The sequence below is a fragment of the Zeus faber genome (assembly GCF_960531495.2).
Source record: "Zeus faber genome assembly, chromosome: 12".
NCBI classification, from domain to species: domain Eukaryota; kingdom Metazoa; phylum Chordata; class Actinopteri; order Zeiformes; family Zeidae; genus Zeus; species Zeus faber.
The window spans coordinates 21916655-22059761 of record NC_137196.1 but is presented as its reverse complement, the minus strand read 5'-3'; the positions used below and the strand labels follow the sequence as shown (position 1 = coordinate 22059761).

Sequence of the window (143107 nt, the reverse complement as noted above, 5' to 3'; positions counted from 1 at the left end):
TAACGGCAGCCTGCGGGGTGGGGCTGAGGGTGGGGCAGGGGGGGGGGACACATAAAAAATGTCAAAGAGGCGCGATTTAAAGCGCGGCGGGCGTCTCACCCCCCGGCAACGCGGGTTTTTGCCGTGACATGGCCTGGCACGCGTGTCCTCACAGCGAAAGCCATGGAGACACTTCTCGTTCTGTTTCCTCAGTTCAGCTTTTTCGGCCGTAAAGGAGGAAGCGCATCTGAAGAGTCTCGTTCCAGAAGACCAGCGGACGGCAACGATGAAAGACGACTCCACTAGGTCAGTGTGTGGCTTTTGCGATGCCTCTCTTTGCCTTTGGGAAAGCAGGGACGAGTGAGATTGAGGTAACTTTATCCCGGTGTTACCGTCTGTTTTTCTCGGGGGTTTTTGTTTTTATCTGCGCATCGCATTTCATCCACCCGAAGCGGACGCCTCAGCGGGGGGTTATCAAGTCGCTCTTCGACAACAATCCCCGCTCGAAATCCTCTCTAGAGCGGCTCTTAAACGCCGAAAAAGAGAGGCCCTCGAACCCTGAAACTGAAACCCTCGAACGGCGCAAAGAACGGCCGCTTGGAAAAAATATATATATATATGTATATGCGCGTGAGGGAGAGGAAGCGGGAAAAACAAAGTTAAAATATGTGTGAGACCTGACGCATTTCCCCCTGCTTTTTGATTTCAGGCTGAAAGACAAGGAGAGAAGGAGCCGACTCAGCCTTTTCCTCACCAAGTCGGGCTCTCACGAAAGCGTCGCTCCCGACAAGAAGACGAGCGCGGCGCCCAGCGAGTGAGGCCGCGTCCACTTCTTTCAAGTGAACGGGGAGAGAAACGGAAACAGGAAAAAGAGCTTTGAGCGCAATATTGCGCGCGGTTCCGTGTGTGATGGTTCTGCTGTATTTGCTCCATTATCTTTTTTCCGCTTCTCCCAATTGTTTGCTTTTGTTCTCTGAATCGTCGCATGGCACAGGAAGCGCGAAATCCAAGACGAGTGCCGAGATCTTGTTTTTTTTTTTGTTTTTGCCTCATCATTAAGGAAGTGCTCACAAAATCTCTGACTTTTGCAGTATCTCACCGGAAACAGCAATGAAATGGGGAGAATCGTTTGAAGAGCTACTGAAATATTCAGGTTAGATTGAAGCTCAAAATTTTTCGACTGATTGTGGCAAATTGCTGTCCGAGAGAGTTTGTTCCGCCGCCGCGCACTCCTATCCCGGTTTGACTGAAAGCTTTCTCTCGGCGATAAATGGTTAATGAAAGGGAGCGAGAAGAGCAAACGATGTGTTTTGCATGTTTGTTGCCGGGCAGAGAGAAATATACAGAAGCTGTTTCACTTCCTCATAACTGTGTTTGGTAGAATATCACAGTGAGAATTCTAGAAAAAAGAGAACTATAGGAAACTATAAGCAACGATAACTACAGCTTAACTACAATAATCCCAAGAAATCTTTTGATATTTTTTAGACACTAATATACCTTTAACCTTATTTGCCTTTATTTAAAATCACATTTTGATGATAACCCACCTAAAGCAGATTATCCGTCGAGATGTTAAGAAATGGGTGTCATTGCTCTCCTTATACAATCCCGGAGTAAGTGAAGAGCAGGATCCCGTCTCACGCTCCTATCTTGGGAACTGCAATCGCCGTTCCGCTCGAGACGGCGCCCCCGAAAAGGTGTCAAGGAGAGCCCTGAGTGGCACGTTTAGCCCTCCCACCCACGCCGGAGGCCTCTGACTCTGTCTTCTCCCCTCCCGAAACGCAGACGGGGTGGAAACCTTCTCGCGCTTCCTGCGGACCGAATTCAGCGAGGAGAACATGGAGTTCTGGCTCGCCTGCGAGGAGTACAAGAGCATCGACTCCGAGACCAAGCTGCTGTCCAAGGCCATGTCCATTTACACCGTCTACATCGAGGCGGAGGCCCCCAAGGAGGTACGGAGAGACGGACGCCTTTGCTGAGCGTGGGCCGCGCTTTTCTAACTTTGCAAACGGTCTTGAGTGTGGTCGCCAGTGCCTTATGGCAGTTGGAACGACGGTTGCTATTTACGGTTAATTAAAACCGTTCCGCTGATAATTCCAAAATACTCTGATTGACAAAATAAGGAAGTACAATTTTGTTAAAAGAAAAACATTTGAAGGATAATTAAAGGTCCCGTTAAAGGTCTCTCCACGGCGTGTTTTGCCGCGGTGGCCCCAGTTTGGGGTTTGAATCTACGGAAGTCGGCGGCGGGTTTTTTCGAAAAAGGTTTCCTCGTCCCGCGTGAGGATGACACGACCCCCGTCTCGGCGCCTGAAAACATACACGGCTGTCAGAGACGGGTCTGGGGGAGGGGGGGTTCCATCAAAGCAGAAATGCAGATCTGGAGATTGAGTGCTCATCTCCCACGCACTTCCAGTCTGAACACTGCATATTTAATATGTGCAAAAAAAAACAAAAAAAACAAACAAACAAAAAACAAAACGAGTGGCCTCAGAATAAACTGCAGAATCATGAGGATCTATGCAGGTGCAAGTGAGACTGACAGACAAGAATAAGAATAAGATAAAGTATTAGTTACAGATATAACGGTTAGTTATTTATTTAGTGACCGTTGTTTTCCACTAAGTTGATTGAGGGAAAGCTTTAAAAGGCAGGAATTCACATCACATTGCACATTGCTTAGCCTGATTGATCTAATCAGCTTTTGTACGTAACATGTTGAACTTTTTCCACAAAACCCGAAGCCGTGAAATCAACACACAGTTGCAAGATCTATAAAATATCGAATTTTGTGATGGGTGGGTAGAAGGATATACATACACTATAATCATATCATATACTATATATGTAAGTGAAGATATCCTGATCCTCATTCCCGACGACCTATCAACTCGCACAAGGTCCTGAAGGGACCGTACGGTGGCTGGTCGGGGTCATACCTGTAGTGTTGCCAGTCTCCTGACCAAGACACGGCAAGAATATACGCCACTATGATCTGACATGGTGACCATCGTGAAAGACAAAAACACCTATGGCCAATAGATAGATAGATAGATAGATAGATAGATAGATAGATAGATAGATAGATAGATAGATACACACATAGATAGATGGATGGATATATTTTGAAGACTCTTAGGTTCTGCCGTCATAAATCTCCATAAACCCAGCTCCAAATGGCTGAGATTGCATCGTGTGGTCGCCCTCTTCTACCAATGTTTTGTTGGTTTATGCCTCTGCCTATAGATACAGATACAGGACCCGCAAACACCTCTGTGGACATGTGCAGCGAAAGCCGCTATGGGTCGGAGAGGCTCGTAGAGGAGCCGGCGCGCAAGTATGAAAGCAAACAGCCACGGGAACTGGCTGTTTGCTTTTTTACTTGGATAGTTTGTGTATAGTGTTAGGTGTCCACTGGAGGGGGGCAGTGTCATATTTAGTGAACCACAATGTACACAAAACATAGAAGGCATCCGGGCTTTTTCTTGTTTGTCTCTTTCAAACTTTTTTGACATCGTTAGAACTCATAAATACAGATCTGCAAATACAAACCCGCTTTCGGACCTCATCCGCAAGGAGCGCTTCTATCTGCTACATGTTGCTTTCCTTTTGGAACCCGCCCGACAGGAAGTTGGACGATTCAGCCGATCGTCTTTCTCTTGGCGCGCGGGGACCACGCAGCACCGCGTCGGGACGTCTGCGAGTCTCCGTGGCCTTACGCTTAACAACACCGCCCCTTGTCGATTAGGTCGGCGGAGACCTTTTAGCGTGTCTTCGCCGAGGCATAAGCCAGTCTTTAATCCAGCCTTTAGGCCCATTTCACCTCAGAAGGATCCACAGTGAGTTGGCTGCTGGCGCCTCCCTCCATCCCCACATCCAACACCCTCGGCCTCCCACTACTCCGCCACAGGCCCAGGGGCTACTGTCCACCCCTAATTACCACCGGCAGTACTGCATCTGCACTACAGAGTGGCGGTTTGATAGGTGAACACACACATGATAAGCTGGGCGATGCATTCCTTTTCCCAATCTCCCCCCTCCACCCAATTTTTCAAGTTTGTGCAGAGCATTTTTTCCTCTTTCATTCACCTCAAAGTTTCTCCTGCCGACACCACCGATGTGGGTCTTTGGCCTTGGTGTACAGATCGAGGAACAACAAGTATCCCGGGCCTTTTGAGGAGCTCCGTACAGGTGTTATGTGCCGTCTCAAACGTGACCGTACCAAACTTGTTCCCGTCTCCCAGGTGAACATCGACTACTCCACCAAGACGGACATCCAGCGGAGCATCTCGCGGCCCACGAAGAGCTGCTTCGAGGCGGCGCAGAGCAAAGTCTACGGCCTGATGAAGAAGGACTGCTACCCCAGGTTCCTCAGCTCTGACATTTACCTGCGCGTCACCCACCGCAAGGCCCCGGGAGCCGCCATGTTTCGCAGGAGGTCACGTTCCTGCGTGTTCAACGAGCGAGGGGAGCCCGCGGCCCGGTAACGGGCGGGGGCTGCACGTGAAGGTCACGCCGTGGCGGAGCCCGGTGCTTTTCACCCTGTCTCCCATCTAGACGTGGCGTGAACGATTCCCCCTCACCAAAGGCAATGCATATTTTTACATGCACTATTTTGCTTGCTGAGCGGTATTTTTTCCCCAACGTCCCTCTGCGACGTACGTTTCTGCCTGCTAACCCGACAGTAAGAAACATATTAAAAAAAAACAACATATTTCAACTTGAAAAAAACCAATTGCATTATTCATTACAGGGTTTTTTTTGTAAAAGTGTGCTACCACTGTGGCATTATAACTTATGTATTTTGATGATCATATACAGTGTGTGGGTTTGCTTTTTGTTCACTGTAAATAATTCAATCTGTGGAATAAGAAAGACATAAACAATATTTTAAGAAATTCTCTTACCAATCCCTTTTGTATCATTTATTATCTTACGTGAGGACAACCCCAAAATATAATGCATGGAGCCATAATGTGTGCATCACACCAGCCAAACAAATATGAGATATTTAGGAGCTTCTATGCCAAATCACTGAAAAATGAATGATCTTTATAAGCAGGCTACCACCACTCCATGATGGAGTAACTCTTGGTCTTCATATGCGCTGCACGTTTTTTTCCTCAGAGACAAATATGTATTAATTTCAATCCGTCAGTGATCCCTCTGTCAGTGGCCTCCCCCCAAATCTCCTGAATGTGTATGTTCCCTACAGCTGACATGCATGTGTAGAAACATAAATAAGTGCTTGCAAATGGCAGACACGCGCTCACACACGCACGCAGGCACACACGCACGCACGCAGGCACGCACGCAGGCGCGCGCGCACACACACACACACCTGATTTCGCACATTAACACACACAATCTCTCTGTCAGTCTTCAGAATAGGCCTATTGAGGCTGTTCTTAGCTGAAGGTGCTTGTACTGTATAAATTATATTTTGGTTTATTATATAGAAACCTGTCTGGCCAGTATTTTCAGTTAGTATTTGCAATATGTTTAGAATACACGCTATAGACACACTTATATTACTTACTTTGAACGATTTGATCGTTGGTGTTTGAGCAGAGTGGAAAGAATATCTATTATCTATTATTCTTGCATCAACATACAGTACTTGAGGCCATATTCAAAATACTCATTGTTTAAATGGAATAACATCTGGCTTTGAGTGCTCAAATGGTTTGGGGAAAAGCCAAATGCGCAAACAGACGCAGGCCTGCCAAAATTCATCACATCCAAAAAAAGATCCTCCGTCTGACAATTTACAAACTTTACAAATTTCAAAGATGCTGCTTGTTTCTTCCCATTACCGCTCAAATCATTATCGTCACGGCTTGTCCTCTGATCCCGGCCAAATGCAAAACGTGCAGCTCGTAATGAAGATTCCCTTTGAGTTCAAGACTTTAACCTCGGAGGAGAAACAAAAGAATCCTTAAACCAAGATTGCCTCGGGATATGAGGCTTGTATTAAAAGAGGGAAATTAGTGATGCACATCTACATTGGCAATCATGATTTATAATAATGTGATTCAAATTGGACTTGCGCACAAACCTCTTTATACAAACAGGTTTTTTGATAAATATCTCAGCGCTCCCCAGCGTTTGCAGATTCATGACGATGCGTACGGGTATCTGTGTATAATTTATTAAAATTTACTATTCAATTTAATAAAGGTTAAAGGAAGCAAATCTAATTAAAAATCACTTCACTTCCTATTATGCCTATTATGCAAAATCCCTTTGTTCGGTGCTTGTGCACATACATTTGGGCCCCCCTAGGGTCAACTAACACACACACTGTGGAAAAAGACAGCCCAGTCAGTTTGTTGTGAGCCGCCCGTTTCAGAAAACATGTCCTGAAACGAGCCGTTTAGCTTTGCTGCACCCAAACCCCAAGCCATCCGCTGCATCATGTGGCGCTCCAAGCTCCGCGCCGCTTCGGCCACCGTGGTGAAAGTCGGAACAAACTTTTAAATGAGGCCGTGTAGAGCTAATATGAGCGAGGATTCAGCGACTGGGCTGCTCGTTTCTCGCCTCAAATGTGTTCAGAAACAGGTTTCGGTGGACTGATGAGGTGAAACCAGTGAACGTTACAGAGAAATACAACGGAACCCAGAGTAAAGCTCGAAACCCTGTTGATTAACAGAACTAGGGGCCTTGGGAGGATGGCTCCACCCACTTACACAGCAGGGGCCCTAAAGAGGTAGTCACTCCAGGTACTTACCACTTTTAAAACCAACTTGCCCTTTACGTCCTGACCCATTGTGTCATTCACCACGAGCAAAAAGCACTTCACAAAGTGCTGAAAGTGCCCCCGGTAAAGGGAGCGCTGTTCTAGAGTTCCCTGAATGAAAAGTGATTATATGACCAGGCTCCCTCAAGACAGCTGTCAGAGATAGCTAATTTCAAAAAGCCAAATGCAGCCCGGAAAAAAAAGACTTGAACTGTTGTGGCCGGTACACACACCTCCACAGAAACACATGTATTGTTTAATTCGGACTGAGAAACAGAGTTTTTAACTGGGTCGTGACAGCCACAGCCGCTACTAAACGATCCTATATAGAGAAGAAGTAGAATGATGTTGGTATAATGACATACAATTAAGATTTTTAATGCCTGTACTGACATATTCTTTCATTCATTCATTCATCAGTGCTATTTTTAGTCGACCAAATCTCTTGGACATTATAGTCTAGTAACTAGTTCCTCCAGACACATTGGCTTTAACCCAATTAGATAAATTTCAGTCTGGTTCAAGGATCATTTTCCCTCCTAGATCTGTCCCAGTGAGACTGCCAAATTAAAAAAATATAAAATAAATATATATATTTTGTAAGAATATTTTGTTTATTCATATTCAGAATTAAACTGCGATTCAACTGTACAAATCGGGTTCGAAACGGATTCCTGCGGCCTTATCTAAAGTGTTTTGATAGTGTGCCAAAGAAAGGCCTTAAATAATGCATCTTGCTCTCCCTGTGAAACGGTCGATGTTTAGCTGCACATGTCGTATATGAATGTTATACTGTACTATACTATTATTTTAAAGGACAAACAAATCAACCCCAAATCACCTTTCGTCCCCGGAGGGGCGTACAGATCAGGGCGACCGAACCGACCAGATCGCATCCCTCGAGCCGGCCGTCGAGATATCACAAAGCCACCTCCGAAGGGCTCGCGTCCAGTTCAAACACGGTGGAGAATCGAACCCTTTCACATGGAACTTCATTTCCCCTCTTGAGTAGCAGTTTTCGATAAAAATTTAATTCAAAATGTGTGCAAGCGAAAGGGTATGACGTCCTTCCAAACTTCGGTTCCAGAGTTGAAAGTGGCGATGCATGAGACTGTCCGTATTGGGTGGATTGCAACGCACTAAGTCCCGGTATTACGTTCGGAAACAACAATGTTTTTGGCAACATCCGGGTTCACCCTCGTCAGACCGAAACCAGCGACACTACTTCATCCAATCCCTCGCGGCCGCTTTTCACCTCTTGGCTTCTCCCGCCCGATCCGCACGCTCTTAGCGGGGAAGGCGGAGCCCGCCACCAACGATGGAGACAGCAAATAGAGGAGCACACACGTAACATAATCTCACGGACTACCGCTTGAAACGCAGATTGGCTTTTGTAAACACGACTTACAGGGAAGATAATAACAACAACCGCTTCTGGTTTTAGGTTGACGGACAAAGTCCCCAAAATCCAGAAGGGTTTGTTGGCAATGGCGCATGACGTAGTCAGAAGAAATAAGTACAGCGGTCGCAAACAGAGAACGGTTGTGTCCGCCAACACGCCCGAGTTCCTCCTCAGCTCGAGGTTGACTGTATTTGTCCACAGGTTAGCCATCATGTCAGCTGTAGTGATGCTGAAGAATAAAATTTAACATCGCATACCCCTTAACATAGAAGGGGGGTCTTTCATTTGTTAAAAGATAAAACTTAAATGGAAGTCCTGCCGGGGGTTTTGATTCATCACGCTGTTCTTGACTCAGCCTGACACTCACTGGATTGCTGTTGGGATGATTCCCGCAACATTCTTTGAATCCGTGGATTGATAGAGACGTGTTCCTGTTAAACAAGTTATAAGTATTAAAAACGTTAAGTATAAGAACAACAACGTTAGTTCCCTTCTGTTCGCCTGCCCGCACGCCCGCCCCCCGCCGATATTGAATTAAAGTACATTCGACGTATTAAATATTGATTCTCCGAGATCTGCAGTTGCGATCGTCCACAGGATCTGTAGGGTCATGCTCAGAGCGGGAATCCCCTCAACGTGACATCCAACCCTGAATCGGACGAGCGCCAGAAGCATGGCGGCAGGCGACGACCCTCCTCCGGCTTCAACGGGGAGCCGGCAGGAAAAGGAAAACCGCGGCTTCAAATCGGCGACCACGCTCCTCTGCCGAAAGCGTCGGCGGCCCCCGCGGCTGTTGCCGCTGTCGCCATCGGAGAACTGGAACAGGGACGTGAGTGAGGACGGGGGAACGAGGACCTTGAGTGCCTCACTGTGTACGGCCGAGGAAAATACAGCCTGCCTCCAGGAGAAGGGTGTTGAACGGCCTCGGCCAAGCTGCTCGTACTGTGTATGTATCTCCAACCTGTGAGCGTGAAAGTCAACATGGATTTAAACAGAGCTTAAAAAAAAAAAAAAAAAAAAAAAAAAAAGACCTTCGCAAACGATTTTGATTATTATTTTATTGTATCTTGAAGAGAGAAATACCTTTAGGTCAGGTTTCCCCAATGCGATCTTAATTCTGTGGGTGAATAAATGAAGAGACAGTACAAAGAGCAAAAACGAGAGAAAACCGTCGGCCGTTGTCTCATCCACGCAACGGGCCACGCCCATTTTTGAAAAGCAAATTCCTCGACTTGGTACAGCTGCTGCGCTCATGCAAAACGGGGCCGGCCCTTGGTGTTTTTTTCCGTCACCTGTTTCGAAGATTTACATCCTGGGTTTGTTTGGGCGGCGTCGTGGGGGTCAGAGCAGGTGAGGCGCACGTGCCGGCCGCTGTGCTGGCGATAACACGCGCACGCACGTGATATTCCACGTGGCGCGAGGCGTGTGCGGCGGCCGAGCACGGCGTTGTGTGTTGCGGTGCAACACGAGGGAGGTGAAGTGTAAAGTATCAATAGTATAAATATGTTTATCATAAGCAAAAATGATATTGGTTCATATGTCCTCTGAAAACACAGCACATCATACAGCATGGAAAATTAGGCAAACTATTATTGTATTTACCACTACTACTACTACTACTACTACGACCACAACTACAATTAGACTACTAAAACAGTATTACATTTTGGTCGTGTGTTAATTTTTTTTGCCCCTCTGATGAATAATGAACATACACCTGATATGTAAATGCCGGGACACCAGTCCTTTTTCCAAGTAATGCATTTGTTTATGGCCAGGATCAGCGCCAGTCGATTAATGGCCCTTACCGGAGCCGCGACCAGGCGCTGTTTCCGACATGACCCTTCTATGAAGTCCATAACAAACCTGTGTTTCCCTACTTTCTACAAGGAAGCAGGCAAGCGGTGAAAGCATAACTCAATCAAAGTATCCGAGAGAAAGACGCTTCCTCTATGACGTCCTGGAAAAAATCTCTGATGACATCAATATATGTATATCAACAGGTATATACTCAATTTGTACAGCTACGTTGTGCATGCACAGTCTATGTTGTCAGATATTGGACCAACAGCGGGCATTCACATAAATTAACATAATGCAATGTAATATCTAAAAAAATATTGCCAACACACAAATCCAATAATAAGGCCTGTAAAAACATGTCAGATACTGGAAGGAAAGTGACCCTGCTGTTTGTTTATGTTTATACACAGAAGCGTGTTTGATTGATGGAATGAATATGGGGCTTTTTTTTTTTTTTTAGGTAACAAGCATATCAGATGGTTTTTAGTGAAGGGATATTCTATTAACCCCAAACTAACTACACCATCAAAGTTCAAAGTAATGGTTTGGTATGGGTTGTTAACCCCGGTGTGAGATCTGAAATGAAAGGACAACCACACACACACACACACACACACACACACACACACACACACACACACACACACACACACACACACACACACACTCTCACTCACTCACTCACTCTCTCACACACACACACACACACACACACACACACAAAATCACAGCAGATCCCGGAGGTGCCACCCACAAAGTGAGGATGCCCTGTCTCTCCCAACAATACTTTGCATGATAATTTCCATGATTTCCCTTGGGTGGGTGGGTGCACTTGACTCCCTCATCCCCAAGCAATCACAATCTCATCTTTGCTCTGGAAGGACTTTAATTCTCTTTCCTCACAGAGGACGTGGAGATGGGGATAAAGTGAGTTACTTCATATTTGATTACAGGGGCACTTGACCGTTTCCAACAGGGTTGAGCTCACAGCAGCAATGTGGAAAATACCAGGGAGTTTTACACTGACTGTAAGTCTCACCTCTGTGCTGGACGCCGGATTGACAATGTCAGGGTTTGAGGGTACAGAATGCCTTGAGGGGCTTGAGGGTGTTTTTTTATCAAGGCAAGGATATCTGGTTATCTAGTTAACTGGTTGTCTGCTTATCTGCTCATCTGGTTATTTGGTTAACTGCTCGGCTGCTTATCTGCTTATCTGCTTATCTGGTTGTCTGGTCGTCTCGTGATCTGGTTATCTGCTACACGGATAATCTAATAACCAGGCTAGTGATGAACTCTCGATCTCCATGCTCTTTTCAAGGGCAGATTTTGTTGCTTTCCCAAGGATCCCCTGGAAGATGTTGAGACATGGGGAGAGTCCGTGGACAAACTCCTCGGCTGTAAAGGTGAGGAAGTTCCCTGGGTTTTTTTTACGATTATTCACGGCACAAAGAGGCTGTTTGTCGATGATCATCAATGCGTGCGATTCTGTGCTTCCCGCAGCCGGACAGATCGCTTTCCGTGAGTTCCTCAGGTCGGAGTACAGTGAGGAGAACATCTTGTTCTGGCTGGCATGCGAGGAGTACAAAAAGATCAAGACTGTTCCCGAGATGATCTCCACCGCAAACCAAATCTACTCCGAGTATGTGCAGACGGAGGCGCCCAGACAGGTGAAAAATAAACAATGAAATACATATACATACATATGCACATATGTACATAAATACATTGATAAGTAATGGAAATAGATAGACAGACAGACAGATAGACAGATTAATAGATAGAGCGACAAGGGATACAGAGAGAGAGAGAGATAGATGGATACATACATACATACGTAATGGTAATAAAGAAATAGAATAAAAAGAGAAAGATGTCCTTATGCAATAAACCAAAAAAATCAACAATAAACTATAAAGTAAACCTAAAAATAGACTATAAAGAAGACAAATATGGCAATATACAATAAAGCTCTCTATCAACAATTTACATTCCGGTGAAAATATTATTAAATGTATCTACAATTAGGAATTCTATATATAATGTATTTACCAGGCTGGAAAACAAAATAGTTATTTTTTTACATTTTTATTTTCATTTAGAAAAGTCATTTTTGGGGGGGGATTTCTTTCATGTTTAGGTTTATTTTATTTTTAGGGTTTTTTGGTAACTAGCTCTAGTTAGTTAAGTTTGTTTTTTTGTAATTTTCTATTTATCTATCTATCTATTGTTTCATTTAGGAGGATTTAAATGTATATTTAATACAACACAGACAATTAATCCTATTATATAATTATAGAACCCAGAATCGCGATTGTGGCGCCGCCCCTTGCGGCTGCCTGCGCGAGCACCGCGTGTCGGTTACGCACATTTGAGTATTTTTTGAGCTTATAGAGCTTGTGCGTAATCACCGGGTGTCATGACATTTCACTGCATATATGTACGACCGTATGTGTATGTGTGTTACAAATAATCTCTTGAACTTGAACTTGAACAGTTTCAATTTTAAACCTCCATCTATGAGTGCATGCAATGAAGTGGAAATTGCAAATTTTTTTTTCTTTTTGTTTTTAGATCAACATAGACTGTGGCACCAGAGAAAACATCACCAAAAACATCTCTCAGCCGACAATGACATTGTTTGACTCGGCGCAGAAGCTGATCTACTGTCTGATGGCCAGGGATTGTTACCCCCGCTTCCTAAAATCTGACATGTTCCAGGGACTGCGAAGGAGCGCAGACTCCAGGTGACTCGTTCAAACACGTGGGAAAATGTTTGAATGAGAGCCCGGTCGCAGTGTGCAGAACTGGATTCTGCCAAACACTGCGACCTTTAACCCCCCCGTGTAGCTTTCATCTACCTGATTCCATAGACAGTAGTCAGAGATCTGTAAGATACGTTATCTCTATATGTAAGTTAAAAAAATATATATACATATATATATATCTATGCATTTCCAAATAGATTAAGCACATAATTACACGCATGAATTGGATACTACTAATAGTATAATATAATTCCTGTAAATAGTGTTGAGAGTTGGTCAGATTTGGACATGAATATATGATTTGGAAGTGAATATTTGACAAAAAAAAAATGTATTGTAACTTGTAATTCAACTTTTGCTTTAAAATAAATATGATTCTGTTGGTAATGTTTTGTCTTGGGCTTGGGTTCTGTTTCAAGCATTTTACGAGGATTCTCCTTAAATGATTACATACTAAAATAGACTCGGTTGGAGGTTTGCTGTTAAATGATGGGCTTGGTCATTTTGAATCCAATGCAAATCAGTCAGTGTTGTTGACATCAACAGAGGTTATGGGAGGTTTGGTCAAACAATCACTAGATGGCTGCAGAGTTCAAGCGACGTTTGAAATGAAAAAGAATGGACAGCATGGGAAAACGGTGAACACGGATCAGAAGAGTCTCTGATGAGGCGCCACCCAGTTTTTGCAAAGTTTGTGATGAGGCTTTTATGTCATTGAGCAGCAGAGGAACTTCATGAATCCACTTTAAATTGGGCTTTGTTCGTGTGTAACAATTAATGCAACACATGTGGTTACCCTCAGTTACCCTTGTTGTCCGTCAAGTTCAGATATTCACAAAAATATAAACACACATATATACAGTACATGCACACACACGTATGTGTGTGTGTGTGTGTGTGTGTGTGTGTGTGTGTGTGTGTGTGTGTGTGTGTGTGTGTGTGTGTGTGTGTGTGTGTGTGTGTGTGTGTGTGTGTGTGTGTGTGTGTGTGTGGGTGTGTGGGTATGTGTGTGGGTGTGTGCGCGTGCATTGGAGCCATTAACTTAAATTTAAAATAAAAGTATAATTATTAAACACCTAGGGTAAACTGTATGGGGTTTTTTTCCAACCTGAAATCTACACCCTAACCCTTAACCTTTAATTCCAGAAAGACTTAAAAAATATATAGGTTTTACAAATGGAAGCAACATTTTTCATCTAAATTTCATCCAATTTCATCCAATTCACGTGCAGACTGACCCTTTTTTTAGTCGTCAGGCATCCGGCCGATGATGCGTTCTGTGACAGTGTTCTATTTACACATCCAGCCCTGATGTGCTTGCATGTGTAGATCGAATCTTAGATGATGAGATTAGATGTCAAGTTTGTCCGCAGAACGCGAAAGAAGGAAGTGCATAAACAGTCACACGTCTGGTGGTTTTGGGGCCGTTCAGCACATTCATTTTGAGGGTGTGATGCTGCACTGGTGTGAACTCAACCACAACATCCTCTGGTTGTGTTCATCCCTGTGAGGGTGGAAGGTACAGTAATGCAAATGCCTTCAAGTCATTAAAGATAAATAGTGCGTTTAAAGGAAACGCAGGCTTACGGCTGATAAGGAAAGTATATACGTAAATAATAAAAGGTTATTTCCAGAATCTCCGCTAACAACAGAGGCGGACACGCTGCCGCATCTGAGTGTTTTGAACTGACACTGACGTTTGCAGTTAGGTAATTGTCATAAATACACCAATGCATAAATGTAATAAAGGGCATGGTCTCTGGTTAGAGCTTTAAAATGAGAGACAAGACACTGCATTAAAAATACATAATATTGAATACAAAGAAGGAAAAAAAAAAATCGCACACAATGATTTTACTTCCTCTAACATACAACTACCTTAATTCATCATGACTGACACTTTGACGATGGCGTGGAAAAAAGATGCAGGTCCGCCTCCCACTTTTGTTCTTTATTTTTCAGGTACGTGTTATTAGAATTTAAATATTCAATTCCAGCCCAAATGTTACACGAAATGAATGTTCAAGATAACACTTTGTGCCCATTCTGAGGCTCTTTAAAGACGTTTGCGATTGTGTATGGTTAAAATTCCCGGTTTCTTCAAACGCAGCTTTCCGAGCTACACAAAAAGCAGCTGAAATTTTTATCCCCACCAGACTATTTGCATCCAAAACAACCCTGAAACAAACAGGCGACGGTGACCTGCTCAGGCCGGGAAACAATTTCGACACGGCCATAACGCGCTCGAGCGTCATCCACCACTTCCTCTTGTGCTGCGGTTAGATCAGAGCGGGGCGACTGACGCTACAGCCAAACCTCACAGTCATATGTGCTGCTGTATAGACACAAAGTCACAACAAAGCCGTTCATCGAGGGAATAACCAAGCGCACAGTCAAATACTTATTCGGAGACCGACAGCTCCTCGTCCCTACGATGCTCAGTGTACTGCCATCACTGGCGAGGATGCAGCACAACTCCAAGATGGACACGGAAGACGTGAGAAGGAAACAGTAAGAGGCATATTTATTTTTTTCCACTTTGATTGAATCGACCGACTCAGATAAGGACGCTGAAAGGTGTAACAATTCGGCGTTCTTGACCCCGCCATTTAAATAAGTTGCATTTTGGTTTGTTTCTGTCCCTTACCTTGCAGAGAACGGAAACTGGAGCATCAGCTGCAGAGCAAGTCGTCAGGGTGCGTAACCAAAGCTACGGGGGGGGGGGGTTGCCAAAAATGTGTCATACTTTAAACACCTAAACTAACATGAGCCGTCTTTTATAGGCTTTGCTTTGAAGATATACCCCAGTGGTCTCACTCGTTGGACAAGATTCTAACATCGAAATGTGAGCTTTCAGTACACACTGACATAATTCTCTTATATAACTTCACATTGCTTTATATCAGACCTGACCAACAACCGAAACCTCGATCACTTTGCTCTGGTTTAGATGGCATAATGACATTCCGGGCCTTTTTAACGTCCGAGTTCAGCGATGAAAATTTGGAATTCTGGCTGGTGTGTGAGGACTATAAGAAGACGAGGTCTTCCTTCCGGATGTCCTCCAGGGCCAAGAAGATTTTCAAGCGCTACATCCGGGCCGAAGCCACGAGAGAGGTACGTCTGGTTTCGGGGGGACGTTTAAAAACAGATTTAAACTGGTGGATACAAACGTACTCCGTTGTGGCCCCTCACCGAGCCGTATCTTCCTGCAGATCAACATCGATCACAAGACCAGGGACCAGATTAGGCAGAACTTGAAGGCGCCGACCGCGGCGTGTTTCTACGAGGCACAAAGGATCGCTTACGGCCTGATGGAGAGAGACTCTTACCCCCGCTTCCTCAGGTCCGACGTCTACAGGACTCTGCTGGCCTCTGCGCTGGAACGGATCAAGATGTGAGGGGCGGGGGACGCCGAGCGACCGTTGGTTTCGCCGATGCTCCCTCGCCGGGTCGCTTGGGCGAGGGATGAAAGCGGCTCGGATTTCCGGTCGTTCTGCGACGCCTAGTTATCGGTGATTTCATCGTGGACTGATTCATCTGGGACTCTGTGTGCTTTTCATCAACAGTACCTGGTGGACAAAAAGATATCTCCTTCTACAGGCGGGTCTTACAGATTAAATCCTCCGACAAGGTTCTTCTGCTTTCCCAAGGTTGGAGCTGGCAACTAAGGGCAGTTTGTGTGTGTGTGTGTGTGTGTGTGTGTGTGTGTGTGTGTGTGTGTGTGTGTGTGTGTGTGTGTGTGTGTGTGTGTGTGTGTGTGTGTGTGTGTGTGTGTGTGTGTGTGTGTGTGTGTGTGTGTGTGTGTGTGTGTGTGTGGAGTTAGGATAGGACAAATGGCATTTATTGAACGCTGCTGTCTTCTGTTTTTATCGTGGGTTGGCCTCTGGCCACAAAAATATTTATGAAGGTTTGACTCGATAGGGATGAAAACCATGTCGAAGTTTGGGCCTCAGTTGGGAGATGATACTCTTTGTGTTTTTCTATTTTTGTTTTGGTTATGTGCCTGTTGACTTCTATCTGGTGTTATGTTGTTGTGAAGCACTTTGTAAAGATTGTTTTGAAAAATATTGTATAATAAAGTGAGAATACTTTTAGAACAACGACTGGGGCGCTTAAACTGGTTGTTCCCTAACTTAACTTCTGGTGCCGTGGTTGGTGAAGGCTGCCGCCAGCGCTCTAGTTCGGTTGGTCCATGGGAACTCGGAAAAATCGCAACTCGGCGGTCCGCGTGTGAACATAACATAAAAACTCCATACAAATCCGTACAAAGAGAGCGCCGTTCACCGTCGGCGGTGCGCGCCGCCATGTTGCCGCGACGTCAGGTCTGTTATCTTGATCAACTTGGGCGGGAGCGATTGGCTCTAAAATTCCAACATAAATGGTGGTCCCTTTACACTTTTCCAAGTATGAAATTCCGACTTCAATTCGCTGTTCTACACACACCCGAAAGGACCCTCACCCACACCTTCACACCCTTACTTAAGCAGATTTATAACCCCCCCAAACTCCCGGCACTGGAGGCCTGGCACATTTTCTTCCTCTTCAAGAGCCGCTTGTGAGAAAATGTGTTGCCACACTTTACATAAGGGTGTGTTGTGTTGCCAATGTGCTTTTGCGCGCGCGCACGCACACGCACACGCACACAATTATGTTTCCACACATTTGTGGTTTGTGTTACCACTGAATCACAGTTGACATATTTTCAAACTTTTCACCTTTGTTGTCATATTTTTTTATACAACATCATACGATGTTATATAACATATTGTGTTATAATAAGACTGTGTTTTTGAATGTTGGAATTTCTTTTTGTTTTCGATAAACCAGGAGGTTGGTTTTTTTTTGTTTTTTTTTAACTTCTTGTCAGATGACGGGCTGTGATTGGGTCACAAACAGACAAGTCACCATTTCCTCGTTTGCAATAACTGACTCTGAAGAACCGGAGAAAACATGAGAGATAAAATCTGAAACCGACGATGGTTGTCAGAGGGCCCAGAGTGAGAGGATATGTTCGTCATGCAGCGCATAAATCAATGTCGTGGATTGCTGTGGATTATAGCTAAATATGACTGACATGGACGTCAGCTTCGATGGTTCTGGCACGCACGCACGCACGCACGCACGCACGCACACACACACACAGTCGCCAGCGTTTTGCATATGCAATTGCATATCGATGATATTACTTGATTCAAAGGAGACATTTTTACAACCTTTCAAAGAAAGCCGGTCATAAGACAACAGTCATCCATAGCAAGATGGACAAAGTCATGACTTACTGTTTGGTAAGAGAACAATAGAGGAAGTGTTGTTCTCCACATCCGTTCAGAAGCAGGTGAATGTCTCCCACAGCTCGACAAACACCGAGTGGAAATCTGCCGGGGATTAAAATCTGTTTCAGCAAGCCATGCTTCAAGATAAGCACTCGAATAATGATTCAGAAAGACAATAAATCAGATAACTGTCGCTTCTTCAGGTTACCGGGTAACTTCACAGTTGGTGTAAATCAGTTGCCATCAGGAACACTAGGAAACAAGGAAAGCTCGAAGGAAAACAAATCTATTTCAACCTAAACTTTATTATCGTATTATTTGGAGTCAACCCGAACACTGCAGCTGCCTGCAAAGAGATTCCAACGTCTCCCAATGACAGAAAAAGAATCACTAGGGGGAAAAGGTTTCCCTTTAAGCTGCAGTGTTTCGTGTTTGACAAAATAAATTGTTGAATATATGAAATGCATACTCAATTACATATAATGTACAATAAAAGTATCTGAATATACAAAAACATACATTAACAATGTGAAACTTAATATGCCAAACCGCCTTTTCAAATACATTGGGGGAATGTGGATGTAACTGTATAAAAAGGGAATACAAATCTCAAAAATATATAAATAATAAACAAGTAAATAAATGTATATATAAAATCACAGTTGAGAATTCCAATGACAAAAATCTTTAACTGGGATGAGGGGTAACATGAAAAGGGAGACGGTTTAGGACGGATGAAGATCGCCCCTTTTTATGGCGATGGATTTGTCCCAGAATGATTTGTGTGACCAGGTGGACGATCCGTGCGTCCGCGTGTAATCCGTAATTATAAAACACATTCCACAAAACACAACCAACAAACAAAAAAATAAATATTTTGCAAGCGACGAACGCACGTGGATTTGCATTTTGCACGCACGGACTTTTGAGAGAAGCTTTCGGCTTTTTTTTTTTAGTTTTATTTTTCATTTTTTGGTCGGAGAGCGTGTGACCGCCTGCTGATGACGTCTTTCCGCATTTCAAAGTAAGAGCACGCCGTCTTCCTGGGGGCTGTCTTTTTTATTTTATTTTATTTTGTTTTTAATAATCAGCTGTAAGTGACGTGCGTTCAACTGAGAGGAGTGGATCCTCAATTTTTGCATCCCTTAAAATTAAATATTATAATCATCGTTTTATTTGTAATGTCATTTTATCCTAAGAATACAATGTTTCTAAACACTTGCATATTATTTATGCTACCAAAAAAAAAAAGGCTTGAACGTTCTAATCACTTTGGACCGCTGTATGTATATCACAGCACTATACCTACATGTTTACTTACTTACTTATCTAACATAACACCTATGTTTAGATATTATATGTTGTGCATTACAACATGCTCCTTAGCAGAACTGCCTTGGGACCTGACACTGGCTGTGCACCAATTGATCAGAAAACACTTCTCATTCCATACACAACTTTAATTGTAAGTGTCCAGTCAAAATAAACATAGTTAGATGGTAACATTGTCAATGTTACACCCGTGAATTCACACACACACACACACACACACACACACACACACACACACACACACACACACACACACACACACACACACACACACACACACGCACACACATTTTCAAATGGTGGCTGGTGAAACCTGTTCTCTGCTTTCCACCCATCCCGGCTGGTCCTTCTTCCGGGGGTCAGCCAGGAGCAGTGGGCAGCATACAGCGATGCCTGGGCGACAATGTTCTGCATGTGTTTGGTGGGGGTCATGCTGATGTTACAAGTAGGAAACCCCATGTGAGCACGGGGGGGGGGGGGGGACATGCAAACTGCACACAGAAAGGCCCCTAATCGGGAGATAACCCGCGGGAGCACGGTGCCAACAGCGCCCCAGGCGGAAATCCAAACCCAGGACCTTGTGGCTGTGAGGCAGCAGTGCGAGCACTCCGCCACCCTACTCACATACTGGATGTTTATCCCGAAAGAACAAATGAAACATAAAAGGGATGAGTCGGCCCTCAGTGGCTGCACAGCACCCCTGAAGATAACTGAACTGATTATACATATAGAAAATACCAATTATGCCGAAAACAACAAATGGACTGAATGATAACAATAAACGCAATGGTCAGTAAAATAAATAGTACAAGTTCTCTTTACAGGTTGCATGGTAGGAATTCTGGTCTATTTACAATGTATCTTCATCATTTTTACAATGTATAAAATCCTGCATCCTGCTTTCTTTCTCCCAGCCCGAAACATGAATGTTTACTGTCGCCATGGCAACAGATGCCGGTTTTGTATAGCTCACGTGTGGTAAAGTTCTGCTCAGAAATTACAACTACATTAGTAAGGGTACACAGAACAAGAAAAACCAACACTAATTCTCACTGTGTCACATTAACATAATTTAATACAAACGTCACCTACCACGGATTATTAAAAAAAACAAAAAAAAAACAGCTTATAGACGGAGTGCATTGTCTTACCTTAAAATGCGGAAATTACGTCAACAGCAGGTGATCGCGTGCTATCCAAAAATAGCAGTGTGTAGATCCTCGTTCGGACTGGTGGAAAGTTTCTCAAAAATCTGTGTGCAAAATGCAAATTCACATCCGCAAAATGCAAATCCACAGGTGTAAAAACTAATCCACGTCTGTAAAATGCAAATCCGGGTGTGTATAAACTCATTCACGTGTGTAAGCCTAATCCGAGTGGGTAAAAACTCCACGTGTGTAAAATGCTGATTGTAAAATGCAGATCCACGTGTGTAAAATGAAAATTCACGTATTCTTTATATTTACTAAATATTTTTGTGAGTTTGCAATATATTTTTTTGCATTTGTGTAATGTGTTTTAGATTTACAAATTACACATTTACACACGGATTGTTGATCTGTTCACACAAATCATTTTGAGACAAAGCTCCTTTTCACAAGTGCAGCCGTAGCTCGGGGGGAAAACGCTCTCACGTTCACCGTCTGGGCCTCGGCCCCGAACAGGAGGAAGAGGCCAATCAGCAACCAAGTGAGAAGAAGGCATTGTGACTCGTAAACTACAGCTTCACAATTAGAAAGGATTCTATGGAAACGGTGACGGCAGAAGACCCACCAGGGGGTGAGGTGAACTCCAGAGAGGTCATGAGTTTTTTTGCATATCAGGGCGATAAATACTGTAATTTTATTCTTTGCTGTCCCTGTCTGCACCTCTCACTCTGATCACCGGAACGTGAGATGAGTTCTGACATCAGGGAGATAAGAGGGATGTGAGTACTTTGAATTTAATGTTTATTGCTGAAAGTGTTGCTTCTATTCTATGCTATTCTATGCTTGCTTCTATGCGTGTTGATTGAAGTGAGCTGTAACACTGCAGTGGACAAAAACAGCGGAAATCCAGAAAACACAACTTCATCCACAGTCCATCGGCAAGAAAGAGGGCCACCCGGCATTTGTCATATTTGGTTAGGCACACTGGTTAGGTTTTTTTTCTTCTGAGCAATATTAAAGACCTTAATGTTTAAGACCTGCTTCTACTCCTCCATTTACAGACAGTCCACAGAAGAAACAAGCCTTTCGGGACGATCGGTCAAGATGTTCCTTTCACACGAACGTACGCTGCTTTCCAAGCTGTGCAAAACCTACGTTGGATCTTGTCCCGACACATGAAATTCCATTTCCTGCCCATCTCTACAAGGGGGACAAGCAACGGTCCGGGACTTTCCGAAGTCAAAACTCTGTGAGGGAAAACTTTGCTTTCTGGCTTGCCTGTAAGGAGTTCAAAACCATGAACATTCCAGAAATGCTTTCCTGGAAAGCCACAAGTATTTAAGAAGAGTTCATCAGGTCTGAAGCTGCCAAAGAGGCAAAAAACATTAAGAAAACCGAGTGGACTAATACCATCCTTATTCTGTTCTGTTCTGCGACGTCAGAGACGGTGTCTAGGTATGCAATTTTCACAAGGACCCTGCGAAAACCATCTTGTTATCGTTTCCAGATAAACTTGGATTTCTACACAACAGATACTGTCGCTTAGACTCTACAGCAACCAAGTCCATTTTGTTCTGTTGTCGCACGGAAGAAAGTCGACGGTGGGAGACGGGACGTGCTCCGTCTTCATCACTTCTGCAGCTGCAGAGTCACATGCGTCATACTCAAAGCTCGCAGGGTTCAACCTCTAAAAAGAGGAAGTGTCTACGCCGTCGGTCAGCAGCGGTTTCGGTCCCTCTGGCTAAACAATCCGACCTGCAAAGTCTGTGATATCATCATTTGTTATCACTTCTGATCAAAGTTAATGCTGGAGACTGACTGATGTGTTTGTCTGACTTTGACTGAGGTGGCTTTTGGGTGCTTCCCAGTCCCAAGGGCTTTTGGTCTTTAAGCTGCATCAACCATGTTCTTGTAATAGTCAGACTGGCTGTAGCGCGGGAAGGCACCCTTTTCCATCAGGCTGTCCTAACGCTGTGGAAAACAATGGCCATGACGCACCTTTTCAAAAGGTGTAATTAGTTAGTTATCATTCATGGTTGGGCTCGGTAGTCCCCCTAACCTCATGTTGTCAGGGCTCGGTAGCAGACGGGCAGGTGTTGTATTAATCCACGAATGGTGCCATCGCGCAATTTAAGATTTCCTTATCAAACACAAGTTCGTGTTTAGAAGGTTGTAAACGAGGGACGGTTTTTTGTCTCCTCCGCGTTAAGCTCCGTGCGCCGTGATTGGTCCGCGCAGCGCCGCCATGCTTCGCTCCCACATGCAGATAACGTAAAGCACGGTGTCTCCAAATGACGTCACATATGGCCGTAAAGCAGTTCTGCGGCTGATTTGCGACATGGTGATAGAAATGGTATCACAGCCCGACCGAACTCGGTCGTTATTTGACTTCTTTGACCACATCGGGATTGGCAGTTATGCAGGCGATGTGTCCGATTTTAAAATAAGTATATTAAACAAAATAAACACTGATCATTTGTCCTGTATTATCTGTTTTACACTTATTTTGAGTTACTCACCAACGAGGCATTTAAAATCCGGGATGCTGCGTTCACTAGAACTTGGGAAAAAAAATCAAATACATTTTAATCTAATATCATATTTTACTTTTTGTGCTTATTTTTATGTATTTGTTTTGATAAATATATACATTTTTCAAATTGGTTAAAAACTTCTGCACTTTATGACAAAATATTGGTCAAAACATCGGTAATCTGTGGGCTAGGACTGTCAAAAATCGGGATCGGCATCAGGCCTAATAATGTGGCATCGGTCGAGCTCCAAAAATATACAATTTACAGATACAATTTCTCTATCGTCTTACGATATATGCCGTCAGACCGCACAGCCCTAATATTAAATATTAAATATTAAAATGTTCAACGTTGTCAATGTTCACATCACAAGTGTCAGTGTAACAATACCCGGTATGCGAGGCACTGTCCTGATTGAACTCCCTGTCAGTCAAGCTCCTCACTACCTGACCTTTTCTTCAACGAGAAGCAACGTTACCCTCCCATTGGTTACACACACACACACACACACACACACACACACACACACACACACACACACACACACACACACACACACACACACACACACAGTATGATCAGATCACATCATCATGGCAACCGCGACTGTGCCAAGAGTCATTTTTTAATCACTTTCGGATTAAAAAATGTCATTCAATCATTTTCATTCAATCAAATAAATTTGTGCAAATCTTTTCATAACTTTTTGAGATATTGTGCAAACAGGCAGACAGACGGACCGGGGCGGAATGTAACACAGTTTGATGTTTAGTCTGGCTGTCAGCTTTTCACTGTTTAAAAGTGATGGGGAGGGAATATTTTTTTGGATTAAGAAGAAATTAAAAAATATATAAACTGTTATAAAGTAATTTGTTTTCTGTTTGATTACATTCATTCCACTGAAAATCAGCATTTATAATACAAATCCAATTTATTGTCATACTTTTTGAACAGGTTAGATAGATAGAATAACAATATCATTATTAGACAGGTACTAATACCTTGTCTTTCTCTTTATAAAGAGTGGATACTGCGGGTAAGACTGCAGTATCTTGGGGGGAATGACTTGACTTGGGACTGGACTTGACTTCATCTGACATAACCTGTCACTTGACCTGACATAACCTGTCACTTGACTTGACATAACCTGTCACTTGACCTGACATAACCTGTCACTTGACTTGACATAACCTGTCACTTGACTTGACATAACCTGTCACTTGACTTGACATAACCTGTCACTTGACATGACATAACCTGTCACTTGACTTGACTTGCCCAAGGAAAAATGACTTAGGACTTGCTTGAGACTTGGACCAAGTGACTTAAGAGTTACTTGTAACTTGGATAAGAAGGACTCTGTCACATGTCTGGGTAGAACCAACCTCAGGACCAGAAGGGCATGATTGCAGCAGGACTGAGATTATACTGTGAATATGGGTGTGGATGTGGGTCCCCAGGGGTCACATGCTGGAAAAAAAAAAGATAAAAGAATTGACACATGCATTATAAAGCAGTTATTTTTATTTATTTATGTGTATAAATATTGTAACACAATAACAACAAACAAAAACAAAAGGGCAGACTATGGAGAATCCTGTGTCAGGGCTTGATGCGCTACTGCCACCTTATGCTGGAAAATAATATGCAAGATAAATTTTGCTGAAATAACCCCAAGTCTTGAGATATTTGTTGTCATTTTAACTATATGTATTATTTTCCCCGTTGTCACTCTTCTTTGATCGATATACTGTATGGAAAAACAAGTAAAATTATAGTCCCATACTTACCTGACCTCTTGTGATCCTTGCTGTGTTTGAACGTAATTTTGAAAAGGGCCCAAAAACATTGTCAGGATTATTTTGAGAATAATTTGAGAGCTGCTCGGAGTATAGTTCAAGACTCCAGATCAGTAATTAATTTGCTGAGCAATGACCACAAACCAGAACTGAAATTCTTCTTCTTCTTCTTCTTCTTCTTCTTCTTCTTCTTCTTCTTCTTCTTCTTCTTCTTCTTCTTATTATTATTATTATTATTATTATTATTATTATTACAGAAACAATTTAATTTAATTTAATTTAATTTAATTTAATTTAATTTAATTTAATTTAATTTAATTTAATTTAATTTAATTTGACCCAATTTGGTATTTACTGTATAAATTTCTGTTCAAATGTAAATGCAAGATTCAAGATTCAAGATTCAAGATTCAAGAGGTTTATTCGTCATAAAGATACACTGTACATAGGTTCATACATATATGCAGTGAAATGTCTTTGCAACGTACCCGGAGATTATGCACAATCAGTACTAAACCGAAATATGGTTTAGTATTGCAGTTAGTGAACAGAATAATGTAAATAAAATAAAATAAAAATAAAAAAAAGACTCAAAAAGATAATACAATGTGGGGGTACAAAATAGAAGGGAATGGAGTTATGGGATAGGCTATTTGTATATACAGATATGTGCAGTCAAGTGCATGTGAATAAAGTGAGTATGGAGTATAGTGAGTCATACAGTATACAACAGTATGACACAGCAATACAGTAACACCGAACAGAACAGCAATACAACGCAGTATGCAGACTGACTGATTAAACGACGCTGACTTTGGATCATGGACATCGGGACTAGTTACAGGAGTGGGCACTGTGGGGAACAGTTTGTCGGCATATGGACCGACGGCCCGTACCGGCCTTGAACGATATTCGCACACTGTTCCAAACAAACCCTGAGGGGACGGCAGGGAGCGAGTCAGACGTCCACGACAGCAGCAGCAGCAGCAGCAGCATGGAGTTTAGTGAGGAAGAGGGAAGTTGTCGCGATGAGAGTGAGGTGTCTTGGAATGTGTAAGAGATGTTGCCAGGGGTCTCAAGAGGGAGAGAGCCCATTGCCCGCGGTCCCGGTGATAAGGGAGGTGGAATGTGAACTGTGACCCATAGATTGAAATCAGATGGGCGACGCTGTCTCTGGAAAGGTATAAAAAGACACTCCCTAGTTCCATTCGGGAGAGAACACATTGGTCGTCAGTTCTCTCCCAGACAATCCATGGCAAGTCTGGTTTGAAGCTGTTCTTACTTGTAATAAACGTAATATTATAATCGAGTCAACGTCAGCGGAGAGTCCTTCTTCATCAACACATCATCAACAACAACGAAACTACAAGAGCAGGGAGAGCGAGTGGGAGGAGGTGTGGCGGAGAGAGGGAGCAGATCCATGTAGGCGGCTCGTCGGAAGGGTAAGGAAAAAGGACGGAGCTGGTTGGGGTGGAACGGAGTGCGAGGGGAGGAAGGGGGTGAGGAGGAGGACGCGGGGGCGGGATTGCCTGACGTCAGAGGTGCAATCCGGGGGGATGAGAGGGGTCAAGAAAGTTGATCCGATAAAGCTATGGTAACTTGCTTGTAGGCTCTGATACTGAAGCTCAGGCGGAGAAGGCCAAGAAAACGAGTAATGTTGGAAAAGTCAAAGCAGTCAAAGTGGTAAGAGTGGGGGAGAAGAGGGAGGGTGGTGGCGAGGTTGCCACGTCCGCGGTGCCTCTCAGTGTCGGCGCGAGGGGAACGAGTGGAGAACTTGATTAGTTCAGCGAAAAAGGGCAAAGAGAATGACGAGGGGAGCCGAGAAAATGGAGACGGAAACCCACTTTGGTGGAGCTTGAGACAATTGGATTTCATGAAAAACAGCGCGAGAGAGAGTTTATACCAAAACCTGCGAGGGGCTTTGACCGCCGGGAGGTTTGGGCACGTGGCTCGGGCGTGCAAAGGAAAGATCGGGATCACGGTCATGGGAGGTGTGGCAAGGGAGCGAGGCCGAAGCGCTGCGACCGCGGAGGACACCGCAGTGTCGCCCTTCGGGGGGGCGTGAAGCGTTGAGACGAGGGGTGGATTAAGGATTCAAGGGCAGAGGATACGACGAAGCGTGACGTGCGGACAACAACGAGAGCCGAGAAGTGCGCGGGGGGAGAAGGGGAGAAACCGGCGACATTTACAGCAGGGAGCGGCGGACGCGATTTCAATCTAAAAGTGAAGGGAACCAGGTTACCGTGAAAGCAGCGGTGCGCCACTCGGGTGTGGCGGGGTTGAATTGGGAGGCGGCGAGGGGTGAGCGCGGCGGACGGTCAAGTCGAGAACCAGCGCGGGCGGGCGGAACCCGCCAATAATGCCACTCGAGCGAGGCGAGATAGGAATGACGGTGTAGGGTGGGAGGGTGTGGCACTTTTGTTTTTAAAGCAAGGGATTACCTACACACTACTGGGTTTAGGGAGCGAACCAGGAATAAGTGGTGCGAGAAGAGCGGGGCCAGGGGGGGAAAAAAGCGGGCGGTCGTAAATTACTACAACCCGCGTAACAGGCTGGAGTGAAACAAGCTCGAGGAAATAGAGGGGGCAGGATGGAAATAACGTCGTGTGGCGTGGGGACTTTAAGGCGCGTAGCACACTGCGGGGGAGCTCAGAGAAGGGATAATAATGGTCAAGTAATAGAAGAGTCGCCCTCAAACGACGGAAATAAAACGAGGACGGACGTCAGCGCCGGGGAGGGATCCGTGCCCGGTCCGACGCCGGCTTCCCCGATAAGATTCAAGAGGTTTGTTTGTCAACATGGCGCCGGCGTGTGATTGGAATGCGTATCGGGGGAAATGGAGGTTTGAGTGGGTGATTGAAAAGACGGGGCGGGGAGAGGAGGGAGCCCTGCACGGCTCCAATAATTAATCGGAGGAGGGAAGAAGAGGCGCGGAGAGAGAGAGAGAGAGAGAGAGAGAGAGAGAGAGAAAAAACCCCGAATCTGAAAACAAGGGCGGCACCGGGGGAGGAAGGAAAGCGGCGAGGACGAACCGAATGTTCCCCGTTTGGCGCGGGGGGGAATGGAGTGAGGCGCTGGTTCAAACCGGGACGACGGCACCGGGGGAAAGATGAAATATGTTACTATGCTATTTAATAAAGTGTGGGAAGAAGGAAGACTCCCAGAGAGCTGGAAGGAAGCGGTGGCTGTTCCGATAAGGAAGCCTGGGAAGGATGCCAGTAAGCCAATACGCTGCAGGCCTAAGATAAGACAAGATAACATAAACATTTATTAGTCCCACAACGGGGACATTTTCACAGTTACAGCAGCAAAAAGTGACAGCGGAAAATAGAGAGCATATAAAGAGTTGTAGTAGCTAAAAGTAAGTAAGAATCATATATATAAACAATATAAATGTTTAGAAAATATATACCTAAGTAGAGACAATATCAATTGGAATCAGAGTGATGGAGCGTATTGCACATGTTTCGACAGATTGCACATCAGGGATTGTACTTTTTTTTTTTTTTGTTTAATGAAAAATTGCATTTGGGATTGTTCACAGTTGTGTGTGTGTGTGTGTGTGTGTGTGTGGTCTACTGGCCGCGCTGTTGGTTATACAGTCCGACAGCTGCAGGAAGGAAGGACCTGCGGTAGCGCTCCTTCACCACACTTGCGTGTCGAAGAAGGTCCTCAGGAGAGCCCCCTGCACTCCAAACGACCTGAGTCTTCTTCGCAGATAGAGTCTGCTCTGACCCTTCTCGTAGAGTGCATGTGTGTGATTAGTCCAGTCCAGTTTATTGTTCAGCTGAACACCCAGGCACTTGTAAGATCCCACTATGCCAATATCCATTCACTGGATGTTCACCGGTGTCTGCGCCTGCGGAAATCCACCACCAGCTCTTTGGTTTTCCCCCGCGTTGATCTGGGGGCGGTTCCGCTGGCCCCAAGTCCACAAAGTCCACGGTGAGTCCCCTTACTCCCCGTCGCCATCCTCTGTGATGAGGCCGACGATTGCAGCGTCGTCAGAGAACTTCTGCAGGCGACAGCTGGTTGAGCTGTACACAAAGTCTGCAGTGTAGCGGGGGAAGAGGAAACGGTGCCAAGGCCGTTCCTTGCGGGGGCCCCCCGTGCTGCGGGTGACCATGTCGGACTCGCAGTTCTGAGAGCTTCACGCGCTGTGGCCGGTCCGTGAGGTAGTCCAGGATCCAGGAACCTACCGCCTTGACCTCAAATATCTGTAAATTGATGGAAGGGATGGTCAATGAGAGACCAATGTATTTCGTGGACAAAAGAGGTACGGTGGCCACGCACCAAAGTGGATTTAGGAGAGGGAGTGGGGTGTTCCGTCTGGAGGATGAGGCGACAAAAGCTCAAGTCCATAAGGAGACGGTGGCGGCAGTGTTTTTTTGATGCGAAAAGTGTGTGACACGTTACGGAGAGAGGGGCCGGGGATCCCATGACGTGAGAAAGGAGTCGGAGGGAGAATCTTCAAACAGGTCCTTTAAACAGGATCGGAAGTGTCAAACCCGTTGTCGAGAACGGAACACCTCGGGGCGGTGCCGTGGGTCCCGCCCTTATTTTCTGCAACGATAAATGACATGTTTGTAAATACACCGACCGGCGCGGGAAGGTCACTTTTCGCAGATGACGGGGCCACGTGGGGAAGAGGGAGGAGCGCCGAAATAGCTACCAAAAATACGAGATGGGAGCCGTCAAGTTGAAACGTGGGGGCGCGAAGCGGGGATTTAAGTTTTCCCGGCGGGGAAGACAAAAGTCACGATCCTTTCGAGAGAAAAGAAACTCAGGTAGGAGGTAATAATCAGAGATTATAGGAAAGTCATTTGGAGAGAGTCGGAACTCGGTCTGGTCTACTTTGACTCCAGCTCAAGTGTAAAAGAGTGATAAATATTTTGAGGTGTCTTACAGGAATGGAACGGGGAGCAGATACTGCATCACTGAAATATATATATAGTATATATTTGATGAGAGTTTTCCAGGCCCGCCGGGAGAGAGCACAGAAATTAAGCTTTGGCCGGACGGGAGATGCAGCAGCAGGAGACCTGGGAGCGCACGGAAAGGAGTTTTAAATCCCTGTGTGGACGCTGGAAACATCTGGTGCCGGATTTCAAAACTTTTTCAAATCAAGACGAGAAATTAAAGTGCAGATGTGGTGAGTGAGGTTTTTTTTTGGGGGGGGGGTACACGCAGACGGGCCTCGGGTCGCCTCAGCGTGTACGCCGTCGAGCTGTGCGCCATCTCGACGTCTTGAGGATGGGTTGAGCAAAACAGATTGTACAAAGTCTTCATCCGCAGTGACTGAGTCTCTGCGCCGTACGGCCTCATGTCCAGCGCGTCCAATCATCACCGGGATTCACTTTGCGAAATAATATCCATACGCGCAAGAATAAGGAAACAAGGTGCGGCGGTCATATTCATTTGGGTTCCTGCTCGTACAGGTAATCTGGGTAATGGAATAATGGACAAACTAAAACAAACAAGCAGTAAAAAACGTAAACACAGACCCACATATTAGCATTTCACGGAAGGAAATCAATAAGGAGCGGCTGGACTGGGATGGGGAGATAAGAGGAAGACATTTATATTCCGTTCAAAAAGAGTTGTGGTTGTTGTTGTGAGAAGTAGGAGAGAGGAGACAACCATGACCATTTCAAAATAGGACACATTATTTTGCACTTCACATTACAGGGAAGCAACCAGCCGCGTTTACGTGATCGTTGCCAGGAAGCAGGAACCGTAGAGCGTGTGCTTGTTAGTCGCAGGTAATATGTTGCAGAGAGAAAGGACAAAAACAGTCAGGACAAACAGGAGGAGGAGTGAGGAGGGTACTGCAGTGTGGTGGATGTGGACAGGGCAGACCACGCCTGGTCAGCTTCCCTAACGAGGACAGGACCGATGGGGAAAACCTGACACGCGGAGACATTGTAGGAGTTCACCGCCTCCGGAGGATGGCGCTAGTGCAACGTTTCGGATGCAAGCGGCCGTGGAACCACAAAGAAGATAGAAGAAGACGAAGAGGAAGAAGAAGAAGGAGGAGAACTTCCCGGCGTGCACCGCGGTGCTCCCCGGCTCCTGGTTGATGCCAGTCTGCTGAGCAGCGGGCGCGGGACGCAGGCGCACATCGACACAGGTAAGTTTAATAAGATGGTCGTGCGTGGTTTGTTTGGGGTTTTTTTTCTTCAGTTTGCTTCTCTCAACGTGCATCGTCAGCCAAAACAAACGATGTGAACGGCGGTGAGGGGAAGGAACAACTAGCCAGCCTCCCATCAAGTTGGCAAGTCAAGCTAACCCAACCCGGCGCAGTTTGTTAGTGGGGACGCAAGCTGGTACGTTATGTCTGGGTCTGGGTCTGTTTCTGGTTCTGGTTCTGGCTCGAGTTAAATCTCACCATCTACTATCAGTAATACATTTTTTAATTTAAGAAAATACATTCCTATAACCTTACATGTATTAAATGAATGAAGTATCTAACTATTTATCTATAGTATGTAGAAGACTTGATATGTAAGCATTACTGAACAAAGATTAAAGCTAATGTTCTTCCTCTTCCTCTTCTTCTTCTTATAATATTATTATTAGGAGTCCAGCCCACTATTGGTGTTGTTAGAGGAAAATTCTCTTGAATTTTGAAAGCTAAAACTGTTTGACACAGGACGGCATAAGCTACGAACACCGTTTACTTGTTGTTTCAACCGGTATGTCACCGACGTCGCGTGGTTGATGTTTCATCCGATTCGATCCACGTACGGAGCAGATATTGGTGAAAAACCGACCAAATTTGACCCCAAGTATTCAGCTGGTGGCGCTTCACCGACATCCCACTTATGCGTCAACAAAATGAACGAGATGGGATTTACAGTAAGAGGCTTCATGATGTTGTACTATTTACTATAAATTTGGAGGTTCTCGTTCAGAATGTCTATTGCACCGTGTGCAAGCTCTGTAGTGGTTAGAGGTTACAAACTATATATTATTTCCCTGTGTATTTATGTACATTCTTACCTGGTAGATGTCTGTGGATCTGTTGGATTGATATTTTATCTCTTTTGTCCCCATTACTTTGCCGGGTTAATGAAAAATATGTAAAAAAAAAAAAAAATTTAAAAATTGTCCACAAAAGCAGGTGACCACGTCAAGTTGAGTACGCTTGACTGTGAAGTGATGCGTTAAAGATCCAGCGAGCTGTCGGAAAAATAGAAGTCATGCAATGCTAATTACTCACAGAAATACCACAACGTTTTTCGTATTTCATGGAAACGTAACTTGTTAAAAATGTAATTCAACTCAAATGTCACCACTAAAATTACAGGGTGACCCAGTAATGATCATAATTCTTAAAACACAGATCTCCCGGAATATTTAAACTGAACACCAGAAGAGAAACATGCAGACGTAAGTCCATGTTGATTGCTCCAGACGCAAGTCCACAATGTTTATCTTTGTAACTGTATTGCTGCCTGGAGATATATTTATTATTATTACTATTAGTCTTATAAGTGTAATGGACTGTAATCAGCTTGAAGCTAACTTTGTGTTGGCCTACATCAGGTTTATACAGCTGGAAGCCCTGGTCCAAATATCAATGTCGTTGGTACCTTGAATAAGATAATTTAGCGATAAACCTAAAAACATGTACAACCTTAAATCCCCTCCAATAAAACAAGGCAGTTTTCCCTGTGGTCCCACCCATTGCGATCTCAACCAATCACAATTTGCTCACTAACTTTCTGTTAAACTACTGTACATTTAGATAGTCTGCCATATTAGTGTATGCAGCATGTACCATTTGGCTTTCACACAGGAGCAAGTGGGAAAACATGATATGTTGGTAACAAAATTTTCTTGTTTATAGTTGGGTTAATTAATGTCAGAAATACCTGATGGCTGGAAGTCAAAAAACAAAACATACCTATGCAGAAACTGGACAAAACAATATGAGTGAATATCCACAAATAAAGTTGTGATAAGATTGGCACTGTGAACTTCCCTTTTCTGTTTAATGTTTTTTCATAATATATTACCGTACAGCATGGGATACCAAGCCCAAATCCTTCATCCTAAAAGTATGACTCAGCTAAATCTCTCCACCTTCAATTTAATCTCTACAGGTACCGGTGCACTACAGGTAACTTTACTGATACCATGCTTTCCTATAGCACCATGGTTGGAAAATTATGGAGGGACAAATGTCGGTTTTGGTTTGTGGATTTTTATTATTCATGCCACACCTGGACTGATAAACACATTTCGGAAATGCATTAAATGTGTGTCTGCAAGTGGAGAAGGTGTAGATATAGCAATCACTGTGGTGAGTGGATGGCAAAGATGGTTACTTTGTTTGTTTCAGTTCTTGAGTGTTACAATGGAGCCATCGGGAAGCACAACGACAGTGACACCGCCGACGGACAACCACGCCTTAAGCCCCACGGGTAACTGTTTCCCGTGCGAGCTCAACGACAAGGCCAGACTACGCCGGTTCCTATGCTATGGCTCAGAGGGCGACTCATACACCGCCAGAGACGAGTGCCGGCCCAGCATAGAGGGTACTGGGGCTCTGCTCGCCATGCTCCAGGAGGGCCGGGGTGGAGAGGTGGTGGAGGAGATCAGAAAGTTTGTTAAAGATGGTCATGCGGCCGGGCCTCACCCGTTGCTTTTCGCCCTGGCTCTGTGCTCCCAGCACTCCGAGCTGAAAACCAGGCAAGCGGCTTTCAAAGCACTGAGGGAAGTCTGCCGCGACCCTGCTCACCTCTTCGACTTCATCCAGTACAAGAAGGAACTGAGGGAGGGGATGAAGTGTGGGATATGGGGGCGGGCGCTGAGGAAAGCCGTGTCGGATTGGTACAATGAGCAGGACGCCATGAGTCTGGCTCGGACTGTTACTAAATGTAAACAGAGAGCAGGCTGGTCCCACCAGGATCTGCTGAGGCTCTCTCACACCAAGCCAGCTGATGACAGTGAGTTTATCCAGCATTCCTTTCTTAGATGTTAAGTTCTATTTTGGGCTGGGTGCCATGTCTTTTACAATTATATATATTTTTTATACTGTTGTCATGTTTTTATTTTATTTATTTTTTTTATCAAGTAAAACTCAGAATTGTAGGTACTAGATAGTAGTGCCATTAAGTACCATGAAGAGTGGAAATCAAATGGGAATTAAATCAAATGGAGAATTTAATAGGCCTCATACATACATGGTATTATTCGATTTTGGAGGGGGGGGGAAATCCAAATAATGCAGTTATAATACTCGTAAATGGATTTACGAGTTTACAAAACGATTTACAAAACGATTTACAAAACATCAATATTTTGCTGTGAAATACAAAGTTTTGCCCATTTTGTTTAAGCATTTTGATATTGAATTAATATAAATCAACCTTTGATGTGACCAGTGTGTACATTTCTTTGTGCTTTCAGCAACCGCATTGATCAGTAAATACGTAACAAAAGGGTGGAAGGAAGTACAGACGACATATGCTAACAAGGAAAACACAGAGGAGGTGGTCAAAGTGCTCGCCTATCTGGAGGCGGTAGAGACGGTCAAACATAGCTGTGACGAAGCCGAGGTCATCCACCTAATAGAGGAACACCGATTGGAGATGGAGCAACTTCTGACGGAGCACTTGAAGTCAAAGCAAGTGAGTCATGCCTTAAATGCGCATTCAGCGATCAGCCTTTGTTTGGGTGGGGGAAAAAGTTTTTATTACATATTATACTACGTCAATTATAAATAGTCAACCAGCCACTACTGATATAAACCCCTAGAATACAGTTGATAAATTCCTGTTTTTTTGGGGGGGTTTTTTTTTTTGTTTTTTTTTTGTCCTGCAGGTATGGAGAGTTTTGCTGAAGGACATGCCTCTTGGATCCATGATGAAGTTCTTGGGTAAGATGACCGCTGACAACATTTTGGAGAGAGGAAGTTCAGACGTTACAGAAGTCTGTGACCGACTCAGAAACGAGGCGGAGCTGAAGAAGGTAAGCCTCGGCTCATCCGTTTGGAGGTGGATGTGTGTCGCCCGCTTTTGTGATCCCCTTGGACACAGCTTGAAGGTTTTGTGCTTGTCTTTGAATCCCAGAGTAAGGTCCATCCTTTTGACATCTTCTTGGCCACCGAAAACTACAAAATGGGTTTCAGCCCCCGGTGCAAAACAACATGGGTGCCGCACGGCACCATCCTCCATGCCTTGGACTCAGCGTTTTATGGGTCGATTAAGGTACAAAATGTGATTCTCGCAACTTTTGACAAATAACAACAAAAAGCATTTTACCAACAAGCAACTTCTTTCTCTCCTTTTGGTCCTTGTGTATAGAATCTGGAGCCTGTGGGGAAGCGGTTTGTCGTGGCGGTGGACATCAGCACATCGCTGACCAGTGTAGTCGCAGGGACATTGGTCAGCACTCCCACTGCTGTGGCGGCCATCGCTCTGGTGAGGCAACACTCGTACTAGATCATCCATCATGCTTTTATTTAACTGGGTCGGGATTTCGAGGGGGCTGGAAATGGGCGCATGGCGCGGGAAAGGAGACACTCTGCGTGGGACGCCAGTCCGTGGCACACATTCACACTATTGGACAGTTTAGACTCCAATGCAAACATACTCCACACAGACAGATTTCCATGATGGGGTCACCCGCGAACCATCAGATTCTTTGAACGGCTCTTTTTTTTTTTTTGTTTTTGTTTTTTACAGGCAGATATGTATGTATGTATATGCATGCTATTTGTTTAGGTTGCCGTCTCCTACTGCCGGCAAATGTTTTCCTCCTCCATTTAAGAGAACAACGATGCTCCTCCCTCGCTGGGAGGAGCCTCACCTGAAAAAGAGTGCACCCACCATGATGTCAGGTTCACAAAGCGAAGGCACACACGCACTGCTCTTTAGCGTAATGGTGTTACTTTTTGATTTTATTTTATTTTTTAATATACATTTATTTAAAGAGTTTTGCATTTATATGAACATGGAACACATATGGACTAAACTCAAACAGGTATTAGCCCCGCATTGTGCCCGCCCCTGGCGCCTACCTCCCTTGGGACCAAGAGCACACTCAAAAGAAAAGAACAATGAAATCAGGCAAATTACAAAACAATAAATTAGGGAAGATTAGTCAAATGTAAAGAAATGTAGGTATATTTAGGGGAAAAAAAAGGGTCCAATGCAGCGTTTCCGTTATGTGGTAAAATCTCTCCGATCATAATGTCCAGTGTAAAAAAAAAAAATTCCCTCCAAGCACAATTTGAATTAGTACTGGGTGGATCATTCCGATATAAAAAAAATAATAATAATAAAATAACAATTCCACAGATCTGTTCATTTCTGCGCTCGGCAAGTTGCAACGGGAAGCCAATCGGTTTGGACGAACGCTGATCTGAAAGCTTCACCTCTGACCAATCACGTTTGTCAATATAGAAATAAGCCCCGCCCCCTCCCTCTTGGACAGGTTGCACTTGTAAACACCGTAGACACACACGCAGAGACGGGGCCGCAGCGTCTAGAACTCTGAGGAGAAACAGTAAGATGATGTCGTTGGGACACATACAATAGTTTGGCGGAATTTTAGTTCCAACCCAAAGCAGACGGTAAAAAACTACTGCGTAAAATATGTCGACAGGATTCCACCACAAACGTGGTGGGGTTGTTGTTGTATTTATTTATTTATTTATTTAGACCTACTTGCCATATTTATTCTGATTTGATCAAAACGTTATTTAATGAACTGTTAAATTAAGTGGCTCTCAAGTGGCACTTGTTACTTTATTTTTCACGAACGGAAATTATTTGATTTCAATTAGTTCGTAAATTGTACTTATTTATTTTTAAAATGGCTTAACTGACGGCACTTATTTTATTTTGAATATTGAATAAAACATATTTAACATCTACATGCCTTGATGGTGTCATTCTCTATATAGCCTGCTTATCAATTGTTTTTAAACTCAATAAACACCGCTCAATATTTTACCAGAATCTCTCCCATTTGCCCAGGAAATTGAAATCTTCCAGGACACGTTGACCGCCACCATGTTTTTCTAACGCAAACTCTGGTCTAATGTATAAACATTAACTATAGTAGCAATAAGCTAAATAGGAAAACCATCAGTCAGGTAGTATGGTGTATCAGAGTCCCTTTACATAATTGATAAACAGCGAACATACCAGAGTAAACTTGTTATAGGACCCATTCAATGTATGTCTTATTTTCTCAAGGTGGAGCAAGGACAACACTTCCTGTATCCATCTTTTGAAGGGGTGCTTGTTTGATTTCCAATTCAGAATTGGAAATCAAACAAACACTATCCAATTCAGATAATTGGTCTGCGTGTTATGAGGCTACTAAATGCTAATGCTTTCTTTTGCGCATCTGTGGCGTGAATTTCCATTGGTATTACTCCAAAGGTGGAGGAGAGCAGGTGGGGTTCAAGAGGTGTATTACGTAGAACACTACGTACGACCGGAAATGTAATGGGGAGGGACGGGACCAAAGCATGTGGCCTAACCAAACTGGCTTACTGCATTTAGGGCAGGTGGGGTTAACAGATCGGTATATTTTAGCTATTCTGTCATTAGAGTGATGTGTTCTGTGGAACCTTGAGTTGAATTAACCCGTGTCTTATACAAATAGAGGAATTATAGCAGAGATTAAATTTACCTAGACATCCTCAGAGATTACCATTTTGAGGTTGCGTTCCCAGGCTTCCTATATTTTAGTCCTTGTTGACGGATTAATATTTTGGATAATATTATATGTTAAGCCCCTGTTAAATGGATTAAAGTGTAATAGTTCATATGTGGAATCTTTATTTGGAGGTTTGGGGTCGGTAGGGAAATGTTTGGAAGCAAAGCTGCGAGCTTGAAGATATCTGAAAAAGTGTCATTTTGGGATATCATTTACCTTATCTGCATTCTAACATCTCCCCAATGCACATACTGTAAATCAGACAGGTGCTGCATTCTCCTTAAAATGTTTATTTTAAATGTTAGAAAAAAAATGTGCTAATGAATCAAAATAAAGGCAAACTGATAAATACTAACATATAAAGATATCACCCCCCCCCCCCAAAAAAAATACAACAAATAAAATAAGGCCATTGCACATAATTTATAAAAAAAAAAAAAAATGACAGCTTGGGGGCCCCATACAATCGCATAGTCTGCATACAGCAAGAAATGGTCCTAATGGAAATTTAATTGTTTGTGAAATTGGGTCCACATTTTAATGGAATTAAACATTACAGGGTTGGAAATAATCGTAGTATTAGTGCATGCTGACAATGAAGCAGATACTAGGGAGATTGGGGAGATTGATGTCTGTGAGGTGAGTTCCACTGTTTCCCAGACAGGCCCATCTTTATCAGGAAATGCAGTGACCCAAGATGTCAGTTTGGAGATATTTGCTGCCCAGTAATAATGAAGAGAAGGAGGGAGACCCAGCCCTCCTTCAGATTTACGTCTTTCCAGCTAGATCTTCTTCATTCGAGGGGTCGACTGCTTCCATACAAAAGTAGAAATACTTTTCTCTAATTTAACAGATTGTTTTGGGAGCCGGACAGGGAGTGCGCCGAGGATATTACTTTGATAAAACTTTGAGGGTTTTATTTCAAAAAGTTATTTTAGTGGAAAAACACCTATACCTATTCTGCACAAAAATAACTCACTGTAGTACTTTTCTTTTTTTTTTATTATTATTATAAAATAGATGAATATTAACTAAATCCAAAACACATACTTATCATATTTTCACTTGTTATTTATGTCATTTGCTAATATGCAGATGTTACAATCCCCCTCAAGGAGCGAATCTGTTGATGCATTCTGTGGATTCCTGACATTCCCTCTGCAATGCAGTCATCTCCTGAGGCCACAAGCCCGCTAGGAAATGTTGTCAGTCAGCCCATTGGAATTCTGATGCTGGCCTCCGCCACGCGAACCGTTGCATGTGAAAATTCTGCATGTGTTGATTGTGGTTTGTTTATATCCTCCTCCTCCTCTTCAGAAGAAGAGGCTCCCCACTGTAAGTGAAACATAACAACGACAAGGGATTGACAAAATGACACAATTAAATCAACAAAATGGGAATAACCGTTTGGGTACGACGCAAACACAGAAGAACTCTGAACCCGCAGAAAAGTGGAGCTTGAAAGATAGCGCCCACATGCATCCCTGAGATGCACAAACCAAACCCCAGACATGCAAGATGGCCCCGTGCATCCCAAAACACACAACTCATCTCCACACGCAAGTGCGAAATGCACCCTCAGATGCAAAACACAGGTCGCCAACCTGTTGTGTTGTTTTTGTTTACGTTATCAACTGAGTTACGTGTTTATCGGTAACCTTTTTTTTTTTTTGTGGCGTTATGACACATTCTTCATTGTGACTTTGTTTAACTTGAAGGTTATTTCAAGGACGGAGGTTGACACGCAGGTCCTGGTGTACTCTGGAGGAGCTGTTGTTCCGTGCACCTTTCCCCGTGAGATGTCCCTCTATGATGCAGTATCTGAATTGATTAAGGTGGGGCATGGTGCAGTGTCATTTACTGACGAATGGATGACATTTCCGCGTCTACTTAGAGCAATGAGCTTTATGACAGAAAAAAAAAAAATAAATTCAATTAATTACTGCTGACCAATGGCCTGATTGACAATTATGAGTGAGCGTATTGGTACAAGGTGTCAATGACCCCTGTTTTCATGACATCCCTCATTGTGTTCTAGACCCCTGGTGGTGGGACTGACTGTTCTCTCCCCATCACATGGGCCACAGAGAATGGGAAGGCGGTGGATGTGTTCATTGTATTGACCAACAAACCGATCTGGGCCTGCAACGCAGTTCCAGAGGAAACTCTAAGGCAGCACAGAGAAGTGTGTGTGTGTGTGTGTGTGTGTGTGTGTGTGTGTGTGTGTGTAAAATTGTGTAGTCTTCGGCATAAGCGCTCACTGTTATTTTTGCATTTTCAAATGTACAATAGCCAAAAATGTTAATAAATTGAATACATAAACACAAAGCAGCCCAAAAATTGCATCCGTTTATGTAGCATATAGCATAAGGCTCTGTTCCACAGAGCATTTTTTGTGAAAATAATTTGCCCATAAATGTATGAGGATTGATTCCATGTGTTTATATATTGAATTATGCACAGGGAGTCCAGTTAATCGACAGCGTTTTAAAACCGCTTTAACTGAGATGCATTCACATGTGCTTGTAATAGACAAAATATTGAATCCATTAAATACCTTTTGTGTTTTCCTCTCTTTTCACGATAGAAATCCGGAACCTTTTCTAAGCTGGTGATGTGGAGTTTGACTTCCATCGGACACACCGTTGCCGATAGAGAAGATGTTGGTTTGCTGAATATTTGTGGCTTTGACACCGCAGCCCTGAACATCATTCGTAACTTGGCCCAGGATCTCATCTAATCTGATAGGGTATATGATTAAAAGGACGGTCTGCCATGTTGGTAGAGTTTTGAAAGAATGTTAAAAAAAATCCACAAACCAACTCACTAGGCATGTAGAGACCACTAAAACGGCACTAATCCAAAATATGTTGAGTCAACTGACAAGTTTGTCCAGCAGGCTGGACCACACTCTGGAAATTTAAATGTGATCCATATATTCACCGATCCGCCACAACATTAAAATGTGCCCAATATTGTGTAGGTCGCCCTTGTGCCACCAAAACAGCTCTGCCCTGTCGAGGCATGGACTCCACAAGACCTCTGAACAGGTCTGGTTGGTGCCACATGCTGTGGAACAGGATCTGGCACCAAGACGTTAGCAGCAGATCCTTTAAGTCCTGTAAGTTGCGCGGTGGGGCCCCCATGGATCGGGCTTGCTGTTCCAGCACAACCGACATATGCTGGATCTTATTGAGATCTAGGTAATTTGGAGGCCAAGTCAACACCTTGAACTCTTTACCATGTTCCTCGAACCATTCCCGAACAATTTTGGCAGTTTTGCAGGGCGGCATTATCCCGCTCAAAGTGGCCACTCCCATCACGGAATACTGTTGCCATGAAGGGGTGTACTTGGTCTGCAACAATGTTTAGGTAGGTGGTACATGTCAAAGGTACATCCACATGGATGCCAGGACCCAAGGTTTCCCAGCACAACAGTGCGCAGAGCATCACACTGCCTCCGCCATCTTGCCTTCTTCCCATGGTGCATCCCAGTGCCATCTCTTCCTCGGGTAAACGAGGAACACACACCCAGCCATTCATCAGACCAGGCCACCTTCTTCCATTGCTCCATGGTGTGGTTCAGTATGGGCACTCTGACAGTTCTGAGGCTACACAGCAAGCTGTGATGCACTGTGTGTTCCGACACCTTTATCATAGCGGCATAAACTTTTTCACCAATCTGTGCTACAGCAGCTCTTCTGTTGGATCAGACCAGGCGGGCTGTCCTTGGCTCTCCACTTGCATCAATGAGCCTTGGGCCCCCATGACCCTCTTGCCGGTTCGCCGGTTGTCCTTCCTTGGACCACTTTTGGTAGTTACTAACCACTCCACAAGACCTGTGGTTTTGGAGATGCTCTGACCCAGCCGTCTAGCCATCACAATTTGGTCCTTTTTCAAAGTGGCTCAGATCCTTACGCTTGATCAGTTTCCCTGCTTCCAACACAGCAACTTCAAGAACTGACTGTTCACTAGCTTCCTAATATATCCCACCCCTTGGAACGGGATGATCAATGTTATTCACTTCACCTGTCAGTGGTTTGTTGGTTAATGTTGTGGCTGATTAGTGTATAATCCTCTTAAATGTGGTGTTTCAGTGGTTCTTACTGGTGGAGAAAATGGCTCTCTAAAACAAATTTGACGAAGAACTGGTGTGTCAATGAGCGACCAGGTTATAGCTGGATGTTTATCCAGATGAGATTTCATGTCATTTCTGTTGTAATTTAAGGTATGTTATGGTGAGCTATATGAACGTAGAGGCCTTTCAAACTGCTCATAGTCTCTCATTTTGGTTTGGAGGAGCATCGATATGAAGTAGTACATATTAACGGAGTGGTTTTGAAACACAGTTACACATGATGGAAGATAAAAAGTTGTATTCTGTTAAAGAAGATAAACCTTATTTAAAAAAAAAAAAAAAAAACAGTTTTCCATGACTGATGCTGCTAGTACAATATATATTTTTTCCAATAGCAATGTTATTTGTGATGCGAAAACTAATGTAGAACATTTCTACCTTTCCAGCATAACATGTAGATACATCTGAATGTACTCTTTTGTAATATGTTTAAAACTTTGAGAGTTTGAAAGTGCTATGCTTTATATTTCCCCAAGTACCTAATATGCATTGCTGTATTTTTAAGGGAAAACTTGTTTATAATTGAGGGGGGCTCCTTGTCCAATTGCTAAGTAACTATTGTTATTCCTCACACCATTTACGCAAGCATTCCTCATGTCTGGTCATTCCATTACAATAGGGAGCAAAACTAAAGCACGACTTGGTTACTGTGAGGGATCCTTCCATGATACTAAATTACAATTGTGTGTTTTTATGTTTTTTCTTTTCCCCAGAGGTTTCAATTAAGCCTTGGCTGTTGGGCTTTTTTGTTTTGTTTTGTTTTTTTTAACAGAGGTCAAATTCCCTGTAAAGAGAAAATATTTCAATTAGATGATATGAAGTACTACATAAAGAACCCAAAGAGTGTGTGAGTGTGACCCAATGCAATTTCAGAAAATCTTCTATAAAGAGTTTTAAACGTAGAACGTAGAACCAAGCCAATTAGGTTCAACTTTGTCACTAGCAGAGTACAGGTGCAGAACCAATGAAATGCAGTTGACATCGAACCAGAAGTGCAAAAGAAGCATTTAAATACCAAAGTGCTATTTGAGTACAGTGTTTCTGTGCAGTTATGTAGGCAAAGGAGATGTATTATGTACAACAGGGTAAGGTTATAAATACAGGTTAGTCAGGAGGTGTGTGTGTGTGTGTGTGTGTGTGTGTGTGTGTGTGTGTGTGTGTGTGTGTGTGTGTGTGTGTGTGTGTGTGTGTGTGTGTGTGTGTGTGTGTGTGTGTGTGTGTGGTTTGCTCAGGTTATGGAATATAAAATATGCCAATAATTATAGACATTATTTTAAAAGTGAAGGAACTACAATTCCCATAAACCACCGCGAATGATACCTTTCCAACGACTTTCGCCCTAACGGTAGTTCGGTGCGCTTCGTTTTGAGCGCAACCTTTGTCGTTATTACGGTGTTTATGTTGTCGTTCGTAGTGTTGTCGTCATGGTTGCGCGGTGGCGAACGTAAAGCAAACCGTCGTAGGGTTGATCGGTGGCGGCGGAACGCAACCAACTAGCCGGGTGTGACGCTGCCGTCGCTATCTGAACCGGGAGTGACGTTAGTGGGCGCGGTAAACATTTCCAGGGCAACGGCGAGCTCCACCAATCAGACGCCGCTGTCACCCCTGAGCATTGTGGGTAGTGTAGTACTTCACCACCGCGAATAAAACATGTGTTTTTATTTTACAACAGGGTTAATGTCATGCGGACGTGTGGCTCCTACAGGAGTACATACCGTCGTTACAACACCTCGTAGCTCGTGGTAAGTCTACCATGCATGGTTACCACATTATGGTTAATAATCAATACCTCGGTTCGGAATATGAATGGGATTTTCACTTCCGGAAACTCACTGTTCAGCAGTGGATGAAACGCCTAATACATAACAATTAAATTTCTCTCTTCTAGTACAAAACACGTTTCTATTTTAACACATTAATGTTACGCCCACGCGTCGTTTCTATTCGGTGTCTGCGGAGCGAGTGGCGGAGTGATTCTACGCCTGCAAACTTTTCTAATCAGGCATCCTGCGAGGCCGCCTGACTGAGATAACTGGGGTCCTCGCAAGACTCGCAAAACACTACTTGGAGACAAGTGAAGATGGCGGACGTTTTGAGTGTTCTTCGTCAGTATAACATCCAGAAAAAGGAGATCGTTGCCAAGGGAGATGAGGTTATATTTGGCGAATTCTCCTGGCCGAAAAATGTCAGGACCAACTATATCATTTGGGGGTACGTGGTTGCTCAGCGTGTATTACTGGAGGATTTAGCAGGCCTGCGACCGAAGCTAAGCTAACCTTGTGCTGCTGGCTGTAGCCTAGCAGAGCCAACCGCTTTTGCACCAAGAGTCAGTGTGGTCTATGTGTGTCTGTACAGTAGACTTCCCCCCTTTCCCCGTGTTTTTCCCCCCGTTATTTAGGCCGAATACTTCTAATGTCCGTAAAGTTTTTCATTGTCACCAACGGATCATTTAAAGCTCGACTGGCTTGTGTTGTGATCCAAGTTACTTCTCACTGGTATTCGTTTCTGCGTGAAAAGTTTCATGTTTACGGTTTTGATCATGTTATTTGACAGCAGCGCGATTGAGCGATACCTTTGTCCATGAACCAGAATTTGACTACTTAAATCAGCTGTTTACTATTCACTCATAGATACTTTATTATTCCCCGGAGGGAAATTGCGGTTGCAGCAGCTCCCACCAAAACATTAGGCAATAATAGCGACGTAAAACGATTAAAAAAAAATGCAATTAACCTAAAAAATGGCAATATACATAAAAATTAAAAATAAAATTGGCGGTTTACAATCAACAACAAAAAACAACCCAATATACTATCAAAAGCTGCAAAAATGTACATTTGAAAGTTTGCTAATTGACTTGATTTGACCACTTTGTTATGACTTGATTTGACCACTGACAACTAATGCTTCATAATGTAACAGAGCAGTGGTTTTCAATGTGGGGTCCGGAGCATGAAGATGTTCCAGGGGATCTTCGGCATATTTATTGTTCAACTTAACCATTATTACATTTAGAAGACCCCATTAGAGATTGTACAATAATGGCTGTTTTGATCATAGTCTCACTGTTATCTCCCCAATGTTGGACTAATTAATATCTGACAATGGAAAATCTTCTCAAATTGGGACCCTAAAGACAAATTCTAAGTCTCATTTCAAGTTGAAAATATTTAAATAATTTGGAGTTTAATACTTTTGACTGCATGGAGTTGGAATTGTCTTTTTTAATCCCCAGAACTGGCAAAGAGGGGCAGCCCAAGGAGTACTATACTCTGGACTCAATTTTGTTCCTGCTCAACAATGTGCATCTTCCACATCCATCCTACGTGCGAAGGGCTGCAGTAAGTGTTTTGGGAAATCATTCCCTTTTGACTGCAACAATTCTAATGAGAGATAAATAGTGATTTCATGATCTGTTTTGATGTTAGAAAGAGATTCATGGGTCTTTTAACTGAGTTGCAAGTGATTTAACATAATTTTGTGTTCTTCACAGACAGAGAATATTCCTGTTGTCAGGAGACCTGATCGAAAGGGCTTACTATCGTATCTCAATGGGGAAATTTGTAAGTTGTGTTTTGGTGTTCTGGTTTTATTTCTTTTGTCTAGTATTTTAACTGTGGTTTATGCTTCATACATTTGTAAGTGTTTATCTTTATTTAATGTAGTTATTCATGCATCACAACCAAAGCAGTATTAGATTGTAGTTTTAATTTCTGCTACAGAAATAAAGGTTTCTGCCAAGCTATAAATGTGAGTGAATTCAGTTTGGTGTTTCCTGCTCATAGGAAAGCTCCAGCATTGTTAACAACCCAGATGTCACACACTATCTGTGTTTGTCAATTTCTACCAATTTAATCTGCAGATTATTTGAGTTAATGGGATAACTGCAATACAGTCTGTGCCATTAATGCATTGGATTCGATTCGATACTCGCCCTAATCACAACAAAGTTGCATATAGTTTGTTTATATAATGAAAACAGACTTGAAGTTGGAGTTTTATAACTACATTTAACATTTCCTTTCCATTCACAGCTACTTCGACAAGTATCGACAGAAGTGCCCCCATAGAAATAGGTTTGCAAAGGCCAACACACGGTATGTTTTTAAAACATTATATATTGCTGAAAATAATATCCATACGTTTTGTCTGGAAAGATCATTGTAATGTATGCTGGAAAAGAATGGATTGTAGAGTCATTCGGGGTTATGCTTTGGCATGTTTAACATTTAAAGTTGCACTTTTGTGTGGTTGCTTATTGGTTTGTTTTCACCAGTTAAAAGAGCTGCAGACGAGGTCTCATCTGAAGCCAAAAAACCCAGAGTCGAGGTAATTTAGTTGTTTCAGTTTGCCCGAGGGATGCCACGCTGAGGAATTTTTCCCACCTGTTAATAAACTCATAACAACACCGATGTTACTGGTAACACCGGACATTTTACACAGGGGATGTCCCCGTTAAGCACGGGTGCTAATTACGCGTGGAGATTAGTGCATGGAGAGAGGTCCCGATCTAGACCCGATCTATGATCTAGAGTCTTCTTTGTCTCCTCTCCTCCCATGATAAGGGAAATGTGACTGCCCAGAGTGTGCTGTGGGCTCATGAAGCACCCACTTTGAGTTTTGTAGAGTCCAACTAAGCATTGATAACACGCTTAGTATTTTACAAATTTGAGATTTTTTAATCTGATGAACGTTGGTGCTGATATGTTATTCTAGTTCGCACTGTAAATTGCTAAATATTTCATGTCTACATACGCTAATTGTGAAGTGGCTCTTACACCAACTTTTTTTCTTCGACCCATTAGGATGAGGAACGTGTTCGTCTTGACAAAGAGCGCCTGGCTGCTCGTCTGGAAGGCCACAAAGAGGGCATTGTGCAAACTGACCAGATCAGGTATAAGCTTTTTTCCACATACGCAAAGTCATCCCCAGTTCCCCTTGACATTAACTGAACTATTATTGAGTCAGTAATTCCACCAGAGAGCCGTGATGTTCACCCACATACTACTATTCATGTATGATCCGAACCATATTTCTGGGATTGTTGTGGATGTTGCTTATTTTGACCACGTGAACCAGCAGCACCACAGTACATTCGATCATGTAGTGATGCCCACAGGCTCGTACAATCTTGCAAACCGTACCACTCCTCCTGTGCCCAGATCTCTGTCTGAAGCCATGTCTGTGGAGAAGATTGCTGCTATCAAGGCCAAGATCATGGCTAAGAGAAGATCCACCATCAAAACAGACTTAGATGACGACATCACTCTGAAGCAGAGGAGCTTTGTGGATGCTGAGGTCGACGTCACCAGGGACATTGTCAGCAGAGAGAGAGTTTGGCGGACTCGGACAACCATTCTGCAGAGCACTGGGAAGGTCAGTATGACGGCAGAACACTGATGCCTAACCGTACATTCACACCAGAAGCCATATTTATTGCTTGTGGTCTCTCAATCGCCAAAGAGCTGTCGCCGTACGCTCACACCAGAGTTGATCGCTGGCGCTTGAGAGCGTTCCTATTCATCTCATCGCTGCTATAGCCGCGTATAAACAGGTTACTGTGCAAAACTGCACATAGCTGACAGAGAAGTGTTCCCGTTACGCACGGTCACACTTTTTTGTTTCATTCAATTACAGTAAATACATCTACAATTTATAAACACTCTGTATCTGTTTTCTTTGGCGAAACGATGAACCTTTATGCCGGGTCGCAGAGAACAGATCTCTTTATGCCGCTCCAACTTGCAAACAAGTTGCACTTGGTGGTTCACGTAACATGCGTGCAGAAAGGATCTCCCCTTCGTGAGTCAGGAAATATATACATACTTTTACTTATTTTGTGATTCTCGGCATGAGAAATACAAAGTGTGAGTACGTGAATGAGTCTTCCGGTCAAATATTGAGGTGTGGCAGCCCTGTATAACAATTATTAAACATTTTTTAAATATAATTTTAGTAATGCAAGTATAACCTGGAGCCACAACTTAATCACCGGACCATCCATGCCATCACGTCCAGATCCTCCATCTGCTTCCTCACTGCTTCGTCCACATACGTCCTCTTTGTGTGCCCAAGTGAATGAGCTTTGTCTCTGCGCTCTGCTGTGTAGTCCGTCTGTCCAGTATCGATGTACATTCGGAGCAGAAAGGAGTACATTTGCATGTGGTAGTCATTTCTTATGGTGAGGTTTGGTGCACCTCAGTGCAGACCATAAGCATTAAAAAAAAAAAAAAAAAGTTTTAACAGTCCGGGAAAAATGGAGAATAAAAATACACTAAAATAGGATCAAAATAAACAATACAATCAAAATGTCTGATATACAGTTTATCTATAATAATATCTTTATAATACAGGTACTCCTCACTTAACGACCGAGTTCCCTTCCTAGGACTGGGTTGATAAGCGAATTGGTCGATAAGTGAGGACTTGAGGAGGTGTTATTTCACGGTAGGGAGGGTTCAGGGAGAGGGAGCAGTTAATACACATTACAGCCAGCAGGTGTCCAGCCTCATGAGACTACAAACCTGGAAGGGCTGCACGTGCTACTGTGTGTTTACACTTTTAGCCGGCAAGCTGCTAATGCTTAGCACCTGCTAACACTACTCCCCCACAGCGGGGCTCCAGACTGTGACCATTTAGTCGCATTTTGCGACCGTCTTTGGAAATGGTGCGACTAAACTCTATAACTAGAAGCACCAGCGTGACTTTTATCAGTGTAAATGGTGAAACACTAGGAGGGAGTAAGAATTGGGGTGTGTGTGATGGAGAGCTGAGGGTCTTCGCTGTGTTTCCCATACATTGATCGATTGATTTGTGGGTACGGCATATCATCATTGATATACATATTACATTGATTTTCAAAATTCATTTTTTTTTTTTTTTTTTTTTCTCTCTTTTTGCTATTTAAAATGAGTAAAATCTTTTTTTATTGTAGCACTTAGCCCTCTCTCTCTCTCGCCCTCTCACTCTCTCTCGCTTGCTCTCTCTCTCGGACACGCGGTCTGTGAATAGCGCCTCCTCTATGTGCACACTATGAATCAAAACATGATTATGCTCGGGATGTTTGAATCATCCTGGTCGGTACCAAAACCCGGTACCACTATTGCACCGTTTCCTATATGATCACTAACTACCGAATCACAATGCAGATGAAAAGTAATCAAGGACAAATGGATTAGATCTGATGTCAGAGGGTCACAGTGCAGACACAGTGGAGGACCTGATTGGAATAAGTCTCGAGGGAACCAGCTTAGAGGAGTTTGATGCCAAGGAGGCTGTACAGGTGTGGTCCAGTCAGGGTAAAGGGGCTCCAAGGCCCAAGTACAAGTGTTAGCCTTCAGAGGTCCCCAGACCCTAGGGGCCCGCAGGGACATGTGCTCTAAAGGGAGGGGAAGTAGAGGCCTGTAAAGCCCCTTTCCCATGCGGAATCCGTAACATTGCTGGATAATAAATATCCATCAGAGGCAGTAGGTGTCATTCCCACAACAGCCTCCTCTACAGTAAAGTTCCGTATGGAGTCTGTTCCCACGTAGACGACGGTTACGCACGTATCACGTAATGCTCGCCCGAGAGGCGTCTATCACGTGAGACTAGGCAATGGAATCGGTTTTAAGTACAAAGACCTATTTCCGTGTTTGGAACCAAAGTTTTGTGGACCCGAAGCCAAGGGTTTATTCACGGTTTATTAGCAGCCGGACAAGCGAAAATGCATTATTGCTACCCCGCACCGCAGATAATTAGCATACAGTGGAACTCCGCTCAGCGTTCTCCCGGCACCAAGGCTCAGATCGGGTCGCCCTCCTTTGCTTGTCGCAACCTCCCATTGGAAGTGAATTCCGGCTGTGTTGTCGCTTCGCTGCCCTTCTGGTGTGAGCGTACAGTAATCCAACATAAGTTAACATTTTGGGGTAGAAAGCAGACATTACCTTATTCATAGGGTAGCCAAACAACATAGTGGAACCTTGTCTCCTGCAGTTTCAAGGATTGTTGCCTGTCGGACGTTTTTGTTTTGTTTTTTTCTCGCTGTGCAGATATTTTTCTTCCAGTATTTTTTTGCTAGATAGGCTTGGTTGTGTACATGGTTATTTTTGGTGTTAAAATTCATGGTTATTTCTCTGTCATTTTAAAATTTAATTTTCTATTTTTATACTTAAATAATACTTGGTTGGTTAATTGAAACTATGGACAAGCATTTATTTTGTTGCATTAATGCTTCAGTGTGCCTAGATTCTTCTAGAATATTGTACTTATTGGATGACATATTTATTTTTGGTGCCATATTATTCGGTAACATAGCTAACATGATAACATGCGTCACAAATTCACATATTGTAATTTAAATTATTTGTTTATTTATTTATATTTATAAGGGTTAGACAACATTTATTATATGAGAAAACAAATAAATAAAAATAAACCTACAAAGAACTTTTTGATACATACAATTATTTTTAAGTATTAATGTATGCAACTATTAACTCTATATATTAAACTTCAATATATATGAAAAGAACATTTAACTTTAATACAATAAACAAGCAACCAATTTAATATAGAATACACAATGTTCCCTCTGCTAAGCTCCGTGCTGCTTTCCGACAAGGCACGAGTGACGCTGTCAAACCTCTTATTACAGAAGTAGCGCGTCAGCTGCTGGGGATAATACTAGTAAATAGCAATTACAACGTTTGAACTGACAAGTACAGGATAAATAATCAATGTTCTTTTGGGGGTTTTTTTTTTTTCAAGTACAGGTACTTCTCACTTAAGGACCTACCTTTAACAACCGGTCAGACTTCCGACCAGCTCTCTGACCAGTCTGTATTGTACGCTGTGTACAATACCACGCCGTGTCAGCATAAAGCATCTCATCAAGCATCCCCCTTTATAAACTATATACACTACACTGTATATACTTTATATGCACTATATATACTATATGCACTATATAGCCACTATATGCACTATATACTGTATATTCTAAAGACACTAAATATACTATATATACACAATATACATCTCATTGCGCATCACCGTTTTCAGTCTGTCTCGTTCCCACAGTTCACTACACTAGCGTTCACAATGGTGAAATAACACGGCTCCTCGCTTATCGAGCAATTCGCTTAACGGCCTGGTTGTAGGAGGGGAATTTAAAGGAATTTACTTATTTAAAGATCCGGACACATCGACTGCATAATGTCGCCCCAGAACTTAGAGCAAGTCGAGTTGGAAAAGGGGAGTTGACGTCATTATAGGTGATCTAATGATCACCTATAATGAAATTTCAGATTTCTCTGGGTTTGAAAATTGTTGAAAACATTTGGTATAATGTAAGTACACAACTCAACAATACAGTTGTACTTTGACTAACGAGTTTAATTAGTTCCATGACAGAGCTCGTAATTCAATCTGCTCATATAGCAAATCAATTTTCCCCATTGAAATTAATTGAAATGTCATTAATCCGTTCCAGCCCCCCAAAAAACACCCCAATTTTTTTGTTTTTTTAAATAAGAAAAATGTATTTATAAATAACAAATATTGTATAAAAACATAATAAAAGAGAATTTGTAGATCATTTTGCCTTCTCGCAGATGATACCCTCCGTCACGCTATCTCCTGCGAGCTGCTTCTCCGTCAACCACACCAACAGCAGATTCTCAATCTTTTCATGGACAGCGGTCCGCAGCTTAGGCATTATTTAACGCCCTTGGCTGGCGTGATACCCTTTATTGTATCCTTCTGCTTCAGTATGGTACATATCGTAGAAGTACTACGCTCGTACTGCCTCGCCAATTCCATCACATGCACACCTCGCTCATGTTTTTCTATTATTTTGCGCATTAAGTCAGTGGACATCATCCGCTTCTTCTTCTCAGCATTTACTTTTTTCGGACCATGGTTCAGAATTTTTTTTTTTGGCAAAATAACTGCACAAAAAGCACAAATCCACGCTCAGGTAACCACGTGAAGTGAAGGAGTGAGAGGCGGGATGCTGGCTGCATTTGCTCGCCACGCCCACCAGCGGCGGCACCTGAAGCTCGCTCCTCGTAACTCACATTTTTGCTCGCAAATCAATACAAAAAAATCAATGGAACGACTGCTCGTAACTCGGAAAACCCGTATGTTAGTGCGCTTGTAACTCAAGGTGTGTGTGTGTGTGTGTGTGTGTGTGTGTGTGTTGTGTGTGTTGTGTGTGTGTGTGTGTGTGTGTGTGTGTGTGTGTGTGTGTGTGTGTGTGTGTGTGTTCCTATAGTGTTTGTATTATGTCCAGTCATACAAGGTAATAAATGGATCAAAGGTACAACACACATTAATAAAAAAAAGAAAACATAGTTGGTACTGATATTAACCTTTTTTTTTTTTTTTTTTTTTTAAGAAAATCAACTCACAGGGCATCCCAACATGATATTGCCTAAATAAAATATTGCTCACATGTGAACATTTTGTTTATTTTATTTTCAAGTATACAGCTACATAATTTTATTAAAAAATAAAAGTACACATGGATTGCAAGATGCTGTGGGCCTATACAGATCGGCGGCTGTGTTAATGTGTTCAAGTGGATCGCAGCAGGCAAAAACGGCAAATTGCGATCTATGATGAAAAGCGTTGTGTTTCAGATCAATTGTATTTATAGGTCATTTTTCCCTCAAATATATATATATATTTGAGGGAAAAATGAAGCTTTTTTCCCTCAAAAATGAAGCTTTTTTTTCTATATATATATTTCAAGCGGGACTGCACCGCATTGGAGAGAATTTATTTTATATTCATACATTCGGACAGCGACATTAATTTTGCACGCCCACAGTGGCAGCGAGACGAGAGCGACTTGGCTTCATTCAGCAGTCCCCATCGCTTGCGACGTGACCCTACCTTAAGGGTCATAGAACAACAAACAAAAACATCTCCAAATGGTCTGTTGCTTGTTCTGCAATGTTTCATTCACCACTCTCCTGCGCTCTCTTCTTCATTTTTCAGAATTTCTCCAAAAATATCTTTGCCATCCTTCAGTCAGTGAAAGCCAGAGAAGAAGGCCGTGCAACAGAGCAGAGACCAGCACAGAACGCAACTCAAGTGGTAGGGGGTGACTTTTATAGACTCTTATAAACTGGGACAAGCTGGACTTCTCACACTTGGTTTTTCCACTGTACATTCGTCATCAGTCACTTTGGCCTCTTTTGTGTTAATTCTCTGCCGTCGTAGAATAATGTCCTGAAGGCAGATAAGTTCCCCCAGAGACCTTCAAAATAAAACCTGATTCAATCCTAAACCACCTATTTATACACAATACTTGACAAAAACTATTATTGTGTCCTCTTCCTAGTGTCATTTCTAAAATGAACTGGAGTTTTCCAGAGAAGGTCAATAATTTTACCACTTGGAAATTGGTCGACGGATATCCGGCTTGGTCCTGTTTAGAGCGCATCCGCAGAAACGCAGTTCCATGCTTACGTTCTGAATATGCTGCTATTCCCAGGACCCGTCCATAAGAAACAAACAGCCTGTCCCAGCAGCTTACAACAGATACGATCAGGAGAGGTTCAAAGGAAAAGAAGGTGAGAAAGTGTGTGATAAGACATGTTCAGTTGTTGACAGGGTATAGGCCCAACGTTAAGTTTCCGAACGACTCGATCAAAAATTGTATAAATTGATGGGTGCTGCATATTAGACATGCTGATGAATCAAATTTCTTTCCTTTCCCAAAAACATTAATCCGCAATTGCAATGTGTTCCCAGAAACTGAGGGCTTCAAGATCGACACTATGGGCACCTATCACGGAATGACCCTGAAATCAGTGACGGTAAGGCCTTCGCTCTGCTGTTTTAACGGCTGAATGGTTTCTGTATTTTTATGCCACGCATCTGACATTGGGTAAATGGCATCACAGAACATAATATTTAAAAGATGCTGCACAGCAAATTAAATGTGTACTTGATATGTTCAGGTGTTTGCCTGAAAATTGTATATTGAAATCAAAGGCATTATCATTTAGTCATAGTTTTTTTTTTTTTGTTTTGTGTGTGTGTGGGTGTGTGGGTGTGTGTGGTTTTGTCATGTCTGCCATTCCATTACTTTAAACATTTAAGTACTACAGTTCTATAAATGCAGAACTGTTGTTTCAGATGTCAACAAGCATTTACTTACTCAGTTTCAAGTGCTATGAGACTTGATTTCACCCTATTTTGTGTGTTTTTATATTCTATTTTTGAAAAAAACTGTCTTCCAACGTAAAGGAAGGTCTTAATTGTCCCAAATAACCCATTTTCACTTTGCTTAGCTTCAAATATGAAGGTATTTTGCTCACTTCTCAAAATGTACTGCACCCCCCGCCCCCCCAATACATACACACATTCAGCTCTGTAATGCTAGTTGGTGTGGTTGCTGTATTATTTAAGATGGGGGATGGTTATTGCCAAGAAGTTGTTTTTAATTTTTTTGTGAACAAAGGGCAAATTGTGCTGTGTTGAATCCCTAACTAATTCAGGCAAGTCAGGCAAAATGTTTAATCGGTTTCAATATGTTGAATAAACCTCAATGTGTACAAAAGCAAAACCTGTACGCAAATTTTAAGTATTTTTAGAGCTTACAGAACGTAATCACCAGGTGTCATGACATTTCACTGCATATATGTATGACCGTATGTATATGCATGTTACAAATAACCTCTTGAACTTGAGCTTGTATGTATTGTGACTCATATTGCAATATCATTCTTACATTGACCTTCCCAACTTCCTGTCAATTGACAATCTGTTAAAGCAGCCACATTTCTCGTTGGTACTGAAGTTTCCTTCTTTATTTGAAGCGTTTCAGCACACTCATATGGGTAAACAAGCAAATTAAGTACTACATACAGTTAGGTCGGTTTTTGTACCCCTGTTGACCTCATAGTTTTACCTTTCAAAGATTCAGATGAGTCACACTAGGGCTGTCAGAATTTTCCGTTTCGAAATCGAAATGAGCGCTCGTTTTCGAACTTCAAAATCCCGATCAGGTTTGCGATTCTCCCTGTATTTTTGTGTGTAATGTTGTCCGATATGGTCACCATATTGGGGCGGTCAAGATCAGCCGGTACAAAGCTGCTGGAACGAAATTAGAATAGAATTCAAATATTACAAAAAACAAAGAAAAACAAGTTCAATATAAGTTCATCCAGTGTCTCCCTCTCCTCCAAAGTCTCATTGTGTACAAGGAGTGCGCCTTTGACCAGAATGTCCAGTAATTCCACAGATGTGGTGCTGTCAGTGGGAAATAAATCTGACCATCACTGATGGAATGTCCTCTGATGCAGAGGTTCCCAACCACGGGCTCGTGGACCGTGGCGGGTATTTGCCGCCGGGCCATGACAACAGCGGGCCGGATTTTTTCAGGAGCGTCCTGCTCCACAGCAGAGCAAATTATATACATCTAGAGTTTTTATTTGCTTTGTTTGGAGAAAAGATCGCTCTGAACGGAGTTGCAGGTAGTAATTAGCTTTTTACCAGCAGCATTCCCTTCTGACAAAAAAAACATCTGTTTTTCTGCGCTTATTTTGGTGTGGAAATTACAAGTAGTGTAATAAGTAACTTATTTTTATTCTAAAGGCTAGTTTTGCTAAAGCTCTCAACTGTGTGTTTGAGAAACAAATGCTTTCTTTACAGATCAAGACTATATTCTAACAATGTCATAGCCGTCGGTACTGGAATCTTTTTTTTTTTTTTTTTTTTTTTTTTTTTTTTTAATCGAATCGTGGCGCTAAAGTCGAATCGTGGATTTGGAGAATCGTGACAGCCCTAATCCGCACATAGTTATTAAAAATCCATCACTATAGTCATGGCACCAGACTTGTACCACCATGTGGTTGTCATGTGATTCAGTTCAAAATATTAAATTCAGTTACCAACAGTATTAAATTGTCTGACTTCTACATTTGCCAGTTTCACAGGAAGAATAATCAATTCTATTTCTCTCCATTAAGTCTGCTTTGGCGTAGCTTGCCCATCTTGTCCTTTAATGAGTTGATGCACGCATTGTGCTTGTTGCTTTGCAGGTGATTCCAATATTTAAGCAGTTCGCTGGGATGAAACCCATGTGATGTTATCAGGTGGCTGTACTTGCAGCTAGAGTAAGACACCCGCCAGTGGTTGAAGAGGAACTCGTTAGGTGGTGGCATGGGCTCGATCCGTAGCTTTGCCAAGCATATGCCAACGTACACATCCTCTAAGTGCAGACGCCGGATGCTTAGAGAAGCTTTGTAGATTTTACCTGCCAGGTCTCCAGAGAACACATAACCTGTCCCGGAACAGAAAGTGGGATACTTCTCGCTTGGGTACAGTTCGGGCGACATATACCACTTGCTGTTTTTGTTTCTGTTTGGTGCAAAACCTCTCATGTTGTTGCCCGTGAAGAAGTCGTTCTTAGGCCTCAGCTCTGGCCTGAGTAGCTTGTGGATCAGGTAGTCTGTGTTGACAAACATATCGCTATCTGTCTTCATTACGTAGCTGGCTCGACGGCAGTGGAGTGCCACCCAGTTCATACCCATCAGGGTCTTTATGGTCAGGTTGTTGTAGGTGTCTAGAAAGTCCTGTTGAATGATGTCATGATGCCTCTTGCTTTCAGCTTCTAGGGTCCTTTGCTGCAAGTGTCCAAGTTCCCCTTCATTTGCCCCCAGCATGAACAGACGGATAAATCTCATCCCTTGAGCGATGCTCTCATTGCCCCATGTTTGCCGAATGGCATCCCTTGCCTCCACTTGTCGAGCCTCACTGGCTATTAGCAACACCAGAAATGGTGGAGGTTTTCCTTCTTGACATTTATTTGGCTCGTTAATAATGTAAGGGTAAGGCCCAGGAATAAACTTGCCATTCAGACTCCCCTCTTCACTTTGGTTAGTGCTTGCTGCCAGAGTGTTCTCAAGGCCCATCTCCCCTTGAGGAGAAGAGTTGACCTCCTGGCGGGCGCTGAAGTAAGCATCTGTCTTGGAGGGTGACTGAGGAATGATGACAAATCTCCACAGAGTGTTTCTCGAGCTCAGGTTGGCTTTGGTGTGTAGCCCGCCCCCACCATAGTACACCGGATGGCCCTTCCGCCATGGCACTCCTGCTAGCCCAGGCAGCCAGTCCTGATGGACCAGAAAGACTAGGACGCCCAGCAGAGAGAGGAGATACAGGAGTCCCGCAATGTGTGTACAGCAGTGGCGTCGTCTCCACTGCATTGTATCTGGAGGCTGCGTGTCAAAGCTAAATGTAATCTGATAGCGGTACCGCTGGTTGGAACAGCTGCGAACCGCTTCTGACAAATGAGTGGTTGCTGGGGATAATGTGTGGTTCATGTGACGGATCCTGAGGGCCTTATGCCCACTGTTGATGCCACACTTCCTTTTGTCACTGTATATCACTTTCTTGTCCTCGCCGTCCAACACTGAAGTGCAAGCTTGCTCTCATGTTGAATCTTCAATGAAATAGAGGTATCTAAAAAGGAGAGCACATATTTAATCCCACAATCAGCATACACGGTCACATTTGTGTATAGAGGTCATGTGTTCTACACATTATAAAAAAAAAATTATATATATATATATATATATATATATATATATATATATATATATATATATATATATATATATATATATATAAACACACACACTAAAGTACTATTTGTCCATAATCCCTGACTTCACTGTATTTACCATATATCAGGAAATATGGCAATGTAATGTCTCTTGATTTCTTGGCTAATACATTGATGTTCATATTACCTCAAATCACTGCAGCAAGTTGAGTAAAAATACTAAAAGTGACTTTAAGTGCATTATCCTTGTTTTGGGTGTATTTGAAATTCTACATACACACATTCGGCAATAAGCTTTAGTGTTTTTCTTTTGGATACAATTTCCTTGAACTTGGAACTCGTAAAATAACACTAAACTAACCCTTTTTTTAATTTCATCATCGATGATAAAATAATTGAGATTGACATAATTGGATTTCTTTTTCTGGGTTTTGAGTCACCATGGTAATGTAAAAAAAAATTCATAGCAGCTTGAATTACACTTTCAGATTTACAAGTTTCAGATTTATACAAAAGCAAAGCTGTGGTGAATAATTCTGTCCATATTCAAGTTCAAGTTCAAGAGATTATTTGTCACATACATATACATACGGTCATACATTTGAGCTCACGACTTTGCCAACAGTTACTCCCTGTTAACTGTTTGTGTACATTTTTATTTACTTGCATCGTTCTGTCGACTGCTGCTGCTGTAAGACCTGAATTTACCCCAATAGTTAAAGTTTTATCTTATATTATTTCAAAGTAAGGTTACATAGAGAAACCCATACTGTTTGTTTGTTCCTGCTTTGTTTCCAGTGCAGAATGCTGATAAGGAATGGTCGTAAATAAGGCAGCCTATCAGCTTGTGCTCCGTTTGTGGGCCACAAACCCCCCAGGAGTGGAGTGTGTTCGGTCACATTCTACTGAATTACACACTACCCTCTTAAAGGACACCCGCAAGACAAAGAGCTGTTTGTGAGAGCCCACAAAAGCGATGAAAAGAGCTTAATGCCGAGCTCTCATGAATGCATTTCCACTAAATGAAAAGAAGCATTTCCCTTTCCAGATTTATAAATAGGCGTAGACTGTTCACATGCTCACACACACAAAAAAAAAAAAAAAGATTATCATTGCATCTCGATGTGAGGAGGATACAAACTCAGACATAGGTTGCAATTATAGTTAGCGCTTTCTTGTTGAGTTTTTATTTCGGTTGTTCGTGTATGAACACAGACCTCACCTTGAGCCATGTCCTTTTTCCCCCTCTGTAACACATCAATCCTGGATGGTGATGGGTGTGAGTTCCAGCCCTGAAATCTCGGCTGATCCTCTTGTCCATGCATGCAGTGTCAGCTTTTTTACTCCTTCCTCCGACGGGCTTCGGAGCCTAATCACGCTACTGCCATGTCCACCGCAAACTTGTTGGCCCTCAAAGTCTTAGTTCAATTGTTGTCATAATCCTCATGTGTCATTTCCTGTGTGCCAGGCTGTTGATGTTTAGGTTGTATGCCCGGGAGCTGAGCCCCGCCCCCCCTGGCGATCAAGTTTTCTTTTTTAATTGGATTTAATTGAAATCCTCCGCTGGTCATCATTTTGTTAGGTTTTGAAACAGGTCATGTAGGAGGATATTCTTGTCTTCTCATGAGTCATGTCGATATTTCTAATGGAATCCAGATGTGTGCTTCATGTGGCTGAAATTGAGAAAAGATGTGTTAAGGTCCTCCATCGCTAGCGGTCTCTACGTCCACCACGGTGCATTGTCCCCCGGGACTTGTGGCTAGTGGGGCTACAGCTTCTGTTGCTGTTTCCTCCAGGCAACGGCGGAAGTGCGTTGGCAGCTGGCGGTCTGCCTCAGCCCGCAGCGTTTCACCATCCTCTGGTTCTCTGGTGTCACAGCCAACTGGATAGATGCGGAAATGAAGCATGGATGGCTGTGTTAGCATTAGCCTCTTATCTGTTCTGTGCAGCTCTCCATCCTGCATTTTTCTGTTCTCAGCCTCACATTGCCCCAGGGCAGATCGACGATTCTCGCCTTTTTTTTCTGGCTCCCTTTTTCTTCACAGCTGCTTAGCGTGCTTTTTTTTTTTAGCCTTCCTCTTTATTGCGTTTCTCATGCTCTGTAGCACCCTCGGTTCCTCCATCTGACACCTCCTTTGCTTGTGCTTTCGCTCACACCGCTGTGCGCTACTGCCATGTCGCTGGTGTTCCGGAGGCAGAGCCGTCTCGCTGGAGGCAGCGGGGGAGGAGGTAGAGCGCTGGCGAGGCAGTGCTGAGCGCTGTCTCTGCTCTGATGAATTGCTCCAGGCTTGGTGAGACTATTCTGCCCCGCCACGTCACTCTCCTTTTCTGCCGCTGTTGCTGCGGCTCCCTGTTCAGTTGGATGGGGGTGGGGTGGGCTCCTGACCCATTTGTATTCACGCCCACCCTTATGCAAGCAGAGGACAGGCTATAGCTGTTTTATGTGGGCTTAAATAACAAAGTACTGCCATGGGGAAATTCTAGCTCAGCGTTGCAACAGATGTTTTTGTCTTAATATTTCCGCCTTTCCTCATAGTGAATTTCTGTTTCTGTGGAATCAAATGAGGTCGGTCGTCTCCCCAAGTCCACCGCAATCTCAGTCTTCAGAGCATTGAGATCCAGGTTGTTCTGGCCGCACCAGGAAGCCGGGTGGTCCACCTCCGTCCGTAGGCAGACTTGTCTAGGGATGTTAAAATGTGTCGACGAATCGACCGACTGTCAACGGGTTCTGTGTCGACAGTAAAATGAAATACATTTTTATTTATTTACTTATTTTTAACGTTGGACTGAAGTTTCACTTACTCAGAATTCTTTCTAAGAATTCAGATTCCTATCGTAGACGGAAAAAAAAATTGTGCCCATGATTAGGGTTGGGCGGATTGACGAATGGGCAATCAATGGAGTCAATCATGATTGACATAATAATGACAGACTATTTTTATTTTTTTAATCTGCCAAGAAAAATCCGAGCATTGAAACCATGTAAGTGCAGTTTACCCTGTTCTAGGGTTGCCGCAGTTATTGGTGTTTTTCTAGTTAGTGTTAGGGCATACAACAATTACATTGCTTGCCCACTGTCGTTTTTTTATTTTATTACAATTTTTTTTTATAGTAATAAAAGCAACTTCGTTAATTGTCGTGCATCAGTGCAGACGTTCATCCAATCAAAAAAATTCAAATTTGTAACATTTCTGTTCATCGTGAGAGGAGAGAAGGCTGCAGGAGACCTGGGATCAGCTTTAGATCGTGACCTGTCTCCCTCCATCTGGAATTAGCGACTGCGCATAAAGGCGACACTCTGCACGCCCCGTCGGTTGTTACCGGTAACATTGGTGTTGTCATTAACCGGCGGGAGAAACACTGATGTTTTCAAACTGTTGTTGTGACTTTGTGTTGTTCTAACCTTCATTGTGAAGTGTGTTGTCTGAATCAACTACGACCACAGAAATGTGATTTCCTATATATTTTTTCATATGGAATTTATTTTGTTTTTCTTGCTTGTGTGGAAAATGAAAAACGTAAACGTGCATGCGCATCGGGCCCGCTCCATCTGCGGCAGGGAGCGGAGACGCTTCTCCGGTTCGGAGACGCTTTGGGGCAGTGCCGGGGTTGGCTCGGAGCCCAGCGGGGGGTTCTCCGCTGGCGCAGCGAGGTCCCCATCAAGGCGTCCCCACACTCAAAACATTTAATGGTTCCGCATGCAGGAAACAGTCAATAACTGCGGAACGTAAGCAACGATCAGAAAAAAAGAAGTGACCTCATGGGGGAATAAAAGGGTTTGCAGTTCATGATGAAGGATTCCAGATCAGGGGACCGTGTCCGCAAAATCACTTTCGTGGCACTGCAGCATCCATCGTTCACGTGGAAACCGATCCCTCCACCTTTCGATTTGCACCTTCGCTCCGTGTCGCAGTCGGCACGGGAAATGTTGGAAGCCGCCCGGCTCCAGAGTCCGGAATAGTTCCTCGCGGCCGCGACGGTCTGTTCTTCCCCACCAACGGCAGCAGCTCGTCCATCTTGTTACACGGTGAGCGCAGGTTGGAGAGGAACATCGCCGGCGGCAGACGTGCGTAATCCCTTGCCCCCGAAGTGCATCAGTGTTCCCCCACAGCGTCTCACCGCCTGGCCAAGGGCCACAGCACCTTACACCATAATGTCTAGTAATTCCACGGAACGGAGCAGGAAAAGTTGGGAATAAATCCGGATCAGTGAATTCCCTGACGTTAAGGATCTCTTCTCTCGTGAACACAATCCGTGTGCGGTCCAAAAAAAATAAAATAAATTTTTCGCACAAAAAAAAGACTCAAATCCTCCTTCCATTCCTCCAGTGGGCTGAGATTAAACTGTGCTCAATTGATATTGAAGGACTTGGACTGGATTGAAGGATAACATTAATCCCCACTGGTCATTATTTATTTTTTCATTACATTTTGTTACTACATAGTTGTGACATAACATCATGACACTATCCAAATTCTATCACAACAACATCACACTGAAAGACTTAATTATGGCCGAGCTTTTCTGAGGAACGTACAATTACTGATTTATATCAATTGGTCATCATTCTGATCTAGCTCTATATATTAAATAAATAAATAAATAAACTACAAATATGAAATGGGGCTCTGTATGCTGTATGCTATGTATTTGAACATATTTGCATTCCCATATGCATAAGTATCTCATATCCCCTTCCCAAATTCATGCTGATTGTGTCAGTGCAGGACTATTGTAAAGCCAAGTTTCTCTTCTAGGCTATGTAGTATAATTGGTAAGCAAAGACCCACTGGCATTGTGCAGTGCTGCAGGTGGGAATTCCGACCTTAACTAAAATTTGTAGTGAATGAGCCTATCCTGCAGTTAAAAGCAGTGTGCGAGGGAGGAAATAGTGATTGAGCATTTGACTAGTCAAATATGCAGTCAAATGCTATTGGAGTGACGTCTTTAGACTTTTTCCTCTGCTCCAACCACAAACTTTGATTTATATATACACTACTCACAAAAAGTTAGGGATATTCGGCTTTCGGGTGAAATTTCAGGATGAACCTAAAATGCAGTCTAACCTTTACAGGTGAACTTAATTTGACCTTCTCTAAACTTTTGAATGCACATGTCCAACTGTTCAATGTTTCAGTACTTTTTGCACAACTTGCTGTTCTCTAACAAGGAGCTGAATGGCAAAATTCACAACAGGTGTTTGATCCATGAATTAGAATTGGTATTGGTATTGGTATTTAAACAGTCCTCTTCATCATGCTGTTCACATTTTGACATCATGAGACCAAGATGACACCTAACAACTGATCAACCGTACCTTGCCATAGCAAGGCTTCAAACAGGATGTTCTCAGAGGGAAGTGGCCACTGAGCTTAGAGTGTCACAGAGGGTCATCAGCAGCTTGCAACAGAGACTGGAAGAGTCACAGAAAGGCATAGAAGTGGACGTCCTTTGGCCACATCCCACACTGATGACCGCTTCATTGTGAACAGTGCCCTGCGCAACCGGATGATGAATGCCACTCAACTCCAGGCACATTTAAGGGAGGTGAGAGGCACCCAAGTGTCACGTCAGACGGTTCGAAACCGTTTACATCAGCGTGGTCTGCATGCTAGACGACCTGCAAGGGTACCTGACCACACCACCAGGCACAGGCATCATCGTCTTGCACAGGCCAGGGAGCATTTATGTTGGACGAGGAACCAGTGCTCAGTGCTGTTCTCTGATGAAAGTCAATTCACGTTGTGCAGAAATGATGGCCGCCAACGATGTTGGAGACGTCAAGGAGAGCACTATGCATCAGCCACTGTTGTCACCAGACGAGCCTCGGCTCCATGCTTGTGACGCTCCTAGCCTGTGGGAATGTCATTGGATGATGACTACTATGTCAGATAGCTGTGACCCACCTCTCTACTGCACATATACTGTACAAGTGCATACGCCCACTTATGGGGTCGATTGTGCCCTGCAGCAGGAGAAACAAAGGCAATGTGTCTCCACGTCTAACAAGTGGAGAAATATGGAAAAAGCCTCTTTACACTAAACTTCTCCTACACACGTTACTACACGTGCCCCCTCTCATTCCGATGAATTAATGCCCGTTGCTTCCAGAACAGATGGTGCTCTCGGGTACTCAGGATTACTTTTTGTTTGTTTGTTTCTTTTTGTTTGTTTGTTGTTATCCTCTAGGAAGGGGCATCTGCCAGGAAGGCCCAAACGCCGGCGCTGCAGCCCGTCCCTCGTCCAGGTCAGTATCACTCACAGCGATATTACAAAATGTCTAACGCTGTACGTCGTCCACTACGCTCGCCAGCTGCTCCATCCAGCTACCGCACCCGTAGTAGTTGGGGAGCCATTGACTAAAGCCCAAGACTAATCCAGCCATCCCTAAAGCGAGCACATCGTATACTGTCCATCCACCCCCACCTCCCCTAGTTTCTACTCGAAGGTTGTCCTTCCTGCTGTGTTGTTGGAACGCAGTGCAGCCCCTCATGGAAAAACATAATCTACATATCTGAGTTTCATTTAAAATAAATCAACATTTTACAGCAGATTGGGGGGGAGGGAGTCACAGTTGACTGGGAACCCGTCTACTGTTACCGAGCTAAGATTGTGTTTCATTGCCGCAGTGACCTTATCCGTCCTTGGCCCCTGAGGTTGCCGTGCGACGACGCTTCGAGTCCCGCCCCCGCCGTCTGGCTGTGCGGCAGGTGCCTGAGCGCGTCCGTCATTCCCGGCGCCCACTCACGTCCTTATCGCGCACAGCGCCATGAGGTCACCTCCTCGAAGGCTCGCAGCCGTCAAGCAGCCCCTGTTTGCCGTGACGAATCGCGCCGCCGAGCTGTCGCGCGCTGTGGGTGTGGATGGGGAAGCAAAGTGCTGCGTAGCCCTGAGTGCTGCGCAAGTGAGACGCGGTGACACGTTTACGCCGCAGCTGTGAGGGTGATGGATGAGTCCAGTTTGGGGGTCTCCCTTTTATCAAAGGCCTGAAGTAGAGAAGGTTCGCGGCAAACAAGTGCCCCAGGGTTTTGTTATCGTCTCCGCCGTTGGCTTTTATTTAGTATATTTAGTTCAGTGCTTGCAGTACATTGTGATATACACTATTAACCTGATTCATTATTTGACACAGCAGTTGCGGGTTCTTTTTCCGGCTCTAAGGATGAAAAATGGAAGCAAACAATAAATAAATAAATAAATAAATAAATAAAATGAATATTGTGTTTCAAGGTTGCCCACGAACTAATCTTCGTTGGACAATGTGGAGGAATTCATCACAATCATCCTCGGGATTTCGTCTTATCTGCTTGAACTTTAAACATACCTGAAATACCTGAAATTCGATTCTCTCTTTCCCTGCAGTGTCTCAGGCCAGACCACCACCAAACCAGAAGAAAGGTGCACGTTTTCTTTCATCAGAATGTTTTACATTAACACTTTATGAAAAATGTACTTGTAATTCATTGAATGGAACTTGTTAAGTCCAGATTGTGAATGTCCTCGACTCCCTCCTATTTCCTGCCTTTATGACTGCATGCTCTACTGACCTTCCCTGGGGGTTGATTTGTTAGGATCCCGGACCCCCATCATCATCATTCCAGCCGCCACCACCTCCCTCATCACGATGCTCAATGCCAAGGACCTTCTCCAGGACCTCAAGTAAGTGTCTCGCTCTGAATCTCCGTGGCTCTGGATCGCCATAGATACCGAAACCGAACCCGAATTTGCATCCACATGGGCAAAAGATATTAAGTGGAGTATTGTAATAAAAAGCTGATTTATTTCCACTTAAAACTATGTGAAAGAAAAACAAACAAAAATATATATGTATATTGTTGTACCACCCTACTGTGTGTTACCCATTAAGGATGCCCATTTAGATGATTTTGTCTGACCGATAGCTGACCCTTGTTAATCGTTATCAGACAAGATTTAGAACGGACAAATGTAAAAAAAAAAATCATATGGGGATAATGGCAATATTCAAAATTGTTGACGACGTTAGGGATGGGCTTGAGTAGTCGATTTGGACGTCAGTATTTATTCAACGTAAAGAGTGATCGCGTTTTTACATTTTTACTAGAGGGTGAACACAAATAGGTTGGGGGGGGGAAACGATCGCGTTACTATAAATAATATAACTCAGTCACACACAGTCATTCATTTTAAACAGTTTATTTTAAATGAAGCTATTTCATTCCCCCACTCTGTTTTGTTTGTAAACAGCTCAGCTTACAACAGCTGGCACTTTGTAAGCTGTCCTCTCGTGTGCCTGAAATAAAAGGCACGTGTGGTTGCACGTTTCGCCCCCATAGGTTGCATTTAAGTAATAGATTGTATAGCCTTCTTTAACCATGCAACAAACTTTTTTTTTTTAATACTGACACAGATGGCCAAAAAGTGAAGTAGGAGCAGAGCTTGTGCACAGATGCAATCTGTGCACAATGTACTCTGACACCTGTGCTTTTGTGTCACGTTGGGGATTTTACAGTGTAATTGGAACCACCAATTTGGCCATATAACTGGTTGACCCGGGTGTCCTGTTCACATCAGAGCCGATCGGAGGTGGAGCCGATTAAAACCATCGTCTATCGCGGGGTCATTTGACCCGGGACTGAGCTTAAAAACATCTTCCCTCCCTACCTCAAAAAGTGAAGTAGGAGCAGAGCTTGTGCAGAGTTTGTCCCAGAGGGGATGTTACAGTGTAATTGGAACCATAAATCACAGGGTGCCATTAAGGAGGTGCAGATTGTTGGCAGCCCAGCAACAGTTTATTGGAGAGGAGCTGTTTATATGAAAAGCAGCTTGATGGAGAGTGTGATCGCTGTGTTTGGTCTGCGTTGTCTAAAGGACAGAGGAAGAAGTAGAAATCCATAAGATTATTTCGTTAAATATTTCGTATTTTACTGAGCTGTTACTTTTTAAGCATCAACCATTCAATGTTTTTGCATTGTATATTCTCCCCTATATGCTGTTTCCGTTGTTGGTCCGGCTTTCCCGGTAAGAATGCACTGATTGGGCATGTGCAAGAAGTGAAACACAGCCGGGTGAATTTGATAAACCAGCGTAGTAAGTTGTGTTTAATTAACTGTCGATATGGGCGAAAAATATCCCCACCACCTCAAGTGACCAAGGAAAAAAATCCAAATCTACCTGACACCTTTCCCAATGCCATGTCATGAACATGTCGGAAAAGGGGCGTGTCATGGTTCCAGTGTGATTGGGAACAAAACAGTAGAGGAGACAGCAACTTAAACAAAAAACAACATAAAACTTGAAGAGAAAAAAAAAAATTTTTTTGAGCCATTCAAAGGAATCTGGTCGTTCGCGAACGAGCCAACACAACAGCAGAAGCAGCGTGGAGCACCGGGCGAGCACGGATATTCCACGCTGCCGGGCCGCTGCGCGTACCGGTCCTTTCGGCAGCAGGAGCAGGAACATAACTTCCGATTTTTATTTTGGATTCTAAATGGGATATAAAATGATTGAATGACACACGGATATTCACAGCTATTTATGCGCACGTCGCATCGCGCTGGTAAGGTGGCCAAAATGAGCGCGTTGACCCGGGTGTCCGGTTCCCATCAGAGCCGATCGGAGGTGGAGCCAACTAAAACCATCGTCTATCGCGGGGTCATTTGACCCGGGACTGAGCTGAAAAACATCTTCCTGTCCTACCTCAAAAAGTGAAGTAGGAGCAGAGCTTGTGCACAGTTTGTCCCACGGCAGATGTTACAGTGTAATTGGAACCGTAAATCACAGGGTGCCAATAAGGAGGTGCAGATTGTTGCATGGCAACAGTTTATGGAGAGGAGCTGTTGATATGAAAAAGCAGCTTGATGGAGGGTTTGACTGCTGTGTTTGTTCTGCGTTGTATGTATGTCCGTTGAAATTTCCATAAGAACGATTAAAACCCGTGTCTATTGCAGGGTCATTTGATCCGGGACTGAAATGCAGGTTTTTTGACAAATGCCGGATGTTGCCGGGTTTTTGGTGCTGGGGGAACAAGGGGTATTAGAGTGAGGGACGAGGAGAACGTTGCAGTTTCGAATGGAATTCCGCGATCCACCCAAAGCAAGATCTTACGGACACTTTAACAGATGTATTAATAATGTAGAGTAATGGGTAGATTAAAAATAAATTAAAATTGTGCAAAACCACTGTGGACTTGCGGTTGTACTGTGTAAAACGTGCCCCCGCCCCCGGACAGGTTTGTTACGTCGGAGGAGAAGAAGAAGCAGGGCATCCAGCGGGACAACGAGGTTCTCCTCCAGAGACGCAAAGACCAGATCCAGCCCGGCGGCGCCACGCTCAGCGTCACCGTGCCCTACCGGGTCATCGACCAGCCGCTCAAACTGGCTCCGCAGGACTGGTGCGTTCTGGCGGCGTGCTGGTTCCGGGGCGTTTGGGGAAACCCAAGCTTTGCTCTTCTCAGTCCCATTGGCATTTTTGTTCATTTATTTATTATTATTATTATTATTTTTTGTTTGTTTGTTTGTTTTTTCTGGTGTACGCGCATCACCATGAGGTGTTTCCTGCAGGGATCGCGTGGTGGCTGTCGTCGTGCAGGGACCAGCGTGGCAGTTCAAGGGCTGGCCTTGGCTGCTGCCTGACGGATCCCCCGTCGACATCTTTGCCAAAAGTAAGCGTCGTGGGGCGGGTGGTTGGGGGGCTGCGGCAGCGCATGATCTCGTTTTAAAAAGTTGGGGGCTGGCGACCCGGGGTTAATGTGCGGTTGTCCCCCCGCAGTACGAGCCTTTCACCTAAAATACGACGAGGCAAAGATCGACCCGAATGTGCAGAAGTGGGACGTGACCGTTCTGGAGCTGAGTCACCACAGACGCCACCTGGACCGGCCCGTCTTCCTGCGCTTTTGGGAAACCCTTGACAGGTGTGTGTGTGTGTGTGTGTTTCGGCAGACAAGGTTATCTCAGCTTTTTTTTTTTTTTTGTGTGTGAAGGAAGGAATTGTTTTCAGAAATGCCAGATGGATGGTCTAATCTTTGGTTCCTTCCCTTTCTCTCACAGATACATGGTCAAACACAAATCTCATCTGCGGTTCTGAGCCCAGACTGGAATCTCTCCAATGACCCCACTGATTAAATCTGCCCTTCGTCAACTCCATTGTGGTCCAGACCTTCAAACCGTAAGATGGATGTAAAAGCCAAAACTTGTTCTGGACAAAATATTTTTTGTAAACCCCACCCACCCCCACCCCAAAAACAACACCATCAGCCTGCACCCAAAACAACATTTAGATAAACAAATAAACAAAACTATATTTTATATTTACATGCTATCTTATGGCTAATAGATGATGCTATTTGGAAAGAAAATGGGTAGCTAAGTGGGTGGAACAGGAAGCAAAAAGAACCACTTCCTGTTGACTTTCTGCTTAAGATGCGTTTTACATGGAGCTGCGACACTGCAGGAAGATAACAGTTTTGAATATAAAAAATGGTGGCTTAAGCATGAGGGGTGAGACTTCCTTGTCATACTTAGTTTTTCTGCTTTTTATTTCTTTTCTGCGAGGCATTTGCTCAGTTATATCTTTTGGACTTGGGGATTCAGACTTTGTACGAATAAATGATTTATACCACAGGGGGATATCTGTTAAAATGTATATATGGAGAAATTTCTCAGAGCAACAGGTTTTTGAGTAGCGTTTGTGACAACCAGCGCATATGTTTCCCTGACGCTTGTAGCAAATTATTCTATCGTCATATAAACACTCGCGTCAGTAAAACCACCGTCGAACCGCAATTTGGTTCCAAGTTCAAATTTGCTTTGAGACCGTTTTTTTTTTTTTTTTTTTAAAGATCTCATAACGTGGGCATGCAACGTCCTTCTGTTATTGTCTCATGGTGCTCTGAAAGACAATAGATGACAAGTATTGCTTTAAATTACCACATTAAATGACAATAAAGACTGGTAAATGGGACCTGTGCGTCGTCTGTTTGTATTGCTATTGGTGGACTCTTTCACAATCCTAAAGCTATAATTTTCATTTTCAATGCACCCGTTTGTCATCTCATGTGCGAGTGGGAAAGTGTGCCGTGTACGTGCTGTGTTGCTGCACTGATGTAAATAAACCTCTCGCAAAGTATTCCAGCACCATGTTTGTCTAGTGACAGCCGGCAAACAGTAGTGCAGCATTCCCATGTCCAAAGTCCCTGATGCATGTCGTGACTTTGACATCAACGTCGACGTTCAAATTTGAAATTTCTATTTTCTATTGAGAGAAGTCGACCATTTAATATCAGGAAATCCAAGATCAACAGCGACCCCTCTTGGGCAACAGAGTGACACCCCAAATTCTCCAATCACAGTCCAGACTTTGGGTCATGTGATCTTGCTGGCCTTTCTTTTCCTTTTTGTTTTTCTCTGATGGGTGATTGACAAGGGCTCAGGTTTCCAGAACCATTGTAAGAAGCAGAAATGTTATGGGATGCTAATACAAAACTCAACCAGATGAAGGATATATAGATTAATTTTTTTTTTAAACCCTACACAACACATGACTGAAGGGATTTTTAGTATTGTAGGTGTAGGAGTATTATAAGTGTATAATACTGTACAGGAAACATTTATGCATGAATTGTGATACATTGTTTGCCAGTGGCAGAAATTTTTTATAAATTGAAGAATCCTAGGACAGTTTTCCAGCGTGAATTCAAGGCTATCAACACCAGCAAGACATCTGGCTCTGGGGCTGATGAGACACGTTCAAAGGAGGCGGCCATGGAGTTTGCTTTAGAATATGTTAAAGCCAGCAGCCTCCTCACATGCTAGTTTCTTCAGTTACATCAATAACTGTTATGATTCTCATAAATGTACTCTGACAACCAATGACTCCCCCCTGTCTTGACAGTCACAAGGGAAGTTTCTCTGGTCAAATACTGTTCTACAGGACGTCTCCCTCAACTGTTAAACCACAGAGAAAGACTTGTTCTGCACATTAAACCATGGCCATTAGTTGTGAATACCACATAAATACTGTGTGCTGACAATAAAACATTGGATCATTGCCGAATACCGGCCTGATTTCCACTCTGTTCTCAGAGCTCGCTGCTTCACCAAATAGAAGGAACCATCCTGTGAGACATTGACCCAGACCAGACCAGAGCACAATACCTAAACAATATACCTGATGATAACGTAAAAAAATGATCACTCTACATTCAGTTTCCGAAGTGGACAGATGAGATGAATAGACTGTATTCAGGGCAGTTCCAACATGCCATCGTCCAAGTTTGATCCAGATCGGTCCATTATTTTGCGATAATTTTGTGGAAAAACAATTTATCGCTGCAACGCCCGCACATGCCCAAAGGATGGCTCGCACAGGTCACATGATGGCATCGCAGTCTCGTGATTTGTCAACAACCGGGTCCGTACCAAGATGGCGGCACGTGCAGATGGGACTGACGTCAGACTTTCATGGATATTATGGATCAGATGATCCCACAGACAATCTACTTACGATGTGTATTCGGGGCGGTTCCAACATGGGGTCGTCCCAAGTTTCATCCAGATCGGTGGTTCAGTATTGTGGAAGAGGTTTGTGATCAACAATGACTCCCGCACTAAGATGGCGCCACGCAAAGACGCTTACTACAGCGAAGAAATCGTTGCGCGCATGCACAAGTTGACGGAGTACACAGATCACGTGAGACAGTTACGTATGTACAGCCAAACCTTACCGAGATACTGTCACGCACAGATGTAATCCCGACAGGACTAAAGGAATATCAGTAACAAATTCTTAACCATACAAAGTGACAGGGATAACACACAGTAGAGAGAAAAAGCACACCGTTCACTGAACCTTAAAGAAGGGCCAACTGCCCTGGACCCGGCGTATTGCTGCCTGCAGCAAGGATTTTTCTAATTATTATTCTCCTTGGCATTTTTCGGCCTCAAAGTATCAGGAACACAACAACCAATGGAGCTACGGACAGGGTTGAGGTCTGAGCTACGGACAAGGTTGAGGTCTCGCCAGAACCCGAACGTCACAGACATCTCGTGGGTAGAGATGGAATTTGTAAAAAATGAAAAATGAAATTTGACCGTAAGTAGCCCAGCCGTTGTGCATTGCCCACACGCCAAGGGTTCTACAAGTACTGGTCGGGTGGTGGAGCGTAGATCCAGTTTGTGATGAGTTTGTGGAGTAAGACGCTTTGTGACATCATCATCCAATTCATTATACTGTGTATGTGCAGCTTGTGGCTACCAACGCATATTCGCATCCTGCAAGCTACGAAGTGAAGACTCCATCGCTCTGTAGTGGTTGCAAACTGTGTGTGTGTGTGTGTGTGTGTGTGTGTGTGTGTGTGTGTATTGTCTTACCTGCTTGCCATCGGGGGGGGGCTGTTAGTTTGATATTTTGTCTCTTTTGCCCTTTTTGTAAATACAAAAGCATTCCGTTCCGTCGTAAACAATCCAAAACATATGCCGTGGCTGATGAAAGAGAGGAACCAGATTTATTTTCATTGTTTCTATGCTCTGATTGGCTGAAATTCCGTTTGACAGTTGCCCTGTTACTGTGTTGCCCAGTGTCTCACGTCTCATGTCTCATCTCATGTCATGTTGTTGATGTTGACATAGTCGGTTGATGTTGATGTAAAACTTGCCATGTGTATCTGGGCCTTTAATAACACTTCTGAAACATGTTTATTTCTGGAAGCCACAGCGCCCCGGAAAATGCAACGGGATCAGTGAGATGCTTTCCCCCGGCGTCTGCTCGTGGTCATATTTTTAGAAATGAAGTCCTCCTGAACTTGGACCTCCTGAAACCATTCCAGGACTAAAAGTAGCGACTGCACCCAAACTGAATCTGCAGTCGGCTGAAGTGGATGTGAAGCGATGCACTGGAAACTACTCATTGTGCATTTGTGAATACCTGATTTTCATAAGCCATATTATAACATTAACCTACAATAAAAGTGATTATGTCAAATGGATCCATTCAGGAAAGTTGTTTAGCCTTATATTGGCATATAATTAGTATATATTGTGTAAAATCTACATCCTAGTCTTGGGAGTAAGTAACCTACTGTCTGTGTGCTGTTTTTTTTAGTAAACCCCAGTTAAAATGTTATTTTCAAATAAATTCTGGAACGAGACCTGGATTCTAGCGACGTTCATTAAATGTTTTGAATATCCATGTTCCTCCAAGGTCATGGAAACGGCGTGAAAATACAAGAGTTTTGTGTTTCATATTAATGCCATTTGGGTGGAGGATATACAGGCACTGTACAAGTTCCACAAGTTATCACAGCATCGCATCATTTGAGTCGAGATTGGCGCCAACTTCATTTTCTGGGATTTGTCGGCTGAGAACAGCCTCATGGAAGTGATATTTGACAGTTCTTCTGTCAGGAGCCTTGTTTGTTATCTGTCCCTCTCTAGCTCCCTCTGTCGCTCTCTAGCTCCCTCTGTCTCTCTCAAGCTCCCTCTGTCCCTCTCTAGCTCCCTCTGTCTCTCTCTAGCTCCCTCTGTCTCTCTCTAGCTCCCTCTGTCGCTCTCAAGCTCCCTCTGTCTCTCTCTAGCTCCCTCTGTCGCTCTCAAGCTCCCTCTGTCCCTCTCTAGCTCCCTCTGTCTCTCTCAAGCTCCCTCTGTCCCTCTCTAGCTCCCTCTGTCTCTCTCTAGCTCCCTCTGTCTCTCTCTAGCTCCCTCTGTCTCTCTCTAGCTCCCTCTGTCTCTCTCTAGCTCCCTCTGTCGCTCTCAAGCTCCCTCTGTCTCTCTCTAGCTCCCTCTGTCTCTCTCTAGCTCCCTCTGTCCCTCTCTAGCTCCCTCTGTCTGTCTTGGGTTCCACATCTGTTGTAGACACTGTGTCGATTCTCTGCCTGTTTTCCTGGACCCCGGTTCCCTGCCGATAAGTTTGCCTTTTGACTGTACTCCTGGTTTTGACCCCTGCCTGTTCTTCAACAAGCCGTTTATCCTTGCACCTACTCCTGAGCCTCCACTGTGTCCTGCATTTGGGTTCACCCAACTGTACCCGTGACATCTTCATCTTCAACAAACCAAAACAAGTCATTTGGCATTTCCAAAATCATTCTTATGAAGCTGAGATGAATTCCGTATTCTTTTGGTGCAGGCCACCGGGCGGTGAGAAGGCGGGCGGGATTTTTTTTCAAGAGTGATATGACGTCATATCAGTGCCAAAATACATGAGCGAAAACGAGATCCACACGGGTGGATGTAGAGGGACCTGCGAGCGCTTTCACAGCGCGCGCGCAATACTGCAGCGGTGTGAACGATGGGCAAATGAAAACGATAAATTTGCCTCATTACTTCCATTGTAAATACTCCTTGGAATGTTTGTTTCCAGTTGTTTCCACTGCACTTGTACAGTGACAGAAATCTCTTTCTTTTGAGACAAGTTTCATGACCAAAGGTGAAGGTCGGGATACAAAGTGACCTGCAAACCATCGCACGAGTCTGAGCGTGCTTCTGATTGGGCAATGGAAATTTTCCGATTAACAAAGCCAGGGTTGATATTTTTCCAAAGGGAAAGGAGGTGAACTATCAAGTGTTTTTTGACCCCGCTCGTGTCAGCTTTCACAAGTGGATTTTTGTTTAGCTGGACCAGATTGGCGAGACACGCCAGTGAAGCCATTCCTCTCTGGCGTCCATCCTCTCCAGGCAAGTAAGGAAGAAACCAGGATTTTCCCATGGTCCTCACTAGCTCCCAGGCTCCAGAGGGATGCTTAGGGATTCACTGAGGACCTTCCCCAGAGGAGAGCGCCGACCAGCTCATTGGAACAGCCGCGTCACAACATTCATGGAACCCTCTTATGTGTGTGCATTAGTGTGTGTGTGTGTGTGTGTGTGTGTGTGTGTGTGTGTGCCTGCGTGCGTATGTGCGTGCGTGCGTGAGATTGATTAAGGGAGTTGAAATGAGAAGTTGGCTATGAAATTATCCAAACCTTAAGGAGTAAAATATTCATACACAGTATATCACACGAAGCTGCAGCTCCCGGAGGCCCGCGGCAGTCCGTCACGTGCACGGACAGATCCATTTTCACCGGGATCAAGCTCGCCGTCGTCGAATCTTTCCGCGGTAAGTGAAAATCGCGTCATTTGGATGACAAGACGTTCAAAAGTGTACTTCTCAACCACAACTGCGTGAGCTATTAACAAAGAAGCTTTTCCGATGGGCTGAAAACACAGAGTTCCATAATCGTATTCCATATCAGCATGTTAGTTTGGAAGCTCGGAGGGCCGAGATCAGCTCCTGCAGGAGGCAGACGCGGGGAAACACTGGGTAGAAGGGAACATGTGCGAGTGAGAAGATGGACGGCGGAGGAGCTGAAGGAATTGGAAAGTGAGCTTCCTCATCCATCAGCGAGGGAAAGGGGAGACTGCAAGTAATTGCTTTTTGCTCAAATAAACAGGGGGGAGGGGCGGTGTCTGAGAAATCAATAGAGCTTATTGGTGTGAGGTGTGGAGACAGTACTTCTCCACAGGGAAAGGAAATGTATTCAACAACAGCCCTGGAGAAATGAGCTACAGAGAAGCATGTAAACAACTATGTGGAGAGAATGTGTGGAGGGAACCAAGTGGAGAGAACTATGTAGAGAACCATGTGGAGAAGAATCATGTGGACAACCATGTGGAGAGAACCATGTAGAGAACCATGTGGAGAGAACCTTGTGGAGAACCATGTAAAGAACCATGTGGAGAAGAACCATGTAGAGAACCATGTGGAGAGAACCTTGTGGAGAACCATGTAAAGAACCATGTGGAGAAGAATCATGTAGAGAACCATGTGGATAGAACCTTGTGGAGAACCATGTGGAGAGAACCATGTAGAGAACCATGTGGAGAAGAATCATGTGGACAACCATGTGGAGAAGAATCGTGTAGAGAACCATGTGGAGAAGAATCATGTAGAGAACCAGGTGGATAGAACCTTGTGGAGAACCATGTGGAGAAGAATCATGTGGAGAAGAATCATGTGGACAACCATGTGAAGAAGAATCATGTGGACAACCATGTGGAGAAGAATCATGTAGAGAACCATGTGGAGAAGAATCGTGTAGAGAACCAAGTGGAGAAGAACCAGGTGGATAGAACCTTGTGGAGAACCATGTGGAGAGAACCTTGTGGAAAACCATGTGGAGAACCATGTGGAGAGATCCACACAGAAGTGAAGAGAACAATTTGGAGAGAGTCATATATAGAACCAAGTAGAGGGAACCATGTAGAAAACCATGTCATAAGAACCTGGTGGAACCACGCAAAGGGAACCATGTAGAGAACACGGTCGTCGTGCTTTTGCTCCTTTTTTCCTCCTTCCTTCCATTCCTTCCTACCGTTCTTCCTTTCCTTCATCTTTCCTGCCTTCCTTCACTTCTTCTTCCCTTCTTTCTTTCTTTTGTTCTTCCCTTTTGTCCACGTCCATTCATTTGGCGGCTGTTTGCTTGTCAGTAATATGTATTTTTGGTAATTCATAGACCGAGTGTCATCCAGTTACATTCTATTCAACAGCTTAATAATGAATTCTGTCCATCACAGCTTTCACAGTTTTGACACTTTAACCTTCATCTGCAGCAGCGGTAAATTATTCAACAAAAACAAATATACAAGTCCTTGGGATATTGTGGGTTTAATAGATTTTGTTGTTGACTGGGTTCTCTGACTGATGGTGCATTTCACAATCTGAAACAGTTATTGGATGCGAACAAATAAAAAACATCCCCGAAAGATTTACTTGCCAAATGGAAAATGGAATACAATTTAGAATGTATGGTCACATGTCGTTGGTGAGAAGCCCAGCCTGTGAGGAGACAGGGAAAGAGAGCGCGGTGACACGACGGCAGCTTTTCAAGACTCTTCGTCACCCCAATATCCTGCAGCTGCGTCCCCTTCTGTTTGCCAGAGCTGGCTCTCCACGCGCCAAAACCACTCCCCACTACTACATGTATTTTCTTTTTTTTAATATTCAGGTACTCCTCACTTAACGACCTACCTGTTTAACGACCGTTCGGACTTACGACCAGCTCTCCGACCAGCTGCGCACCATACCATGGCGTCTGCACTGCGTGCGGGGCGTCTCGGCGTCAAGCATCTCATCACGCATCACCCTTTATATACTATATATATGCTGTGTACACTATATATACTATATACACTATATATACTATATACAACGTAAACATCTCATCTCATCACCGTTTTCAGTCTGTCTCGTTCCTGCAGTCTGTCAGTATTCACTACACCAGCGTTTGCAACAGCCACGTCCCCTTACTGTGAAATGGCACGGGATCTCGCTTATCAACCAATTCGCTTAACGACCTGGTCCTAGGAACAGAACTCGGTCCTTAAGAGAGGAGTACCTGTATATATATTGCTTACTCTGGTCCTGTTAGTGTTTGCCTGTAAATTTGCTTTACACCATTTGGTTCACTGTCTATGGCCTAAATTATTCAACAATTAATAAAGCATGGAATTGACAGGGTCTGTCCCTGTGTACTAGGCCAACTGTTTCCCAACCTTTTTTTTTTTTCTCCTTCCACTGCACACTTTTTACAATGACATATTCCCACGGCACGATACAGCTCTCCTTTTAACCACTTGAATCTTGATCTAGATCTAGATCTTGAATAATGTCAGAAAGATGTAAACTCTGCTTAGTAGTGATTCAAGACTCGCAAACGGTTTGTTTGTCGCGAACACGTCTTTTATCCTAACTTGGGAGTTGGGAGTCATGTCAAAAGTGAATCTCTGACTCACACACTGAAAATACTACTCCGGACTAAATTAAATTAAAGTCCAAGGCATTTGGTATAATTCATGGGAAAAGCTCCAGGCATTTTGCATAATTAATATTGAATGTGATTTACTCTTTGCGTTCCACCAAGATAAGTTATTGTGACGGAGGTAAATGATTCTTGTGGGAATTCCATTCGCAACTCTTCCGACTCTCGTTCATCGTTCGGGAAGTCCTCCCCCGCTCCCCGTGAGTTACAGCAAACCCAGCGATTGTTTTCACTGGGTGACTCTTCAAGAACCGAATCAAAAACAAAAGAGCCTTCCGTCATTATGAACCGTCCTCAGTTTTCCGAGTGAAACGCCTTCCGCAGCCTCGCAATTTTGCTCTTGCAACACAAGAGATCATTTCTATTTGTTTTTTTGTTTTTTCAAGCAGAATTTGAAAACATTTTTACAGCCCACCTGGCAAGCTCTCGCGGCGGAGGAGTGTGCCGCGGCCCCTTCGAAAAAACACCGTCAAAACACCGCCAGGCTGTCTTCCCCTGCAGTTTGGCACCTGCCCAGCAGGGGGCCTCAGTGTTCCCACCTGTGTTTGAGTCTCATTACCCAAATCCGCCTCACGTTTTCCCGTTCTCACTCTTGTCAATCGCTGGTCCGTCTCGTAGGTTTGTCCGTCTGTGTCTGTGCTCGTTACCCTTCTGCCCTCCGTGAAAGACAGCTTTTGCCTTCTGTAATTGTGTTCTTGTCTCTGGTTTCGCCTCAGTGCTGCACTGCGTCAGGGCCCGACTCTGCGCCTATTTTGTTACAAGGTTGGGGGAGGTAAACATGCACAGTGACGTTGGAATAATATTAAACAGGAACCAATTTGAGTTGAATGAGTGGCAAGTTTTCATAAATCGTTTTATTTGTGTGCGCTCTGAGCTCTGGTACACCGCCAATCAGCGCGAACAAAAGAAACGGTCGAAATGGTGTCATTTGAGAAGTAACACAAATTTGTTCCCGTGCGTGTATGTGTGTGTGTGTGTCTGTCTGGTCTTTATTTGTTTGTGTTCACCGTGTGAGCGGCAGAAAACACTGCAAATTGTACTTTCCTGTGTTTCCTAACTTTTAGGAAGTTCCCTTAATGATTAACAGGCCCTGCTCTGAAGCGAGCCCTGCTCTGTGCTCTCAGTAGGACTTGTACACCCCAACCAAGATGAGCTTTACACACCTTGCTTCCATTTTTCAGGTTTTGCTTACTGAGGCAGTCATTGGTGAGATAATTTCTTATTCTGTTCATTTTGATTAAATTACACCCCCACCCGCCCCCCGTTTCTAGCCACTTTACTGTTCATGTTTCTATACCAGCCGGATATGTTATGGAGGACTGCGCTGCACCCAAGTTGGATGGTGGCTTTTATGTCCCCGGGTCAGAGAGGTTTAAACAGGGTGAAGAGCTGACGTATGCCTGCGATACTGAATATAAACCCACAGCGGAGGGCTGGTGGGCAACCAGTACGTGTCAAAATGGCAAATGGTCACCACAACCACAATGCATCAGTAAGTGATTTGTAAAGATATGTGTTTTGATGTTATTGTACGTAACGTAACGTAACACGTAACATCCGCAATAGGATATATAATGTTCATTTTCATTTTCTTGGCACACATATAGATTCATTGTGACTCTTAGCTGTTATAGATACAGTAATGAGATAAGATCATTAACTTTTTTACACTTTATTAATCCCTGTGTGTGTGAGGGCGGGGGGAGGGGTCTTCTTCTCTTATTAGATTAATTCCACCACTTTTGCCTTGGGAGCTCGCCAGGAGTGCCATGAAAATGTTTCAAAACTGGCCTTAAGAAAATAAATATCGGAAATGAGCGCGTTGCATGAGAACCGGTTCGGCGTTGAGTTGTGAATGGAATTCCCCGTCAAATCATTTAATTCATTAAATTCTTTTGGTGGAATGCCAAGAATACATTAGTCACATTCAATATGAATTATAGCTACCCGATTATTTTCAGTTTGTGAGTTTCGAAGATTCACTCTTTTGCTCAGGAGACACCTCCCTCCTGAGTCACTTCAAAGATTTGTTTGCACTGAATTAATCCTTTGCGAGTCTCATCACTGACTACCACTAGGCCATCATAATGATCACAGTTCTACGGGTTTCTAAGGTTTTGTGAGGGTTTTGGTGGTTGGAAGGATAGCAGTATAGTGTAGTGGGACAATCGTAAAAAGTGTGTTACGGCTAATGTGACGCATTACGACTTCCATGCATGCACACATTTTGCAGTTTCTTTGTCATTTACATAATACAATAATGAGTTAGAGCATGTTTACAAAATATTTTTTGTCGGTCATTTGAGGTTATTTCAATTGTCTTTTATCAGATCAGAAAGATTGCCTTCCCCCGACTATCCCCAACGGCAAATTCACAGAGCGTGAGCGGTACGTGGACAAGAGCGCCATCTCGATTTCGTGTGACGAAGGCTATAAAGCAAAAGATCGTCAAACCAGAGCACACTGCTCAAACGGAAACTGGGCATCAATTCCAGTCTGCGAGGGTAAGTATGTTCATGTAATTTTGAAAGCAAGCTGATTAATGAGAATGTTTCAACGACAATCGCTGGTAAGCAAAGGACGTTTAAAGGATAGCTTTCGCTATTTTTTGGGTGGGAGTTGAAGAAGTATTTCCCTCTGGAGGCACGACTAACAGCCGTCCAGGGAAGGTTCTTCCCTCGTACTCGCGTGTGTTTCCATTTTTCTTTTTATTCACAGGAGACACCGGCGGGTGCGATGCCCCTGACAAAATATCCCATGCAGTGATCACTCACCTGCCTCAGAGTCGGTTTGCAGCCCGTTCCAAACTAACGTATGAATGTAAGGACGGATATTATGTGGAAGCAAATGCACAAAAAAGCATCCGTTGCGTTTATGGAAGCTGGACCCGACCGGCACCATGCCGTAAGTGAACATTGTGCTTACAGCATTGATTTATTAAATGTAAATCAAACCTCTCGAGGGTCAAGTCAGAATAAGACAAGCTATAATAATGGGGGTTTAATCAATGAAATGATTTTATTGTGAAATTGAAAGTCCTCTGTCAAAAAGCCTCAAAAGAATGGGATAACATCCAAATAAATTAGAACGTTCCACTAAGTACCTGGCTCACAAAGAGATAAAACTAAAAATAACAACCTATATCTACCGTTTGGGAAAGTTTCCCACTTTCTGGAAATGTCCTATGTCTGAATATGAAGAACAATCATTTAGAAATCCATATTGTATAAGCATTTTAAATGTATTCCCAGTGTATATAGCAATAATGTGAGAATTCATTTGTCATATACATATATTCATATATTCATGATCAATATTGGTTATTGATTGGTTATTCTGATTGGTCCAACCCTCCCATTTGTATGGTGGCCCTGAGAGCTCAACCACATTAACAGGAAACCCAACTGCATTAACAAAAAACACAACCGCATTATCAGAAAACACAACGGCATTATCAGAAAACACAACGGCATTATCAGAAAACACAACGGCATTAACAGAAAACACTGCTGCATTAACAGAAAACACTGCTGCATTAACAGAAAACACAACCGCATTGACAAAAAACACAAACGCATTAACAGAAAACACTACTGCATTAACAGAAAAAACTGCCGCATTAACAGAAAACAGAACCGCATTATCAGAAAACAAAACGGCATTATCAGAAAACACAACCGCATTAACAGAAAACACGACTGCATTAACAGAAAACACAAACGTATTAACAAAAAACACTACCGCATTAACAGAAAACACTGCTGCATTAACAGAAAACACAAACGCATTAACAGAAAACACAACCGCATTGACAAAAAACACAAACGCATTAACAGAAAACACTACTGCATTAACAGAAAACATTACTGCATTAACAGAAAACACTGCCGCATTAACAGAAAACACAACCGCATTAACAGAAAACACAACCGCATTAACAGAAACCACGACATTAACAGAAAACACAAACACATTAACAGAAAACACGACTGCATTAACAGAAAACACTACCGCATTAACAGAAAACACAACCGCATTAACGGAAAACACAACTGCATCAACAGAAAACACAACTGCATTAACAGAAAACACACTCATTAACGGAAAACACAACCGCATTAACGGGAAACACAACCGCATTAACAGAAAACACTATCGGATTAACAGAAAACACAACTGCATTAATGGGAAACACAACCGCATTAACAGAAAACACTATCGGATTAACAGAAAACACAACTGCATTAATGGGAAACACAACCGCATTAACAGAAAACACAACCGTAACACTGCCGTAAGATATATTAAACTAAAGGATTTTATGTTTTATGCACGATTCAAATCTTTTGGGTGAAACGGGGGATTTGATCACTTCTGAGTGTATCCCCCGCAAACTAATCACTGATTCACTGAATCACTGAACGTGATTCCGAATCACCTTCGCTCGCAACTGAACTGATGAACTGATGAACTGATGAATGGGTCGTTTCAGGAAATGATTCAGTTCAGTTCACTCACCCAAAAGATTTGGATCGTGCGCGAACTTCGCCACACTGTGACGGAGCCGTTGGAAGCTGTTTTCGCTGGAGCGTCGCACTTAAATGGCTGAAATAAAAACGGTGCATTGATATGAAGGCTGTTTCTTTCTATTTATGAACTGCATGGAGGAAGCAGGCGGGGGATTTGTAGGCGGTGGTCTCGCGTGGCGGGACTGCTCTGTGATAGTTGCGGCTCCAGGTTTCAACTTCTACAAATTCTTATCGGTCATTTCAGACACTAAAATCATTTAGTTTCATATGTTTAATTGCAGATTGATCATTGCATCCGGCGGGGCTCACTTCCGTGGTATGGTTTTGCCTTTGCGTTCATGTGTTTGCGTTCATGTGCTTGTGTTTTGTTTTGTGCGTTAGTGTTCGTGTTTCGTGTTCATGTGTGGTCTGTTGTGTGCTGTTCGTTTTGTGTCAGCGTTTGTGTCGATGCGTTTTTGTTCACCGTGTCTTGCTTGTGTTTCGTCTATTTGCTTGCGTGTCCTTGAGTTGCGGGGCGTGGAGCTCTCAGGGCCGCCGTGCATTTGCAAAGGCACTTGATCGTTGGGCACAACCCACGCAATGCGCCCAGGGAGCTGGGTGAGCGAGGCTCATTTTCTGTCCTCTTTCCTTGCACGCAGACCCTACGTGTGCCGTGAACGCCGCTGATATCTCTGGAATGGAACAGCGGCCTGAAATACGTTATTTAATAAATGGACAAAGTGCCCATTTTTGGTGCACGCGTCTGTATGACCGAAGGTCATCTCTTATGGAGGGCACTTGCAGCGATGGAGTGATGTTTTTTTCACAATGCAAGTACAACTCAACCCCTCACATGAATCACAAAACCTGACACAGGAGATGACGCCGGCCGTCACATCTGGATAGCCTTTGTGGATTAAACGTACAAATTGAAATGTCTCCTTTAATTTGTATACTAATATTTCACCTGTCCATTTAGGTGGGACCTATTAAGGTACAATACCACAGGTATTCATTGCCTTACTCACTGAAGTGCTCTTATCTCTTTTAGGTTGCGCCAGATATTTGTTTTATTGTGTAACTTTTAACCTAACCCGTCTTCCGTTTATTCAAATAGCAGCCTTAATTACAGTACACATATTTGATATTAATTTCTGAATCAAATTAAACTAACTATGAATTTAATATGCATGTAGTACTATACAAAATTAAATACAAAGAATCTTGCCTTTTGATATTTTTTATTTCTGAATCTGAACTAAACCCCTGCTGTCTTTCAGGGACTGTGCTGAGCCTGTACCATGGAGGACCCCCAATGCTACCCATCAAAAAAATCCAGCATTGATTTGTATATTACTGTGACCTGTGAAATGGAAGATGTTTTTGGCTATTTGTGGACAATTCAGCACTTACTTTTCACGTGATTATATTTCCATGAAGTAACCCCATGGTTAACGGTGGAAACGTAATTCACTGCAAAAAGCTACAAGTCTATCAAGTTTTTTTTTTTATCTATGTAAAGAGGAAAAGCTGATGGATCGTCCATATTCACTCCTATAGAACAATTAATTGGAAATTTCACTGGCTCAATTCTCTATAAGGTCCTTGATGAATAAATGAAGCAACGTTGCTTTATTTTTTCTATAAAGCGTTCTGGAAAGGATCACTGATAACTTTGAGGATTTCCGCGAAATTTCCCATCAACAGAGCAGCAAAATGTTTGCTCAAGTTTGCGAAACTTCCACCGGCCCCGTTTCACTTTGCTGTGCGATTATTAATGTAATTACAGTACTCTCAATACTTGTTACTGATTGACAAGGTTGATGGAAAAGGTATAAAACCTCTCAATAGCTGTATTGATAATTAAACTGGATTCCTCCAAGCCCAACATGCAATTTGATTCGTAGAGGGTTTTTTTCAGATGTTTGACCTATCATGGAAAAAAGAAATAACTTCTATAAGTCTGCTGAAAATGCACACACACATGCACACGCGCACACGCACAGGCCAGCTGCGCCGTGCTCAGTGGGTGTGATCGGCGCTGGGGATGTTTTGCCCAGAGGGCGCAGAGTCTAGTCCCAGCAACGTCCCCAGGTACGACTGCTGCCGCGGGTCCAGCATCTGACTGGGCCGCATGGGGTGCGCCATGTTGGCGGGCTGTGGGGTGAGGGTGTACTTGTCCAGGAAGGCCAGGTCTGCGGTGGCCTGGTAGGGGGCCTGCTGCTGGCCCTGTGCCTGCATGGCTAGCACGTGGGGCTGCGAGGACAGAGGTGTCTCCGGGCCGCTCATGTCCCCCTGCCCGGCCGAGACTCCGGCCATTTGGACGGGGACCAACGTGAGCGACGCGCAGACTTGGGCGGGAGCAGCGGCGCCCTGCAGTGCGGACTTGGCTTCGACCTGGTACATCTTTGACGTTTCCTGGTAGGGAAGGGAGACTATTTTGTTTTGGCCGAGCACGCAGACAGGCTGCTCTGCGAACTTGGCGCTGTGCACGTGGTCCATGTGGCACTTGAGTTTGTCTTTCCTCTTGAAGGTAGCGCAGCAATGGGGGCAGTTGAAAGGGCGAGCGTCAGAGTGGATCACCATGTGCTTGGTCAGAGTCTTCTTGATGCGGAATGTCTGGTCGCATTCAGGACACCTGTAAGGTTTCTCACCTTTCGGGGGGGGAACAAAAAAATAAATAGGAATAATCAACAACCGCTGTTATCGAGCGAGATCATTAGTACTTCTGCTTTTCTATTTAAGGACAAATGTAGTCTACTCACTTCCATGACAATCTATTATCTTACCAGAGTGTGTCCGGAAATGCATTTCTAGACTGGACTTTCCTTTGAATTCTTTCTTGCAAACCCCACACTCGTGCATTGCAGTTTTATATCTGTGAAAATATCATTCATTAGCATTCATATTTCCAATGTAAAATGTTGTTCATTTTTTCCCCCTGGTAATCTCTGTGTTACTTCCGGTGTGATATCGGTTGACCAATATAAATCTGCATCTTATCTTACTTTATCAGCTATCTCACTTTCTAATGATAACTGGAGACTGGACTGCATACGGATTATTTGAGCTTGCGAAGATTCAAGCGATAATAATCCCAGATGTAGCCATCGTTCTTTTGGACAGGAAACCAAGCATTGGCTATGCGACACTATGACCATACCTGCTTGCCGTAGAAACCATCCAAACAATCACATCTTTAATAACAGTCATTTGGCCTGTAATTGCCGGATACATACTTCTGTCTGACTTTCTCTCCCAAGTGAACCGTCTTGTAGTGGACAGTCAGATGGTCAGGACGTCTGAAGCACTTCCCACATTGCTCACATTGGTGAGCCTTCTCCCCTAGGAACAAAAAAGCAAGATTCTTTCACTCAACTTTCTGAGAATCTTCTCCAAATTGTCACTGTTTTTCCATATTCCAAGTTTCCATTTACTTCTAACCTTGTTGTGACCGAGGGGTGTAAAAAAAAAAAAAAAATCTGCACTTTAGCACAGAAGCAGGCAAATTTATTATCGTGTTTTAAACTAATCTCTGATCATTCAAACTACTCAAGCAAAACTTTGCATTTTGAAATATTTATGTAATTTTAATTAATTGCACAAAATGAATTTATCCAAACCGAAATAATTTAGCACTACCGGAGTGTATTTTCTGATGCTTGGTGAGGTGATCATGGCGTATGAAGGTTTTCCCACATTCATCACACTCATAGCGCTTATCATCATGGTGGACTCTCAGATGGAGCCTGCAAAAACCACCAAACAAATAAATAAAAACATTTCGATTATTTAACCAACACTGAGATTTTTCTTATTTTCTTAGAGATATTTTCAATAAAACTGAGAAAGAGTTCAAGTAATGATCAACAATGTCAACAAACCCACCTATAGGAGCTGCCATGGCGGAAGTTCTGGCCACAGATACTACAGAGGTGAGGCTTCTCTCCACTGTGGATCCGCAAGTGCTCCCGCAAGGTTGTCCTAAAAGCAGAAACCTTATTTTAGGGGTCCAGCCTGTAATAGCCCTATTATTATTGTTCGGGGAAAGATTCTCGGAATATTGAAGTCTAAAACTATCTGGACACCAACTTCGGCATAACACAAACACGGTTGACGTCGTGTTGGAACCGCGTTATCACAGACACCTCATTGTTGAAGTTTCATCCAAATCAATCCACATACAAAGTAGATATTAGCAAAATAAACGACCTAATTTGATCTACATTACGGACACGAGCCAATACATTTCACACCCAAATATGTCCAACTCGGCTAAAACTATCTGGAACACATACTTCGGCAGAAGCTACAAACACGGTTGAGGTGTGGTAAAAAAAACGTCACAAGGATCTTGTGGTTTAAATTTCATCCAAATCAATCTGACAAACGGAGCAGATAATGGAAAAACCGAACAACTTTGACCCAAAATTGCCAGCTGTCTTGAGTAATTGACATGACAACTCGTAAATAAAATGAACGAGATGAGATTTACAGTAAGAGACTTTTTGACGTATCATAGTATTTACTATAAATGTGCAAATTCTGATTGCGAATGTCCAGCTGGACCCTGTCCGGTGTACAACGTGGACTCGGTCACTATATACTTGTCCGAAGTTACCAAACTATCGATTAAGTGTATATTTATAAAGCTTCCTACCTGGTAGAGGTCAGTAGATCTGTTCAATTTATATTTTAAATAAGCGGTACACATTACTTTGACGGATTAATGAAAAATACAATAAAAAGTAGTCCACAAAAGCAAAGTCAACGTGTCCACTCGAAACCGTTGAAATGTGTGACTGATGGGTTCAAGATCCAGCGAGGTGTCGGAAAAATAGAAGCCGTTCAATGGTAAATAGTCACAGAAATACCACAAGGTTTTTTTGTTTTTCGTGGAAACGCAACTTACTGAAAATGTCATCCAAGGAAAAAACTCAACAAATAAATTACGTGCCCGACACGGCACCAAACGGCCAGTGGTCACTGAGAGCGCAGCTCTATTTCCACAGACAACACGGTGAGTTATAACAATGAGAAGTTCTGGTTTATAGGCAAACATGGAGGGTTATTTTAAAGACGGGAGGGTTGCGCTGCGTAGATCGCATGGTCGTTGCTCTGCGAGATGAGCCACCAGGAGACGACAGACCGGGGGGAGCCCATGCTGCGCTCAACTTAACCCCGGAAAATCGTCCTGCGTTTCAGAGAACCCGGGAAACTGAAAAACGCACCCAACACGACTAAACTGGACCCCGTGCCTGCAGCTTGTATTTTTATTTTGCTTTGTAAGTAATTTTTTTAATTAATTTTTTTAAGGGTTTGGGGGACAAAATCAGATTGAATAGGACATAATAAAGAAAGTATGGAAGCCTGCGTGGGATGAGTTAAGGACAAGGACGGCTACCTTTCCCTCACTGATTTCCCACACACAGGGCAGGTCCATTTTCTCTTGCCCCCGTGCGTGCACTCCATGTGCCTCTTTCTGTTCCCAGTGTCGTTGAACTGTCGGCCACAGATCCCACAGGGAAACGGACCTGAAATGGAATCAAAACATCCACGACCGGAGCGCTCACAAACATTAGATTTTAGTTGATGATTAAAAGGGATCTATTATGCCCCCTTTCAACAAGTTCATATCGGTCTCTGAGATAGGTCTCTTGTCTCTGAGATCCCCAAAACATGTTTTCGAAGTTTTTTGCTAAAAACATAACCCCCATGATGCATTCGAGCCATTCTAACATGCCTGTAACCCACCCTGTTCCAAAACGGGGTATTTCTGTGTGTGTGTGTGTGTGTGTGTGTGTGTGTGTGTGTGTGTGTGTGTGTGTGTGTGTGTGTGTGTGTGTGTGTGTGTGTGTGTGTGTGTGTGTGTGTGTGTGTGGATTAGCTGCCACGCCCATAGTTCTGTGAGCCAAGTTCTGAATCCTGTGATTCAGTCGGGTCTGAATTTTACGGATTTGGTCGTATTTATTCCCTAAACTTTCATTGATTTCACTTTATCAGTCCACCAAAAATGGTTTCTGAACAAATTTGAGGCGAGAAACCAGCAATCCAGCTGCATGAATCTTTAATCATATTAGCTCTACGAGTGTACAATGTTTGTTCAGACTTTCCTTGCCGACACTGCGTTCGGGACACCGCACCAAGGTCTTTTTGTTTCATGTCAAGGTCTGAAAGATAAATAAAATAAATACATCTACAATAAAAACACTATTTTTTATCGGTTTTGTTTGGAGAACCACACAGTGGATCGCGCGCAACAGCTTACAGTATATGTACCTCATACTTAAAAAAAAAAGAAGAAACACAGGAGAATTATTTTTTAAATACTTAAATTTCCCTCGTCTGCAGTTTTGTCAAGGACATTTGGTATTAATTCTATTTACTAGAATTTACTAGATTTCCACTTTCAAGGTGTAAATGGGTCTATAATGTTTTATACTGTATTGTACTTTTATGTGTTATGTATGTTATGTGTGATTTGTCTTGGCTCCAGGTCTCTCTTGTCAAAGACATTTTGAATCTCAACGAGACTAACCTGGTTAAATAAATGAAATAAATAACAAATAAATCAAAAATAGGAAGTAAAAAGTATCAATTACAAATGTATTAATTTCCCCCGGGCCCATTCCTCACCTAAATGGTACTTTTCCTGGTGCTTGAGCCTGGCAAACCTGGACCTGAAGTGCTCGTCGCAGAAGGTGCATTTGAAGGGCCGGTCCTGGGTGTGCAGGATCATGTGCTCCTCCAAATGAGGCCTGCGAGTGAAAACCTTCAGACAAACCTGGTTCACAAGGAGGGGTGGAAAAAACATTTATTGATGATTTCATCATGAATTAATGACATAATTAATGGCAACTGATGAAGACGAAGAATTACTGCAAACCATAACATATTTATAATATATCGTGAAGCAAAATAGCGTTAACCAAAGAGATCTGAAGTAAACCTACGGGTTCTGAAGTTCCCCAAATCTCCCTTGATTCTATTTCTGTGAGAACTACCGTGGACGTCACCCGTGTGTTGCTGTAGGACGATGATTGAACGGCGGTATAATTATAATTAAGCTCTTACGGCACATTTCCATCCTTCACTTTTCTTTTTCTTCATGGTGAGAAACTCTTGGATGTCGTCCGGATGAAATCTGGCACACAACAACACACAAAAAAAAACAAAAAAACAAACAGCTATTGGTCGGGCAAAGCCAGGCCTTATATCTAGGCCGAAAATATTTCACTCCCTCCGCCGCTCACCTCCTGACATGTTTGGCCAGAGTTTTCTTGCTTGCGTGTAGTTTGTTACAGAAGGGGCACCTGTGCTCCTTCTCCTGGAAAGCCGTGTCGGCGCCATGCTTCTTCTTGTGTACCGTGAGGTTGGACTTGGTGGAGTAGCGCTGGAGACAGATGTCACACTGGAATGGCTTCTCCCCCGTGTGCACTCTGGTGTGACTCTCATACTTCCCTGTAAAAAATATCATTAAAAGTTCCCCCGCTTAACAGAAAAAAATGCATGAAACAAGAAAGATGAAAGGTCAATTCTATTATCCAAAGTCACATCGTTCTTTGGGGGCTTGTGGGGTCAACGTTGCCAGATCGGGGACATGTGGGACATTTCAGTGACTGAAATATAGGGGTGCAACGGATCACAAAACTCACAGTCCAGATCACGGTTTTGAGTCACCTATCGGATCATTTTTCTCATCAGTGAAAAATTAAATTAAATTTAAAAAAATTGACAAATATATTTTTCGCTTTCCATTTATTCTATTAAACACCGAAAGCAAGAATTTTTTGCCCATAGACTTAAGTGAAAACAACACTCAAGATGTCCAACGTTTGAATAAAATCTTAAAAATGATACCACCTCCCTTTAAACATGGTAGTGAATTAAAAAAATCTGATTAGATCCACCCCAGTAACTGGATTCAATTCCAGCATCATGTCACATTTTTCACGTTTATAACTAACAAAATTTTACAAAAATTGGTTCGGAATCAGGCGAATCACACTTGATTCTCGGGGATCAACTACGTTCCATTACACCACTAGTGAAATATACACAAAAGATGATCCCAAGATGCAATGCGCAACATCTGCACTTTGAGCTGTCATTTTGTACGGTACTGTAACAAGATTCTTCTTTTTCTTATAGACCTAAATGTGATGGTGATGGTGCTGGCTCCAAAAAAAAAGTGATCTAGAAAAGGTTGAGAACCTCCGCTGGGTTACATATTCTATAAATTCTACAGATCTATCAGCAGTGACACAAATAGAGCATCAACATTGAAGATACTATTAAACTCGTCTTCACTTTATCTCATGAGGTTTATCCTTCTCACGTGTTGAGCAAACATACTGTATACTAACGATATAACAAAAGGCTGGATCATTTGAGTCGTGTTATAAACAAATGTTATACGTATAAATAAACAATATAAATGACCTACGACACGCTTCTACGCAGACAGAGGAGAAAACAAAGTGTAAAAAGACAAAATCGCGAAGAAGAGTAACAGTAGAACAGAAATTCCTCATTCAAATACATGATCCTCACCTGTGCGGTCAAAGGTCTTGTCACATTTGGGGCACTTGAGCATCTTTTTGCTGGAGGTGTGGAGGATGACTGGTGCCAAGCCCTCAGGGTAAATGGGCGGTGCCTGGTTGGAGCCTTCTCCTTTCGGGGTGTTCGCCTCCGTCTCAGGAACGATCTGCTGCCTATTTGCTTCTCCATCCGAACCCTCCGGAGACTCGCCATCGCCCGGCTCACGAACCGGGAGAGCCGGCCGCTTGTCGGACATTCCGTCCTCATTCTCCTCCCTCCCCTCATCGGCTTCCTCCTGGGCCGGCTCGGACGTCTCGCTCGCACCCAATTTGGGGTTTTGCTTTTTGACAACCTCGCCTTTCGGTTCTTCCTCCCCCTCATACTCATCTTGCTCCCCGGGCGATAGGGTGATTTGTTTTCCCTCAGAGTGCTCCGTTTGATGTCTTTCATACTTGGCGGGTGCTCTCCGCCTGCGAGCTGACCTCCGTGTAGCAGCAGTCCTCTCCGCTGACAACTCCACTGTTTTATCTGGCTCCGCCTGCTGGAGGCCACTATCACTCTCAGCCAGACGGTTCTCCCTGGACTTCGCAGTACAAAACCTGAGGCCGCTTAGGGAGCACATAGTGCTAGGAGGGTCTCGGACCTTTGTGCCTCTTGTTTCTGTTTCTACTGCCACCTCAGGAGGCCCACTTTTCTTGATAGCAGTCGCCGGGCGGACACCCGCCTCTTCACACAGCAACTTAAGAACTTCCATCATGTCCAGGAAGCGGGCCGCCTCCGTCAGAGCCGGGAGCTCCATCTCTGCGACGACACACTCGGAGGTGTACAAGAAGCCGAGCAGATGCTGGAACACGGACTCGTCCACGTGGTCCAGGGTCACACGTCCGTTGTCGGGATTCTTGGACAGCTCGGCGTGGAAGTAGCTGCTCCCGTGGGCGAGCACCACCTTGTGGGCGCTGTAGACCTTCCCACCCACGGACACGGACACATCGCAGAACCTCTGCCGGATCCTGTCCTCGTTCAAGAACTTGAGGAGGCTGAGGCTGTGCTGGGGCATGGCCAGCTGCCTGGTTCGTGGCGGGGTTGGCCCTTGCGCCGTATCGGAAGGTGACGGAGCGCTGGGGACCATATCTGTGCCCTTCGCACCAGCACGGCCTCTGCTGCCAATGGCCCTCCTTCGCTGCCTGGAGGGCTGAGGGTGGTCCGGCTTCCTCTTCATCGCTTTGTCCGATGCGCTGTCACAGACTTATCGCAGTCCGACAAGGGAAGAAGTGAATAAGTTGTAGTAGTTGCTTTCGTACTTGTCTGAACTGCTGCATACGCCACTGAGCTGCAACAGAGTTGACATTACTAATTGCCGTCCCCCTCCCCTAGTCCCCCAGGGCCCCTGGTACAGGCTTCTTCAACTGGCGGCCCAAACAAAGTGAACTATCGCTCAAAACGAAACGTTTGCTTGCTCACGTTCTGCCAAACTACTGTGAATTGTTGAATAGTCCTGGTATTACACAACTTTTGCTTTTCTAGTTAGTAGAAGTAGTCGTAGTAGTAGTAGCTAGTGAGTTGACGCAACGTGTTTTTGTTTATACCTATGTAAGAAATACCCGTTTGGATAAAAGTAATTTCAAGAACATAAAACATGTTTCTAGGCAAGAGCGGTACACATACAACGAGCGGGGGGGAAAACAACAACTACTACACTACACCCCTGTAAAATGTATATCGATATTTTGGAGAACATGGAGGTTAACAGGTGGGAAATGTGGCCCCTACAGATTGCAGCTGAGCGGCCCCGGCGTGCGTGCGAGGGGCCCCCCCTTTCCAGGGAGAGCGTTGACAAACGACCCTATTTGTTACTCTGGAAACAAGCACGTTGTTCACAACTTACCGAAGGGGTCCGGGCGGCGCCCTGCAAAGCCGCAGCTCCGCGCAGTAACTCTTCGACGTTCCGGGGAACAAATGTCATTTCCTTGTTGTTTGTTGACGCCTCGGCTTTTTCAATTTCTGCGAGAAATGTCGCGCACAGGCCGGAACTAGCCGCGCGGCTTGTCGGCCCTTTCGGCTTTGTGTAGGCGCTTTGCGAAAGACGTAGAAGAAAAAAATGGAATGATGAATTGAACACAATAGCTAATATCCATTCATTGTTCTACGTCCGTCTCCGTGCAAACTAAAAATATATATATATATATATATTAATTATACGTATGAAGCGCTTGTACGTAGAGAGGAATGTGCTGAGTGGAACATTAAAATGCACCCCGCCACACCAAAGGCATGATGGGTAATGTAGTCAGAAAGGGCCGCCGCCGTAGTCTGCGGCGGGGGTTCACAGAGTGGGGTCAACGGCTCCCTCGCGTTCCCCGAAGGAATTTCGGAGGGTACAAATATTTTGTGAATTTATTATTTATTTTATTGTACTTTTTTTTTTACATATCGAATGAATTGCCGTGAAAAAAACATTTGTACACAAAAATATACGTGTATATTTTTATACAAATATTATCACGACATTCTTCATACAAAACACATACGTGCAACCTCACTAATGTCTGTGAACTCATGGCCTGTGGCACTGGAGGCAGATTTGAATGTGCTGCAGCTGCAGCCTCAGCAGTGGCCAATGGATCATGTGCAACGGGTTCCAAACACATTTAGCTCAGTGGCCAAATTTCCTAATCTCATTAAATAGGATAACCTGGTTTTAGTGCTTAAAAATGTGGGCCTCTGGGTTGATATACAGGTATAAATTCAAAGGGTAAATAATGCAATGGACAAAAAGCAGGTAAACAATACCCTTTTCATGCAAACAAGATTTAAGGGCATAACTGGAGTGTGAGAACGATGCATTCTTAACCTTAAAATGAATTGCGAAGACCGGTTTCAAGTTGGCAAGATAAATGGAGATTTAATCTGCATGCTATTGTAGGGATTCAACATACTAACTTTAAACTTTTTCCAATAACTTTTCTTTGTACGTGTTTAAAATGAACTTGTAAACAAATGTATGTAATTATCTAAACTCTCAATTTTCATCTTAGGGCCCATTTTTATTTTACTTCTTTTTTATTATTTTCTTTTCAAAGCAACAATATTTAAAATCATAATGCAAAGTGAGTATATCAGTAGAATCGTTGTGCTAGTGGTCATATTTTGTCCCAAATTATTACTTAGATAATCAATATATGAGCCAAATATTTTTACTATTCTTAATTGATAAACAGCAATACAATGCTGTGTACTGAAGTAACTCCTAACAAAATCTTGCATCTTAAATGAGATTATTACCACAAATATAAAATAGTCTAATCCAATCTAATCCAGACAATACATCTAAAAGAAATAGGAGCTGTCTTGAGGATAATAAGTTAGCACGATTACAAAATATGGTATTATTCATATTAATTCATAACTAATAATATTTTTTCATTTTGACACCAATAATTCAGACTAGCAGCGTCCGTTGTCATGACAGAGACATTTTACTGGCTTTGGTTTCCAATATTTAGACTTATTGCAGGCTCCCTCTAAGTACGGAGGTTTAAGGCATAGCGGTAGAACTTAACCTGTCTTTTCATAAATATACTGTCTATAATAGTTGCATTTATAGAATAATTAAATGTATAATAATAATAATAACAATAACAATAACAATAATAATAATAATCATAATAATCATAACAATGGGTGCAGGCAGCAATATGCAGGGTCCAGGGTAGTCGGTCCTTCGTTAAATTGTGACTGCAGAAGTTCATTCATTTTGGCCTGGTGAGGTCTGAGCCACTGCACATAGGGTTGCCACCTTCAATGTGGAAAAATAAGGGACACCTTGCCAGCGGCCCCATGCCCGGGGCACACAAATCAAGTGGGGGCCTGGGGGGTCCTTTATGCATCAATTTGTGCTTTTTAGGCATCTATTTCAAAGTCCTCTCTGCTGCTCTCAACATGAATGTAAAGGAAATAAAGAGTCAATAAGAGTAAAGCACAGTTGCACCAATTATATTAAGGATTAAAACATCAGATCATAGACATAGGCAAAATGTTTGGTCTGTCAAAATAAACTATTTGGAATAAGCAAGAACCCACTGATAAACTGGAAATACTTTGGGTCTTGCGCTTAAGTACTGCTGTCAAACTGATAGCTGCACGCTGCTTGTTCCTGGAGTGTGCCAACTCTGCATCACCCTGATGAAATGAGCCTCTTTTAACAGATGTGTGGAGTATCAACAGGCACATTTAAAGGAACTTCACCTGTATTGAATGTTGTCAGAGATTTCGTGGCATCTTCTGTCTGCATTCTTCCAGTCGTTCTTTCTGAGTTTGAGTTTTTGCAGGCCTTACTTTGGCCTTTTGTCAACAGTTTTGTTCAGAGGTTCCACAAAGTAAAGCATCATGTTCTGCTCAACGTTTGTTTGCTGCCTTGGAATTTGGGCTTCTATGAGATGTCTGCAAGGCAACCCAAAAACAAAAAGAATGAAAATATTGTATTGTATTATGTAATTGCTTATGGTTATTGTTACCAGTTATTATAATTGGCATTGATATCTCTTTAATGTCTATAAATTCTGACAGTGATGTTATTGAGTTTTTATTTTTGGGGCGTGGCAGTTGTCCACAGAAGCGTATATATTTATGACATTTAACACACTGCTCTTTATTTAATCCAATTGTCTTCTGGTAAAATAATACCTGTCACTTTGAAACTTTGTATGGTTAAGAGTTTGTGTCCTATATTCCTTAAGCTATAGTCTGATTGCAACTATATCTGTGCCAGATGGTATCTTGGTAAGGTTTGGGTTACTGACTAGCATGATCTGTGTACTTAGTCAATTTGCACATGCGCGTAAGGAGTTCTCTGTTGCAGCATACATATGCGTGTGCCGCCATCTTGGTGAGGCCGCGGTTGTTCACCAATCACTAGACTGCAACGCTATCACGTGACCTTTGTGCGCGCACGTTGCGACGATGATTAAAAAAATACAATTTTTTAAGAAATCATTCCACAAAAATGGAACGATCTGGACCCAACTTGGACGACGGCATGTCGGAACTGCCCTGAATACAAATTTTATTAACCTGGTCTGTGAGTGCCGCGGATCTATGAAATCCATAGACTACTGACGCCAGTTTTTCATTAACAATAGCAATGGGGCTGGACCTCTAATAATAATAATAATAATAATAATAATAAGTTATTGGTACAATGAACAAAGTAAGTCAACTAGCACACGCGTGTCTGTGTGCGTTTTTAACCACACACTGTTATGTGATAAGTTACACCACTGTCCTCCAGCAGATTGGCTCATTACGTTGTTCCCAGAAGACGGTCTCTTATGTAAGTCAATGTGAGAACTCCAGTGTCCAGGGAAAGTGTTTGCAGTTGCTCAATTTAGCTTTCTGAACCCCCTCCTGCTGCCAACTCTCAGTAAGTAAGACAGTCTAAGTCTCTTAGGGCTAATCCCACCTATCTGGCGTGTAGTGACCCAAGCCTCAGAGCAAACACTGGATGCATGAGTAGCGAAGCGAAGCCGGGGATGGAGCCTCACACACAGGTGTTCTCCACTGCTCTTTTAGGGTAAAATGGAGGTGTGATCATTTTTACTAAGAAGACCACGACAATGTTGAGATTCAGCGTACAGATTTGGATTTTATGCTCGCTTTATGCAGGTAATGTAACCCCTTTCCAATCTCTCGATGTGTGGAAAACACAGATCAGCAGTGGATATAACTAACCCTATATATGATGTGGTTTGCTGATTCAGTGCTTGCGGGATTTGTTTCCATTATTAGAAAATATGGATAAATATTGTTTTTCAGTTATTCCCTGGCAATCTGCATGCCATTTACTATTTATTTTATTAATGATACTTCCTACAGAATTCAAATAATTTCAGCTAGCCTGCTGATTTACAATCTCATTTAGGTTATTTCAAAGTAAATGTGATACATATTCCTTTGATTATTAATTTTTGTGTTTTCTAGCATTTCTTCTGCAGCAGTCAACGTGTACTTATGGTGCTTCCTTAAAGTAAATGTGACGAACATGCCATGTATGGCTTCGGTCACTTGCAACATTCTTCCTTCACTCATTGTTAGATGTTCTTGAGGCAGTCGTATGTGTTTCCTGTTCAAATATATTATATTTGTGTACATAGCTCTTATTAGTCATTGTTTTTGTCTTATTTGTGAAATACAACAATGGGAAATAAAAAAAAAAGTTTAATCTGAAAGTTCAATCAACCCAGTTTTTTTCGGCATTAAACTCTGACTAATTCCTAATTCAGTGTTCCAAAAATGAGTGCAATGAGGACCACAGTGTTTACCCCTACTCTTGAACGGTTTCTTAAAAAAATAAATAAAAATCAAATCCCTTTTCCAGGCACTTTCTCCGATGAGGACGTCGACGCTTGCGAACAACGGCCGTGCCAAAATGGAGGCACCTGTGAGAGCCACGACGGAGCTTTTAGATGTCTATGCTCCCAACAGAGCCAAAACGGACGCCTGTACGGTGGGGACACCTGCGCGGTGACACTTTCTGGCTGTGATGACTTCCAGTGTGACAACGGAGGGATCTGCTCGCCCCTCCTCGTGGACCATCAGCACACGTACTCGTGCATCTGCCGCGCTGGCTACAAGGGCCCCCGATGCCGTACCGCCACCGCCTTCTCCTTCGAGACGAACGGGTACATGTCCATAGAGACTCGGCTTCTGGACGCCGAGGCCCCGCTTAGCGTCACCTTCAGCTTCAGGACGGGGCGGCCGGTCGGCACCCTCCTACAGCGCAGGGTGGACGACCTGCTGCTCACCATCGAGCTGCTGGACGGGCGGCTCCGCCTCAGCAGCCTGAGAGGTCGAGGGTCAAGCACTCTGGTCCAGGAGCTCCCGGACGATGTGTCAACCGACAAATGGCACACGGTGGAGGCGTTACTGGGCGGTGTGATCAGCCTGATCCGGCTCCTCTGCGCCGACGGGGGCTGTGCCAGGGAAACCGGCACAGAGAGCAGGCAGCTGCTGGTGCAGGGGTCCGGGGACGTCCCGGATGCCGGACCGCTCCGCCAGAGCCTCTTCCTCGGGGCGAGGGCCCCCGACTGGGATTTTGACAGGGCAGACGGTGTCGCTGACCCGCGCACCGCCTTCATCGGCTGCTTTCGCGACGTGCTGGTGGACTCGCAGCTGGTGGTACCCGGCTGGACGGCGGCAGAGTCAGACACCCAGACGAACGTCACCATGGGGTGCAGTGACAAAAACAAGTGCGATGACAACCCCTGTCAAAACCGCGGGCGCTGCGTGAGCCAGGGCTGGAGGAGCTCCAGGTGTGAGTGCCACAGACCCTACGAGGGTCCCCAATGCAGAGAGGGTAAGGAGGAGGTCAAAGGGTTCGAAAGCCTGAACCCTATTTAGAGCCATTTTTTAAACCGGTGGGCTCTTTTGAAACTGCAAACTACTCACTAGTGACAAAATGTGTGATTTTATTTTTTATTTTTTTTGGACAACATTTCTTGATGCATTCATTCAGTTTCACAGCGATTCTCAATGGTGAGATCCCGAGGATTAGCGCCCTACGGGAAGATAAATATAGTCAGCAGAATTTTAGAGGGAGCTTAAAGACACATGCAGTTCAGACACAGTGCCAGGCAGCAAGGATATAACTCACCAACACCTGGGACACGGCTTAAAGAAACGTGAAATTCAGAAATAGACATGGAACACGTTCACACACACACACACACACACACACACATACGCGCACACACACACACACACACACACACACACACACGCACACGCACGCACGCACGCACGCATATATATATATATATATATATAAATATCTCAGCTTTAAAGGTTCAAATCCAATCACAAATGTATCTAACTCACAAAAATATCAATTTTTTTCCTTTACTTCATGTTGCTGTTTTTTAATTTTTCTTGCCTGTCACACACACACACACACACGCACGCACACACGCACACACACACACACACACACACACACACACACACACACACCCAACAATTGATTCGATTGCTCCCATTTACAGCAGTGCGCGGAGCCTGCATTTTATTTTCAATAGAAAACTGATTGAATTAAAAACAGAATGTAATGGATGAGCGGTAAATAATCAGAAGTAATTGAAACATACTTCGCTAGATGTTCACTCTGTAAAGTATACCGTGTGTGATTATTCCTCCTTATAATTGGTTTACTACTGTATGATAATGCCAAAGTGTCATCCCCGCCTCCTCGTTCTGTGAACCCGCACAGAGTACGTCACCGGCCGGTTTGGATCAGAAGACGCAGAGAGTTTCTCGGTTTTCTCCTTAGATGACCGTCCCGGGGAAAACATGTCCGTGTCCATGTTTGTCCGCACCAGGCGGCCCAGCGGCCTGCTGCTCGTCATGGCCAACAGCACCAGTCAGTACCTTCGCCTGTGGCTGGAGCGGGGCAGGGTCAAAGTTCAGGTCAACAACTTTGACAGCCTGACGGGCCAAGTTTCGGTCAGCGACGGCCATTTCCACCTGGTGACCGTTAAGCTGGATCACGAGATGGCCATCTTATACCAGTCGGCACAAATCCAGGGATCTATTCCAATTAGGCTGGTCTGGGCCCGGCCCGGGGACCTGGTTTATGTCGGGGGTCTCCCGGACCCAAGGGCCTCTTCCTCCTTTGGTAGCTACTTCAAGGGCTGTGTGCAGGACCTGAGGATTAACAGCAAACGACTGCAGTTCTTCCCCGTGTCCAGCTCCGTGCCGACGTATGGATTGAAGCAGCTTGTGAACATCGGACGGGGCTGCAGCAGTGACAACGCATGTGCTGTGAGTAGCTGTAGCTGTCTCGATTCCTCCCCCGACGGCGATAATCATTATAACACAAGGTAGAGCACTTTTGAAGGGTAGCTTTTCCAGCTCAGACCTCCATCCTGTTTCCATCATTAATAGCTGTTCCCAGCACAACTCGCCACTCAACGCTTTGCTATTGAGAAACTTACCACTCTGGTGCAACTTCTCACTGCTCTCATTATCAAATGCACTTCCCCGGGGCACAGTCTGGAGCCATAAGATTAAAAAGTTGAATCTCGTTTTTTTTCTTCGAAAAACGGGAAACTCACATTATACTCACACCTTCCTTAGTGCTTATGAACAGTACACAGTAGTGTCACAGTAGTGTCACATTTTGTTTGAAACTAGTTTTTGCAATTACCAGAGTACATCCAAAGTGTAACATTGATAGTAAGTAGGAAGCAATGCCACTTCCTGTTTCTAGTCTTTTTTTTTTAGTCAATACAACCGTGATGAAGCTCAAAATGCAGGAGACAGGATAATTTTTTGGGGTATAGAATATAAAGTGCCTTGCACCGCCAGGAGCTGCAACATAGTGGTAAGTTTCTCCGCCGTAAAGAGTTGTGCTGTGGACGCTTGTCAACGAGGGGAACCAATATTTTGATAAGGTCTGCGTTGAGCTCTGCTCTGACCCAGGAAGCTAGGAACCGTGTGGTGAAACTGACAAGGGAATACTGCTTGGTTCTAGTTTGGGTTTTTCTTCCACTTGATTAGGTGAATCCCTGTCTTAATGGGGGAGTTTGTTACTCCATTTGGGACGACTTCACCTGCAACTGCCCCCCCAACACCGCGGGGCAACGCTGCGAGAACATGAGGTGGTGTGCGCTGTCCCCCTGTCCGCCCACGGCGCTCTGCCAGCTGGTCTCACATGGCTTTGAGTGTGAGTGTTTTATGAAAGACAACCCCCTCCACTATAGCTTGCAGAGTATGTCTTTAGTTGTGTGTGTGTTTGTGAGTGAGTGAGTGAGTGAGTGAGTGAGTGAGTGAGTGAGTGAGAGTGAGAGTGAGAGTGTGAGTGTGAGTGTGAGTGTGTGTGTGTGTGTGTGGCGAGGTGAAATAGTCACCCCATGCAGGATTCACTTAAACCCCGCTAATCCAGGGGAAGATTAATTCCGTCGCCACATGCCTCCATATCAGTGGTGGAAGAAGAACTCAGAGCTTTCACTTAAGTTGAAGTACAAATACGCGAGCACACACACACACTTAAAAATAGATAAGTACTTGCTCTTAAATGTACTTACAGTATTAGGGGTAAAAGTACTTATTACATATCATATTCAGTCTAAGTCTATAATATGGCATTAAGTAGTAGTGTACCTTCCTTTCTGCTCAGCATATCCTCATTTTTCTTGCTTTTGATAGATATAAATATAAATCCTGATTTAATGAATGTACATGGATATAAATCCATATTTTCAAAACTAAGTGTATATAAATATAAATCCAGATAAAAAACAAACAAACAACTAAAGTAATACGATTTAGTAGAGTAAAAAGTATAGATATTTGCTTTGAAACGTAATGACGTAATTTTAACGTAATATTTCAAGTATCTGTACTTGTGCAAGTACAGATACTTGAAAAATGTACTTAAGTACAGTAATAAAGTATTTGTTTTTTGTTGATTATGTCTAAAGATGAGGTACCATGTTTACCCTTGGTGACAAACAGCATTCAACAGCATTCGATCTGGATTGTCGATATGGTCTTATTTTGTGTATTAAGTTCAATAATCAGAGATCAACATGGGGATGTGGGAGGAAAAATGCAATATAATTTGTAAAAAAAATAATATATTTATTATTATTATTATTATTATTGTTATTATTATTATAATAATAATAATAATAATATTGCTCCTGCAGGTCAGTCCAATGTGACACTTGGGGGTGATGGTGCTGTCTTGTACTACCGAGGTAATGGGAGAATCACTCGCAGCCTCACTGGTGTTTCCCTCCGGCTCCGGACCCGGCAGCCTGATGCCACGCTGCTCCATGCAGAGAAAGGTTCCAGCTACTTGACCGTCTCCCTCCGGGCCTCCCACGCTCACATGGAGCTCCAGGCCGGGGTCACGACAGATTCCCCAGGGTTGACCCTGCGATCCTCAGGCCCAATCAGCGACGGTGCATGGCACACCCTAGAGCTCAGCGTCGAAAGAGAGACCTCCAGGTGGATGATGGCGGTGGACGGGCAGAGAGAGGAGCCGCACGTGTCCCACGACCCCGCCGGTAGCCTGGACTTCCTCCGAGAAGAAGTAGACATCTTCCTGGGCGGGAGGGGCCCCGACGCCGGGGGTAACCTGGCCGGGTGCCTGGGCCCCGTGGAGATCGGAGGCATCTCCCTGCCGTTCCACGGAGACAGGCAGCTGAACCTGCCCCGGCCGCAGGAGGAGCAGTTTGTGCTGATGAGCGTCACCGGCGAGCCCCCCCTGCGACACGGCTGCCGGGGGTCCGGCGTGTGTTCGCCCAACCCTTGTCGGAACCGCGGTGTGTGTATCGATCTGTTCGACCTGTCCCGCTGCGTGTGCCCCGCCGAGTGGTCCGGCCCGCTGTGCCAAGACCCCACCGACTACTGTGCCTCCAACACCTGCATCCATGGCAACTGCACCGTCCTGGCCGAGGGGTTCCAGTGCGTCTGCGAGTCGGGGCACGCCGGTGCCCGGTGTGACACGGAGATCGACACGTGTGCGAACAACCAGTGCAGTGCGGGGGCCACGTGTCTTCGGGGCGTACGGGATTACGCCTGCTTCTGCCCCCGCAACACCACAGGACGCTACTGCAAGTATGTTTTCTCTTCGCTTGATCCGTATGAGTTCAGAATTTTCCATTACGAATTTGAATGTCCGACCTTCGAGACGGACTGCGGATTTAAATTGAGAAGAAAAAAAAAAAAAAACGTTTTCCCTTTCCTACGACAGTGAGAAGATTCCTGACGTACCGTGGTACATCGACATGAATCCGTACGTTCCCCCAGATGTGATAAACTCTCATTGCAGTTTCCTTCCTCACTTGATTAGTTTTCTCTGGATTTAAATTCATTTTATGTGTCCAGAATTCCACAGTTGCCTGTATCTGCATGCCCGGGCACCAGGTGGAATTACAGCTGCTTCAATGGAGGGACCTGTTCTGATGGAGAGAACGCCTGCACTTGTTTGCCAGGCTTCGTGGGACAATGGTAGATGGTGCTAAAAGAAAATATCAGTCTATGCCCGAAACAAAAAACCAACACCAACAGCTACATCAGCCGTGGGTGTTACTTAGAACTGAAACATGAATATCATTATAACAGTCCCTCGCTGTTTCTTGCCGTCTGCGTTTACACTGAAAAATGGTTCTTTTTCAAATTCAGTTCTTGATTTAATATCTCTAAATATATTTAAAGGTTCAAATCCAAGCACAAATTGATCAAATTCACAAAAATATCAATTTCTTTCATCTACTTCATGTTGCTGTTCTTAATTTTTCTTGCCTGTCACGCACACACGTACACACACACACACACACACACACATACACACACACACACACACACACACACACTCACACTCACTCCCCTGTCTGTCCCTCCTCCCCAGGTGTGAGACGGATGTGGATGAGTGTGCGTCAGAGCCCTGCATGAACGGAGGCTTCTGCATCAACAGCCTGAACCGCTCTGAGTGTGCGTGTGAGATCAACTACTCGGGCATCCACTGCCAGATCGACATCAACGACTTCTACGTGTACGTCTTCCTGGCCCTGTGGCAGAACATGTTCCAGCTCGTGTCCTACCTGGTGTTACGCCTGGACGACGACCCAGAGATCGATTGGGGATTCGAGATCGAGGATGAAGACCCGATGTGAGATTTAAATTAGCTTTAAAAAGCACAAAATGGACTACTGGCAGATGTTAAGGACCAGATATGGAGATCATGGGATAATCTACAACAGCCACCAGTCTCAACCCAGTGGCTTTGTTGCATTGTTGAGTTAGTGGTAAACACTCAACCAATTTCCCCAAATCGAAATGATTTTCTCTTTGTGGCCAGTGATGGTTATGGAGAGCCTCTCGTGTCGTACCTAACAGCCTCAAGTCAAAAGAGCATTTAACAAGAGAAATGAGAATTATGCTCTGAAACTGTGATTTTAAATCCAAACCATGTGGATGGAGGGATCTGTCCTGGAGGTTATGGTTATCTGCAATTTAAATGTATGTTTACGCATTTAACTCTAATTTTCAGTCAGCGAGTTATAGTTCACTGTTGTGAACAGATTCATGTACATCATAAATTGCACAATTTCTTCCTTTCAAAATATATGAAAGCATATTTGGTTTTTATGGGGAAAACCATACTAAAGAGCAGCGGTTCCCAACCTTTTCGCACTCGCGGCCGCCTTGAAAATCTCAAAAGTGTCGGCGGCCCACATCCAACCAGAAGTAATATGGGAGCCAAACAGTGCGTTCTCAGAGGACGTATATTTTATATCTATAGTTTTTTTTTGTTATTTTTCATACAGTGCGGTAGCAGCAAAACAAAAAAAAACAAAAACGGGTGGGTTGAAAATAACCTTATATCTATAAAACTTTTGCGTAATGTTCATAACACAAAACTAACATTAACAGGAGCACATTAATATGAACTCCCCTCATGAGAAGCTGATGTTGCATGGCAACAAGCTGATCCTTGTTGTCTGGCTTAGGTGACGAGTTTTTGATCCAGCTGCACTGCACATCTGGGATGGGGAAGCATTCACGCAGCTTGGTCCTCACATCGTGCAGGTGCTCTATGACATGACTGATCACGGTGACGGGAAGCCGCATTTCTTCCTTTGTCAAACACTCAGAAAGATTCTCAGACGAGTCAAAGTTTGACCGGTCAACTCGCCTGGACCACATCTCCATTTTCCATAATCGTCATCAGCTGTTCTGACACATTCTCTGCCATCTCGTCAATGCTGCGTTTGACTGAGTTATCAGACAATGAGATGAGGTTGATTGGCTTGCACGCCTTCTCTCCCAATCACCCCCACGATCACTTTTGCGGCAGGAAGAATTAAATTCTCCCCGATTGTATGCGGCTTACCAGGCTTGGCTATGAGTCGGGCGACCCGATAGGACGCCTCCACTGCCTTTGCGTTCTCAGTGCCCACACATGACGTTTCGATGACTTTCTTCTTGCCTGATACTCCTTGAGTTTATTATCGAAAGATTCAAGCGGCTCGGACAGGTACTGTTGGTGTTTTGTCTCGAGGTGACGGTGCAGTTCACGTCTTCAGAGCTTTGTGTCATAAAATCTCGGAACACACCACGCACAGCGGTAACGGTTTGTCTTCCATGCCTGTCCAAAACAATCCCAATGATAAATATTCAGCGCTATACTTTCTCTGAACCTTTCTTCTTTGCTTGACAGGCGGGACTGTCCCGCCTGTCCGATACATTTTGATTATCACCCCAAGTTAAAAAATGTACAGGTGCACGTCGATCGTGGTCCGGCTTGCGGCCCACCAGTGGACTAGTTGGTCGCGACCAATAGGTTCGGAATCGCTGCTGTAGAGTTAACGTGCCTTAAAATATCCTGTTTTTAAAGGAGCGCTATGTTTTCAAATCCCATGTATGTTTCTTAATGACAATGTTCAGGGACCAAGATCTGTATTTAGTCTCACTGAAGTGCTAAATAATTATATTTTTTTTAGGAAAAATTTCAATATGGATGCGGTGCATACAATAGCTGACATGTCAAACGATATAATGAAATAAACAGACTGGTGTTGTTTCAATGTTTATTTTACAATTACATTTTAAATATATTTTTGTACAACTAAATACAAAAAAAACAAAAACAAAAAAAAAGATAGGGAGGGAGACAACACAGAACACATCAACAGACCATAACGCCCACCACATAAACCATAGGTTCCCAACCTGGCGTGCCAGACCCCCACAAGGAGGCGCCAGAGGTCGAATAGGTTTCAACAATTTGAGACATAATTTCCCTTACTTTGAATATGAGGTCAAATTTCACACAAAAACAGATTTCTATGAAAAAATATAAAAGTGTGTCCAAATGAAGATTTTATCATTTATTTGTCATCATCATCTCAGGTGGAAAGTTATCGTAACTCTTGGAGGGTCGGTTGAAATACGCCTCAACAGCTGTATGGCCTATGGTTGGCTGAATGTGAATGAATCAATTTAACTCTGCGACCCCGGGGACCAAGAGCAGGTAAACAAACCCACCTGTATGCTAGAACATTTCATTGCTAGACTCAAGCCTACTCACTTTTCACCGCCCCGGATGAAATGTGACCTTTAGTCACAAGTTCTAAGTAAACAAACAGTGTTATTTTACTTTGATCTTATCTTATTTTATATAGATGTGCTTATCCGTTCCAGTACAAAGGTAAATGGTAATTTACTTCTAAATATATTTGGTTTGTTCATAGAAATCTCCTCCTGACATTTGTGATGTTCGACACTAATTACTGCAACAAAATAAAAGCCCCGAACTCTTACCTCCGCTTGATGTTAATGTTCAGGTTTGTCTTCAAATGTGCTAAATCATCACACCTTTGAGGTGGGATTAAACTACCCATTATTCTACAGAAGCCATCGAGAATTTCTAAAAGTAAAAGGTGTTTAAATGCATTTAAAATCATCATGAAAAAAAAATCCATGTCAATGCCGTAAACAGAGCGTAGACAGAGAGAAGTTTAGGAATACCTTTGTTTTCTTTGCCAGTGCCTTAGGGGTCACATCACAGTGTTCTTTCTGACAAACTGGTGCCAGTTTGTCTTTTGGGAGCCCGGTCTGGACATAGACTGACAGTGGAGCAGTGCTCTGGCGGACCACGAGGGCCACACCATTGAAAGCACCATCTTTTGCAATATGTTTTCACTGTTGATTTCTGATCGATGTCCCCGTCTATACGCTGGGGACATGATGGAGGAGCTGGTCTTCACGACCCCCGGAGAGAGCGCTCCACCATTAGCCTCCTCCCTTTGGTTGGGGCTCCTCTAATTTAAGAACCATTAGCTAGATATGCTTTTCTTCCCTTTAAACATTTTGATTTTTGGGGGGGGGTAACTGGTAACTTTCCTCTTGCATCTCCGTGACCGTATCCTCAGGCTGAGGAAAAGGCTGGAAGTGATCAAACACCTTTTGAATTTTACGTCTTTCTTGGCTTTGGATTTCCAGACTGTGGTGCGGAGGTGATGTGGTTTAAGCAGCCACACATGTCTTGGGTCAAGGTAATTCAGCTCGGGATCAGGGTGGCTGTTCGCCTCTTGCTCATTAGAGTATTCAATGAGCACCAGGTAAAACCCCCAACCCCACGCACACACACAGAAGAGGAGCCCTTGTCGTGACATGTTTTGCATATTACTCGCTCGTTCCACATTGCCCACCTTCTACAATAAAACTGGTGTGTTTTCAACCCCATTGCCTGTCTCTGTGTCCGAGGGCCCTGACGCCACTCGGTGGCGTATGGCAGGCGGAACTGCCCCACAGACAAAGAAACATGCTCTTCCTTGCTTCTTCCACGTCCACAACTTCAAATTGAGAATACAGCGTCACTTAGAAGGCATGAAAACTCCCTTCAAGGAGGACTTGAATCGGTCTCCTGTTTTCATGACGATGGCGGTCTGGTTCTTCCAAAAGTGTTTGGGGGGAAAAAAAAAAGGGTTTGGAGAGAGTTTGCCCATGGATGAAGATGAAGATTAAGTAAGGGCACCAAGGGACTTACCAAGGGTAGTGAGGGAAGCGGAGCCAACTTGTGGCAGATGAGGGGGCGTGGTTAAGCCACGTCTGAAAGGGACAGGGCTGGCTTGGCTCCGTGGCGGCGCAGCTTTACCGGATCTGCCCAATCGGCCTCTTTAGCGCTGATTGGTCGGACCCGGCAGGGAGAGTCTTCATATATGTTGTTCTGTCTTTCAGTGGGGGGCTGAGGCACACGACGCGGAAATGCCTGCAGTCCGTAGCACGACCACGAGATCCAAACCCTGTTCATTCCCTTTATTTTATGTTCCTGTTTTGCCAGCGAGCCTTTGTGTTTTCCACATGATTAAAATCCTCGCCATGATGGCGCTCCACTGCCCAAACGACTCCGTCTCCCTCCCTAAACACATACGTGTGGAAGAGACTCCCACACAACCATATACAGCTCTGATGTCATAGTTTCTAACTTGAGAAACCAATCATCTGAAAGGATAGGAAAAGGGAATATGAAAGATCCCGGATTTCTATCCCATGTTCAACACGACAGTGGCGTCCAAAATGGCTTTCTAACATATTTATTTATCTTTACTAGCGTATCGTAGCGTTGGGCATGCCCAAATCCAAAGTTAGCTGAAAAGGTATGTCAAAAGCAACAGGATGACATACTATATCTGGTGAAATATCATAGTATGCAAATACTGCATTTCACAATGTATTGTGAGGACAAGATGCTGGTAAAGGTTTCTATGCAGTAAAATCAAGAGTTGCCGCTCTATGACAATGTAGTATGTCCAAAAAGCCATGGTTTATTTTACTCGTGTACTAAAGCATGCCAGACACTGGTACGGACATGTACGTAACATGCAGTACACCGTTTCAGACCATGAGTGGAAAGGTGAACCTCTCTCGGTTATTGGAATTGCTATTGGAATCGTTTCTGCATTTGACGATTCCACCATGGAATCACCAGCACCCTAGCCACTCTCAAATTTGTTTAGGATGCTTCATCTTTCCATGGACCATTTGTCGTGTAATAGCAGGGTACAACGGGTGTTGCTCTTCACTTTAACATCGGTTGACGAAAAAGTGAGATTAAACCTTCATAACAACGGCCGAATCGTGTTTAAAAAGCCAACATGTTTGGACGTCATGCAAATTAATGTATTAATGTCACCAGCTATGCCTACAGTTTATAGGGGGAAACATGTGGTAAATGGTGGTCTGTCTATGAAACATGAACAAAATGTTTGTCAGCCCTGACACTGTACTTTGATGACATCATCATCATCATCATCATCATATGGCTTCATCGGCTACTTAATAGTGTTGGCGGGTCAAAACAATGATGTGGAAATTCTGCGTGATACTATCTTAACCAATTCAGTAGTATTACTGACTGTTTTGGCAGCGGTTTATTATATTAAAGTAAATAGACTTTATTTTGTTTGCTCTTGTTTGCTGCCATTAAATGTGGGCTTCTTTGAGGCATCTGGAACCCAAAACAAAACAAAAAATGAAATTATGTCATAACATAACTTGCATGGTGTAATTGTTCATGGTTATTGTTACAACCAAATACAATTCAGGAAGCTTGTATACATTGATATCTCTGGAATGTCTATAAATTCTAACAGTGGTGTCTTTAAGTTTTTATTTTGTAGAACTTGGTCTGGTGCGAGTCCGTTGTCCTCAGAAGCGTATGTATTTATGACATTTAATACACTGCGCTTTGTTTAATCCAATTATCTTCCGGTGATACTTAAACTTATTATTTTTTTTTTTTCAAACAAAATAACTTTCACTGTCACTTTGTAACCTGGTATGGTTAAGAGTTCATATCCTATATTGCTTCAGTTCCAATCCAAACGTGACTTTAGTTCAAGTTCAAGTTCTCTTTATCTGCAGGATGCACAGATTATTTACTTTGGCACGCATGGATAATTGCGATCAGACAAAAAACAAGGGCAAATTGCACTCCATAGCTGAAAGTCCATTCGGCGTGCAGGCCGATTGGAGTCGACAGCGCCGCCTGCCGGTCCTGACAACAATCCACGGTGAGCCGGGTGTCCTGGCTATCTCCTCCGGTATACGTATATTATGGGTGCAGAAGTTCCCTTGCAACGGCCTGGAAGACTGCAGTGCTGTCACATGATCTGTGTATTCCGTCAACTTGTGTATGCGTGCAAGGATTTATACTCTATGTCTGTGCGTGGTGGAGCCATCTTGGTGAGGTAGGGATTGTTGATAACAAACTTCATCCACACTACTGAACCGCCAATCTGGATGAAACTTGAACGACGCCATGTTGAAACTGTCCCGAATACAAATCTTATTTAGACTGTCGGATCCATGATATCCATCAAAGACTGAAGTCAGTCACATCTGCACGTTGCCTGTTTGAGCCGTCATTTGCGTTTGCGCCTGCGTTGCGGCGACCTAAAAAAATACTGTTTTATACTAAATTATTTCACAATAATGATCTGGATCAAACTTGGATGACGGCATGTCGGGACTGCCCCAAATACAAATTTTATTCATCTCGACTGTGAGTGCGGCGGATCCTGAGATCTATAGACTGCTGATGCCAGTTTTTTATTAACAATAGCAATAGGGCTCCCATCCTTTCGGGGCAGGACAACTAATAATAAGAAATGAATACAATAGCATCCGTAGAACTTGATGGGAAACGACAAAAATAGAGAGTGTGACAATGTCAATGAGAATGTATGGACTGATAATAATTGGTAATGTCCATTGCAGTCCCAAGTCACGTAGCAGCGTGGAAACACAATTAGTAGCTATTCTCATTACTTATCATTAATATAATCATTACTTGCCTATGAGATAAGATAAGTTCACATAAAATAAGACGAGCATTCCGGCGTGACAGCAGTTCAATGAGGAGCATGAAGTAAGTACAGAAGTATATACTGTAACCGCACACGACACTTAATAACAAAATATATACATACAAAATAAAAATGAGTAATAAACAGTAACACGAATATGCAGTGTAGGTATTTTATAATTGAAATATAAACGAAGCAATGCGCTATGTACAGTTGCATTTGGTAATAACATGTTTACTGCTTGTGTTTTTCTACAGATATTATGTCATCACCGAAAACATGTTCCTGGTATCCTGGTGGCCCAATCAAAACGATTCTGCAAGCATTTAATAATATCCAAACTCAAAGTGAAGCACCACATCTTACAACTAGAGTCAGTCCACACACCAGACTTTTTTATTTTGTCAATTTGCATTTGTTTTGGCACCGAGTGCACAGACTTTCCCAAGAGCAGGGGGAAGGGGAAACACCTTATATTCTGCTTCCTAAAGTAAAACTATAAATTTCAAAATTCATTGACCAGCATTGTTTACTTGCATAAATGATAACCCTTAAACAAATGAACTACACAAGTTATTCACTTAATATATGAGATGAGATACAAGATAAGACTTTATTCAGCAATAGGGCTGACTTTGATAAAATGCCACTTAGTGCTAGTATGTGCCTTCTGTCATCTTTTTTAAATGATCTAATAATCTAATAAGATGATTTTTTTTTTATATTTTGTGTGAGGAAATAGATTGCCTATCTAGTTGCAAAAAAGTTACATTTAAAGAGTCTCATTCCGGAAAGGGCACTTGTGACCTGTATAATAACATGTGACCCATGTTTCGTGGAATGACCATGGTGTTTACCTTGGCTTGGCTGTGTAAAGTACAGGATATAAACTCGTTAGGTGTGTGGGTTCTGTCTCTCTTCCCTACCCTTGACTGCCCAGTTGGTCCAATACCCATTTATTATCTATGAAGCCTCTTCTGAAAATGAATTCCCTGGGCACAGCTGTGGCTCTGGCTCTCTTGGCGGCCACGTGGGCACAGATTGTGCCCAACCTCCTGCCCATCGTGATGCAGCCGGCGTGCGACTCTTTGGATGCAGAGGCTGCAGCTCTGGTGGCTCAGGATTACCTTAACGCCCAACACAGCAACGGTTACAAGTATGCCCTGAACAGGATTGAGGAGATCAAGATCATTTCCACGGTAAGTTATTAGTGTGGGCAGACGCCCCTTCTCTCTTCTATCGCCATTGTGTACACTATGGAAGACTTTCCTCTGCAAAAAATATTGTTAACATGGTTGTGCTCAGTCATATTTCAATTATTGTGTGTTATTTAATTACACTGACTTAATTTTGGAAAGGTGTGGACTAACATTACATGGCAATATATCAATGAAATTTCACTCAGCTCTCTTCTACCTATGTGGAAAAAAACTTCCGCTGTATTCTCTTTAGGCCAGCGGAGATGAGACCTATTTCCTGGAAGTGGATCTGCTGGAGACTGACTGTCATGTTCTGGACCCCACGCCTGTTGCCAACTGCACGGTCAGGCCCAAAATGTTGACGGTGAGACGACAAATATCATCCTTAAATAAACAGATCTCTTCCACTTGGGATAAAGGATCTTCACTCTGTGTCATCAAAATATGAAACTGGAAAGTAAACAGCTGATATGCTTTCTTCATCTAGTCTGTGGAAGGAGACTGCGACGTGGTGCTGAAGAAGGTCGCTGGAGCACTGACAGTCACAGCATTTAAGTGTAAAACAGAAGGTGAACCATGCTGCTCACATCGGCAGGCTAAATAACACAGGGACTAATCAATTTTGCAAGTGCTAAACTGCATGAATTTTCTGATCGTTACAGAGTCAACTGAAGACTTTTGTGTAGGCTGCCCTTATCTCCTTCCCCTAAATGATACGACTGCACTTGACTTTGTCCGTGCGTCTCTGGCAACTTTCAACAACAAAACAGTCAATGCAAGTTTTGTGCTGTTGGAGGTTGGAAGGATGACATCACAGGTAATATATAAACAGTATGTATAAAAATATATATACATATATCTGTGTGTGTATGTACATATAATATATAGTTGAATTGTTTATATATATATATATATTCATATGTTTAACAAACATTTTGTTTCAGATTGTGTCTGGTGGACCCATCTATGCAGCTGAATATGTTATTGTAGAGGCTAACTGTACTGACGATAACTGCGTGCCCCTGTCTGATGCTATGGCTGTAAGTGAATGAGGCATTTTTGCATTAAGATACGGATAGCATTTTAAAATTAAGGGCATATGTAATAGAATTTATATAGACTAACAACTGCATTTACCTTTCAGAATATGATATTTAATATTACTAATTAACACTATTTTTCTCCTCTCAAGCAACGGGGCTTTTGTAGTGCCAGAGGTATTAGCTCTGGACACACTGTTGACTGCAATATGTTCGCCACTATGGTAAAAAAAACCCTCCTTTGTCCAGAAAAATTGAAGAACTGATACCAGCATTGCTCCATATCAATATACTGTACATCTCTTAGCACATTTCCTCCTTTTGGGGGTCTCATATTCTCCTTCATTCATATTATTTTCAGACCCCTATATTGAAGACAAACGGCAGCGCAGATTCAGGTCCTGTATTGCCCACCATGGTCCAGGTCAACACAGACAAACTGACCGCCAGGCATGGTCTGAGGCACCACAAACTTACCTATCTCCATGACCCCGAGCTCAGTGGGCTTCTGTCTGCGGAGTCATCTGAGTCAAGTGAGGTAGTTCCTGCGGCCCCTGTAGCTGCCAACCCCGTCGCAGTTACCTTCCCAGCCCCGGCAGCAGTCCCAGCCCCAGCAGCAGTCCCAGCCCCGGCAGCAGCCGCAGACACAGCAGAAGTCCCGGCCTCAGAACCAGTCGCCGACGCAGCCCCAGCCGGAGAACCAGTCGCCGACGCAGCCCCAGCCGGAGAACCAGTCGCCGACGCAGCCCCAGCCGGAGAACCAGTCGCCGACGCAGCCCCAGCCGCAGAACCAGTCGCCGACGCAGCCCCAGCCGCAGAACCAGTCGCAGAACCAGTCGCCGACGCAGCCCCAGCCGCAGAACCAGTCGCCGACGCAGCCCCAGCCGGAGAACCAGTCGCCGACGCAGCCCCAGCCGGAGAACCAGTCGCCGACGCAGCCCCAGCCGGAGAACCAGTCGCCGACGCAGCCCCAGCCGCAGCAGAAGACTCCTCAGCCAGTGAGGCGGGTCCTGTTGTTGTTGTGAAAAGGGAAGTGCATGTTCCAGATGCTGCTGCTGCTGATATCCCTGCTGTTCAAGCAGTGCCTATTGTGCTTGTGCCACAATGCCCTGGGAGGATCAGATTCTTTTAAGTGTGTTTGTCCTCAACTCAGCACACTCCATATATTTGCAAAAACCAGCAACAGTGGTCATTGTCTAAACTTGATAGTATATATTGGACGTCCACTGCAGAGGCCAGATTCAACAACTCAATGTCATGAATATGTTACAGAAAAAAGGCAATAGCAACTTAAGGGTCAGTTTTAGTTCTAAGCAATTACAAATAAAGTGTGCAAACTTCTCATGTTGTAATAAAGTAAACATTTTAAAATCTGTGAAAGAAAAATTCTTTAGCTGTACAATGTCAGATGTTTTTAATAGCACATTGCTATGCCTCACTGAGTTCTACAAGGACATTTACCTTCACTGGGGTATCATCTCTGCACAGACTTCCCAATGAACCAACACTCCAAATATAAAGTCATTCATTCAGCCTCTTTACAATACAGTGCAGAGCTGGCTGACTGCCACAGTAATATACAAGCTCCTATGCAATATTTGTGGACCCACTCAAATGTCAACCAAAAATATTTTGCATTTTCTAATGAAAGGGAATCAATTGCCCAAACCATTTGCTCAAGATCATACTGAATGCACTACCATGAACTGTCACTGGTCCACAAGCAAAACCATGATTGACTGAACCTTAAATTAGCAATTGATTTCAAAACTACATTTCAAACAATTGCATATCAAACTGGATTCTCAACTATAATTTGTACAGGTTAAATGAACAGACTGAATCTAAATCTTGTTTGAAGTTTCAGGAGAATAGTGTGTAAAAGTTTTAGGAACCAAAAGTCATTTCACATGAAGTAATCAATACTACCAAGTTCACAGTTTATGCAAACATTCAATAAATCAGTTCCAGAGTTTATGTAAACACAGAACACAAAGGACAATGGACTTTTATCTGATGGCTCAAAAGTACTGCCAGAGTAAACTGTTACTTTAGCGCAAAACTGAGGAAAGAATCAAGTACTGGTCTTTCCATGAGACAAGAGGTAAATAGACCCTTCTGACATTACTACCAAGAACAAAAATCCTATTCAATATTATTTTACAACACAATACTTTGGAACTAGGTTGATCATGGCAGAAATACATAAATGTAAAATAAATATAAAAATGAGGCAGATAGTCTGATTTCATCCTTTATTTCCAAAAACAGATCTTTACTTGCGACCATGGTTTCTCTGGTTAGGTTGGCTCATATCCTGCAAGAGACAAGTGCATTAGTACATTGAATTAGGGGTTTTCACTGAAATCTTCCAATTTACCCAGTTACCATTGGGTTGAGTTCAATTGTAGAATTGAGTCTTGGAAGTGATGGTTGAGGACTATGGTGAAGAACCTTTGAGTCATCGGGCAGAGCTTTGGGCCTAAAAATATCCAGCTGAGGTTGAAGTTGCCCATTTAGAGCAGGGGCTGAGAATGGCAAGCTGTCAAATGATTGTTCACCAATGTGCCTTGGCATATTGTGTTTACTAGGAATAAGAGTATCCATTTGATCGCCATCCTGCTTGAGAGGTTTCTTCACATTGTATAATTTAGCAATCTGTTGCCTTTGAGAGCTAGCGGGAAAGGACTCGTCTAGGTCGTCACCTAGTCCCGTGGAAGGCAGCAGAGATCTTGAAGAACTGCTGGGGCTGTGCCATGGAGGACCTTGTTGTAGCAACACATAATCGTTCGGTTGCAAAAATGAAGGCTCTAGAGGTTGAGGCTTTGATAATTTTGAGTCACTCAAAGGTAACTGGATTTGTGAAAGGTTAGAGTTCTCCTCTAGCATCTTTTTATGAGGAGGCGACTGCCCATCTTGAAGCATGTAGTAGGGAATCGATGACTGGTCAACAACTTTACCCGGATCCTGCTTTAGATGTTCAGATTGGCTTTGCTTTTTTCCATGGGCCTCTGGTTCGTTATGCACCCTTGAAGTGCTTGGAAGTTGTGCATATTGTTTGATGTAGGGCATAAAGTTATATTGCATTGCTGGGTCAAATTGGTTCTTTACATCCTCAGTAAGCATCCTTTGGGGTTGGTTGTATGGCTCACTTTGTTGCTGCAAATTAAATCTCTGATAATACTGTAAAATTGGATTCTGTGGCAAACTTTGATATTTTGCAGGTTGGGGCAAAAAATAAGGTTGCATTGGTACTCCAAGTTCTTTTGGCGTGTTAGGGTAATTCAGATGTGGTGATGAAGGGTTGCCATCTGGCGGTGGAAAATATTGTTGCATTATTGGTTGGCTTCCAAACTTAATTGACTGAGATGCAAGACTGCTCCAGGATTTACGAGGTTCGCCGGAAACATCAGGTGCAGGGTTCACACTTGTGTCATGGTGTTCAGAAGTGTCGATTAGCTTAAGGGTTGATGCTGTAGGAAGCACAGGCACATTTGAGTCGCCCAATGAAGAAAGGAATTCAAGTCCAGTGTAAATAGGAGATGGAGAGATTACGGTATTATTTACAACAGGGAGGATATGGTGGTAGTGTTGGTGGAAAGAGATGGGTGGACAACAGTTGTAAACTCCAATTGGGCAAATCAGAGGGCAGTTTACGAAAGGACTATATTGCACCCCTGGTTGAAGAGCATGTGAAGGTGAACCAGAATGACTAGGTTTTACATTAGACGTGTCCTGGGATTCAAGTGCTGGCTTTTCAACAGATTCAGTGTAGACATGGCCAGGTCGATGTTCATGATTTGGTAACCACTGTTCCTGAGAAGATCCTTTAGGATAAGATTGAGGGTAAAATATATTCTGATAGTAAGGTGACAACACCCCATGTTCAGGGACTTCTGAATCAGGAGTTTGTAACTTTTGACCTTGTGGAGCTGCAGGTTTTCCAGTGGAAGGTTTCTGTGGCTCAGTAGGGTTGACGACTTCTTCCACGTCACCTTTTGGGATTTGAGATTGTGGCTTTTGATTAACATTAGGGTCATATGGGGGGAATAACTGATGCTGATAATAAGGTGGCAGTTGGTAGAAAGGAAACCGATGCAGCTGTGGCTTTTGACCATGTGGAGCTGCAGGTTTTCCAGTAGAAGGTCCTTCAGGGACTGAAGGTTTCTGTGGCTCAGTAGGGTTGAGGACTTTTTCCACGTCACCCTTTGGGATTTGAGATTGTGGCTTTTGATTAACATTGGGGTCATATGGGGGGAATAACTGATGCTGATAATAAGGTGGCAGTTGGTAGAAAGGAAACTGATGCAGCAGTGGCTTTTGACCTTGTGGAGCTGCCGGTTTCCCAGATGAAGGTTTCTGTGGCTCAGTAGGGTTGAGGACTTCTTCCACATCACCCTTTGGGGTTTGAGATTGTGGCTTTTGATAAATATTAGGGTCAGATGGGGGGAATAACTGATGCTGATAATAAGGTGGCAGTTGGTAGAAAGGAAACTGATGCAGCTGTGGCTTTTGACCTTGTGGAGCTGCCGGTTTCCCAGATGAAGGTTTCTGTGGCTCAGTAGGGTTGAGGACTTCTTCCACATCACCCTTTGGGGTTTGAGATTGTGGCTTTTGATAAATATTAGGGTCAGATGGGGGGAATAACTGATGCTGATAATAAGGTGGCAGTTGGTAAAAAGGAAACTGATGCAGCTGTGGCTTTTGACCTTGTGGAGCTGCCGGTTTTCCAGTGGAAGGTCCTTCAGGGACTGAAGGTTTCTGTGGCTCAGTAGGTTTGAGGACTTCTTCCATGTCACCCTTTGGGATTTGAGATTGTGGTTTTTGATTAATATTGGGGTCAGATGGGGGGAATAACTGATGCTGATAGTAAGGTGGTAGTTGGTAGATGGGAAACTTGTATGGTTGTGGTTTTTGACCTTGTGAAGGTACAGGTTTCTGTGGCTCAGTAGGATGGAGGACTTCTTCCACGTCACCCTTTGGGGTTTGAGATTGTGGCTTTTGATGAACATTAGGGTCATATGGGGGGAATAACTGATGCTGATAATAAGGTGGCAGTTGGTAGAAAGGAAACTGATGCAGCAGTGGCTTTTGACCTTGTGGAGCTGCAGGTTTTCCAGTGGAAGGTCCTTCAGGGACTGAAGGTTTCTGTGGCTCAGTAGGTTTGAGGACTTCTTCCACGTCACCCTTTGGGGTTTGAGATTGTGGTTTTTGATTAATATTGGGGTCAGATGGGGGGAATAACTGATGCTGATAGTAAGGTGGTAGTTGGTAGATGGGAAACTTGTATGGTTGTGGTTTTTGACCTTGTGAAGGTACAGGTTTCTGTGGCTCAGTAGGATGGAGGACTTCTTCCACGTCACCCTTTGGGGTTTGAGATTGTGGCTTTTGATTAACATTAGGGTCATATGGGGGGAATAACTGATGCTGATAATAAGGTGGCAGTTGGTAGAAAGGAAACTGATGCAGCAGCGGCTTTTGACCTTGTGGAGCTGCAGGTTTTCCAGTGGAAGGTCCTTCAGGGACTGAAGGTTTCTGTGGCTCAGTAGGTTTGAAGACTTCTTCCACATCACCCTTTGGGATTTGAGATTGTGGTTTTTGATTAATATTGGGGTCAGATGGGGGGAATAACAGCTGCTGATGGTAAGGTGGCAGTTGGTAGAAAGGAAACTGATGCAGCAGCGGCTTTTGACCTTGTGGAGCTGCAGGTTTTCCAGTGGACGGTCCTTCAGGGACTGAAGGTTTCTCTGGCTCAGTAAGTTTGAGGACTTCTTCCACGTCACCCTTTGGGATTTGAGATTGTGGTTTTTGCTTAATATTAGGGTCAGATGGGGGGTATAACAGATGCTGATGGTAAGGTGGCAGTTGGTAGAAAGGAAACTGATACAGCAGCGGCTTTTGACCTTGTGGAGCTGCAGGTTTTCCAGTGGACGGTCCTTCGGGGACTGAAGGTTTCTGTGGCTCAGTAGGTTTGAGGACTTCTTCCATGTCACCCTTTGGGGTTTGAGATTGTGGCTTTTGATAAATATTAGGGTCAGATGGGGGGTATAACAGATGCTGATGGTAAGGTGGCAGTTGGTAGAAAGGAAACTGATGCAGCAGCGGCTTTTGACCTTGTGGAGCTGCAAGTTTTCCAGTGGACGGTCCTTCAGGGACTGAAGGTTTCTGTGGCTCAGTAGGTTTGAGGACTTCTTCCACGTCACCTTTTGGGGTTTGAGATTGTGGCTTTTGATAAATATTAGGGTCAGATGGGGGGTATAACAGATGCTGATGGTAAGGTGGCAGTTGGTAGAAAGGAAACTGATGCAGCAGCGGCTTTTGACCTTGTGGAGCTGCAGGTTTTCCAGTGGACGGTCCTTCAGGGATTGAAGGTTTCTGTGGCTCAGTAGGTTTGAGGACTTCTTCCACGTCACCCTTTGGGGTTTGAGATTGTGGCTTTTGATAAATATTAGGGTCAGATGGGGGCAATAACTGATGCTGATAATAAGGTGGCAGTTGGTAGAAAGGAAACTGATGCAGCAGTGGCTTTTGACCTTGTGGAGCTGCCGGTTTTCCAGATGAAGGTTTCTGTGGCTCAGTAGGGTTGAGGACTTCTTCCACATCACCCTTTGGGGTTTGAGATTGTGGCTTTTGATAAATATTAGGGTCAGATGGGGGGAATAACTGATGCTGATAATAAGGTGGCAGTTGGTAGAAAGGAAACTGATGCAGCAGTGGCTTTTGACCTTGTGGAGCTGCCGGTTTCCCAGATGAAGGTTTCTGTGGCTCAGTAGGGTTGAGGACTTCTTCCACATCACCCTTTGGGGTTTGAGATTGTGGTTTTTGATTAATATTGGGGTCAGATGGAGGGAATAACTGATGCTGGTAGTAAGGTGGTAGTTGGTAGATGGGAAACTTGTATGGTTGTGGTTTTTGACCTTGTGAAGGTACAGGTTTAGGTGGCTCAGTAGGATGGAGGACTTCTTCCACATCACCCTTTGGGGTTTGAGATTGTGGTTTTTGATTAACATTAGGGTCAGATGGGGGGTATAACTGATGCTGATAGTAAGGTGGTAGTTGGTAGAAAGGAAACTGATGCAACTGTTGACCTTGTGGAGTCTGTGAAACCTGTGGTTCACGTTTAGAGTTGGGGTTCTTGGGATAAACAGGAAATTGGGTGGGGGGAACTTTGCTTTGACTGATGTTCTTGATCGGTCTTCCGCAGTTTTGAGTGTTCACTGGATTAGATGGCAAAATCTGTGGACAGTAAGCTTCAACTTTGCCATCCTCAGCCAGTTCAATGGTGAACATTCCATCCTGCAACAAATTCTTAAAATATTAAATTAAGTTTAAAAAAAAAAAAAAGAACCCAACTTTAAGAGTCATGATCAGCTATACCTTAATTTGCACGCAGGGATCGTAGCAAATAGAGATGACCACACCATTAGGATGAGTAACTACACCAAAGCCACATCTTTGAGAGGCCTCCATCAATGGCTCCCAATGACCATTATCTGAACGTGAAAATAAACTAGTTCCAATCACTTTCTCAGCAAGTAAAAAGAAAATTACATGACTGAATTATTTGAAATAATTCTGTACACTTACAGTTCACTTTGATTTGGTTAACAGAGATACTCAAATCCATTTTCACTTCCATGCCTACAGCATTACACAAGACCATAGGAGGATTATATGGAGACTGCCTCATGACCGGGCATGACATCCTCACTGGCAACCCCAACCAATGTAATGACAGAACATAGCTCTCGTCCTGAAATATGGCAAAAACAAAATTAGAATATTTTAGTGTAGACTTCCAAAAAAAAAAAAAATCCTTGAGAAATATTTAACATAAATTAGCCAACCTCTAGAGAGACAAAGCAGCCATCATAAGGTGCATCCAAGACTAAACCCCTTAGAGTTGATCTCAGTGAATAACCACAGTTTACAGGCAACTTCGACAGTGGAAGAGGGGACAGCTGACTTCCTGCAAAATGTAAGTTACCAATTTAACGTTATCGTGGAAATGAAGAAGAGAACCCCCCAAAACTATTTACAACTACCAATTTAAGGTTCTTGCAAACATAAAATGTTAGTGACAAATCTTACCTCTGTCAACGAAGAGCGCATGTCCAGGTTTGGAAACAGCATCTTGGACCCGCAGCTTCATCGAAGTCCCGGTACATTCTACTTTGGGCTCCATTTGCAGCAGCTGTTTAACTGCTGCACTGTCTGACCTTGGCAGGGAATGTACTTGCATTGAGTCTCCCCGACCTTTAATAACAAATTAAAAGGTCATTGTTAAGATATGCTACTTTTCTCAATTATGTTCTGAAGTACATGGGGGAAAGATTAAGTATACAAGAGATTTACTATAGGCAGATTTTGACGTACCCATGTCTGCTTGGTAGTCTGCATCAACATGTGTACCATTGGGAAGCTGGACATCTTTGGCACCTCGTGGAGAACTGCGCCCAATAAGAATTCTTCCTTTGCGAACATTAACCCATTTACCGTGAACGACTGTCGAGTTCCCTCTTAGTTCAAACTCCCGAATTGAGGAGGAATTGGATGTGTCATTCATCGTCTGCGCCACGCAATGACAAAGGGAGGCAGTCGCCACAAACAGCCCTATACACATCCATATCTCACAATCACCTTGCTTCCTCCACGCCATTGGAATGAGCTGTGTGGCACGCACGGCAGAACACTCAGCATGTGCCGCAAAAGCTTCTCTCTTCGCCGCCCAAACCCTTGTAAAGGTTGACGCTGCAATTTGAGGCCAGTTACAAACATCTTGATGCAGGTGGGACCAATTAGGCAGAAAGTGACTTCTGCGGCCTCCTGTTGAAAGGTCCAATGAAAGCTATTATTCCTCATGCAACATATTTAAACTAAACTCCTCTAAATTATCAATAATAACTTTTATTTGCATAGAACCTCATGTACACAGCATGCAATGCTAAGTGCTTTACATTAAAACCGTAACCCTATGTCTGTGGGGAGAGCATTTTCTATCCAATTAAAACAGTAGACAGTTGAAGATCTTTTGTAATATTTCATGCCAACATATCTTCATATCTTCAACATATCTATCTTTAGTTTATTTTCAAAAATAACTAATACAAATAGGGTCATTCCAATTAAAATATATACTGCCCTGGCATACCATATATACTGTCATGACATAATTATGTTTTTTTAGAATTGATTGAACACTTATCATTAAAAAAATGAGTGCTTTATAGAATCTACTGCAGTAAATGTTGTACAGCTGGATACTTCTTGTAAAACTAATTCCAAAGATCTCCACTTCTATAACAGAAAACAGAATTTGAAAAACCAGGGAAGATCTTCAACTGAGCTCCAAATCAGCTGTTGTTAGCCACAGTTACATGACATCCAGGAGGTTTTATACCATTTGCCCACATAATCACTTTAGCATTTTGATATTTCATTAATGTCAATTTCAGCAAATTTCCTTTACAATCTTCTCGGCCCTGATCTGGTTATACCCACCAGAGATATGCATGCATACACAAAGACAAGCCAAATAAATGACTACAAACTCTGGCTGGAATAACTTTTATTTGATCTGTCCGTAAAGCAACGTTTTATTATCTCTTTAATAAATGGCATTTTCCAGACTTGAAAATGCAAATCTGTCATAACGAATCCAAATGCAAAGGAAAAAAAGAGAACTTCTTCCCCTAGAATTGTAGTAAGGTTCATATCTCACAAAGATGGAGCTTATTACCAATGTCAAAATATTCCTTAGGAAAGTGCCATCAAATGTTTTGACATGCCGGGGCAGCAGTTTAAAAATTAAACTCACAGTAGCAACAGATCAGATCTATTTTATGGCACAGAATACAGTTATTATCAGAATGTTTTCACAAGACAACTTACAAATGGTCTTATTCCAACCAACACCATTTTCCATAAACTTAGTGTACAGTATCATTTTTATTTTTAATATACTTGTAGTGAGTACCGTGCTATGACAGTTTCTGATACACTTGATGAATGATGCACAAGGCAAGTCATTTGAAGATGTTTACCCGGCAGCCTGGGTTGACAGTCAACTGCATTCATTCCCTTGTAAAATGTGGCTGGTTTTATGAGAACTGACAGATAAGCAGAGAATTAACTGTTAACTGAAAATGTGTCTAAAGAAGCTGTTAAATGTTTTAGTGATCTGAAAGTTAAACAAATGATTCCTACAATCATTAATGGGTTGTAGCATTTTTTTAACTGACAATTGGTCCAAGGGGTGAGTGTTTGGTGAGGGGCCGGGAAAGGTACGGTAAATAATAGAGAAAAAAAAATAAAAAAATTAAAAAGACTCCAGTGTGTAGTGTTTTACAGCAAAGGCTGGCTTGCAGATTGACGGAATGTCCGTGGAGTCTCCAGGATGTAGTGACAATATCTGAGAGCTTCAGCTAGGCTGACCTTACACTATACTCAAACAACATCCGAATAACACAGCAATTTTGAAGACCACATTCAATTACAACAGCAAAAGCATGTAAATAAAGAGGTGTGCTGGGGGGGCGGGGGACTTTTTTTTTTTTTTTTTTTACTGGGGGTCTTTTTCAACCAAAAAGGGCAAAAGAACAGATGTTTTTCACCGGAGTGCTTAAGCAGGGAGAGGGTTGAGTTCTGTCTGTTACTCAAAAAAAAAACAAAAAAAAAAAAAAAAAGGGGGGAAAAAAAACATCATGCAACTTTTAAAAGAAACGCGCTGATGAACAACATCAACCTGGCATTTGTTATCCAATGCTTTTAAAAAAATGCATATAGAATATTAACAATACTGCTGACATTAACAGTTGTTAAGTGATGCTTATACAAGGAGTCCAAATTTACACAACCTTTTATCACACCTTTGCACATTTTATTTTTGGTAAATATACATTTAGACAATTTTAATAAACATGCCAAAATTGTAGTGCCCAAAAGTTGGTAAAGCCCAATGTTTAGTGTTGGATGAAAAGGGGGGGGGGGGGGGGGGAAGAGAGAGAAAAAGAAAATAAAAAATAGAGACGTTGTATATAAAAGTGGGCTGTGGAAAGAGTATCATTGTTTGCAATCTAATCCCAGAAGTACTGTCAACACAACGGGGAGAGGTGCTAAGTGGATGGATTGGCGGCGAGGTTGCTTAATATCCAGACTTCCTCAGGTAGTCAGCCATGGTAAATGCTTTCTTGTTGAGAGTTCCGCCATGGACACCCTCCTTCCCCAGCACAATAACCAATGCTGGAGCACACATGGGGGGGAAAAAAATAATAAGAGAAATGAACAAAATTGAAGAGTCCCCCCAGCCCCGTAAACAGGGAACAAAAGGTGACATAGGATCTTACCACCACCACTCTTCATCGCTATTAAAATCTTCCAAGACATTTGACTGCTCGCAGACAATTCTTAACAGCAATATTTTCTTTTCTCTTCTTTTTGTCCCTCAAATTTGAACTAAGTGAGCCGGATGACATTAAAACCCTGAATCCCTCAAGTATTTTGCCATTGCGTATGCCTTCTTATTCAAAACACCTCCATGGATCCCTTCTTTGCCCAATACAAGAACCAAAACTGAAAGAGAAAAGATAGAAAAGGGGGAAGTTTAGAGAAGTAAATGGTATAGCAGAAGCATTAGTATTTAGGAAGTGCATAATTACAAGTGTACACGTTTTCCCACTTCACGCAGCAGGAAGGAGCATGCTTGGATGGGAAGGGGAAGCCTCGACTAATCTGATTTCAGAAATAGATTGCTGCCCAGGATATGATTGGGGGCGTTAAATGTTTATAAGTTGGGGTTCTGAATTAACAAGTTTCTTTGCCAAAGTTTTTTTTAGGGCTTACTATTTTTGAAGCACAAAACAGCATCTTCTGCTTACAAGTGTCAGCAATATCGGGTACTTGTCAGAATCAATTTACTAAGCAGGACAGACTTTTGACTGTTAGTTTGGGGTCAGTACAGCATAATGTCTGACATAATCAATTAGACACATCCAACATAGTATGCAATGTTAGATTTTGGAAGCAGAACATGGCTGCTCTGCATAAGAAGAAGCTTTCTCTAATAGCTGCTTTCTTTAATAGATATGCGACATGGCTCTTGGCGTCAGATTTGGAGATACTCCAAATACTACAATAATGTACTACAATAATAGTATGCACCATACTATTTCAGCTCGGTATTAAACCAAAATCCAATCGCTGAACTGGTGCATATTAATCAGCTAGGAAATAGAATGCTGCCTGGAGAAGTGTCCATTTTGACTGAATAGGTAAAAAAAAAAAAAAAAAAAAAATTTACAGGGAGAAACTTTTAATTCATGTACTCCGTTGAAAGAATACAAGAAAGAAGGTGCAGTGATCAAAAAGGAAGCGTCGGACAGGAATGGAAGCAGGGCAGAGGACAAGAAAGGAGAAACATCCTGTAACTTGTGTCGAGTGCAGCAGTCGTTGGGTGGAGCGCGGCGCACAAGAAGGGAGAGACTGTTCAATGCACAGCGGACAAGATTTCAGCACAAACAGATAAGTCTTGAGAAACTCACTTCGGTGAACTTTGCCCAAGAGCGTCATATGACGCGGCAGCTCGATTTCCTCGCCCTTCTTTTGTAAACACATGAGGTCATGTGAGCCCCCCCCCCCACACACACCCATAAATGTGATGTCACAAATACCCCACAAGGCTTGCATCTTCTGCAGTTCCACAAATTTAAACTCCACTTTATAGATATATATATATATATAAAAGTTACTGTTGTGCCAAAAAAGAAAAACAGATTTACCTCTTCCAGCCTTCCCTAAAGAGACATTGTACGTTGCTTCTCCGCCTTGGGTCTTCGTCCTGAGGTCCATAGTCCAGTCCCCGTCTATGAGGAGGCTGTCTCTGATGACGGAGCACTTCTTCGCACCCAGGGTGAGTCCGTGGGTGAAAAAGCCCAGGCGATCCTTTCCGACGAGGATATCGATTTCTTGAGACTGGAAGAAGAAAAAAAATAAAAATAATAATAATAATAAAAAACACATCAACAAACAGTCAAATTACAAAAATATAAATAAAAAAAACTGCCTCCACACACGCCTACCTGCCAAACAATTTTTGACAGTGAATTGTCGATAGTATTGTATAAGTCTGTTTATTACATATAGACTTTTCTACGTCAATTTGTAGGCCTACTGCATATTGCCAGTGTTTGGTAGAGTGTTCTGGTTTATTGCACATTGCCATTTTTTCCCCCAAGTTGTGTTCTTATAACTTGAATACTATTCACGCCCATCGTTCTTTAATGCGAGCAGCTGGAACGCTGCAAGAGACGAACAAACTATCCACCGACGCCCGTTTCGACCGACGTGAAGACAACGGCCGTGTGCGTGCGGGCGAACGGCGCTCCCTCTTCATTCACAAGTTGTTTCCGTCTCGCCAGCGGCCGGAGAAACGTGTCCCGCTTGAGCAGCAGCTAGCCGGCACGTTAGCGCGTTTCGCTAGCTCGCCCGCTCGGCTCCGGCCGGCGCCGCTCACACAAAAGCACGCGAGGTGCCACAGCCCTGCCCGGTCCCAAACTGCAGCCCGACACTTAAAATGGAAAAAAAAAAGACTGAAGGAAGGACGGACGGAAGGCGCACACACACACACACACACACACACACACACACACACGGACACAACTGTTCTCCCGGCCCAAAACGTCCCGCTGGCCGCGTGCGTTTCCCCCCCACGCTGGACCACGACGATTAACACCGGGCACGGCGCACACGAGGTCTAATCCGGGAGCGCCTCCTCTGCGGGGGGAAAGCGGCTCCGAACTGGGCCGAACGCCCAAGCCGCCCGGCTAGCCGATGCTAGCCAGCCAGCTAACGCTAACCCGCTAGCCAGATCGCGCAAGATAGCGGCGGTGTAAGAAACCAAACCGCGCCGGGGGCTGTAGCGCGGCCGAGCCGGGACCGCGTGTCTGCCCGGCCGGCCGCCCGCCCGAACCCGGGGTCGCTCGCCCTTCTTACCGTGATGTTGTTGAAAGCACCGCCGGTGTGCGCCGCCCAGACGTATTTGGCGTCCGTGTACCCAACAATGGCGCTGTCCTGACAGCAGCCGTCGGCCATCAGGTTGTCTACATATCCTTGCCAAGACATGTCGGAGAATCTACCGGGACACGAAGAGCGACGAGAGGGGGCGAGAGGAGAGCGAGGCGGAGGCGGAGGCGGCGGAGGAGGAGGCGGCGGCGGCGGCGACGGGGCGCGGGGTTCGGCGTCACTTGGCGGCGAGCGGAGCGTCCTCTGGTCGGGGCCGAAGGCTCGTGCAGGAAAGAAGGCGCGGGGTGGAGTCCGCCGCGGGCGCGCGCAGATCCCTCCGCACGGGCGCGCGCTCCGCCGGTTTATTTATGTATTTATTTACTTTTAAAGCACGACGCGACTATCGATCGAGTCGTTAGTCGGTCGAACGGTTTCTGGCTTAGATCGCGGACGCGTTAATTGGATATCATTGATTTGAACTGTGAGCGGAGTAGTGTGGTTCATATCGTTGATTATATACAGGATGGTATTTATTTTATTATTATTATTATTTATATTGTTTACAAAACAATATATAAAACATATACAGCATGAAGCAAAAGTATAAACAATATGTGCTGTATATAAGTAAGGAAAATATTAATGTATGTACAGTATATGAATAGTGTGTGTGTGTGTGTGTACAGCGTTCAATGGGGAACGCCAGACAGTTGGAAGGGGATGTTATTCACAGACAGTACAAGGACGGGTCCAGTCCCGACGGGACCGTCGACGCCCTCTTTGGTGAAAGGTGAAGTGGGAGAATGAAAACAGGGGACGACGCGGGGACAACGTCGGTGTTCTGGTGAGCAAAACGTGCTTGGTCTGGGAGAGGACGGTTCGATGCCGAAGCCAAAGAGCCACTGAGGAGCCGGGTGGTTCTCCACTATTGTAGGATTATGCACCGGGAGACTTTCGTGGGGATATCGGGGAGTGAAGACTGGAGTGCATCGAGTGTGTTCAACAGGAGAGAAGCAGGTGGAACCACAACAGGGGAACGAATGTCACGAATATCACAAAAATCACGAATATCATGAATATCACAAATATCATGAATATCATAGATATCATGAATGCATATCATTAAAGAATATCATAGGCAGTTGAGCGGAGAGGCAAATTGGTTAATGTACCTCACTGGTTTTGGTACAAAATAAAAATTGTACCGGTTATGATGGGTATAGTGGTCCCCCTGAGGCCGGAAACCATGTCAAATTCACTTCAAAAGTGGGTGTGGTGGATCATGCGACGCGTTGGCGAACTTTCCCTCTGGACTCCGACCTCTGGAGACTCGGGCTTTGTTTGCAGACCATTGGCAAACGTCTAAGTGCCAAGTGGACATTTTATAAGCAATGACACTCTCGGATAAGGTTTCTGCAAACCAGCTTTGAGAGTTTCCCTCCCATAAAAACATAGTTTCTCTCAAGTGTTGTGTTGGCTTCCTGAAGACAGTGATTATTTGCCGTGGAAGTTAGTCTACAATCCAAAAAGGGCGCTGGGTAATAATGACAAGCTCCTTTGTGTTTGTCTGGTGAGGGGCTTCAGCTGCAACCAAACACAGAGGGAGGGGCACGCCACAACAGCTTATATATCCAGATATTCGGCCACGGTGCTGGGTGCTAGCCCGGGCCGGAAGAGACTGCCCCTCCCAGGACAGGTAGACCGGGGTTGGTCAAATGCAAGACTATCAAAACGGGTCTGATCGTGATCAGCGAGGAGCATCTTCGTGCTGTTACCATTCAAATCAAAAAGCCTCTTTGTAAGAGAGTGTCTTCGTGAAATTCAAAGCTGAACAAAAAGTATTTGGTGATCACCAGTGTTTTTGCCATGATGAAGGCTAATTTAAGGCGGTCGACAGTTACGAAGAGTTGTTAATAATTGTGTGTATATCTCTCATGGCACAGTGCTCGCACTGCTGCCTCACAGCCACAAGGTCCTGGCTTTTAATTCCCGCCCGGGGCGCTGTTGGCACCGCGCTCCGGTGGGTTATCTCCCGATGAGGGGCCTTTCAATGTGGAGTTTGCATGTTCTCCCTGTGCTCACATGGGTCTCCTCCCCTATTAAAAATAAAGACCCCAATTAAAAACATGCAGAACACTTTTCTGTCCTGTCCCTGACCATGACATGGATCTACACCTAGATTTGGCTGCCCCTGGAGGAAGGACAACAGGGATGGGAGAAATGCAGAGGCTGAATTTCTCCAGCCACCACTCCCTGTGTGTGCGGTCATCACCACTCCCTGTGTGTGTCGAGCGCATTTGTTCCTGTGAGACAAAAAACGTATTCAAAAAATTCTTCTTCCCTCCCATTCTTTTTCTGAGTACCACGACCAAATAAAAAAAAATAAAAATACCCAAGTCAGGGTAAGAAAAACAAACCAACGGACAATCAAAGCACCAAACGTGAAGTGCCCGCCGGTCAGCGGCAGCACCACACCCTATAGCTCTCAGATAGAGATCGTCAGACCAGGTCCCATTTCCATTGGCCCCTTTACGTGGATGGCCATGGAGGGACACCTGTCGAGACAAAAGGTATAGTTCTGGTGTACCACACTCCAGAGTGGTCGGTCCCAGTCGTCAAAACAGGAGCAGAGGATTTCATAATTGTAGAAAATATATACTTCTATAATGGACAATGCACGGCATTTTAAAGAACCTACATTCAACAGTGTGATGCTAAATTTGAATTCAATGACAGTTGTATGTGTCACATGGCTGTATTTTAAGTGTGCTGGTATCACTGCACAGTTATTATTCTTCCACATTTATATATATATATATATATATATATATATATATATATATATATACTTTATATTCCCTTGTGAGGTATGGCTGCATTCTTTGGAGGAGCAAGTATATTATTATTATTATTATTATTATTATTATTATTATTATTATTAATAATAATAATCTTTTAAATATTATAGTTATTTTTATTATTATTATTATTATAATTATTTTACATTATGTAGTTGATACTTTTGTCCAAAGTGACTTTCAATAAGTACACCCGTAGTATCAACCCAACTGTACAGTATGTCACAGTCATAGCTGGCTAAACATTCTCTAGAAACAAGCGGTACTATTAGAGTTAGAGAGGTTTTTTTTGTTTTGTTCTCGGGAGGGAGAGCCAGGGATGAGAAGAGTCGCGACTGTGATGAAAATGACCCTTAAGACGACATAGAGGCCCTTGAGACCGCATAGAGGCCCTTGAGACCGCATAGAGGCCCTTGAGACCGCATAGGAGCGGCCCTTCAGACCACATAGAGGCCCTCGAGACCACATAGGAGCGAGGCGGCCTGCAAGGGTGGAGGAGTCTGGAACCCGACCAGTGATTGGGAGATACGGAGGAGCGGTTCGGCTTTGTAGGATTGCACCAGCGTCTTAAATTCGATCTGAGCAGAGATGTGAAGCCAGTGAAGTGATCGAAGGAGGGGAGCGACATGATTGAATTTTGGTTGGTTGAACACTGGATAAGCGGCTGCATTCTGGATGCGCTGTAGAGGTCTGATGGAACAGGCAGGTGGGCCAGCCTTGTCACACCCCTCGTGAGGTATGGCTGCATTCTTTGGAGGAGCAAGTATATAAAAAAAAAAAAAAAAAAAAAAAAAATAATAATAATAATAATAATAATAATAATAATAATAATAATAATAATCGTATTAATATTATAGTTATTATTATTATTATTATAAATGAATTTCTGAAAAGAGTGGCAGAGAAATCCAGTTGTAATGGAAACACATTAAAACACATCCAAAAAATATTAAGTCCCCACATAGTCCTGCCCCCTGGTTGCCACAGTCACCATCATCGTGTTCTTTGTCTTTGTGACATCACAACTCGCCCCCTGTAATATTGTTTTTTTGTTCGTTAAATGTGATGGCAGTGTACTGCACACATTATTATTATTATTATTATTATTATTATTATTATTATTATTGTATACAAATATCACTGCACTACTCCCACAGTTTTTGAGCCACATACATGCAAAATATATCAAAATGACCAGCTCAATCCCGGAAGGCCCAAACCCAAGAGGTTTCCTATGGGAAAAATATATTGCAGCAGAGAGGTTTTGTCGTCATGCACGCACGCATGCAGCACGCACACACACACACACACGCACACACACGCGCGCACACACGCGCACACACACACACACACACACACTCATGCACACACAGGGCAAGCACGCATTGACAATTCCATCAAGAATTGTTAAGTTTTTTACTTCATTTTGTTTTCTTATTGTCTATTTGTGATGCGTGCTGCCGTAACACTGACATTTAGGGGTGAATAAAATGAATTTACCCATCTATCTATCTATCTATCTATCTATCTATCTATCTAACTATCTATCTATCTATCTATCTATCTATCTATCTATCTGTCTGTCTGTCTGTCTGTCTGTCTATCTAGCTAACCATCTATCTGTCTGTCTGTTTGTCTATCTATATATCTAACCATCTATCTGTCTGTCTGTTTGTCTATATATCTAACCATCTATCTGTCTGTCTGTCTCTCTATCTAAAGCTGCCAAAGAAGGCACATACATGTACACTCACATGATAGAGAGCAAGAAAGAGAGAAAGAAAATCAGGCCACCATCCAATCTGCGACTTGGTGACGCCCTGTGTCATAGGTAATGGTAACATGGTAACACACAATGTATCATGAGTCTACTAATAGCATGTAATATAATGATCCTATTTAACTTGATATTATAAAAAATATTTATCTGATAATATCAACATCTTAAAATAATAGAGCATGATATAAAATAACTTTATCTGGCAGTAATATTGATATTCCATATTCTATATATAATCGTAATATTATAGTAATAATATTAAGATGAGGGCGGTGGGCCTAATGCAACTGCACAAGATCCAAGCCGCCATAAAAACCCAAGACATTACCTAATACAGCATATACAGTATGTGTATCAGCCGCTGTGGGGCAGAGTTTTCCATGACAGAGAGAGGGCGGAGAGGGAGAGAGTGAGAGACAGAGAGAGGGAGGGAGGGAGGGGAAGAGAAAGAGGGAGAGAAAGAGGGGGGAGAGGGAGGGAGGGAGAGAGAGAGAGAGAGAGAGAGAAGGGCGACAGAGAGAGGGAGAGAGAGAGGGAGGGGGGAGAGAAAGAGGGGAGAGGGGGAGAGGGAGAGAGAGCGAGAGAGAGAGAAGGGCGACAGAGAGAGGGAGAGAGAGAGGGAGGGGGGAGAGAAAGAGGGGAGAGGGGGAGAGGGAGAGAGAGCGAGAGAGACAGAGAGAGGCGGAGAGAGAGAGGGGGGGCAGAGAGGGGGAGAGAGTCAGAGGGGGGTGAGCGAGACAGAGAGGGGGAGTGAGAGAGGGGGGAGAGAGGGGGGGGAGAGAGGGGGGGGAGAGGGGGCGAGAGAGCCACAGAGAGAGAGAGAGAGGGAGGGGGAGAGAAAGAGGGGGGAGAGGGAGGGAGGGAGAGAGAGGGGGGGGGGGAGACAGAGAGAGGGGAGACAGAGAGAGAGGGGGGGGCAGAGAGGGGGAGAGACAGTCAGAGGGGGGTGAGAGAGACAGAGAGGGGGAGTGAGAGAGGGGGGAGAGAGAGGGGGGGAGAGGGGGCGAGAGAGCCACAGAGAGAGAGAGAGAGAGAGAGGGAGGGGGAGAGAAAGAGAGAGAGAGGGGGGGAGAGACAGAGAGAGGGAGGGGGGAGAGAGGGGGCGAGAGAGCCACAGAGAGAGAGAGAGAGAGAGAGAGAGAGAGAGGTGGGGGGCTCGCTCTACCAGCCGCAGTGAGAGCCGCTCTGGAGGGGAGGGGGGGATTCTCGAAACCTCGTACGTAAACGTCGTTGCGCACATTACCCATAATACAGCGCGGCCGCGCACACACACACACACACACACACACGCAGACGCAGACACACACACACATAGCCATCTTGTCCAGAGAGAGGAAGAAGGTAGGGCGCTAATATAGGAAGAAGGAGAATAAGTGTGTTAAACACAGGACGAGTTGACCGTCGAAAAGACTAACTTCTGAGCGAGCGTCATTAACAAACAACAATAAGACTTGTTTGTCGAGTTCGTACGGAGGAAATCTTTCGGAAAGATGTCTTACATACTTGTCCCGACGTAGGGGGAGTGTTGCAGCCACTCAGCCGCCAGCCGTGCTCGCTAGCTCGGTGAGCGCGGGGGCTGCGGGCCGCCTCTGCCTGAAGCGGCACCCCGCGACAGCCGCCTAACCGGGACACCAATGAAGCGGTGGCCCAGACGGCGGATCGCGTAGTCAGAGGCTATTTGCTCGTGTTGCTGTTATTCCGCATTGCTGGACCCGATCGAACCGAGCAACGGGAGCCCGGGAGGAAGGATGGCGCAGATTCACACCGATCCCGGTTCGTCCGACAAACCGACGTGGGCTCAGATCTGCAGGTGAACACAGTCTGATCTCAACCCAGCGCTACTTGACGGAGGACACACACATACACACACACACACGGGGAGTTATTAAACGTGTCCGCCAACATGTCGAAAATGCCGGCCAAGAAGAAGAGCTGTTTCCAGATTACCAGTGTGACCCAGGCCCAGGTCGGGGCCAGCAGCGTCACGGACGACACGGAGAGCCTGGACGACCCGGACGAGTCACGCAGCGAAGACGCCTCGTCAGAAATATTATTCGACGCTACCAGGTCCGACTATGAGCCGGTGTGTGACAGAGGCTCGCCTGAAGAAGCCCTGATAAACATCGCCGCGGACACGGAGTCCCCCTTTGGTCAGCTGTCCAACAACCCCACCGGAGTGTATCGAAAACTGGGAGTGGCGGGGAGTCATAGCGGTCAGCACATGCCTGGAGCTGCATCCAGCCTGTCCCTCGTCGCCCAGCCCGGGGCTATGACACAACAAGTCGCTCCAGCCCCAACCAGCCTGGCGGTGAACGTGTCCCAGCCGGCCCAAGGCACGACTTCAGCGCCTTCCTCCACCACCACCACCACCACCACCGCATCTACGGTGAGCTGCAGTTCCCGTTTTAGAGTCATCAAGCTCGATCACGGTAGTGGAGAGCCCTTCCGAAGAGGCCGGTGGACATGCACAGAGTTTTATGAGAAGGACTCTGAAGGCTCTGTTGCGAACAGGACGGCAGACAGCATTAGGCATGCCACTGCACCGTCAGATCTGAACACAGATCGAGACAGTGGACTTGGACATACTGGTGGCTCTGGTGTTGCCCCGGCAGCACACTCGGGGCAGGGTTCTGGCTCTGTTGATGCGTCGCTCTCCGCCTCTCCCTCAGCTCTCTCCATGCAGCCAGTGGAGCAACAAATTCACCATCAAACTTATGGCACTGTACAGCAGGGTATGAGTGGGGCAGCCGCACAGAATGCTTACTCCAGCAGCAAGTCCACAGTCGTTTCAGCACAGCAACAGCCAACTGTAGGAGTTCTCCAACCCTCTGCCACTCAAAACCTACTGCCTGTTGGGCACAGCACCCTGCCCCAAGGCAGTATCCACATACAGAAGTCTCCCAACATGTCCTCTGCTCCTCAGCCCCAGCCTGTAACCTACCCTCCACAGCAGCAGCTTTCCCTGGCTCACCACCTGACCAGCCAACCCTCTGGTCTGCTACAGAGCCAGACAGAATACTACCAACAGCAACAGCCTGCTTCCATGCAGGCAGCAGCTTCTACTGGCCAGTCCCTTCCGGTGTCCAGCCTCTCCGCAGTGTCTCAAGGGCTGTCGTCAGTCCTTACAGCCAGTGGAGGGGTCTCTGTCCCAGGTCAGGGTGGAGAGATGACTGCAGCAGGAGGGGGCACTTTACCTGCTGCCCAGATGGCCTCAAGCCTTCTGCAGCCACCAGCGGGTGGGGGAATGGGTGGTGGTGGTGGTGGTGGTGGTTCTTTACTGGTTGGGGGAGCCACTCTGCAGCAGCAGACTGTGGGCCAGTACACTATTCCTGGACAGCCCCCGACTCTAAGCCTCCATCCCACCCCCTCCGGTGTCCAAAATGTGCCTGCTGTTGCAGTGAGCTCCAGTGTGCCCACTACAGTGCCCACTGCTGTGCCCAGTGCCTCTAGTGCAGCCATGCCAAACATGATAACCTCCAGTTTGCTAGCAGACCAGCAGTCTCAGTTGGCCCGCAGCCATATCGGGGCTTTGGGGGCCCTTGGGGCACAGAGCCTCTTTGCTGCTGGATTTGGACTGATGGAGGCTGGTAGTGGAAGGAAGTCAGATGGTCCAGCCCTTACCCAGCCTCCAGTTGATCCCGGGAAGGACCTCATGAAGCCTCTGATCGCTGAAAGCCTGCAGCTTTCTACACCCACTGTCAACAGCCTTTTTGGAATACCCATAACTGTGGACGGAGATGAGGACAGGTAATATTCAGACCTCCCATGCTACTTGGCCCAGTGTCTACTGTATACAGTGTTTGAATTGAAAGAACTTACATTGTGGTTGTCGTCACACAGTCCCTAGGTCAAAGCAGTCACAAACTATAGCTTCTTTAAGACAACGGCCTTTCAACATCCAACGTCAACATAGGCCAACTTGAATGAATTTGTTTGCTCATCCATTCCTCGATTAAGGGAATAGGCTATTAATTAAGGATACAGAAACACAACACTTGCGCAGCCTTTTTTTGGTAAAGAGATTTCTACACATGCCTTTCTCTTTTGCTTGTATCATAATAGTTTTTTAGTGTTCTATGTGTGGGTTTGATGCACATTTTTAGGTTTATCTGCGCTCGTCCGGCTCCCACCTGATTTTGGGTCAGTCTCTCGGGTGCACATTATCAGGCCAATCCGTGCTTCTTAAGTGTGCGTAACCTTTTAATGAGGTAGCTCACTTCCTTGTCATTAAAACACTTTATCATTCACACGGCAAACCAAGTTTTGAGTTTCTGTTGCCACATTTTCTGATATCACAGTTTCCACTCCCAGCCCTGTAAGGCTCTCCTTAACGTGTTTACAGGGGATTTGAGGGGATTGGCTGGAACAACTGTTGATTTGCAAAGTCCTGTGGATATTATGTTACTTGTTATTGTCCGAAACAAATTTCCCAAGTCCTTTACTCAGACTTTACTTACTCGTGATAAATGATCAATGATATTGTAATTAGGATTGTGATCGAGATCTGATCAATTAGACCATTTTGTTGTTTTTTTATAATGTGGCTTTTTTTTTTTTGTTTGTTTTTCTCCTCTCCCTAGGTTGTCACACATTTTTCTTTATCTTGGAAACCAATTTTACTTTCAATTCCTGTGTGCTATGCTGGCTTTGAGGGAATTGCCAAGTGCAAGCGGAAATGGTCAAGTGTCTTAAATCTCTATGTGGAGTCCATTTACTTGCTTTATTGAACTGGAGCACAGACCCGACAACATATATCAACCATAATGTCTGACTTGTGCGTAGAGGCTGGTGGATAGCTCAGTGCTCTTTCTTCGGTCTGCTCTTAATGAGAATATTTTTAAGTGATTTTTTTTTTTTGAGGAGCTCTCTGCTAAAGCATATCAAAAAAGCTTTTCCTTTGTCATCGTAGTGATCGCCTCCCACTCACCCGGTCATCAAAGCCAATGCAATATTTATGGTATTGAGGAAGAACTAAGAATATGTTTTTTTGCATGTTGTAAAATGGCCTATATTTATTATTTGTCACTCAGTTGTGGCAATGGTGTGGATTGACTTGAAAGGTCAGTGGTTGCGTGCTTGTTGAGTTGCATCAAATATCCAAGTGAATATGCCCGAACCTACATTTTGGATTTATTAGGGGCTGTTATTAAGAGTTTATGACAGCTAGGGATGGAATGATGCTGTTATCTGATATATATCCAGTACCACAAAACTCTTAGCACCAAGCACTTTAAATAACGTCACGTTTTTTATTTTTTATTATTTTCATTTTTTTATATTATTAACACATAGAAACATATCAGATGTCTTTACATTACATTTCGTCATTTAGCAGACGCTTTTAGCCAAAGCGACTTACAATTATTCAAACACCGATGGACGCAGCCATCAGGAGCAAGTGTCTTGCTCAAGGACACTACAGCATGCTAGCAGGAGGAGCCTGGGATCGAACCAGCAACCTTTAGATTACTAGACGACCAGCTCTACCTCCTGAAACCTACCTAATCAAGAAAGAAATACATCTTCACAAACGTACTGTTCAGTAAAAATATTGAATTGGTACTGTGTCTCGTTGAATAGTTTAAAAAATTGATTTGGTATCAGCTAAAAATGTGCCAATCAGTAAAAAAAAATAAAGTGGTATTGGTACATTACCAATGGCGACAAACTTTTTTTTTTTATTTAACTACATTCTGAGTAGCGATGCAAATTTAAAGGAATTTCCTTAATCTATCATTTTAAACCTTAACCAATCGTCCATTGATTGACAACATAGAAGCTAATGACGTCACCAGGGGGTTGCGCCATGGCGCGTGGGGACCTACGCAACCTCTGAGCTATTGTGACTTGGTTGAGGGGTGTTTCTCCTTAGTTCATTTTATTTTTAAAATGGAGAAGTTTGAGGCAAAACCCGCCGAGCTGGTTCGCACATACAGGAATATTTACGACTCGTCTTTGCACAAGTTGAAGATTAGTTGTCGAGCAACAAATAACATAATAGTTTCCACCTCGGCATTAAGAAGCTCCTGTTTTCTACACACAGCCATGTTTGTTTGTCCTTCTTCGGAAGCCTCCGTTGGCTTCTACTACTACTACTTCCTGTTCCACTGGGTATTTTATTTTTTTCTCGACTACCCCCTGTTGTTCTGGTGAGGGACTGCAACGGAGAATGTGCCACCTTTTCTAACGCCCTGGGCGGGCGTAAAACTCCTGTTGATACGACAACAAGACCGCAGATTGTTCGGTTCATTATTTTATTTGAAATCTTAAATTGATAGTCGATGAACATCGTTAACGCCCCTAATTCTGAGTAGGCTGATAAGAGTAGGAGTCTAATATGACAGAACAGCCCTATCAGAGAGCCAACAGTGGTCTTTTCACCACACCCCCATTCTGTAGATAAGAACCCTGTCATTGGGGTGTGTCTGCCAACTGTGCATGTCACCACGTTGTGGGCCTACTCTTGTTGTTATAGCCAAGACTGATCTAGTACAAACTCCCTGCAATACAAACCGCTGAACAAATGTTATAAGTTGCTGAGTGCACCAAAAAAAAACTATTGCAGGAGATGACCCCCAGCAATACCTGTTGCTCCTGCCTCTTTTGTTACCGACTTCCGACATCGTTGCAGTAGCGGTGCACAACGTGGCAAAGTTGTTTATGGGAGAGGAAGTGTTGAATGATGTGTTGTGTAGCGGTGAATGGGGCATGCTCAGAACCGGGGGAGGCTGCAGAGCGGAAAACCTGTCGAGCCTCAAACGGCATGTCAGCTATGCTAGATACTACTCATTTCCCTTTTTTTTTCTTTTTTTTTTTTTAATCTTTGCTTGTTTCATTCTCATTCCACCTTTGTCAGTAATTAACTCGATCAACGTCTTATATTGTCTCCTGGGGCTTTGTCCACACGTATATGGGTGTTACTAAAAACGTAGCATTTCCTCTGGGTTTTGGCCTCCCGTCCACACCGAAACGGTGTTTCAGGTCACTGAAATCGAGGCTTTTGAAAAACTTCAAGGGTGGAGATTTTTCAAAACTCGGCGGACCGGTGAAAATGGTGGTTTTTCAAAATGATGACCTTGATTTACACATGGCAGTTGTTTCACACACTGAGCATGCGCCAGAAACCTACAAACAACGGCAGACTACCGGTGTGTTAACCTGTGGCCAGTGCTGTGAAAACAATCCAATCCTGGACAAACTGGGACGTTTGGTCATCTTAGTTTAATAACGTGTTTACAGGTCAATCCAGCATCACTTCATCTTTACATGGGCGTGCGGACGCGTATAAATACGCTGCGCCAAATAGTTCTCAATCCACCTTTCCGTCTGCGGTTCAAAGTACGGCATGCTGTGTTGTATCACGAAAAGAAGAAGCAGCGCCTCGATGGTCGTGCTCCTAATGTTCTTCCGTGGTGTTTGACATGAGGTTTTATCGCCCCCCACTGCTCTAGCATGCTTATGTGAGCGTTTTTACGTTCTTTTGGGGGCAGTGATATTTTCAAAAACAGTTAGTGTGGACAGGAATTTATTTTTATTTTTTTTAACTGAGGGTTAAAAAATTCAGAAATAGCCATATAAGTCTTTGTGCCTGTGGTTCCATATTGCAATATTAATTTTATAATGGTAATGTTCACCGATCAGCTATCACCGATCAGGTATGCAGTGGTTTATCCCTACCAAAAGTGGTCCAAGGAAGGACCACCGGTGAACCGGCGACAGGGTCATGGGTGACCAAGTCTCAGTGATGCTCGTGGGGAGTGAAGTCTTGCCCGTCTGGTCCGATCCTGCAGAAGAGCTACTGTAGCACAAATTGCTGGAAAAGTTAATGTTGCCTTTTAGGGGTGGGCGATATGGCAAAAATACCATATCCCATTTTTTTTCAGGCAGGATCACGATCCACGATCTCATGACAAATATGTTTCATGTTGGTTTTTAAGACTATTTTGAAGGTTACTGAGCAGTACAACCAAGTGTATTAGGGCCACTCCAAAAAAAATAAATACCTGTGTTTCGAGAATAAACTCAAAATTCCTACTTATAGTCGAAATTAAGTTTTGAGAATAAGTTTGAATTCCGTGATTAAAGTCAAAATACGTTGTGAGCATACAGCCATGACGGGTTTTTCTGTCATGGTGTCCAGTCCAACATCAGCTGTCTCTAGCACCATGGGGTGCGAGGAGCTGCTGCTGAAGGCTGTGGCCCCGGATATCAGCCCCCAGAACCTGTCCATCGTTTCCGACATGAGTGGGGTGGTGTTCAGGTGGTTGGTACAGGTGTTGCCGATGGCGCTGCCTGAGACATATGCAGTCATTACTGAGACAGGTGCTCATTCTGCTCAGCTCCCCACGAGCAGGACCTGGAGATGTTTTGAGTTTGTTGACTGGGGACGTAGGGCATATGAAGTCTGGGTGCCCGGCTCCCCGGCAGAACACCGTCCCGGATGGGGGCGCCGTCCCCTCTCCCGCCGTGTCCAGGAGCGGGGGCTCTGTCTCTGCTCTGAGCCTGGCTCTCTGGGTGTGTCCGAGGACGGGGGCTCTGGACGGGGTGGTGTAAACTAAATCGGAATACCGAGTTTAAAGTTGGAAAAAACCGCCGCAACATACAAAGTCTCACCATGCTTGGCTCTTAATGCTATTACCAAAGTGAGAAGTTTCTGGATCGTATTTTACAAATACATTACAGGACCATCCTGTTATTCTGTCTTGTATTTCAATTACAAAAAAAAGACAGGAGAAAAAAATAAAAGCCGGCTCCCATTGTAAAAGCCGCCAGAGCCCACTCGTTCGCGACCAACACATCAAGTTCTCCACTGTGCATCCGCGTTCCCCATTTTTTCCAAACAAAACAAGTAAAAGAATATGATCCAAAATTAAAACGTACTATTTCTATGTACGTTTACTAATTAATAATAAACAAAACCAAAAATTTGGCCTCCAAGTTCCCCAGATCTCAATATAATCGAGCGTCTGTGCTGGAACAACAAGCCTGATCCATGCAGGCCCCACCTCGCAACTTAGGCTGTGGGCACACTACACGACTTTCAGAGTTGTGAGATCGGTGCACTGTTCACGCTACACAACTTTCTGTCTTGTGATCGGGAATCTAGAATTTCGTTGAGGTTTCACGCTGCACGATGACAGGGGGTCCCGCATTACAAGATCTTTCACTTTCTGTCCCTTGCTTTGACTTATCTCTCCGCTGTCATTGGCTGTAGCTCGCTGCGTCACTACGGACTCGATCCCGACATGGCCAGAGATCAAACACACAAACAAGGATCGCGCCCCGAGCGGTTTCGCACCACACGCTTGTCTTTCGCGGGAGCACGCTATGATTTTCCTCCGATCTAGAGCTTCGCTCGGCGATCCCCAAAAAAACCCATCGTTCCGGTGGAAAATCAGCCCAGACTCTGCATTACAGGACCTAAAGGGTCTGCTCCTAACGTCTTGGTGTTACCACACCTCTGACCACCTCCAGAGGTCTTGTGTAGTCCTTGCCTCGACGGGTCGGGGGTGTTTTGGCGGCACCAGGGGGACCTACACGATATTAGGCCGGTGGATTTAATGTTGTGGCTGATCGGTGTATATTGTGCTCATGAAATACAAACCTATGTGGAATTTGATTCCGCAAGGGGAAAGAAATGGGGGGGTTTTGCGTTGTAGGGAAGCAGTTTGTAATGCAGGGATTTAAGGGGCTCTGTGCGTGCACGAAGAAGTAGCGGCTTTACAGAGTGCACGTGTGCAACTAGCGCTTAGAGCGGGCGTGCAGGGCATCGGCAAAACAATTAGCAGTGAATTTCTGCTCCTTTTCGGAAACTCTCTAAACCACTTACCGTGCGTGCGTGCGTGCGTGCTGTGTGTGTTTTGTGTTCGAGGCAGTCCATACACTCGTCACCTCCCAGCCTGTAGGGCCTGTTAAAAAGAAAGGTGTGTTGTTTGGAGAGCACTGACTTGGCCGCTTTATGTGTCTTGAGGTTTTGTTTTGTTTTTTTTTCCCCCTGACTCATCACCTTCCAGGAATGGAGAGCCTCCGTTGTTCCAGCTCCAGCTCCGGTTTTTAACAGCTCGTTTCAACTTTACTTTTATCTGGGGATGTACCGTACCGTGCCGCTCCCGGGCTCGGCGCTTGTGTACCTTCTCCGCTGTCTTGTTGTGAGAGAGTGGTATTCGGTTGATCAAACCTCGGGTCAGCAGTTATTTTACTATCCTGTTTTTTCCCACATCTGTTCCACCCTCATTCCAGTTCTCTTATCAAAGCATATCGGAGAGCACTTAGGAAGGCTCCGCAGTGCCAGCGATCCACTCCTTGTTGCCAAGTCTGGACTTATGATGGATGGATGGAGCTGAGAACCTGCGTAAGGGCCGGTGAGCAGTTCTCCGACAAGTCTACTCCAGTTTGAAATCCCGCTTTCACGTGCTTCTGGAGAGCGAGCAAGGTCATTAAGAAAGGGTCTAGTGCCGTGAAACCCACACCGGCGGCACAGCCAACTTTTCACTGGCTCACATTTAAGGCAGGCTCAAGGAAACCAGTTTGCCAAGCTCGACAAAGATGTCTGACATCAGCCAGCAAGAATGCATAAAAAGGTTATTTTCGTCTGTTGCCGGTTGTCATACGTTTTGCTTTGGGGCACCATTGGGCTTGGCCTGAGCATGCGAAACCATCCATCCTCTGCGGAGTTAACCGCTGCACTCGGGCGGTGGCAGACTAAAAGAGAAAAGGAGGATTTAGCACGTTCCCTCGTTTTTGTTTTTTTTTTTGTTTTTTTTTTGTTTTATTTATTTTTTAGTTTTTTTACTTTTTCCCTGTTCTGCTCAGGTTTAAGTGGGAGAAGGCCTTTTCTTCTGCTGCTTTACACGTTGACAAGATTGGCTTGGTTCACAAAGAGGGCCTTTGTGTGAACAAATATTGACATGTTACAGTTTAGCATTATAAAGAGAGCCATTTAGAGCTGCCTTTCCGTCTTGAAAACAGAGGACGACTCTTCCAGTTCTGATCTAATTCACCGAGAGGTTTCTGGATCAGTCGTCAGAGCTTAATGAGTATTTTATCTCTGCGCTGTTTTCAACCCGAGTTGAAAGGAGTTCTTGAAGTATCCACCAGAGTGCAGGACAGAGAGGTGTTCTGTCGGAGTGAGTGTGCACGACTGCGCGTGTTGAGATCTCTGTGGCCCTGCCCATGAAGTAAAATTAAGCAGAGGCATAGGAGGAGGTCTGTGAGAGTGTTTAGTCATGAGGTAATGCAACAAAGGCAGCTTGTGCCAGAGTTTTCTAGGAAAAGAGCCGTGGCTGTGTTACAATATTCACACACATGCTGTAAATCAACTCCTCGTGTGTGTGTGTGTGTGTGTGTGTGTGTGTGTGTGTGTGTGTGTGTGTGTGTGTGTGTGTGTGTGTGTGTGTGTGTGTGTGCGCGTGCGCGTGCGCGTGCGCCTATCTGATCAAGCGCGCACATGTGCATACTTAGGGAGGTACTATCTTTGCTCTCTGTATGTGTATTCCTCCTTTTCTGTATACGTTCAGATTTGTGTGTTGTATTGTAGGTGGAAACGCAACAGAGGACAAGAAGTTTTTTTTTTTTTTTTTTTTTGTTTTTTGTTTAGTCAGATGCAGTGCGATCGTCTTTGGGGGGGTTTAATATGGGTGTTAGGGGGTGGGAGCAACTTCCTCTCTCCCCTTCCCGGCATATATCCCCTGGTATAGAACACAGTGTTCTTGTGCTCTTGGAAGGCCCCATAGTCAGCTAGCCAGAAAAGCATTATTGAGAACTGAGTGGCCACGCCTCCTTCAACACACAGCTGGGTGATTGAAAACCTCAAAACAATTCCAAGAGTGCGTTTGCCAGCCTGAATTCAGAGACCAGAGCTTCTTAAGACCGTGGCTGACCATTGACTCATCATTTATTTAAATCGTTCCACAACAACGACATTGCACCTCTGTTTCGGGCAGAATCTTGATATTCGTATCCATATTTGCTTCCATTAAACGGGCACGAGCCGACATGAACCTTGAGCGGGTTCTTTTTAAGTTTACCAAGCTGTTCCTGGCTGTTCAACGTAGATTCGTCTGCTCGGGATAATTCTTTACCCCCCCCCCCACACTTTCCTTGTTTGCTCTGCTTTAGCGCAAGCGTTTTATGCACATGGTCTATTTTGAATTTGCAAAGCATAGAGAAGGGTGATGGTGCTCGGAGCACCGTGAGAGAAAGACGGCAAGGCCAGACTTTGGAAGATCGAACCTTTAAAGTCCATCACTGTTTCAACCTCTCTCTCTCTCTCTCTCTCTCTTCCTCCCCCTCTCCTCCTTGTTTTCTCTGAATCTGGTTGGCACAGGAACCCCTCCAAGGCTTTCTACCAGGCCTTCCAGTCTGGCAGCAGATTAAGAGACTCAAAGGCCCACATTGATAGGTATAGTACTGGACTGGTTTGGACCGGACAGACCTGCAAGTGTGAAACAAATCTGTGTGTGCCTGCAGTGCTCGGAAGCAGTAAGCTTTGCTTTGTCCACGTGCATGGATGGAATCTGGAAAACAATGCCTGGCAGCGAGGGGAAGCGTTGACCAATAGACCTGTCGACAACCCCCCTCTGCCCTGTCTCTCGCTCTCTCTCTCTCTCTCTCTCTCTCTCTCTCTCTCTCTCTCTCCCTCTCAACCGTTTTACTGTCTCAAACGTTTTGCTGTCCCTCAACCTTTTTACTGTGTCTCATACGTTTTTACTGTCTCTCTTTCTTTGGCATATTCTCCCCCTGTAACCCTACAAACCCTCTCCGTGTGCCTTAACATGCTTTGTTTGAAACTTACAGCTTCAAGAAACTCTCAAAGAGGGGGGGGGTGCGTGCATGCCTGTTGTCAAACTCAGAATCAGATGGAGGTGCCGTGTGCACATTTGCATGTACAA

General features: G+C 44.1%; 10 protein-coding genes and 1 long non-coding RNA gene across 12 annotated transcripts in view; 8 read left to right on the top strand and 3 right to left on the bottom strand.

Moving 5' to 3' along the window:
• The first annotated feature begins 216 nt into the window (after positions 1-216).
• On the top strand, positions 217-4854 carry rgs18 (regulator of G protein signaling 18). The gene is made up of 5 exons (XM_080011428.1): positions 217-285; positions 689-793; positions 1071-1132; positions 1768-1934; positions 4227-4854. Exons 1-5 carry the CDS (start codon positions 266-268, stop codon positions 4467-4469), a joined length of 597 nt encoding a protein of 198 aa, XP_079867554.1. The 5' UTR covers positions 217-265; the 3' UTR covers positions 4470-4854.
• Positions 4855-8796: 3942 nt separating this feature from the next.
• LOC307237683 (uncharacterized protein) lies at positions 8797-16727 on the top strand (the record flags this gene model as incomplete). The annotated part of the gene is made up of 9 exons (XM_080010443.1): positions 8797-8952; positions 11245-11329; positions 11427-11593; positions 12498-12670; positions 15035-15202; positions 15346-15387; positions 15475-15536; positions 15642-15808; positions 15907-16727. 9 exons carry the CDS (start codon positions 8797-8799, stop codon positions 16090-16092), a joined length of 1206 nt encoding a protein of 401 aa, XP_079866569.1. The 3' UTR covers positions 16093-16727.
• A 14122-nt stretch (positions 16728-30849) lies between these two features.
• ro60 (Ro60, Y RNA binding protein) lies at positions 30850-42413 on the top strand. Of its 2 annotated transcripts, none has more exons than XM_080010791.1 (9): positions 30850-30910; positions 33128-33734; positions 34198-34418; positions 34612-34758; positions 34860-34997; positions 35094-35210; positions 39180-39296; positions 39500-39646; positions 40049-42413. In XM_080010791.1, the coding sequence occupies exons 2-9, from the start codon at positions 33143-33145 to the stop codon at positions 40199-40201; spliced, it is 1632 nt and encodes a 543-aa protein (XP_079866917.1). In that variant the 5' UTR covers positions 30850-30910; positions 33128-33142; the 3' UTR covers positions 40202-42413. The 2 variants fall into 2 exon arrangements, with proteins under 2 accessions (XP_079866917.1, XP_079866916.1); XM_080010790.1 differs by lacking the exon at positions 30850-30910 and adding an exon at positions 30977-31106.
• A 1264-nt stretch (positions 42414-43677) lies between these two features.
• On the top strand, positions 43678-69095 carry cdc73 (cell division cycle 73, Paf1/RNA polymerase II complex component, homolog). Its single transcript, XM_080011624.1, has 17 exons — positions 43678-43810; positions 44835-44940; positions 45093-45162; positions 45634-45696; positions 45876-45928; positions 46405-46493; positions 46762-46975; positions 52583-52681; positions 53082-53160; positions 53342-53406; positions 63348-63405; positions 64518-64553; positions 64727-64814; positions 67366-67527; positions 67697-67797; positions 67905-68046; positions 68183-69095. The coding sequence occupies exons 1-17, from the start codon at positions 43680-43682 to the stop codon at positions 68217-68219; spliced, it is 1593 nt and encodes a 530-aa protein (XP_079867750.1). The 5' UTR covers positions 43678-43679; the 3' UTR covers positions 68220-69095.
• Positions 54237-59544, bottom strand: LOC307237913 (beta-1,3-galactosyltransferase 2-like). Its single transcript, XM_080010713.1, has 2 exons — positions 58381-59544; positions 54237-57055 (listed from the first exon to the last, which is right to left on the bottom strand). The coding sequence occupies exon 2, from the start codon at positions 56914-56916 to the stop codon at positions 55546-55548; it is 1371 nt and encodes a 456-aa protein (XP_079866839.1). The 5' UTR covers positions 56917-57055; positions 58381-59544; the 3' UTR covers positions 54237-55545.
• A 12490-nt stretch (positions 69096-81585) lies between the features above and the next one.
• Positions 81586-83323, top strand: LOC307237797. The gene is made up of 4 exons (XR_013844412.1): positions 81586-81765; positions 82088-82258; positions 82408-82436; positions 82709-83323. It is a non-coding gene; the product is annotated as an uncharacterized lncRNA (long non-coding RNA).
• A 100-nt stretch (positions 83324-83423) lies between these two features.
• zbtb41 (zinc finger and BTB domain containing 41) lies at positions 83424-91992 on the bottom strand. The gene is made up of 11 exons (XM_080010562.1): positions 91855-91992; positions 89982-91214; positions 88682-88889; positions 88503-88572; positions 88065-88212; positions 86833-86962; positions 85317-85412; positions 85071-85177; positions 84668-84773; positions 84218-84306; positions 83424-84082 (listed from the first exon to the last, which is right to left on the bottom strand). Exons 2-11 carry the CDS (start codon positions 91186-91188, stop codon positions 83451-83453), a joined length of 2793 nt encoding a protein of 930 aa, XP_079866688.1. The 5' UTR covers positions 91189-91214; positions 91855-91992; the 3' UTR covers positions 83424-83450.
• A 3589-nt stretch (positions 91993-95581) lies between these two features.
• LOC307237682 (protein crumbs homolog 1-like) lies at positions 95582-102643 on the top strand (the record flags this gene model as incomplete). The annotated part of the gene is made up of 7 exons (XM_080010442.1): positions 95582-95630; positions 96343-97320; positions 98230-98780; positions 99519-99684; positions 100670-101585; positions 101856-101978; positions 102379-102643. 7 exons carry the CDS (start codon positions 95582-95584, stop codon positions 102641-102643), a joined length of 3048 nt encoding a protein of 1015 aa, XP_079866568.1.
• A 7682-nt stretch (positions 102644-110325) lies between these two features.
• Positions 110326-112606, top strand: LOC307237681 (alpha-2-HS-glycoprotein-like; the record flags this gene model as incomplete). Its single annotated transcript, XM_080010441.1, has 8 exons — positions 110326-110541; positions 110795-110905; positions 111029-111110; positions 111204-111358; positions 111486-111581; positions 111734-111805; positions 111943-112212; positions 112268-112606. The coding sequence occupies 8 exons, from the start codon at positions 110326-110328 to the stop codon at positions 112604-112606; spliced, it is 1341 nt and encodes a 446-aa protein (XP_079866567.1).
• Positions 112607-121132: 8526 nt separating this feature from the next.
• Positions 121133-125859, bottom strand: LOC307237793 (profilin-2-like). Its single transcript, XM_080010558.1, has 3 exons — positions 125571-125859; positions 124358-124550; positions 121133-122822 (listed from the first exon to the last, which is right to left on the bottom strand). The coding sequence occupies exons 1-3, from the start codon at positions 125697-125699 to the stop codon at positions 122725-122727; spliced, it is 420 nt and encodes a 139-aa protein (XP_079866684.1). The 5' UTR covers positions 125700-125859; the 3' UTR covers positions 121133-122724.
• A 5898-nt stretch (positions 125860-131757) lies between these two features.
• LOC307237921 (TSC22 domain family protein 2-like) overlaps positions 131758-143107 on the top strand; it is a 23096-nt gene continuing 11746 nt past the window's right edge. Inside the window, exons 1-2 of the mRNA XM_080010722.1 lie at positions 131758-133964; positions 142543-142617. Of these exons, the coding sequence (XP_079866848.1) occupies positions 132121-133964; positions 142543-142617 (1919 nt within the window). The 5' untranslated portion in view covers positions 131758-132120. The remainder of the gene's footprint in view (positions 133965-142542; positions 142618-143107) is intronic.

Excerpts from the sequence above, each read along its gene's own strand:
- LOC307237913 (XM_080010713.1), bottom strand. The coding sequence starts at position 56,916 with ATGAACCACACATTATCCCCAGCAACCACTCATTTGTCAGAAGCGGTT.
- ro60 (XM_080010791.1), top strand. The coding sequence starts at position 33,143 with ATGGAGCCATCGGGAAGCACAACGACAGTGACACCGCCGACGGACAAC. Across the intron at positions 34,419-34,611 it reads AGCACTTGAAGTCAAAGCAA|GTATGGAGAGTTTTGCTGAA; the intron begins GTGAGTCATGCC and ends TTTGTCCTGCAG. Across the intron at positions 34,759-34,859 it reads ACGAGGCGGAGCTGAAGAAG|AGTAAGGTCCATCCTTTTGA; the intron begins GTAAGCCTCGGC and ends TTTGAATCCCAG.
- rgs18 (XM_080011428.1), top strand. The coding sequence starts at position 266 with ATGAAAGACGACTCCACTAG. Across the intron at positions 286-688 it reads ATGAAAGACGACTCCACTAG|GCTGAAAGACAAGGAGAGAA; the intron begins GTCAGTGTGTGG and ends TTTTGATTTCAG. Across the intron at positions 794-1,070 it reads ACGAGCGCGGCGCCCAGCGA|TATCTCACCGGAAACAGCAA; the intron begins GTGAGGCCGCGT and ends TGACTTTTGCAG.
- zbtb41 (XM_080010562.1), bottom strand. The coding sequence starts at position 91,188 with ATGAAGAGGAAGCCGGACCACCCTCAGCCCTCCAGGCAGCGAAGGAGG. Across the intron at positions 88,573-88,681 it reads CTGGCCAAACATGTCAGGAG|ATTTCATCCGGACGACATCC; the intron begins GTGAGCGGCGGA and ends GTTGTGTGCCAG. Across the intron at positions 88,213-88,502 it reads GTGAAGGATGGAAATGTGCC|GTTTGTCTGAAGGTTTTCAC; the intron begins GTAAGAGCTTAA and ends CTTGTGAACCAG.
- LOC307237793 (XM_080010558.1), bottom strand. The coding sequence starts at position 125,699 with ATGTCTTGGCAAGGATATGTAGACAACCTGATGGCCGACGGCTGCTGT. Across the intron at positions 124,551-125,570 it reads GTGCTTTCAACAACATCACG|TCTCAAGAAATCGATATCCT; the intron begins GTAAGAAGGGCG and ends TTCTTCTTCCAG. Across the intron at positions 122,823-124,357 it reads TTTAGGGAAGGCTGGAAGAG|CATTGGTTATTGTGCTGGGG; the intron begins GTAAATCTGTTT and ends TGTGTGCTCCAG.
- cdc73 (XM_080011624.1), top strand. The coding sequence starts at position 43,680 with ATGGCGGACGTTTTGAGTGTTCTTCGTCAGTATAACATCCAGAAAAAG. Across the intron at positions 64,815-67,365 it reads GACCTTCTCCAGGACCTCAA|GTTTGTTACGTCGGAGGAGA; the intron begins GTAAGTGTCTCG and ends GCCCCCGGACAG. Across the intron at positions 68,047-68,182 it reads TTTTGGGAAACCCTTGACAG|ATACATGGTCAAACACAAAT; the intron begins GTGTGTGTGTGT and ends TTTCTCTCACAG.